The 104,921-nt window shown below is 42.8% G+C and overlaps 1 protein-coding gene across 3 annotated transcripts; it reads left to right on the top strand.

Moving 5' to 3' along the window:
- Positions 1 to 2,994: 2,994 nt before the first annotated feature.
- Positions 2,995 to 99,249, top strand: arhgap12b (Rho GTPase activating protein 12b). 3 transcript variants are annotated; one of them, XM_072378420.1, is made up of 17 exons: positions 2,995 to 3,122; positions 6,430 to 7,191; positions 66,642 to 66,914; positions 68,065 to 68,202; positions 68,288 to 68,368; positions 72,681 to 72,803; positions 84,588 to 84,649; positions 84,743 to 84,824; positions 90,718 to 90,822; positions 90,922 to 91,020; positions 91,226 to 91,328; positions 94,725 to 94,844; positions 94,980 to 95,078; positions 95,676 to 95,753; positions 96,338 to 96,472; positions 96,682 to 96,787; positions 97,940 to 99,249. In XM_072378420.1, exons 2-17 carry the CDS (start codon positions 6,514 to 6,516, stop codon positions 98,112 to 98,114), a joined length of 2,457 nt encoding a protein of 818 aa, XP_072234521.1. In that variant the 5' UTR covers positions 2,995 to 3,122; positions 6,430 to 6,513; the 3' UTR covers positions 98,115 to 99,249. The 3 variants fall into 3 exon arrangements, with proteins under 3 accessions (XP_072234521.1, XP_072234520.1, XP_072234519.1); XM_072378419.1 differs by having other exon boundaries at positions 68,062 to 68,202; positions 90,721 to 90,822; XM_072378418.1 differs by having other exon boundaries at positions 68,062 to 68,202.
- The last annotated feature ends 5,672 nt before the right edge of the window (positions 99,250 to 104,921 follow it).

Below are 104,921 nucleotides of genomic sequence, written 5' to 3'. Positions count from 1 at the left end.
CAATATCACTACAGGGTGCCAACAATGGTAAATATCTGTTAGTGTCTTGGTGAGTCAAAAATATGCTGTAACTTTATCTTTGGTTGACTAAGAGCTTTTTTCTCTCTGTCTTTTTTTATTTTAGCTAAACTAAACTGTTCTATTGGAATGTCCCTGTTGTTACAATACACCAGTCAGCCTCCACTTCTCTGCTGGCTTGGACATCAAATTAATATTCTAAACATAATAAATGAAAACTACCATGAAAGTACAGATTTGAAACGATGTAATGTTATGAGCTGGAGTGTACAAACAGTATATGGGGCATTTCAGAATTGCGGGTACATTCCAAGTTTAGACAAAAATAAGATTTTTTTTTTCATTAAACCTTTTTCATTCTCACAGAGAATACTTTCAATTGAACACCTCCAGTATTTGCCAAGCTTAAACATGTAAGATTTACAATATTTAATCTGAAAATCATTGCACTAACAGTAAAAATCAGTCAACTCTGTTACAGACAAATTAGGGTAAGCATTTATAATACTCAAATGTAATACATTTTAAAACCAAGTCTTCCATAAGATAACTTTTGTCTTTACATCCATATGAAACATTTACAAGGAAGGAAACCAGACAGACTACGAAAACTTTAATGAAGACTAAACTATGGCAACGATACATAAATTACAAACAAAGATTGTTCTGTACGCTCGACTACAGGCTCGAGGATACAAGGCTATGGATTTTCAGACGCTAGAGTGAAGAACACGGAATGGTTGCGACACACTGGCACAAGACAAGGGAGACAAAGACTATTTTAATACACAAGGAGCCAAGGGGAACAGGTGGAAACACTTTGGAATCAGGGAAGACAATCAGACGCTTGACACGGGAGGAAGAGCAAGATACCTGAAACAAGAGGGAAGTTAATATTTCAGAATAAAATAGGAAATGATAGGACAAAGACATGAATGAAAAACCTAAAACGTGACATGAACAGAGTTGACTTGAATAACAGAGTTGACAAACCATGCATAAAAGACCAAAAATAGTAACATTAAAACTTATAAAACCATCTTTTTTAAATGTACTGTCACTGGCGATTTCAGCCCATATTTCTTTGTCTCTTTGATCAAGGCACCCTGTCACTTGGGTTGGTTGTTGGTTGTTTTTTCTGAGGACACCATCAAAGAAATACCACAAAGTATTCTAACGGTTTGGCCAGCAGAACGTTTTTTTTTCTCACCATGTGCAAGCATGTGACTTTTGCATGTGTCTCACTGACCTCAACAATGGTCCCAGGATAAAAGTCATCATCATATTTAACAACACACCACTGTATCTCCTTTTCTTCCATCTCTCCCTGTCTTTTTCCATATTTGCTCCCCTCTTTACAGGGTCGGCATTTCGCCGTGATGCCTTTCTGCTGCCGACACCTACATCTTCACCTACCTACAACAAAAATAATAACATTTTCTTGACTTGGAAAGCTGACCTTTACAATAAAATTACCCAAAACCCACAGAAGATGTATAAACTAAAGCAAAATGCTTATAAGTGATTGGGAACATCTGACTCTGTTAGTCACATCAACTCTCTTATCATTTAAATCTTGACACGTAACAGAGTTGACATTTTGTTACATATAATTAATCTACTGTTGGTGTATTCTCAACATTTTGTACAAATTAATGAGAGAGAAAGTTTAACATGCCATAGTTCCCTCCAAAGCTTTTCTGCAAGAGGAAGTGACATCACTGGGTGCAGGTCACGTGTTTTTATTTGAACGCTGGTGGTTATTTTTTTATGTATTTTATAACAGAAATAACAGAGTTGGCCTGATCATAGGGACAGATAAAAAATATACATGTCTAATGTCGAAATCCTGTGTATTACAGAAAACAAATGCTCTGTGGAACTGGTTGTATAAGTATTTATAGAATTAGCACAACAAAACTGCGAATTATTCTTAATTATTTCATGTTAATTCAAGTTGAACATGTGAATCACAAGCTGAAGACAGTCAGTAATTGGTGGGGTGGGAATCATTTAATGAATATTTTGCATATAAATTGTGCCTAAAATACACACCAGAAATTATTATTGGTGAACATTCAATATAATTAGCAATATTATTTAAAACAGATCCAGAAAAGATTTATATAGGGGGAAATAACCAAAGGTTTTTTCTGAAATGTACCCACAATTCTGAAACGAGCACCAGCTGGACCGCAGCTGTGTTCCTGATGAAGCTGCCTGCGGTGGGTGACGACTTCAAGAGAGAGAAAATAAAAAGCAGCTCTAAGTTTGTCCCATACAGGCTTACTGCCATTCTTACATTTGGATGAATTATTCTTAAAGACTTTTCAGAGAGAGCCCTGGGTGAGGAGGGAGAGAGGGTCTCCTACCCACTTATTCAAAGAGCAAAACTGTGTCAAGTTAACAGGAAGCACGCGGGCTTTCACCGGAACGTCCTTCAAATGAAAAGTCAACAGTGTGCCGTGGAAACTTTTTACTTTAAGATTTACATGAAGAGGAACAGTCAGTCTGTGTGATTAAAGTGTATTTCTTTATATATATATATATATATATATATATATATATATATATATATATAAAGGTTCATTTAACAGCTTTAGGGTGGACATGCCCAATGTTACAGTTCAGTTTGTTTTAAAGCACCAATTCACAACAAAAGCCATCTCAAGAAAAAGAAGTATTCACGTTCATTTGATTCTGTTTCTTCGAGTTGGCAGAATCCATTTACTTCATGTTGAGTGAGGTGAGGGGGTCCTGTGATGGGCTGCCCCCTGTGATCTGGTTGTGATCCAGTCTAATTGGTTGGTTCAGATTGTGACTTGTGATTAAATGTTGGTCACGAGGACGCGGACTTATATTCATTTTCCATGTAGCTTCAGAGCTGACCCGGTGTCAGGTTTTACTTTGACAGCGGAGACCGGATGTGTCGCGTGTCTCTATCCGCGCTTCCAGCGCTCACAGAGGCGGGGGTCTGTGAACAGACTGGAGGTCTGCGGCGGACTGGGAGGGAGCAGCCGACTCTGAGAAAGGTGGAAAGCTCCAGCTGACTGGGTCTGCGGTGAACCCGGAGCACCGACTGTCAGCTCAGCCGCGGTTTCACGGTGAGTTCGGTTTGTTCCTACGTGACGCCCTGCGCGGCAGCCTATTGGCTTGTGTCGGACTTCGTTGCTATGCACGCTGTTGCAGAGCGGAGGACTCGGAGTGAACCTGCAGTGCTTTTGTCCATAGGAAGTCTCTGGAGCTGACCGCAGAAATGTTTAACCCCTTATTCCAGGTGGGTCATTAACCGGCACGTGACAGCATCAGTCTGTGGGGCACGCATCTCCGCTCAGCATCAGTTGAGCGCATTTCCTCGCGTTGTGTCCCGGTTCAGGGGCGAGGTGAGGAGGGGTTTTTCCGCAGACTGCCCTGCCCTATCCTCGCTCCTGGGAATCCTCGGTGATGTCGAGCCGAAGCTCTTTGTTATGAACGCACGCGGATTAAACTCCTTTGTGTTGTGTTCCTGCGGTCTTTGTGGGGGACCCTGCCCCCACACATGCACCCAAACAGTCCCAACCCCCCCCCTCCTTCTGCATATTCAGACCAATCAGCCCAAAAGAATGGTAAAGCCAGGCTGCTTGTCTTGAGTGTTTTCACAGTTCTGCCTTCATCTCACCCGCACGTGGAGAGTGAACATGTTGGAGTGATGCTGCTGGCCACATCTGCTGTGAATGAGCACAGGGACAAAGGCGTCCAGCCTCTGGGAGCTGCGCTGCTGTACTGGCTGCTCTGCAGATGTGGGCTGATGAGTCCAGGTCAGGATTCTTGTTTTTTCTGCTGTCTTTGCTTTACATTCATAACCAGTGCCATTTAACGGTGCTTTTCCAATTTTTGAAAAACTTAATGTGAACAATATGTGAAGCTTACAGAAGTGCAGGGCATGTGCTGAAAGGGGCTCCAGCACTTCGTAAACTCGCTGAGCCACATCTGTCACCACATTGCCGATGCTGGTTGAGGATTCACTCCATTTTTGGAAGCACACTGAAAAGAATCGCTGCAGGTTTTTGGTTGTGAAGGTATGAATGGACACACAGACAGTAGGTATGCAGTGTCCCCCCGAAGCTCCTCAGAGACTTGTCGGGGATTCAGTTCTGGCAACATTTACTCTATTGGAAATTGGAAACTCTAGCAAAGCTTCAAGACACTGCAGCAGCTGGAAGGAGAAGTGGGGAGCTGTAGGTTTCCGCTGTATTATTTCAGAGGAACATGCTCAATCCCCAGCCAGTTTCTGAGCCTTTTCAGGGATTGATTTGCCTCCACTGGATCAAACTTGATCTTTTAAATCTTTCCAGTTAAGTCAAGTAACCAGCTGTTTGTCGTTGTTTGTTCATACAAACAAACCCAATGTGGATTTCCTTGGGTGTAACAGCACTGTGGACTCACAAGCTCAGGATGGTACCACACACATGGCGGCAGTGCGGTCATCGTGTGTGTGAATGGAAGCTCTGACAGAATCCTGCCTGAATCTCTCACACCCCTGCTGATGGTGTGAAGTGTCTGTGTGGTGTTAGAGGTGGGATGACAAGATTTGAACACTGCTCATTCAAATGAAAACAGGACTTTTACTTGAGGTGCTGTTGCTCGTGTGTGTGTGTGTGTGTGTGTGTGTGTGTGTGTGTGTGTGTGTGTGTGTGTGTGTGTGTGTGTGTGTGTGTGTGTGTGTGTGTGTGTGTGTGTGTGTGTGTGTGTGTGTGTGTGTGTGTGTGTGTGTGTGTGTGTGTGTGTGTGTGTGTGTGTGTGTGTAATAAAAATAAAAGCTATGAACCCAGATCAGAAAAAGGTTTGACGGTATGGATGCTAATTTAATAATCATAAAAAATAAAAGCTCTGATTCTTTTGGTTCCTGTCAGACGGTCTGAACTGAACATATTTCCTGTTGTGTCTCACGGGTTGTTTCTGATCCAACCCCATACCATCACAGAGCCTGGCTGCAGGGACTGGTTGCTGACAGCAGGCTGGATGCTGCTTTTGCTCTTTGCTCCATTTCTTCCAGCAAAGATGTGGAATACTGATGGGTCTGACCACAGCACACGTTTCCACCGTGTGACGGTCCATCCCAGACGCCTCCGAGCCCAGAGAAGTGGACGAGGTTAACATCAGGCTTCTTTCCTGCACAGTAAAGCTTGTGAATGGAACTCTGTATTGTGGTGCTGGACAAAGGTTTCCACAGTAATCCCTTGTCCATGTGCTTCTATCAGCTGCTGATGAATGACGGTTCTTGATGCAGCGTCTGAGGGGTCAGAGGTCACGGGGTCCAGCTTAGGCTTGCTCCCTCGTCCTTTACACTGAAACTCCTCCAGGTTCCCTGAATGCTTTAATGATATTCTGCTCTGTAGAGGCAGAAATATGCAGATCCCTTCCAGTCTTTCTCTGAGGAACATTGTTTTAAACACAAACTGGAGCTCCTCTGAACATCTTTGCTGCTCAGACTGTGATGGAGGCTGCTTCAGGACCAGATCATGGTTACCTGTTTGAAATAACATCATTATAATTTTAGCTCACCAGTAGCTCTAAATGAACTCCTTTCCAACCTTTGAAATGTATTTTAGTCTAAATGGATGTTAGAATTACTGCATTTTGTTTTTCCTGATACAGCGTTGTTTTACAGCCCAGTATGAACATCTCTCCTGGACTCCATTCCTGGTCCTTCCACAGTATATCTAGTCAGGGTGTGTAACTGTCAGTGTGAGCTGCACAGTGTGGATGCAGGTTCCTTTACATCAGAATAGGCTCCATGTAAATTCAGCCATTGCAGCTTGCTAAAAGCACCTGCACTTCCTGGATGTCAGTCTATGTCGACAGCTATTTCAGGAAGGAAGACGGAGCATTTGATATGTGAAGGTGCAGGAATTCAGAGCCCCAGTATTTATTTAGGTTACCTGACTGAGGACTACTGTGACAGACAGATCGGTCACAGGCCTCATCCCAAAACAAACCTGTAGGAGCGGCGAGGACCCAGCTGTTTCCCGACTCACACACTGACAGTGTATGACATCACAGTAAGATTAGCCCAAGCTTTTATAGTTTTCTCATTGTCTGCATTGATGAGTAATGTTGCCAAACGTCGGAGTAGGACTGTAATAAAATGATCAACTTTATTTTTAGATGCAATCTCTAAAATGGCTCTGTGGGGGTTACACTACCTTAGTCTGTGGACTGCATGTGGGCTTAGTGTGTGCTCCACAGAGGGTGATCAGGTTCCCAGGCTGAGTGTCCTTTGTGGTTAGTTGTGGTGTGACAGGGTGGGAGGTTCACACCATGAAAGAGTGGTTTATTGGGTTTCATATTCAGCTATTCCAGTTTCTTATGGTTGTGTGGCTTGTGACATTCAGCTGACAAATAACTTCTACTGTCTGTCTTATCTCCCAGATTTCCTTGTCAGACATGAGGAGCCTCCCAGGCCTGGGTCACTGAACCGCAGAGGTCAGGTTGCAAGCACTTATTCCAGCAGTCATGGCTGATAGGGAGGGGCTGCCCAACGTCCCAGGACAGGTCTACATTGAGGTAGAGTACGACTATGAGTACAAGGCCAAAGACAAGGTGGTGAGCATTCGTCAGGGTGAGAGCTACATGCTGGTGAAGAAGACCAATGAGGACTGGTGGCAGGTGAGGAAGGATGAAGGCACAAAGGCCTTTTATGTGCCAGCACAGTATGTCAGGGAGGTGCGCCGGGCGCTCATGCCCCCTCAGAAGCCTGCCGTGAGGTCCAAGCCCACCGTTTTGGATATCTGCCAGGAGTCCAACGAGACCCTCAACAGGCGTCTGCCAGACATGTCCAGTTTTGAATGCCCGTCACCTTCTTCTAGCCCCTCACCATCCTCGGACCGTGTCACTGCACCCGTTCTGCCCAAGGATGCTAACCACAACATGGGGAGTCCCCACCACTGCAAGCTGCTTGCAGAATTGGTACTTCTTCACAACAATAACAACCACCTCCCCACCAGCAATTCATCTTTGCCACGGACACGGGCTGATTCACCACCACTCAAAGTGGGGAGCAACCACACCAAAAGTCCAGATAGTGACAGATGCTCCACTCTAAACGAGTTGCCGGTGGGGGGGCAGAACAAGCTTTCCAATGACTCTGAGTCTGGAGACGAGCTGAGCAGCAGCTCAACAGAGCACATGCAGGTAGGTTCCGACTTTTGTACTGATGCTTACACTGATGCTGAAAGAGTTGTGCTTTTGTTTCTATCCCTGCTGCCACCAAACAGACTTTTGTGACCACTCCCCCCTTTGTTTTGTTCTGCTGCATGCTTTCAAATTTCATATAGGTTCTTTCTCCCCCTCTGCCCATTTTTTTTATATTGCCCATAGCACTACCTCTACCGCTGTAGTGCCCCCCCTCCCTCCACCCTTCGCCAATGTGCTGTCATACAGTCTAATGGCTCTGGAAGGATTTTCTGAGCCTGTCCTCAGAGCAGTTCAGTGACAGCAGCCTGCTGCTAAACGAGCTCCTCTGTGCTGTGATGGGGACATGCGGAGGGTGGCTGACCTCATCCACCAGCTTGTCCAGTATTCTCCTCTCCACAACTGCCACAACCGACTCCAGCTCCGTCCCAAGCACAGAGCCAACACGTCTGATCAGCCTGTCCAGTCTATTTGTGTCCCTCTTTCTGATGCTACCTCCCCAGCACACCACAGCATAGAAAAGAGCGCTGGCAACCACAGACTGGTAAAAAATCTGCAGCAGTTTTCTGCAGGGGTTAAAAGCTGCCAGCCTCCACAGGAAATCCTGGTCTGCCCCTTCCCGTAGAGATCCACAGTATTTGTCTCATCAGTCTGAGTGGAGAGAGGCTGAAGGACTGTAGACACCGGAGCTTATCCTCCCTCATCTGCAGCTGATGTAGCTCAAAGTTTAAAAAAAAAAAGAGATCTCAACAAAGCGGGGGTTGGAACGTTACGGCCTTCCTAAGCCATTTTTGGGACAGTTGCATCTGGGCTGGACCAGCTTGATGAATCCAATTTCTGCTTGTGTCCTTTGTTCCATGAGCTGCCTCCTCCACCATGGAGTCAGCAAAGCAACAGGCCTGAATAGAAAGTAGGTCATATCTGTCTGTAGCCCCCAGTGTCCCCACCATGGGGACCACTGTGTGAGCATGAGTGAATTGCATGTGTGATGTGCCATGCAGCTCATTCACAGCTTTCAGCTTTAGAGACTCAGATGTATGATGACTCAACAGTTTGAGGGTTAAGATTTACAGTGCTCTCACGGATGGGCACATCTTGGGTTCTGGAGTGCTTTGCCTTGAGCAAGGGGGTGGGTGCTGGCCCACTGGGGGCTGGGTGGAGATGTTGGTCCCGCACTCGGCTCATGCTGTGCAGGTCGGTGCATGGTGGGGCTCTGGCCCTGGCCCGTTGCCCCTGATTCTTTGGCAGGAGCGGGACTTTCCTGTGATGGTCTGCCTGGTGTCTCCATCCCCCATGAGGGCTGCTGGTTGTCTGGGTCTGGGGGCCCTTCCTATCGACTCCTGATCTCTCGAGTGGGGGGTGGTTGCAGCCCACTTTCCCCCATTATTAACCATTGTCATATGTTTTGCACGCACACACACACACAAACACACCCACCCATTTACTCACATGCTCACTCTGCAGTTGCCATGTCACTTTCTTGGCTTTGATAATATTCAGTGACCATAGTTAAGTTTGCATGTGCTTGTTGCTGTTTCTTTCTTTCTTCCTCCATCTTTTTGCTGCTACTTTTTGTGTTTTCTTTTCCTCCACAGATGCAGCAGTTAGTTGTCTGTTTTATGGCTCTATCTCCTTTCTTTCCCCTCACTTTCCCTCTTTCTTTTATTCCCCCTTTCAATTTAGATTTCATGAATAATAAAAAAAAGATTTATGATGGTGCTGCAAACTGTGATGAGAACACTTACTTGGGCTTCGGAGTAAAAAGACCCTCACAGGAGAGGCTTGGCATAAATCAAAACAACTCATTAACTGTACATACCTGTACAAGACCCTTACCCATGATTTTGTTGACATATTCACCTCTATACATCGACATGTATTGATTACAGGCATTGATTAGTCATTATTGACATTTAGCTTAAAGGGGAACTCTTTTTTCTTTTTTAAATCTAGACCTTATTTCTGGCATGAAATACGTTTATCTACTCACTGGGAACAGTTTGGCGAAAGTCTGCGTCCTTCGGAAGCTATTTAGAAAACTCGCGACCGGCGTATATCCATATAACGGAGTGAACAGGGCAGGGACGATGCAGCCTCTAAATAAGGCATCATCTGTCTTTATTTCACCAATACTTTAAGAAGAATGAATGAACGAACATGTGCTATAGCTCTGTTAGCTCATAGCTGCTGTTATGTGGCTACTTGCGGCTATAGGAGAGCTAACGGAGGGATTTCTACAGGCACTCTACTGGGAGTAAGCTGAATCTTCTCAGCAAGGCAGCTCCTAATTTGCAAATATCTCCAGAAATGTTCTTTTCCTTCAAGGTTGTATTTCTTGGTCAAATCTGTACATGCTACAAACATGCTGTTATGATATAAATCATCCACTTTACATATCCTATTACAATCCTACAATCCTATCCCAATGACAACTGATGGGTTATGCCATATAAAGGGACAGAATTGTCTGTCATGTGGTAATTTGAACATCTTATGTAATCTGATCCATCTATCTTTGGAGTGGAGTAGAACAGGGTTCTTAGACAAGGGCTAGAACATTGGTTAAGATTTTACAATCTACATTCAGCAGACTTATAGGTCGATAGTTTGATGGGTCTTTGTCTTTTTTTGGTATCACTGAAATTGGAGCCTCTTTAAATGATGGTGGGGGTCATCTTTGTGTCAGTGCCTCATTGTAGACCTCCAAATAGTTTAGGAGCTAAGATATTTATACATTGCTTATAATATTCTACAGGGAATTCGTCTAAGCAAGGTGATTTCCAACTTTTCATGCGTGCAACTGCTTGATCTCTTGATCTCTACCTCAGTTATAGGGTTATCTAGGAGATCGACAAGATCCTCTGGTTGCTGAGGTAAGTAAATGTAATTAAAGAAGTTAGATGTTTCCTTTTGGTTTGAGGGGACCTGGGATGTTTATAATTCCTATATAATATAATATAATATGATATAATAATATAGTTCTTAAAAAAATAAATAAAGAATTAATTAATTAATTTTAAAAAAAGCTACTGGAGGAGACCAACTCATTTAATTCTAAATCACTGTTAGTATGTGGTGGGGATCTTGTTTAAATTGTTTGTTGAGTAGTTTACTCGCTTTTTCTCCTTTTATATGTTGTCTTGGGCCGTTTTGTGCATATTCTACCTTTTTGCTATGAGTATCCTGAAGTTGAAACTTTTTTTTAAAACTGTAATGTTTATTAAGTTTTTCCCATTTACACAAGATACATATACAACAAAGAAAAAGCAATAAAAAAAGCAATATAAAAGTTTCAACAGTCATGGCTGCAGGTATCCATATTCTAATAAATCAGATTTATACAGTTTACAGTTCACGTCTTTCGTTAAATCATACAACACCCATTTTTTCCACTTAGTAATAGAAACATCTTCCTTCAGTCGAAGTTAGTAGGTCATTTTCTCCATACAGTGTATTTCTCTTACAATCCCTAACCACTGTTCTATGGTAGGAGATTCAGTCTTGTACCAGCTCCTTGTTATTGTCTTCTTAGTTGCAATCAACAGTATCATGACTATATATCTATCTCTTAATGTCTTAATCTGATTTTAATCTTAATCTTAACCTTAACCCAGTTGCACTTTCATTTACATTTCCAAGGTACATAGTTTTGCTTTCATTTGGTATTTCATATCCCGGTATGTCTTTAGTTATGGCACCGACATCATCCCAAAAGGAGCGCAGCTTGGGGCACATCCAGAAAAGATGTGCATGGTCAGCTTCTTTGCTCCCACATGTCCACCAGCATGGTTGTTCTGTTGCACTTTGTCTACTTTTTATCTTAGGTGTGATGAAGAAACGGGTCAGATTTTTCTACCCAAATTTCCACATTTGTGAGTTTGTGGTCGTGTGTGGTGTTTCACACATATCGAGCCACTCCTCAGGGGTGATGCCGATGCTCAGCTCCCTCTCCCATCTAGCCCTAATGTAATCAGTTGAAGCATCCGTACACTCTCTGAGGTTTTGATATAACACAGACACCACTTTGATTTTTGACCCATTATATACTCACATCAGTACATCTATCACTCTGTTTAATATTTTTGGGCTCCCTTATAAAATAAATTATGATAAATTATTATAAAATAATCCCTTAGCTGTAGGTATCTAAAAAAAATCCTCATTTTTTTATCCATAAGTTTCTCTAAGCTCCTGAAAAGACATTATTTTTCCATTCTTTAGTACTGTACACATGGCAGTGATTCCCTTCCTCTCCCAGTTTCTGTATGTCAGGTCACTCAAGTTTGGCTTGAATCCTTCATCATATGCAATCCAGCTCAACAATCTCATTTCCTTTTCCAATCTATGCCTTTTAATGAAATCAGCCCAGATAGCCTGTGTGTGGGAGGTTATTAGATCTATTGAAACTTTTAGTGTTTTTATTAGGGCTGGGACTCTATTTAAAAAAAAAATCTATTTGATTAGAAGCTTTGTAATGAATGAATAGAAATTAACCGCATTTTTAATCGCATATAGATATTTAACCTGAAAACAGTGAGAAGCCATTTTTTCCCATGGATTTTAGTATACCATTGAATAATGACTGAATGCATAAGCTTAAGCAACAAAACATTGTTTTTTTTTTTTCAAGGTGGTACTCAACCAACCGTGCTCTTATGGACGCTTCCATCCATCCGTCCGTTTTTTTTAAATAATTTTTTTATGCCTTTTAATGGACAGGACAGATAAAAAGAGACAGAAAGCATATAAGCATTTGTAATTTCTTGGGAAGGGCTATAACTAAAAGTCAGAATCTGTATTTTATTCCCATTTGTTTTATATCCTGAGTGGTCTCCATATATACTTAAGTTTAATCAAATGTGTTAGGCTTGGATCAGGTCTTTCCAAATATATTATTACATCATCTGCAAACAGACTTATTTCATGTTTTTGTTCTTTTGTGTGTATTCCCATTATTTCCTCACACTGTCTTATGGCCTGCGCCAGAGGTTCAGTATATAAGGCAAAGTAGTTTTATGCTTTTGTAACCCTGATTATATTTATAGCACTCAGAAATATCGGGTTCCTTGAATGCATCGTAGTTTTCCGTATCGTAGGTTTCTCATCTGATAATTTAATTTTTGGGCTTGTCCTGAACCTATCACCTGCAGCTCTGGTGAGTGCAAAGGTGTGGGACAGAGGAAAGACCGGGAGAAAAAGGAGAAGGCAGGAGAAACTCCATGCTGCGGTGAAGCACGCTGCTTTCCAATTAACAGAGGAAAAGAGAGTTTTCCATAGGCATTGGGAGCTGCTGTTAGTGGTGAACCATAACCCAGTACCTACCTCGAAGGAGTCGGAGTGGGCCGTAAGAGAGCCTTCGTCGAAGTGTTTCCTCAAACTTTTCGAACTATTCTGGTGAGTTAGCTTAGCTCAATTAGCACTATAGTTGCGGTTCAATGCGTTGGAAAATAAATAAGAAGCCTAACCCTAATCTAAGAATATGAACAGTGACTCACACAGCTGTCTTATCATCTGACTCACCGTAAGTGTGTACCCTGTAGTTGTACATATTACTTCTGTACTCACCTACTGTTGGACATTTCTAACACTAGGCTACCACCCGTTTCAAGAGTAAACTCCTGAGACCCACACACTTTTGAACATTCATATATCACTGTCATGAGTTTTTGGAATCTTGTAGCGACAATATAAGAACTAGCAGAATTCTACAGCTAATTACATACTCACAGTCCTACACGAGTCAGATAAAACAATTAACCACCACATTCACGACTAACAGCTAATAACAAACACATTTACAACATATTGACCTAATTGAACCACTATTCTTTCCTTTTGGCACCATTTTGTGGGACATCTCCAAACTTCACAGGGGTTAGCTTTTATCAGAATGGAAGGATGTCGTATTAAACCACGGGTCGAACACTAAGCTCTCAGAACAATCTTCTTAAATCGGCTAGCATGTTGAAGGCGATCCACAACTACCCTCCAGGGTAGTCTCAGTTCAAATACTGTGCCACACAGCCACATAGTCTGGTGGCCGTATTATTCTCTATTTTGTCCCCCCATTTGCTCCGCAGGGGGCTATAATCTTCCTAGACGGAATGAACTTCCACTGTTGTCATTATTTAGGCAGGTTCATTTTGGGCCACTTTGCCAATGCAAAGGTCGCTGAACAACCTGATTATCTCAGTGAATCCCTAGAATACACTCCTGGATATTCTTGGACTACAAGACTTCAATTTGACATTTGGTTAAGCTGGGTTTGATGATGAATGATATTTCTGAATATTGTCTGCAAAGTGTCTGTGAGTACAGTTCTTCATCCCAAACAGGAACACCATGCCCTCTTCCCTTATCCTTCACTTCCCTTAGTGCCTACACTTAAGGTCACAGGACCATAGCCCCAACCATAAGTCCCCCTCCATGGAAAAATTTGACAAATCAATTTGGTTCAATTTTGATAACTTTTCCCATATTGATAATTTCTTACCCCAAAGTGAACCACCTACTCCTCATTTGTATGCCTTTCCCTTCCATTTACCCTTACCCTAAGGTCACAGGACCATAGCCCTAACCATAAGTCCTTCCCCTGGCTCCACCACGGGAAAAAATTTTTTCATAATTTTCCCAAAAATGAACTTTTTCGCCCTAAGTTTGACCACCTGCTCACCATCTCTTATGCCCTCCCCTTCCATTTAACCTTACCCTAAGGTCACAGGACCATACCCTAACACCTAAGTCTCCTAGAACCATCTCTTTTACACTTCCTACCTCATTTCTGTCCATCCTCTCTCTCCTTCTCTAACCCCCCCCGCCCCACTTCCTCCACATACAAAAACGAAGGGTCTCGAGCCCACTGCATACAGCCCACACTCAAACACCTGCACCACTCACCTCAAAGGAAATTCAATTTCCTATCGCACCCACAGCACACACACCTCAAAAACATAACCCACCCTTCTCTCCTTCTTCCCCCCTCCTCCTAGCAGCACATAACATACACGCATAAGGACCCTGAGTCCATTGCACCCACATTGCTACACAACTCAAATTGCATGGAGTTTCCCACGGCCTCCTGAGTTACTCCAAGACAATACCACTACACGCAGCAGTTCCCAGCCAGATCACGAGTTGTAGCGTGCACCCCCTTGGTCTCTACACCAAACTCCATGGTAACCAGCTGGTTGCGTAGGAGGGAGACCGCTGAGTAAAAACTCTTCAAACCTAACCCGAAAGAAGCGATTATATCAGTTATACCTAAGGGAGGTAAGGACAAATTAGAATATGCAAACTACCAACCAATTAGTGTACTTAATTTGGATTACAAATTATTTACCTCAGTTATCACAAAGAGATTCTACCCCGAATAATCAATGTGGATCAAACAGGTTTTGTCTTAGCACGTCAGACACATGAAAATATTAGAACATCCCTACAAATTATCAGACACATAAATCAAAATATACTACATGCTGTGTTGGTTTGTTTAGACACCGGAAAGGCTTTCGACTCGGTCAATTTTTATTCAAGGCTATGGAGGAAATTGGTTTCAATCAAGTAATTATTATTACATTAAAAGCCCTCAAAAACCATCAGCTAAACTAAAAATCAACGGGGAGCTCACAGACAACAAAAAGTCCCCTAAGTCCAACCTTATTTGCAATTTCTATTGAACCATTGGCACAGTGGATTAGGCAAAACAACAAAATCACAGGTATAAACATGGCAGCAGGTGAACAAAAGCTGGCCCTGTTCGTGGATGACGTGCTCATTAGCCTTTCAAACCCAACAGGATCTCTTCCGAAGTTGATGTCTATTTTAGATGAATATGGGTCATACTCAGGTTATAAAGTAAATAAGATAAAAACTCAGGTACTTAGTTCCCCTCAATATCTCCGATCCAGGTACCATCTAGACTGGGACAAAAGTTTTCTAAAATACTTGGGAATTCTCCTGCCTTTAGACATATCAAAACTTGAAGAAATTAATTATAGCCCCCTCAAAAAAGAAATTACAGTGGATATAAATAGATGGAATATTATCCCTTGTCTGAATATCAGTTCTCGTATAGATTCTGTTAAAATTAACATTCTACCAAGCTTTTTATATCTATTTCACTCAATTCAAATAAAGAAACCAGAACTATATTTTCGAGAGTGGGACAAAATTCTTTCCGTGTTTATATGGGCAGGGGAGAAGGCAAGAACAATTACCAAAGGAGAAGGGTGGACTAGCCCTCCCCTGTTTGGGTAATTATTATAGAGCAGCTCAAATACGGCCGTTAGTGGGACGGTGTACCCCAAATTATAGATTGAAATGGAAAAAAATTGAAGTGGCAATGGGAAAGGGACTACCAATTAATCATTTAGTTGGAAATCCCTCATTAACTAGTCACCTCTCAGACCCCAACAGCCCATGGATAATTGGCTCTTTGACTGAGGAGAGAAACTGAAATGTTTAAATGGTTTTCATACAATTCAGATTTCGTACCGAGCGTGTATGACACAAGGTTCAAAAGTTGGACTGAAAATGGGCTTACTGCACACTCCTAGATTAGGATAAAGTTTTGAGTTTCCACGACCTAAGAGAAAAATTTGGTCTTCAAAACCAAGATCACTTCAGGTATTTACAAATTGGAGATTTTATGAGCAAGAAATTCTTAAAGTATTTTACTTCAAGGAGGGATGAAATTCTTAACTTTTTTCAGAGGGCTTACAATAATGCCACTCTCCAAAAGATAATATCCAAACTATACTCAGCTCAACAAAATCTTAAAAGTGATCATACTTTAGAAATTGAGGAAAGATGGGAAGCAGAGGGAGGCCTCACAGTCTCACAAAAGGAATGGGACAGGACGTGCAGACAGCAGTGGACAGTGACAAGCTCCCCCTCCTGGAGGGAATTCAGATGGAAAAATGTGACTTGATTCTTTTGCACAAAAGACCAACTATTCCGAACAGACAGCCTGCTGGAGGTCCTGTGGAAATACTTCAGCAAATCATTTTCACATTTTTTGGGGCTGCCCCTCTGTGGCTCCATTTGGAGAGAGATTCTTTGGGTACTGGAGAAAATGTTTCTAAACTTCAAAGTCATGTACCAGCTCCCCAGAATACGTTCTGAGAACACTCAGGACCCACGGCCTTTTGGTCTTTAATCCTGCTTTAATCCTACATTGGTGGGGGAGAGAGTCAGTGGCTGGTGGTCTGGCTTGGTTGCAGATGTTGTGTCCCCTCTCTCAAAACAAGTATAGAGGTTGTTGAGCTCATTGAGGAAGGAGACATCAGAGGAGGTGGGGGAGGGGTTGATGGCCTTGTAATCTGTGACGATCTGGAGTCCTTACCACATACATCGGTGGTTGGAGTTTGAAAGTGTTCGTCTTGGCCTTTTTGATGCCCCTCTTCAGCTCTGCTCTGGCTCTACTGTAGGCGTGTGCATCCCCTGACCTGAAGGCGATGTTGCGGGCTTTCAGCAGGAGACGGACATCCCGGTTCATCCAAAGCTTCTGGTTGGGGTACATGGTGATCTGTTTTTGGGTGGTGACATTGTCTATGGTGGTGGAGATATGGTCCAGTACAGATTAAGCATACTGTTCCAAGTCTGTGTGAGTGAACATATTCCAGTCTGTGTTTTTGAACCGGTCCTGGAGCACAGCTTGTGTCTCCTCTGGCCACACTTTTGTCATTACAGTGGGTTTCACACGTTGGATGAGTGATGAGTACCGAGGTGTGAGGAAAAGGAAGAGGTGGTCTGATTGTCCTATGTGGGGGAGAGGTGTTACTTTGTATGCTCCAGCCAAGTTGAAGTAAACATGATCCAAAGTTTTGCCCCCTCTTGTGTGGCAGGAGACATGTTGGTGGAATCTGCGGAGCACTGTCTTCAAGTTAGAGTGGTTGAAGTCACTAGCAACAATAAAGGCAGCCTCAGAGTGTTTGGTCTGGTGCTAATGGCCGCATAAAGTTCTTTCATAGCCAGCTTAGCATTAGTGTCTGGGGGGATATCATAATGCAGTGAGTATGATGGAAGTGAGTTCTCTGGGGAGATAATAAGGTCTGCATTTGACCATTATAAACTCCACATTAGGTGAGCATTGTCTCTCGGTAGTAGCAGAGTCCGCGCACCAAGCTTTGTTGATATGAATGTACAAACCTCCACCTCTGGTCTTGCCGGAGTCTTCTGCTATCCTGTCGGCTCGGTGTGTGTGACGCCCTGCTAACTCAATAGCATTGTCCGGGCAGCTGTTGTTTAGCCATGTTTCAGTGAAGATCATGATATTTGAGCCCATAATCAGTCTGTTGTTGGTGATGGAGAGCCGTATTTCATCCATTTTGTTTGCCAGAGAACGGAGATTGGCGAGGAAGATGGTGAGTAAGGGCAGCCGGTGTGGTGTAAGCTAAAGTTTAGCTCGTAGCCCTCTGCGCCTACCCCGTCTTTGTTTACGTTCTCGGCGTCTGCGTCCGCCTGGCCGGGAAGAGTGAGCAGCCTCCGGTGTTCTGGAGATCTCTCGGATGAGTCGGAGATCGGCGATAAAACTGTCAGAGTTTTGAGTAGAGATTTCCAGAAGCTCTTGTCTGTTTTAGAACAGCAACGCCGAACAATTCTGGATGAATAGTTCAGTCAAAAGTAGGTAGAAAACCGCTAAATAGCAGATTTAGCCTCGCGTTGTTCACGCTGGTTGTTTACGCGCTGCCAGCAGACACATGTTTTTATTGATTGCTGTTTCATTTTCCTGAAAGGGTGGTCTCAATTATTAGAGTACAGTCATTATTAACTCCAGCTCTGCCGAGGCCACGTGATAGAAGTACACTGTGAAGATATGAGAGTCAGACACCTGTTGTTAAATCAGTGTTGGTTTAACTAAAGAACAACTAAAGAGCTCATCCTGCTCAGCCTCTATGGAAGCTGCCCTGCCTGCAGCCTGCTGTTGATTGTTCATTCTCACACAGGATGACTGGATGCATCACCTGTTTAGTTTCTTCAATCCTACATTTCACTGCTCGTTGGAATTTATTTGCTTCCTCTCTGTCGTTCGCTGCTCTTCTGTCTGGCCTTAGTACACCTCTGTGGCTCGGTGCACAGAGACAGCATGTATCCAGAGGTTGTTATCCAGGTTGTTTTTGATGCAAATTTTAACATTCTTGAGGTTGTTGCAAAGTGGCTTGGATCTACCCATGATTCGCATATTTTAATGGAGAGCGGTCAGAGGCAGCTTTTTGAGAGGTGAAACATGCCTCAGCCCAGAGAGGGCAAGTACAGTCATCACTATGTGCACTGTATGGACGAGGGTTGCCGCCACGACAGGCACTGACCACCTTACGGCCACAGCTCCAGTCAGGAGCGTTCCTCCCAATCACACCCTTCCAGGTCTCACTATCATTGCCCACGTGAGCATTGAAGTTCCCCAGCAGAACGAGGGAGTCTCCTGCAGGAGCACTCTCCAGTGCCTCCTCCAGGGACTCCAAAAAGAGTGGGTACTCTGAACTCCTGCTTGGTGCATAAGCACAAACAACAATCAGGACCTGTCCCCCCACCTAGAGGCGTAGGGAGGCTACCCTCTCGTCCACCGGGGTAAACCCCAATGTACAGGCACACAGCCGGGGGGCAATAAGTATGCCCACACCTGCTCTGCGCGTCTCACCACGAGCAACTCCAGAATGGAAGAGAGTCCAACCCCTCTCAAGAGGACTGGTTCCAGAGCCCAAGCCGTGCGTTGAGGAGAGCGGACTATATCTAGAGCCTCGTGCATCAGCTGTGGCTCCTTCGCCAACAGAGAGGTGACATTCCACGTCCCAAGAGCTAGCTTCAGTAGCCGGGGATTAGACCGCCAAGGTCTCCGCCTTTGGCTGCTACCCAGCTCACATAGCACCCAACTCTTGGCCCCTCCCACGGGTGGTAAGCCCGTCAGAAGGGGTACCCACGTCGTGTGTTCGGGTTGTGCCTGACCGAGCACGGCCACCAGGCACTCGCTGCCTGGCCCCACCCCCGGGCCCGGTGACCGGCGTCCGGGCAAAGAACAACGCTGTCCAAATTTATCTTTCATCATGAGGGTCTTGTGAGCTTTTCTTTGTCCGGTCCCTCATCTAGGATCTGTTTGCCTTGGGTGACCCTACCAGGGGCTTAAAATCCTGGGCAACATAGCTCCCAGAGTCATTGGGTCATTGGGGCACGCAAACTCCCCCACCATGGTAAGGTGACAGCTCATGGGGTTGTACACATGCACATTGCAATTCTTCTGTAAAGATAAAAAAAAAAAAAAAAAAAATCATGTAGCCTATTGCAATTATTGCATGCATACCCCTCAGTCTCCTTCAGTAGCTCGACTGCAGGATCAGTTGCACCCTCGAGGCCAGTTGTGCTCGTGTCTGAGCCCAGTACAGCGGACACCACTGATGCAACTAGTGACAATGGCTTTGGTGCAGATCCTCCTCCAGAAAATTAAATGTCAGTTTCATTCACAACGTTTCATGTCACTGTAGCCTTTACTAATTGTACATTCAAGGCATGCAAAAGCATGTCCCAAATAAATGCAAACAATGTTAATAATGGACATACCTGTAGCCGTGACGACTGTTTTAAAGTCATCTCGGCAATCTCAAGCTTACATTGCGATTGCAGGGCATACCATCGCTTCTTACAATCCTCAGTAGAGCGACACACTGCTGGGAATGATGCATTCATACTGAGGCATATTTCTTCCCATGCCTCCCAGAGCCAAATTTCCCCTTAATAATCTCTCTCCTCTCCAGCACAAACTGGGCCAGCAGTAACAGTTGGCCCTGGAACCAATTGGGCTTTCGCTTGCGTTTGACAGTGTCTTCACTTGTTTCACTCATCGTGAAGGAGGACTTGAACAGCTGATATTTAAAGGGTTTGTGTTAGAAAAATTAACTCACAGACAATGGCATGAAACCAAGAAATCCCTCAGAGGCCTCAGTATTTTACTTGCAAGGGGAGAACAACACACAAACCTTCTCTCTGCAGATTCACAAGAGTTCTCCAACGAGTGGTTGCCTCCCTTGCTCTTTTATTTGGTGACACACACACATACATACAATCCTCTATGTGCCCAGGTCTGGTATATCTCCTGAGTTTGGAGGCATCTCCTTATTTGGGGAGCTATAAAGATAACGATCAGTGGGGAGACAACATTCCTTCTTCAAACACAGTTCTCTTTGTCTCCCAACTTCTCCTTGTGGAGTTTTGATATGAACTGGCCTCTCTGGCTGTGACTTTTATATAATGATAATAAGCAAACTTTTCTGACATTTCCCTCCTGTTTATCATTAATAAATGTCAACCTTCACGTCAATATCTTACAAGTCTTTTTAGCTTTCTGTAAGAACATCATTTTTGTGACAACCTTATCAATTTACACTCAAAAGGTTCTTCATTTTATTTAGTCTAAACACAATTATTGTCAGCTTCTTGGACATAGTGTGACATTGGATATAGGTGCATATGATATTCTTCATCTACTTCGTCCTCCTGGAGAAGCAATGCTCTGAACTCAGAAGGACATCCCTCTATGGTGTGGACCACCAACCTGGTACATAGAGAACGGAGACAAGGCACACAACAACACCCGCACACTACCAATATTGCAGTAAATACTGCTGCAGTCATCATAAGTGATAGAATCATGGCACGATATCTTCCAAACATATTCATCATGTTAGACCATATAGAAGTGCCAACTCCTGAGTGTTCCTTCAATTCTTCAGATATGACGCTTTCGTTAAAGATCCGCCTGGTACTGTGTTCTTAGGTATCAGACGTTAGAACACGCTCCTCCTTTTTCAGCCAGGAAAGAAGGACACAGACAGTTGAAAAGTTATAGATTCTCCTGGTGACACACATTCCATTTAGTTCCAAAGGTATACACCTTCCCTGCTTCACAACTTCCTTTGCTGCTTAACAGGACCCTGATGGGCAGAACCACAAAGATAATTATGACCAGTCCTACTACCAACAACCACTTTGAACCTTTCTTTTTTTCTTCTTTTCCTCTCTTCTCTGGTGCTCTCTGCCTCTTGCCCTGCTAAGTGCTAGAGAGATATCCCTGCTTCACCAGTGTTGAGTTTACCAGGATCTATACACCTGGTCCACTTTGTAGCTGGACTTCCCTCTCTAGCAGTCAGGGGAAGGCAAAGAGTACCTCTTACAATGGCTCTCGACCTTGACAGCGGTTGAGGTGGTTATCAGGATCTGGAAAGGGCCTTCCCAGCTCGGTTTGTTCCACGCCTTCCTCTTTATCACCTTCGTGAAGACCCAGTCTCCGATATTAAGCTCTGCTCCAACCTGTAATGGCAAAGTCTCATTCGGAACATTATTATATTGACTTATATCTTCCGTTTCGAACATCCTTTTCAGATAACTTGCTAGAGTGTTGTTGGGGAAATTTAGTAATGCACAGAGTCAGTTATATTCTTCTGAGGAGATAAGAGGCTTTTATAATAATATCTTGCAAAAGAGAACAACACAGTACAAAATACAGAGTTGCTCTGATTGCAAAAGGCAAAAACACAGTTATATTGCCCTCTTATCACGTCGTCTCTCTTTGGGTATAGTTGATTGTTCTTCTAACTTTCCTCCCCAACCATCAGTTGAGGTTACCCAGACACAGTTGTAAATACCAGCCTAACCCTGTCCCCCTTAAAGTGCAGCTATCTCATTATAACAAGCCCACCACTGTAAAGAGGAATTTAAGAAAAATAGGGCAGGGTGGTACCTTGCAGCTCGGTCATTTGCAGTTCATGCACAGTAACACTCAATACAATGCATTATAAGAATTAATTTTGCATTACAGTGTCTTCATCCTCATACTGGTGGCATGCAATTTAGCTAGGTCTGGGATATAATATGGTCTTCCATACATTATTTTGAGTTAAAGACTGACCTTGTGTGGGAGTTATCCTCATGCTTAGCTGAACTAAGTGTATGCAATCAGTCCAGTTTCTCCCTGTTTCTTCCATTGCTTTCCTCAGTTTAAGCTTAATTGTTCCATTAGTTCTTTCCACTAGCCCTGCACTCTGGGAATGATAACCACAATGTTTTTCCAAGTTTATGCAGAAGTGGTCTCCTATCTTTTGGATCACTTCATTCACAAAATGACTTCCATTATCACTCCCGACAATCTGTGGAATCCCAAAAGTTGGTGTTATTCTTTTGCATCAGGCTTTTGCTACTATCAGGGCACCTGCTGAATGACATGGAAATATCTCTACCCATTTAGAAAATGCATCAATTATTACCAAACAATACTTCTGGTTGTTACATTTGTTTAGTTCCATAAAATCCATGTGTATTTCTTGGAAGGGATACTCTGGTTTAGGGAATCGACCTCTTCGTGGTCTCATGTTTCCCTGTGGATTATGTTTCATGCAAATCTGACATTGTGCACGAAAGTTTTTTTTTTTTTTTTTAATAAGTGGTAATATAATGTATATAATGTTCTATTATACTGTCAATCCCTCCTGTTGACACATGGCAAGGCCCATGTGCCACAATTGATGCCCATTTATACATGGATTTTAGCAAGATTGGTTTTCCAAACGGTCAGGTGAAGATGTCATCTTTCAAAATTGCTCCTTTATTGCACCACATAGTTCTTTTGCTGTCTGGTGCTTGTTGTTGCATGTCTTTTAAACCCTGTAATTCAGGGGATATTGTCGTGCTTTAGGCCTGTGTTCTGTCCTTGGCCTAATAATAACAAGCTCCACACCTTTTATCAGTCCCACATCAGTGTTGTCTTGGGACCATAGTGTGGATGGCAGTGATTCTAAAGCCTCATCTTGTTCTGCAGTAAGGGTCATAGTTCACGCAGACTGTTCCTCCAAATGTGTTTGTGGGGAACATGTTACGACCTAGTTTAACAGTTTCCTGTAACACTGTGTTGAGGGGCTGAACTGCCAGTCTTTCTGCTCATCAGGTCTCCAGTCAGTGACGTCTTTGACATATAATGCTGATTGGTTCAATTGTTTCCAGTCTGTCCAGACATTTATGGCCATGGACACATGTGGTGTCTTCCCATATTGCACCAATCTATTAATTTCCAGGTTACATAAACAAAAACAGTTGTCTTCTTTCCAATAACATGCTGTAAGAACAACTCTTTGTGGGCCTAATCGACAAAAAGCCTTGTCTAATGCATAATCTGGACCAGTGGTTTTCTTAAACCTCACTGTGACATGATAACCCCCTGGGGGAGAGGTGCTCTTTGGGCAACGAGTGCCTCTGTTGTCCCAGCTTGGAACTTCCATATAAAACACATCTGCATCTCCTCCCCCACAATCATCACAGCTGTCTACCACAAACGCATCAGCTTTCTTTTCTCTTATCTTCTTTTTGTTCTGTGTCACTTTTTCTGCATGTATGACCTGATCCATAAATTGAGGTAGAGTAGATGTGGGGAGGTGCACAAAATGTTTAATCACCCACTCTTTAATTTCAGGTCTCAAAGCATTTTTTAGTTGCTGTTGATAAGGGCCATCCTCCGCTGCATCCTGTGGTATCCCACTATTTGTCATGAACACCTGTTCAAAGCGAGTTCTAAACTCTGCGACAGTTTCTACCTCTTTTTGTGTGGTTTGGCCTATTTTAGCATAGTCAGCCCTTCACACGAACGTGCAAGTGATTCTTTCACATAGGCCCTCCCACCGCTGTGTGAGGTCAGCGCTATCATGTGCCAATGGCAATGGTGGGGCGTTCTCCACCCTTCGGGCCATGGGGTCCCAATCCCCTCTAACTCTCACCCAATCACCCTTTAATAGGGCCATCATAATGCTTTGGCATTCTGCTCCATTCAAATGATAAGATCGTTGAATTAGACTAATTTCTTGCACACATCTTGGTGCATCGTCTTTGTGTGACGTGATTCCAGCCACTGCGGCCACCACGTCTGCTTGTGTCCATGTACGATCATTATCATTCTGGGCATTAGGATTTGCAACTTCCACCATTGGGAGAAAGTGGCCCTGTTGGGGGCTTGAACTGGGACCGTCTGTAATTGTAAAATTAAAAGGACTTAAATTACCTCCCATTCGTTTTCTCCACTCATACGGTGTACAACTTAATGAGCGGAGAGAATAACCTCCACGAGGCATGGATGGGGCGGGCGTCACAGGAGTCGTTGACTCCCCTCCCACTGCTCCCGCGCCACCCAGATCTGGGTACAAAGAATATGGCTGGGCAAAAGCGCCAGAAACGGGGGGAGCATGTTCCAGCGCTGGGACAGGTTCATCTGCCCGCCGGGCTCGTGGGGTTGTTTAATTTTCTTCAGGACTGACAACAGCACATATTGTGCATTTTTCCATTCTCCTTTTCTCCTCCCCTGATTTCCTGTTATGAGCTTCAGCCAACCACACTTTATCAGTGGTGGTTTTGGGTCCGTCCTGTTTTCGACCTTTATTTTTATCTTTATCTTTTAATTTGTTCACCAGCATTTGGCACTGAGGGACAGACAATTTTCCCAAAAAAACATATTTTCTTTTCCAGTGATTTAGGTATTGACATGAACCAGGGCGTTGCTGCTCCATAAATTTACGATCCCCCTCCCCGTCCATTGTACCGTTCACATTTCCCATTTTATTAATACATTTATCCTTAATGAACGTCCGAGTTTGTCTACTTCAACAGTCAGTAACCTTTGTTGACACCGCTAGGTTCCCAGTTACTCTGCTGCTTCAACAAAACTCCGTTCCAATCACTCGTTCCTGTCTCTCATACACACGCTCAAAACGGCTCCGACACACACACTCAAACCAGCAAGTTGCACCCTCTCCTGCGCACACTCAAACCAGCGCCTCTCACCCTTTCACGTGCACACTCAAAACAGCGCAATTGCACAATACAAATACTGACACACTTAAAAACACAAAATACATTAAAAAACAAATACAATTGACTTACAAACACTGGGTACCCATTAGGTAGGGACGCAAACCCCCCTTTTCCTTAGGTAGGGACCTTAACCCTCCTTTTGCCAGAAGGTAGGGACTCAAACCCCCCTTTTCCTTAGGTAGAGACCTTAACCCTCCTTTTCCCATAAGATAGGGACTCAAACCCCCCTTTTCCTTAGGTAGGGACCTTAATCCTCCTTTTCCCATAAGGCTTTTTTTTTAAAAACACCCTTTCTTTTAGGCGGGGACTTTAACCCCCCTAATCACTTCTTTTATTTTTTGTCTTTTTAAAAAAAAAATTTCTAAGATTGGGACTTAAACCCACCGTACTTTGGCAGGGACTTTCAACCCTCCTTCCTTTTTCTAAAGCGAGGACTCAAACCTCTCATATATATAAAAAAATGTTACTCACGATTCAGCTGTTTTTTTCTTTTTCTTGGTCTCATCCACTGTCCGTTGTAAAACTGCGCTTGGATGCCGTCATTCGCGAAGAGTTTTGCCGGGAAGGGCCTTCACTGGCGAACGGAGAATTTTAGCCCCGTGCGTCTTTCCTCCGACCTAGTCGGGCTGTGCAAAGTCTACAGAGTTTCGGCCCTCCCGGTAGAAACCCTCGTACAAAATGTTGGCATCCGGCTCGAAGGACCAAAATGTTAGAAAAATTAACTCGCAGACAACGGCATGAAACCAAGAAATCCCTCAGAGGCCTCAGTATTTTACTTGCAAGGGGAGAACAACACACAAACCTTCTCTCTGCAGATTCACGAGAGTTCTCCAACGAGTGGTTGCCTCCCTTGCTCTTTTATTTGGTGACACACACACATACATACAATCCTCTATGTGCCCAGGTCTGGTATATCTCCTGAGTTTGGAGGCATCTCCTTATTTGGGGAGCTATAAAGATAACGATCAGTGGGGAGACAACATTCCTTCTTCAAACACAGTTCTCTTTGTCTCCCAACTTCTCCTTGTGGAGTTTTGATATGAACTGGCCTCTCTGGCTGTGACTTTTATATAATGATAATAAGCAAACTTTTCTGACATTTCCCTCCTGTTTATCATTAATAAATGTCAACCTTCACGTCAATATCTTACAAGTCTTTTTAGCTTTCTGTAAGAACATCATTTTTGTGACAACCTTATCAATTTACACTCAAAAGGTTCTTCATTTTATTTAGTCTAAACACAATTATTGTCAGCTTCTTGGACATAGTGTGACATTGGATATAGGTGCATATGATATTCTTCATCTACTTCGTCCTCCTGGAGAAGCAATGCTCTGAACTCAGAAGGACATCCCTCTATGGTGTGGACCACCAACCTGGTACATAGAGAACGGAGACAAGGCACACAACAACACCCGCACACTACCAATATTGCAGTAAATACTGCTGCAGTCATCATAAGTGATAGAATCATGGCACGATATCTTCCAAACATATTCATCATGTTAGACCATATAGAAGTGCCAACTCCTGAGTGTTCCTTCAATTCTTCAGATATGACGCTTTCGTTAAAGATCCGCCTGGTACTGTGTTCTTAGGTATCAGACGTTAGAACACGCTCCTCCTTTTTCAGCCAGGAAAGAAGGACACAGACAGTTGAAAAGTTATAGATTCTCCTGGTGACACACATTCCATTTAGTTCCAAAGGTATACACCTTCCCTGCTTCACAACTTCCTTTGCTGCTTAACAGGACCCTGATGGGCAGAACCACAAAGATAATTATGACCAGTCCTACTACCAACAACCACTTTGAACCTTTCTTTTTTTCTTCTTTTCCTCTCTTCTCTGGTGCTCTCTGCCTCTTGCCCTGCTAAGTGCTAGAGAGATATCCCTGCTTCACCAGTGTTGAGTTTACCAGGATCTATACACCTGGTCCACTTTGTAGCTGGACTTCCCTCTCTAGCAGTCAGGGGAAGGCAAAGAGTACCTCTTACAATGGCTCTCGACCTTGACAGCGGTTGAGGTGGTTATCAGGATCTGGAAAGGGCCTTCCCAGCTCGGTTTGTTCCACGCCTTCCTCTTTATCACCTTCGTGAAGACCCAGTCTCCGATATTAAGCTCTGCTCCAACCTGTAATGGCAAAGTCTCATTCGGAACATTATTATATTGACTTATATCTTCCGTTTCGAACATCCTTTTCAGATAACTTGCTAGAGTGTTGTTGGGGAAATTTAGTAATGCACAGAGTCAGTTATATTCTTCTGAGGAGATAAGAGGCTTTTATAATAATATCTTGCAAAAGAGAACAACACAGTACAAAATACAGAGTTGCTCTGATTGCAAAAGGCAAAAACACAGTTATATTGCCCTCTTATCACGTCGTCTCTCTTTGGGTATAGTTGATTGTTCTTCTAACTTTCCTCCCCAACCATCAGTTGAGGTTACCCAGACACAGTTGTAAATACCAGCCTAACCCTGTCCCCCTTAAAGTGCAGCTATCTCATTATAACAAGCCCACCACTGTAAAGAGGAATTTAAGAAAAATAGGGCAGGGTGGTACCTTGCAGCTCGGTCATTTGCAGTTCATGCACAGTAACACTCAATACAATGCATTATAAGAATTAATTTTGCATTACAGTGTCTTCATCCTCATACTGGTGGCATGCAATTTAGCTAGGTCTGGGATATAATATGGTCTTCCATACATTATTTTGAGTTAAAGACTGACCTTGTGTGGGAGTTATCCTCATGCTTAGCTGAACTAAGTGTATGCAATCAGTCCAGTTTCTCCCTGTTTCTTCCATTGCTTTCCTCAGTTTAAGCTTAATTGTTCCATTAGTTCTTTCCACTAGCCCTGCACTCTGGGAATGATAACCACAATGTTTTTCCAAGTTTATGCAGAAGTGGTCTCCTATCTTTTGGATCACTTCATTCACAAAATGACTTCCATTATCACTCCCGACAATCTGTGGAATCCCAAAAGTTGGTGTTATTCTTTTGCATCAGGCTTTTGCTACTATCAGGGCACCTGCTGAATGACATGGAAATATCTCTACCCATTTAGAAAATGCATCAATTATTACCAAACAATACTTCTGGTTGTTACATTTGTTTAGTTCCATAAAATCCATGTGTATTTCTTGGAAGGGATACTCTGGTTTAGGGAATCGACCTCTTCGTGGTCTCATGTTTCCCTGTGGATTATGTTTCATGCAAATCTGACATTGTGCACGAAAGTTTTTTTTTTTTTTTTTAATAAGTGGTAATATAATGTATATAATGTTCTATTATACTGTCAATCCCTCCTGTTGACACATGGCAAGGCCCATGTGCCACAATTGATGCCCATTTATACATGGATTTTAGCAAGATTGGTTTTCCAAACGGTCAGGTGAAGATGTCATCTTTCAAAATTGCTCCTTTATTGCACCACATAGTTCTTTTGCTGTCTGGTGCTTGTTGTTGCATGTCTTTTAAACCCTGTAATTCAGGGGATATTGTCGTGCTTTAGGCCTGTGTTCTGTCCTTGGCCTAATAATAACAAGCTCCACACCTTTTATCAGTCCCACATCAGTGTTGTCTTGGGACCATAGTGTGGATGGCAGTGATTCTAAAGCCTCATCTTGTTCTGCAGTAAGGGTCATAGTTCACGCAGACTGTTCCTCCAAATGTGTTTGTGGGGAACATGTTACGACCTAGTTTAACAGTTTCCTGTAACACTGTGTTGAGGGGCTGAACTGCCAGTCTTTCTGCTCATCAGGTCTCCAGTCAGTGACGTCTTTGACATATAATGCTGATTGGTTCAATTGTTTCCAGTCTGTCCAGACATTTATGGCCATGGACACATGTGGTGTCTTCCCATATTGCACCAATCTATTAATTTCCAGGTTACATAAACAAAAACAGTTGTCTTCTTTCCAATAACATGCTGTAAGAACAACTCTTTGTGGGCCTAATCGACAAAAAGCCTTGTCTAATGCATAATCTGGACCAGTGGTTTTCTTAAACCTCACTGTGACATGATAACCCCCTGGGGGAGAGGTGCTCTTTGGGCAACGAGTGCCTCTGTTGTCCCAGCTTGGAACTTCCATATAAAACACATCTGCATCTCCTCCCCCACAATCATCACAGCTGTCTACCACAAACGCATCAGCTTTCTTTTCTCTTATCTTCTTTTTGTTCTGTGTCACTTTTTCTGCATGTATGACCTGATCCATAAATTGAGGTAGAGTAGATGTGGGGAGGTGCACAAAATGTTTAATCACCCACTCTTTAATTTCAGGTCTCAAAGCATTTTTTAGTTGCTGTTGATAAGGGCCATCCTCCGCTGCATCCTGTGGTATCCCACTATTTGTCATGAACACCTGTTCAAAGCGAGTTCTAAACTCTGCGACAGTTTCTACCTCTTTTTGTGTGGTTTGGCCTATTTTAGCATAGTCAGCCCTTCACACGAACGTGCAAGTGATTCTTTCACATAGGCCCTCCCACCGCTGTGTGAGGTCAGCGCTATCATGTGCCAATGGCAATGGTGGGGCGTTCTCCACCCTTCGGGCCATGGGGTCCCAATCCCCTCTAACTCTCACCCAATCACCCTTTAATAGGGCCATCATAATGCTTTGGCATTCTGCTCCATTCAAATGATAAGATCGTTGAATTAGACTAATTTCTTGCACACATCTTGGTGCATCGTCTTTGTGTGACGTGATTCCAGCCACTGCGGCCACCACGTCTGCTTGTGTCCATGTACGATCATTATCATTCTGGGCATTAGGATTTGCAACTTCCACCATTGGGAGAAAGTGGCCCTGTTGGGGGCTTGAACTGGGACCGTCTGTAATTGTAAAATTAAAAGGACTTAAATTACCTCCCATTCGTTTTCTCCACTCATACGGTGTACAACTTAATGAGCGGAGAGAATAACCTCCACGAGGCATGGATGGGGCGGGCGTCACAGGAGTCGTTGACTCCCCTCCCACTGCTCCCGCGCCACCCAGATCTGGGTACAAAGAATATGGCTGGGCAAAAGCGCCAGAAACGGGGGGAGCATGTTCCAGCGCTGGGACAGGTTCATCTGCCCGCCGGGCTCGTGGGGTTGTTTAATTTTCTTCAGGACTGACAACAGCACATATTGTGCATTTTTCCATTCTCCTTTTCTCCTCCCCTGATTTCCTGTTATGAGCTTCAGCCAACCACACTTTATCAGTGGTGGTTTTGGGTCCGTCCTGTTTTCGACCTTTATTTTTATCTTTATCTTTTAATTTGTTCACCAGCATTTGGCACTGAGGGACAGACAATTTTCCCAAAAAAACATATTTTCTTTTCCAGTGATTTAGGTATTGACATGAACCAGGGCGTTGCTGCTCCATAAATTTACGATCCCCCTCCCCGTCCATTGTACCGTTCACATTTCCCATTTTATTAATACATTTATCCTTAATGAACGTCCGAGTTTGTCTACTTCAACAGTCAGTAACCTTTGTTGACACCGCTAGGTTCCCAGTTACTCTGCTGCTTCAACAAAACTCCGTTCCAATCACTCGTTCCTGTCTCTCATACACACGCTCAAAACGGCTCCGACACACACACTCAAACCAGCAAGTTGCACCCTCTCCTGCGCACACTCAAACCAGCGCCTCTCACCCTTTCACGTGCACACTCAAAACAGCGCAATTGCACAATACAAATACTGACACACTTAAAAACACAAAATACATTAAAAAACAAATACAATTGACTTACAAACACTGGGTACCCATTAGGTAGGGACGCAAACCCCCCTTTTCCTTAGGTAGGGACCTTAACCCTCCTTTTGCCAGAAGGTAGGGACTCAAACCCCCCTTTTCCTTAGGTAGAGACCTTAACCCTCCTTTTCCCATAAGATAGGGACTCAAACCCCCCTTTTCCTTAGGTAGGGACCTTAATCCTCCTTTTCCCATAAGGCTTTTTTTTTAAAAACACCCTTTCTTTTAGGCGGGGACTTTAACCCCCCTAATCACTTCTTTTATTTTTTGTCTTTTTAAAAAAAAAATTTCTAAGATTGGGACTTAAACCCACCGTACTTTGGCAGGGACTTTCAACCCTCCTTCCTTTTTCTAAAGCGAGGACTCAAACCTCTCATATATATAAAAAAATGTTACTCACGATTCAGCTGTTTTTTTCTTTTTCTTGGTCTCATCCACTGTCCGTTGTAAAACTGCGCTTGGATGCCGTCATTCGCGAAGAGTTTTGCCGGGAAGGGCCTTCACTGGCGAACGGAGAATTTTAGCCCCGTGCGTCTTTCCTCCGACCTAGTCGGGCTGTGCAAAGTCTACAGAGTTTCGGCCCTCCCGGTAGAAACCCTCGTACAAAATGTTGGCATCCGGCTCGAAGGACCAAAATGTTAGAAAAATTAACTCGCAGACAACGGCATGAAACCAAGAAATCCCTCAGAGGCCTCAGTATTTTACTTGCAAGGGGAGAACAACACACAAACCTTCTCTCTGCAGATTCACGAGAGTTCTCCAACGAGTGGTTGCCTCCCTTGCTCTTTTATTTGGTGACACACACACATACATACAATCCTCTATGTGCCCAGGTCTGGTATATCTCCTGAGTTTGGAGGCATCTCCTTATTTGGGGAGCTATAAAGATAACGATCAGTGGGGAGACAACATTCCTTCTTCAAACACAGTTCTCTTTGTCTCCCAACTTCTCCTTGTGGAGTTTTGATATGAACTGGCCTCTCTGGCTGTGACTTTTATATAATGATAACAAACAAACTTTTCTGACAGTTTGAATGCTGGAAATATGCTCATTGGATAATTGAAAATTTGCAGGGTGCAAATGAATTACCTTGTTAATCTAATGCAATTGACGTATTTGTATGGTTTGCTTTCCTCTCTCTCTTTAACGTGCATAACGTCATTATCATAGTCTGCACAAACTTGTCATCATGCGTGTAGTCTGCTCACTGCACTGTCCATAACTATTTGATAGGAGTTCATTTGTAGCCGAAGCTACTTCCTTGTCTTTCGTTGATTTAGTGGGCTCATTTGTGGGATGTTGCGGAAGAGTTTCGTTGAGGCCACCTGCACTCAAACAACCAATTACCGTACCGAGAGCTTCTAAAGTCGTGCACGAGAATCGACGTAATCCATAGCAACGGTGCGTCACTATTAGATAACTCTTAGTGATTTATCCTTAGTATGAGTAGGTCTCAGCAGCTTTGTGAATTACTTTTGTCAGGGCCTCAGGAGACAGGACACAGATGTGGGTCTTTTTCAAAGGCAAGAATGTTTATTGATAAACAGCAGGTTGAGGATCTCCAGGCAGAGGAAACCAAGAGGCTGTGAAACTCCTGAGCACTCTCTTCAATAACTATGGAGAGTGCAGCTATGAAAATGATCAAACCAAAAACCTCTCCACTCTAGGAGGAAAATAAAGGGCTATTAAAGACAACAAATAAACTCTCACGCTCTCCTAACTTTTGACTGAACTCCTAATGGGGCGGAGCTGTCCTAATGGACTTAAACAAAAGAAGCTCTCTCAAAAATAGAGGCACTCTGAAACTTTAACAATTAACTTAAAGCACTCCTTTAACGGAGGCACAACAGGATCACTAGAATACAAAACACAAAATCACTCCTCTAGTGGAGGCACTATGAAACATTTATCAAAAACCGAAATGCAACACTCCTCTAACGGATGTGTCTATAAAACATTTAACAGGAACCAAAAACCACTCTTTAATGGAGGAAACAAGAACAGGCTATGAAACTTAACGTGGATAAACTAGAGCTAAAGAATGAATTACAAAACAAAGGATACGCTCTGCAGGAGGATTGCTACACTGCAGGCTCAAGGAAACTGTGGCTGTGGATTTCTGTGGACAAGACGCTAGAGTGAGGCCAGAGTGAGGCTTGTGAAAGGAAACAACACACTGGCACAAGACAAGGGAGACGCAGACTATTTGAGCACAAGACGAGCCAAGGGGAACAGGTGGAAACACTTTGGGAATCAGGGAAGACAATCAGACGCTTGACACGGGAGGAAGGGCACAGTACCTGAAATGAGAGGGAAGTTAATATTTCAAAATAAAACAGGAAACTTTTAAGTTAATTTAACTTCGTTAAATGTTTAGCGTGAGTTAGAAAACTTTGTGAATACGGCCACAGAAACAATAATTTCATGAAATTAAGTTTGTTTATGTGTCCCAAACCTCGAGTCCTAGTCAAGTCTCAAGTATTTTGAGGGCAAGTCTGAAGTCAAGTCTCAAGTCTTTGTTTGTGGGACTTAATTGAAACTTGAGTGTCCATCTCTGATTTTTATATATATTATAATTATACTGCTCATTTGCACAACCATTTGCAACCACCAATACCTCATCCACTGCATTTCACTGTATATTTTTACATTTATATTTACTTGCTACTATTTTGCTACCCTTGTCAAGATAGTATATACTTATATTTTTATTTATATTTTTCTCCTTAATACTTTCTTTAAAACACTTTTAACATTTTCTCTTCCATTAAGACTTGTTTTTTTTACACAGTTTTTTACTGTTTGCTTTATTCTGTGTTGTCCAGGAGACTGAGAGTCACATAATTTCAATTACTCAGTATGTGTGTGTATGTAATGCAGAAATAGTCAATAAAGCTGACTTTGACTATAGCTGTGAGGCTGCTGGAAGCATCACAGTGTAGAGACATTAAGAGAAACCTATTGTGTCTGCTGGTATTGATGATGTGGTGTGGCTGCCACAGAGACCGTTGGTGAGCTGTGAATCAGTCAGTACTGAAGTGGTTCCTGAACTGTTCAGCTCAGTTCAGGTGTGTCATTGTATGTTACTTTTACTTCTGCTCTTGTTCTCGTAGACTCCCAAAATAAATTACTGCTGACCTCACTTTCCAGAAACTGTTTTGTTATTTGAACTTTCCAGCCACAGCTGTTGCTGAACAGCGCTGATAAACACCACAAAGGGATACGAGAAAGTGGGCATCAGTCTGGGAACTTCTGTCAGTACTTACAGGTCCCACACCCAAACAGTAGTTTCACACTGCAAATCCAATTTTAGCACAGGATCAACCCATAGTTTCTCTTTGATGGGCTTGTTGCTCAGGATCTCTGTATTTACTGAACTCTACCATTTAGGGATTCAGTATATGTCTCCGAGCATTTCCTCAAATCTGGACAGAATTGTCTCACCATTAAGCACATTTACGTACATAAACTGTACTTGCATCGCGCTTCTCTAGTCTTGGAGACTAGAGAAGCAGCCATTGACTGACTGTCCTTACTCCTAAGCTACAGCTGTTCCTATGTGACACTTTGAGAAAAAAAAAAGAAGAATTATTGTGTCATTCAAAGAAAAATCTGACTTTTAAAGTGCATGTAAACACGTTAGTCCAACTGAAACCGTCCGATTTTGAGTTTCTCAAAACACACTTAAATAATCAGAATCAGAAGCATTTATTGTCAATCAAGCATTGCAACATTACATTGCACGCAGATTGAAATGGCGTTTATCTAACTCCAGTGTGTGAAGAAACATATAGGAGTTAGAACGGTCGCAGCCATCGAGTGCGCCACCGGTTATCGTGATACCACAGCAGGTTGCCATGGAGAAGTCCTTGATTGGGTCCCAGTCGGAGTCAACAATCACCAGCTGTCCAAGAAGAAGGGAGGGGGAGAAGTAGTTCAGAGCGTCTCACAGCAGTGATTTCAGGAGAGTTGTTTCAGCAGCGGCCTTGGCCGAGGCTGTTGCCAGGAGAGCAGGAATGCAAATTAGATTATGATTTTTGGTTAGGGCGAGTAGTCGTTTTCAATGGACACGACTCACTCTGTTTGTCCATTCTGGTCACAAAAACGATCCATACGCCTTTGCAAAGCCACCAGCTTCTCCAAGATGTTTTCCATATTGCGGTTAATGACCACAGTCTGAGAGCCAATAGCTCTGCCCACCGATTCAAACATGCCGGACAGCTTGGGGCCTTTGACTGCTGTCTCCGACTTCCGAATTTTGCGATACACCAGGGCAATGCCTAATCCAATCAGCAGAAAGCCCGTTGTCATGGTTCCGAATATGTATAGATCCTCCACGTCTTCAACGGAAAGAATCGACAGGCACACGACTCTCCACGTCTCCCAGGAGTCCCTCGTGTAACCACAAACATTCCGTCGGGACAGGCGGGTTCCCCTGGACCCGAGCTTCTTGTAGCAAAGATTTTGTCAGTTGCGTTTAGAGACCAGCCGATCAATTCCATGATTTAGTTTGAAAGCAATGCAGAGAGAGGCACTGAAGTTGAGACAGGACCGGACAAGACAAGAGAAGCAGGAGAGATATGGGAGAGGGCAGAATCAGGAGAGAGTAGAAATGCGACCGCCTTCGTTGAGAGCCGGAAGAAGTTTAATACGGAACCACTGTTTGTATCAGCTCAACTAGACTCAATGGGCATGGGCGCTCTGTACATGCTCCAAAGTTTTTTGGAAAAACAGTAAAGTATGAGTCAGTGGGTCTACATGAGATTAATTCGATAACAGATAACAAAGCAAAATGACAGAGGCGTAAATAGATAAAATGTTGGTGCATACGTGAAATTAAAGTGTTACTGCAATCAAAGCCATTTGTACTATATATAACTGGACGAGAATCGATAAGAGAATCGATAAGGAACCGAATCGATAAGCGATATCGATAATGGAACCATAATTCTTAACAATTCCCATCCCTAATTGTCTGTGGCCCACAGAAACAAAGACAAAGTGTTATCAGTCACCTTGAGACTCTCTCTCTCTCTAAAACCTAATAATCAGGTTAGAAATTGAGGGGTAATATTGGACTCAGACCTGAACTTTAACAGTCACATTAAATAAATAACATCAGCTGCTTTCTACCATCTAAAAAACATTGCCAGAAAGACTAGTCCATGCGTTTATCTCCTACTGCAACGGCCTGCTCTCTGGGCTCTAAACAGGCTGTAAGACCGCTGCAGTACATCCAGAATGCTGCTGCTCGAGTCCTGACTAGAACCAGGAAATACGACCATATTAGTCCAGTGCTCGGGTCTCTGCTGGCTTCCTGTCTCTCAGAGAATAGACTTTAAAACAGCTCTGCTTGTGTACAAGTCTCTTCATGGTCTAACGCCAAAGTACATCTCTTTTTTTTTTTTAACAATATTTTTGTTTGCATTTTATATACACAGGCAACAGAACAATAGACACATATTGACTCAGTCATACTTACACATACCTTGCATCAATTTAAGTCACAATTGTGGACCTTCAGCAAATAAAGACTTCTATGTAAAAGCAAATAGGATACAAACATTCTGAGTATGAGTGACTTTTCAAGCAAAGTTTAAATTTTCTGTTTCTCTATGATGTTCATATATGGTACCCAGAGATTAAAGAAGTCCTTTCGCTTGCCCAAGCCGATACAAGCTGATACAATTTACCAGTTCTCGAATCCACATTTGTATAGCTGGAGTGATTCAACTCTGGCTAAAAATGTTCATCTCTGCATAGTGTTGTAGTTAAAGGAAACGAGGACAACCTCTGCTTGCCAGCCAGAAGGAGGGGGGTTTATTCTGCCTGTATGTAAATAAATGTATTAAAAGTACAGCCACTATGCCGCCTCTCACACTCACATCTCCTTAGCGGTCCCGGAGACCAACCGACTAGATCCCATTCAACAAAACAATCAGACAAATCATATTCATCACTCTGATCATAATACAGAATCATGCTTTCTTATCTCCCCCAACTATTAGCAGCAATTTTATACATTTTTCAGATTTACATTTTACCAGCAAAAGCTGTATGAACAAAAACAGAATGAATAATATATCAAAGCTAAACATACATCCATCCATCCATTTTCTATACCGTCAATCCGTCGGTCGGGTAGCGGGTGGGCTGGAGCCTATCCCAGCAGTCATCGGGCGAAAGCTAAACATACAATTAAACAAAAATAAAAGGGAGCTCACATACCTGTATGTAAACAAATATATTAAAAGTACAGCCACTAGGCCGCCTCTCACACACTCACAAAACTCTTTTTGCCGTGTGTAGCAGGCGACCCACCTCATATCTCCTCACACAGCTCCAAGTACAGCAGAATGACACGGCCTTGGTGTGGGGCATCACATACAGGCCTGGCATATGTACTACAGCATTTTGGGTCCTTTCCAGTGAATCCGTATGGACACATTTCTGGAAAAAAAATGTTAAATTTTTTTCAAAACGACAGCGTTAAGGGTGAGGCTGCATACTTGTGTGTATAGGCCCTCTGTGAATAATTCCCTAAATTCAACAACTAACCTTCTAATACTGGCTTAATACCCAATGATTTATATATAGACCAGTGAGCAGTGCTGACCAAACACACTAAGTTACACCCTTTTCTCAAACTGGTATTGACAGGTGACCTTGTGTGTTAGGCAGCAGGGGAGGAGTTATGGGAGTGGTTTCAGTTAGGTTATTTGGGGAAAAAATATTTGCTGAGTGTATAAATGAACTAATGGTTGATTTTGAAAGAGATGGGAAGAAAGCAACGGTTTGAGAGGCTATGCACGCAGTTAGCTTAGCTCGAATCTTAATTGACAAACTGCGATTAACCTGGCTCTAATGTGGGTTTTCTTGAAAAACAAGAGCATACATTGTTTTGAATTCAGTGCTTTTGGATTCTTTTTGGTCTGAGATGTATCAGTTTGTGTGTCAATAGGTTGTAAGTGACAGCAGGTGTCAAATCGCCATGAATCTATCAGGACGTAGCACTTAGTCCAGAGGTCAGTATGTGGTCATGTTTTCAGTGTCACGTGTAAACAAGAAGCTAGCTGATGATGCAAGTCATTTTTTTTGAAGAGCCCAAGCATGTGATGGTGCTGTACAGATGACAAGGCAGCTCTTTCTGTGGCAGGGACTGTACAACAATGGCTTTTACAGTGTCTGCTCCCCTACTGGAACTTTTCTATGGATGGATATATGGAGGGATGGGGGTACGAGGAGGGGAGGGGAGGCTGGTTTGGCAGTCTCTGGGATGTGGGCTGACTGACCCGTGACCTGTGTCACAATGCATCTTTCTGTCAGTTCATCTCCAACTTCAACACACACATGTGCGCGCACACACACACACACACACAGCTGAGCAGCCTGAGTCATGGTATGTCGGCCAGTGGGTACAGGGTCCCGAGATGTAAATATGTCCTTTTGATTTAGTGTGTGTATGTGTGCTTGTTTTTTTTAAATTCACATGACACAAAAACAAAGAGCTTACTATACTTGTAGGGAAAAAAACAGTGAGCCCCACATATTTAAAGGGATTTTTGAGGGTTTTATGGTGGTCCTTGGTTATATGGTCAGGGTTAAGATTAGTTTATGGTTAGATTCAGGGTTAGGGCTAGGGAATGCATTATGTCAATGGTGAATCACCATAAAGATAGGAAAACAAGGTGGCATGTGTGTCTGGCCTAGTAGCCCACTTTCCTTGCCCCTGTCACCACAGGCTGCAGTATTCATTACTACCAAATCTACTATGACAAACACTCTTCATAAGTCATCTAAAGCAGTGTTTACTCCATATTTCCAGTGTTACCTTTAGAAATCAGCAGCTTGAGTATGAAAGACACTAATACGCACTCATATTTCAGGAGCTGATTTCTTCCCTGATACATGACTAAACATTTTCAATTCAGTTTTATTTATATAGCACCAAATTACAACAAATGTCATCTCAAGGCACTTAAATAATATAGTCCAAGTTCAAGCCAATTGGAATTCAATTCATAGTAATCAAAATCCAATCAAATCCAATTAATTAAATAGAAAATTAGCCCAATTCATACATACAATGCCAGTTTTCAAATGGACAATGTAAGGAAACCAACAGATTGCACCGAAACTGGTCTTCAGTCCAATCTCCCGTCCTGAGCCTGAGGGACTGTGGAAAGGAACGACTCCCTTTAACAGGAAGAAACCTCTGGCAGAACCAGAACCAGGAAGAAACCTCTGGCAGAACCAGAACCAGGAAGAAACCTCTGGCAGAACCAGAACCAGGAAGAAACCTCTGGCAGAACCAGAACCAGGAAGGGTGGCCATCCGCCTCAACCAGCTGGGGTTTGAGAAGACAGAAAAGAGGGAAAAGAGGGGGGAAAAACACCATAACACCATTCAAAGGACACCTGTTGGAATAGGGAAACACAAGTTAATAACCACAATAATGTCACATGGACATAAAATCATTTGTGAAATTAAACAGGGGGAAAAAGAGAGCAAAGTGAGGAAAGGTGTGACAGATGAGGTCCCCCAGAAGTCTAAGCCTATAGCAGCTTAACTATGGGATGTTTCAGGATCACCTGAGCCATCCCTAACTATAAGCTTTATCAAAAAGGAAAGTTTTAAGCCTAATCTTAAAAGTGGAAAGGGTGTCTGCTTCCCGGACATTTACTGGCAGCTTATTCCACAAGAGAGGGGCCTGATAACTGAAGGCTCTACCTCCCATTCTACTTTTAGAGACTCTGGGAACAACAAGTAAACCTGCAGTTTGAGAGCAAAGTGCTCTGTTAGGAAAATATCTTACAATGAGATCTTTAAGATATGATGGAGCTCGGTCATTAAGAGCTTTATATGTGAGGAGAAGAATCTTAAATTCTATTCTGAATTTAACAGGGAGCCAATGAAGAGAAGCTAAAACTGGAGAAACATGATCTCTCCTGTTAGTCCTCATCAGAACTCTGGCTGCAGCATTTTGGATCAGCTGGAGGCTTTTCAGAGAATATGTGGGACAGCCCAATAATAAGTCCAATCCTGAAGTAACAAATGCATGAACTAGTTTCTCTGCATCACCCTGAGACAGGATGTTCCTGATTTTAGCAATATTACGAAGGTGAAAGAAGGCAGTCCTAGAAACCAGTTTTATATGTGCGTCAAATGATAAATTCTGGTCAAAAATAACTCCAAGGTTCTTCACTGTAGAACTAGAAGCCAAAGAAATACCATCTAGAGTCATTATAAAGCTAGACCATTTCTGTTAAGGTTTCTGATTTTAAGAAATTATTTCTGGTACTGGACTGTATCATTGAAGTGCCTTGAGATAACATTTGTTGTGATTTGGTGCAATATAAATATAAGTGAACTGGAATGGGTAATGAAACAGATAAACACACACACACACACACATTCCTTGACAGCAACAATGTTATAGATTAAAGAAAAGGATTGTTTTTGCATCTGTTGCAGAAAGAAAAGGGGTTCCACTTGATAGAAATGAATTTAGATTATCTTTTAATGTGTACAAAATGTTTGGAGCTATAAGATTCACTGATACCCTCTGCTTCCAGTCAGAAAACCATTAACATCAGGCTAGTTCTGGTGATTTCTTTAGTGTTTAAGATAAAGCGGTGGAAGAAAGCATTTTGAAAATAGATGTATATCCCTGTAGTGTGCGGTGCAACAAACACCACTGACCATCGTTGGACTGAAAGTATTCACAGCGCTCCACTTTTTCCACAATATCCCATGCTACAGCCTTATTCCCAAATAGAATAAATTAATCTTTTACGTCAGTACTCTACATACAATGTCCCATACTGACAAAGTGAAACGAGTTTGTTTTTTTAAACTTTATTAAAAATAAAAAAAAAGAGTTTAATATAAGTATTCACAGCATTTGCTCAATACTTTGTTGAAGCATCTTTGGCAGCAACAACAGCCTCAAGTCTTTTTGAGCATGATGCTACAAGCTTGGCACCTATTTTTGGGCAGTTTCCCACATTCTTCTTTGCAGAACCTCTCAGGTTCCATCAGGTTGGATGGGGAGCGTCAGTGTACAGCCTTTTCCAGATCTCTCCAGAGATGCTGAATCGGGTTCAAATCTTGGCTCTGGCTGGGCCTCTCAAGGACATTCAGAGTTGTCCTGAAGCCACTGCTTTGTTATCTTGGCTGTGAGCTTTGGGTCGTTGTTCTGTTGGAAGACGAACCTTCGCCCCAGTCCGAGGTCCAGAGTGCTCTAAAGCAGGTTATTACCACTACTTGTTTTGTCCAACTGATCTAATAATCGTGATAATAACAATAATGTGTCTCTGATCAAAGTTTATGTCAGATACTGATTTGTTTTGGAGACATTTTTCTATATTTTTCTGGCATGACCATTTATAGTTACTTGATTATTAATTTTGATATTTCTTCCATTCTGTTTCAGCAAACTTGTGTTTCATTAAAGAAAAAATGATAAAACAAAAAGAATTTACTGCTCTGCAGTTTGAGCACCATTACCACTTAACAGCACTAACGGCTATAATCCATGTACCAAATGTTTGTTGTTAATTTCCACAAGTCTGGACTGGGCTGTGCACTGGGCTCTTTCTGCTGAGATAACTCCATCAGTGCTTAGAGACCAACAGTGAGAGCAGCAGTCCCTTCTCTAGGGTTTCTGTAACTGTTTGCCAGCCCTGTCAGTACCTGATGTGAGTAGCTGCTCAGTGATCCACATGTGCTTAGACAAAAGTCAGTAAACGAACCACCTGCTTATCCTGAACCCTGCAGAGATGAGCAAAACTGGGTTCCTTTTTGACTACCCTCTGACCCTGTGTTGTCTTTAAATGATCTTTTTCATAGTAAAGTAACACAGCAGCATGGTGTATTCAAGGGCACTCGATTCTTAAATAAAGATTTAACTCAATCAATCTCGACAGGTGGTCAAACTGAAGCACAACACACACTTTCTGTTGTCAGTGTTCATTGGTGGGTTGTGTGTGTATTAATCCCAGACTGCTGGCTTGAAGTCTCCATTGGCTTTGTGAAGGCTGCAGCTTGTTGAAACGGGACACACCATCACTTGGCGTGCAGCTTCACTGCGTGACCATAATGATCCAAGCCCTGGTAGTGCACACTGCCACACATCTTGTAAATGATAACAGTTCTTAGAGGGCTACGAGGGCTTGTTGGAGTGGAGGAGCAATGAGGGAAAGTTGTGTGGAATTATGCCTCTTGAAGCTCCAGGGTGGCACATATGTGGGTCACCTTCTGGAGTGGGGGATCATTGAATTTGGAGCATTAGAAATCAGGGACATGAGAGTGAACACACTGATGCATATGTGGGGGTCCACACACACACATGCACACACCAACTCAGCTCTCTGTGCCATCTCTGTCCTTCCTTTGGCTGCACCTTAAATGAAGGCAACATAACCTGCACGCTCAGCGACTCCAGCGACTGGTTTTAATCGGTTCTGTCTTTAATCATGTGCACAGCACAGCAGATTCACTCGTCTTTATGTCTTCACAGAAGGCTAAATTTCAACCCCTGAGATGATAAAAGCTCTCTTCATGAGATTTCTGTTGTCAGGTCGCAGGATATGTCAGGCTCTATCTGGATTGGTGCTGAATGAATGTTGAAGAGTATTGATGAATGCTAACTTTTTTTTTTTCTTCAAACCTGTCCCATCCAGCATCATGGCAAGCAGAATTATGGTCAGAATGCTGCGTCAGACACATTGTCTTTGCTAATTGGTGCTATATGTGGATATAAAGCTGTCCTTGATCTTTCAGCCTCTCTCTTCATCAGGGGTCGCCACAGTGAGTCGATCTCGCTTCATCCATTTGGCACATGCTTTATGCCAGATGCCCTTCCTGACGTAACCCTCACCATTTATCCGGGCTTGGGACCGGCATGAGAAATACACTGGCTATGCTTAAACCCTAATTATGGAATTTATTCATTTGCTCTTGTTGAAATTCTATATCAATGCCGAACCTGACAGGGGGAACAAAGAAAAGAGAAACACACACAAACACACAAAGGAAGAAAAACCAACAGCTTTGTTGCCATAGTGACATATTCTTTAGTCTTTCTTTACCGAAAGTCAAAAATATTACATTTTTAATGATATTAACAGAAAAGATGGAAATGTTTCCAGTTCATAAGATGGGACAGGGGAGTGGTTTGGATTGGGACATTAATCAAATTATTAATTGTTTCATCATTCTCACTGCATCTATTTTGCTATAACTAATTTTTTCTTATTCTTTGTACTGCCTATATTACATTGAGTAATACACTAAGCACACTAACAGAAACTGGCTTCTTGTCACTTACTGACATTACAGAATCTCATCTACAGGCCCTGAATGATATCTGCTCTCTTTGATAGAAATAAACCTTTTTATCATGACATGGCCATCTGAGCTGCTCTCATTTTAAGGAACTGTAGTGTAAAGTGGCTAAAATGGGGAGACTCTTACCTTTACCTGTAACGTCCCATATAGACTAATAGACTAGAGATATTGATACAGTGTCACACGCATGAATCTGATGAATGTAAAGATGTGTAAAAAGTATGTCTGACACATTCTGTGTTTACTGTCACTACTATAAAGTTTCTATTTATAATATGTTGTTGTTAATCTGTCTTTTTTGATTTTAGTCAAAATAAACACATAGAATAATAAAAACATTGGAATTTGGTTACAACTGGTTATAACTTATGATGTGAGTTAACCCAATAATAAAAATCAGTGTGTGCCACAGCTGATAGCAAAGAGCTTTCATACCAACATGTGCTCCCAGTAGGAATTGGTACAGACTAGTTGTCTCCTAACGAGACATGATTTAAGTGTTGTGAGCACTGTGTGGGTATCCATCCATTTTCTATACCCTTCAATCCGTTAATCGGGTAGCTGGAGCCTATCCCAGCTGTCATTGGGTGAGAGGCGGGGTACACCCTGGACAGGTCACCAGTCCATCACAGGGCCACATAGAGACAAACGAGACAAACAACCACACACACTCACTCCTGAGGACAATTTGGAGTCACCAATTAACCTGACATGCATGTTTTTGGATGGTGGATGGAAGCCGGAGTACCGGAGAGAACCCACGCAGACACAGGGAGAACGTGCAGCCTCCCCACAAAAAGGCCCCAGGCAGGGATCGAACCTGGAACCCTCTGCTGTGAGGTGACGGTGCTAACCACCGTGCAGCCCTGTGTGCTGTCATCACTCAACTGATTCCAAAGGGAAGTTTGGAGAAGAGCCACTGGTGGTTTGGGCATCAGATTAGGAATGCCTCCTCGTCCCTTCCCTTTGGGAGGAGACATGTCTGAGTCTGCCCCGGGGTCTTAGAACTCACTGGAGGTTTTATATATCCCTTCTGGTCTGGGAACGGCAGTCCCAAGCTGCTCCCGCAGGCCAATCTGTTGAGTGTGAACAGGAAACCGAGGTAGTCACAGAACAAAAAACAATAATTATTGTATCATTCCAAGAAAAGTGCTTAGTCTGACCGAAATTGTCTGATGTTGAGCTTCTCAAAACCGGAGTAACACACGTAAATAATGTGGAGGAGACTATGTTTGCATACGCTCAACCAGACTCAACATGCACATGCTCCAAAGTTTTTGTAGAAACAGTAAAGTATGGCAGTATGTCAATCCAGCCAAATTCCCTGTAAAGCTGCTCTCAATCCCCATTAAATGTTCATGAAAGCCTTTCCCACCTGCTGTTTTTTACAACTACAACTGTGATTTCAGATCTGACCAAACTGACCCTCTTTTTCATTTCAAAAGTTTGAATCAGTGAAAACCATGGGTATTTATTTATTCTGGGATCTTCCTCACCATAGTTTCGCTAACAAATCATGCAGTGAAGTTGGACCAGAAATCCTAACTTATCCTTAACTTTATTTTGTCAATCTATAAAAATCAGAACACCAGACATCTGGCCAGATGTTTACGTCCGTGGTCCACAGATTCTTTAGTGGGTCATAAAGATGCATGCTGAGCCCAACGACCTTTAATTTAAGATGATATTCACATATTCATCCAAGTCCAATGGGAGAGAGTAGCAAGGAACAACCTGCAAATCACAGTCTCCTTTTGTTCTGGGCCCGGATCGAGGAATGACGCTGATCAGAGGACCTCTGAGTCCTGCTGATGTTGTAGTGCTGCAAGTTTTCACATTAGCAGAAGCTTTAACGTGCATGATTCTGAATTTAAGACAAGAAATTTATATTTGGGGCTGCATGGTGTCTAGCTATGTTGCCTCATAGCTAGCAAGGAACATAAAGTCTAATCTGTCATCATCATGGAGGGCTGACCCCTCCACTGAGTTGCACACAGCTGGTGGTAAACTCCACGACCCAACAAAATCCTCTCCCAGCACCCCACACAAGAAAACTAACTGTGGAGTTAGGTAGTTTGGTGACTGCAGCTTGTTGGATGCTACCAGGTGGGTGTGCAATATCTGGTTTCAGATGGCTTTTTGTATTGCTCACACATTGCTGTGTTTGGACCTCTGGGCTGCTGTTAGAACACAATTCACTGCAGTGTCTACCTGTAAGTGGACAATGTGAACCACAGATTTACTAACTTAATAGCCCTGAGATCATAAAGTCTGGTCTTTTTTATGGCCTTTGAGCATACCTACCAGCTCCACTCAGATTTTTTTTGTCTTTAATCTTCTTTCTTAGTACCAGTATTTTCTGCCACTCTGTCTCTCTGTCCCTCTCTGAAAGGCTCAGGCCATTCAGCTAATGAGCACTCCTATTTAAGGTGAGCCCTAAATAGATCTTTTAAGATCCTTTAATCGGCCATGCAGGTCTCCTCTGTTCTGTGTGATGACATTCTGGATGCAGCAAGGCTGAAGCTACCAACATACATCCTCCCACATTCTCCCAGCCCCAGTCGGACTCATCTCCCCTTTTTTGGACCATGTTTTCATACCTGAGGAACCCACACTATATAGTGAGTAGCTGTTGCTCTGTCCAGTCCAGAGAATGCTTAGTGAGCGTCACTGATGTGTTGAGGCTTAGTCTACTTAGTTGAGGGAAAGTAGAGCAGGTGTTGGTGACTGCATTTGTAATGACATGGTACAGTTTGATGTGACTGATTTCTTGTCAATGTGCTGAATTATTTCCTTGCATGTATTTGATTATTTTGTTCCACTTTTCCACGTAGAAGAAACCAAACAAGAGGATGTGTGTTTTCACAACAGAAAGAAATAAACTGGTCCCCACAACTAATATGTAGGCATGTTCAAGAAGCCATTCATGTTGTGAGTACAATAAGTTTTTTATAACCAATCTTAGGAGCATAACACCAATCCAGACACCCCGACTTTAGTGCCTGACTTTAGTTTGAAATGATGAGATCTATAGAAATCATGGAATCATTTTGGCATATTATTTTTCCACTCATGCAGATTATGGCAGAAAGTGTTAGCTCTATCTTAACCACCTTTGGCACATATTTAGCAGCTAGAACTTGCCTTAGGTGCCTATTTATACCAAGTAAAATGAATCGTTTTGGTGCTGTAAGTAGTTCCTTAATCTGCTGGAGTGTTAACAGTTCTTTGCAAAGTGACCTGAGATGACTTGGTTGTGAATTGGTGCTATTCTGATAAAGTGAACTGACTTGGAGCGCTGTCTGAGAGAATTGCTTAAGCCCAGCACCTTGATTAAAAAAAACACATTGTGTGGACTGTACAGCTTATAACAAAGATAAAAGCACAACAGTCACCAAAGGCCTCTGACACTTTCACCTTTATTCAGCTGTATGAGGGACAGTTACAGAAATGCCATACTTCCACATTTCTCAGAGCTGACCAACTAATATAAAACCAATATACTTTTATTTAATGATCTCATCTTATAGGGCTGCACGGTGGTGTGGTGGTTAGCACCCTCACAGCAAGAGGGTTCCAGGTTCAATTCCCAGCTGGGGCCTCTCTGTGTGGAGTTTGCATGTTCTCCCTGTGTCTGCGTGGGTTCTCTCCGGGTTGGGAAACATGCATGTCAGGTTAATTGGCTTCTCTAAACTGTCCTTAGGTGTGAGTGTGAGTGTGTGTGGTTGTTTGTCTCCTTTGTCTCTATGTGGCCCTGTGATGGACTGGCGACCTGTCGAGGGTGTACCCCGCCTCTCGCCCAATGACTGCTGGGATAGGCTCCAGCCCACCCGCTACCCGATTGACGGTATAGAAGATGGATGGATCTTATCTTTTGATGTGAACATCTAAGGGCTGTTTTTGTTTAGATGGTTTAAACTGGCAAGCCACTTTTCCATATATTATTTGATTGGTCGCACTGTACCTTACAGCATGGCAATAATATGCAAATGGTGTGGCAACAAGATGGAACTAAAGATGTAATAGCTAAGCAATATTATGTATTTACTAAAATAATAACCAGGTAATAGATAGGTAGTAACAATGAATACATCATGTACCTGATGTTACAGTGTAATAAGAGGACTAAAACCAAGAGCAATAAACCACACAGTGTTACCTCCGCTCCGCTCTGCCCAGTCAGACACTCAGCACTCAGAGAACAGGGCTAGTATTGTCATGCTGAAAGTATTAAGGCAGGATTAGCCATTAATAGGGGGCTTAGCTGTCAGCCACAGAGGAATGCTGCTAACCCATCTGATTCAGCCATTCACCTCTTGCCACCAAGAAATAAAGAGAGAAAATAAAGATTCAGAAAACCGAATAGTACTTAAAATACAGTAGCTGTGCTGCCTGGTTCTGTAGATAGCCACAGGCAGATGTGTATGAGACGGCTGCAGTCTTTTGCCCTGGTGACACGTTTCTCATGTCAGATAAAATCCAGTCTGAGACAGCGGCGCCAGATTCATTTTAGAGGGGGGGGTTCACTGTCTCTATACATTCAACAATTACTTTATTCCATCATGAAATAACACTACAACACTGACCATTTCCAGAACATCTCATCTTAGTAATTCACATCGCTCCTGTATTTCATCTTCGCCATCAATGTAGCAGCACAAGCACCAGCTGACAGTGAGTGGAAATGTCCAAATGGTGACAAAATTGGCATTCTTCACTCCTTCCTGACTGAAACTCCTCACCACAGACAACATACAGTCGACCAGCTCGTTCTGGACCGTCTTTGACATCCCCTTAAACACAGTCGCTGTCTTCAGGTGCTCCTCCAGCACGTTTCCAGGGAGGCAACAAAATCTACCAGACCCCGAAAATTACCGGGGTTTTCTTACAAGTCTGTCTCATCATGTCCACTCAAAAGCACCACAAAACTGTACACAATTATTTTGGATCAAACATGTTGGTATTTACCCACCGTCATCCAGCTGCGTAGCGATGCTCTGCTGTGCTAATATGGCTATCTTCACGGAGTTATCCGTGTGTTCTGGTGTTTCTCTATTTTCTCAGAAAGATGTTTGATATTCCTTACTCCTGTAACTGTCCAGGCGGGATCCTCGCATGCTGGCTGTTTGATAGCGAGGTCAGGTTGTTACGGGTCCAACTTTTTTTTACCAGAAGCTTCTCCATCAAAGTTCTCCTCTCAAATTTATCTTGAAGGAAAGATCTTATAGAGTTAGGACTCGGTCTTATCGGGGTTGTCATTTTGCTTGCTGTCATGTAGAAAAATGGCGCCTGATGAGAGTCTAACTACCTTCAGTTTAGGGGGATTATTTTGATTGGATGAATTTGTTTCATACGTTTGACAATATGAGTATCCTATTGGCTAAACTGCGACTAAACGCCGCTTTCTTCTCCTTCGCCCCAGAGCTCAATCTGAGACATACAGAGTGTGGACGTGGGAATCAGTACACAAAGTACAGTACCTGGTAATGTTAAGTGGTCTCAGAACAGAACGTGCTAGTTCTAGCCCAGCTCGAAGAGGAGTTCTGACGTGAGCGTTTCAACACAGTCTTTGTACTGTGAAAAACACACTTATGAAAGTTATAAAAGAGAAGCTTTGGCATTCTTGTTCCATTGAAGAAACCAAATTTTCCTTCACCGTCTCATCAAAATGTATCTCCTCCAACCTCTCTGCAACAACAAACTGCCACTGTCAGGGAGCTAGCAGCTCATCTGGCTTCTGTAGTCAGAATGAATTTATCAGACTCATTCCTGTTCTGGCTTCTCTCTCAGGAGTGTACGCAGAAAGCATCACATCCTGTTTCTCCTATGTTATTGGATGGTTGTGAGGATAACAGACTGCAGTGTTCTGAAGGTCTAGAAGGAGGCCCCAAGGAGGCAAAATGATGGAATCCTCACTCTTGAAGGATGTTCATTCAGTTGTTTTATTTAGTTGGGAAAAAAAAACCAACTTACTGATTGGACATGAAACCACTTTACCAGCTGAACATTCTGGCTTTGTACGACATATCTGAAAACAATTAAATGAAAATGCAGTTTTTTGTGGTTATTTGATTTATTAATAATCGGCCCATGAAGACTGCATGTCAACTCACGGTTGCTTAAAGCATTTCTGGTCTGCTGCTTTTTTTCTACCGAAGCAGCACCATCTTTATTGTTGACAAAGCCCCAACCTGTGAGTCCATCTTATGTTCCAACTTGTCATCGTTCATGAACAAGATCTTGAGATACGTCAACTCCTCTCCTAACTTTCCCTCATCTCTCCTCCCTGGCTCATCTGTGAAGCAGTAGTAATTGACAAGTATCAAGCATATATCTTTGTCTGAACACAGCAAAATTCAAAACACCTCTCCCTCAATAATTTACCAACTTAACATTTTTTTCCTTCTATTTCACATGTAGTATCTATTTCCAACCTGGCAGGACATGTCATTGAAACATCACCATATTTCTTACATATTACTTACTGTGTCTTATACATAAACTAATCTTTGTACTGTCCTCAATAACATACTAGATATAGTCAATACAAGTAATGTAGGGTGTTAACCTCAATATCACCTGTCATCATCATAAGCATACCTTGAATACATAGATGTATACACATTTTTAAATAAAACCCTAATGTGGAAATTAGCAACATTAAACAAATACACCGAACATGGTTTTTTTTCATCCAAAAAAATCTAATCTAATCAGTGAGTAGACACTTTTTTTTCTTGAAGTATACTGTGTAAAGGATACTATTTGGTCCACTGTGAATACTGCAGCAAAGTACAGATCATACAGAATATTATACACTCATCAGCCACTTTATAAGGTACACCTTGCTAGTTAAAGGTTGCCTTCAGAACTGCCTCAATTCTTTGTGGTATACTTTCAACAAGGTGTTGGAAACATTCCTCAGAGATTTTGGTCCATGTTGACATGATAGCATCATGCAGTTGCTGCAGATTTGTCGGCTGCACATCTATGATGCCAATGTCCCGTTTCACCACATCCCAAAGGTGCTCTATTGGATTGAGATCTGGTGACTGTGGAGGCCGTTGGAATACAGTGAACTCATGGTCATGTTCAAGAAACCAGTTTGAGATGATTTGAGCTTTGTGGCATGGTGCATTATCCTGCTGGAAGTAGCCATCAGAAGATGGTGCACTGTGGTCGTAAAGGGATGGAAATGGTCAGCAACAATACTCAGGTAGGCTGCAGCATTTAAACTATGCTCAATTGGTTCTAAGGGGCCCAAAGTGTGCTAAGAAAATATCCCCCACACCATTACACCGGCACCACCAGCCTGAACCATTGATACAAGGCAGGATGGATCCATGCTTTCATGTTGTTTACTCCAAATTCTGTCCCGACCATCTGAATGTCGCAGCTGAAATCGAGACTCGTCAGACCAGGCAACGTTTTTCCAATCTTCTGTTGTCCAATTTTGGTGAGCCTGTGCAAATTGTAGTCTCAGTTTCCTGTTTTTAGTTGACAGGGGTGGCACCTGGTGTGATCTTTTGCTGCTGTAGCCCATCTTCAAGGTTCGACATGTTGTGCAACGGTATTCTGCATTCCTTCGTTCTCCTTGAGAACTCAAAGTTTTTACTTCTGTTAAAAATCACGTGACAGAAGCAGGCTATCACATTGCGCATTGCATTGCAAAAGCATGGGAAGCTGTTTACGGATGGCAAATTTATTAGAGGCTTTGCTCAGATGCTCTTTTTGAAAACTTAGCCAAATATAGAAACGATTCCCACATCAGCTAGAAGTGTTCAGCGATGTATTGATGAAATGGCTGAAAATGTCAGAGTTCTGCAAACGGCTGGATTAAAAGATGCTGCGGTATTTAGCATTGCAATTGATGAAAGCGTGGAGGTGAATGACATCCCGCGTTTGGCAGTAATGGCTAGTTACTGTGATTCAACTGTCAGAGAGGAACTCTGCTGCTTGAAGCCAATGTCTGACAACGAAAGGTGAAGACATAGCCAAGGCATTAATTGAACATTTTCAGGAATGAGAAATTAACATTGGGAAAGTGTTTGCAGTGACGACAGACGGCGCTTCCCGCCATGATTGGGAGGCAAAAGGGAGCTGTCTAACTGAAGAAAAAGTTCAGCCACCTCATCATGAAACTGCACTGCATAATACATCAAGAAAATCTGTGTGCAAAACATGTCAAACTCGGATATCAATGAAGTTATGGCCACGGTGGCAAAGATTATAGTCACTTTACAGTGAAGCGATCCGCACTGACTCACCGGCAGTTTCAGTCCCTGCTGAAGGAGTTGGACAGCGCATACACATATCTCCCTCTCCACTCAGCAGTGAGATGGTTGAGCTGCAGAAAAGTTCTGGAGCGATTTGTCAGCTGCTTTGACACTATCAAGACCTTTCTGGCTGAAAAGGACCAAAATGATCCAGAACTGGAGGACGAGAACTGGATTATGAAACTTGTGTTTCTCGCGGACATTATGGAAACAAGCTCAATCTCACATGATTTGGATGTTACTATGTTCAACTGGATGGATACAGAGAGGACATGGAAATGCAGCTGATTGAGCTGAAGAGTTAGAAGCCACACCAGTGCAAGATCACGGAGCCCACATCCTCATCTGCAGGGCATCTGCGACTGAGAAATTCAGCTGTCTGTGGGACATTACTCTGGCGCTGCTGTCAGTCTTTGGGTCAACATATGAGCAAGTGTTTTCACACACATGACTGGCTCAGCCCCACCTGCAGTCGGCTAACAACAGAGCACTCTAAGGCATGTTTGCAACTCAAAGTAACTAAGTACAAGCCCCGGCTCACAGAGCTCAGCCAAGCAAAGTCGGGCCAGGGATCACTATCTGGACTATCTGGAAGGCATCTGTTTATTTGATGTTGCCTCAGCCTGCACTTGTTTTTAGTTTAAATGTGTAGCTGTTTGCCCATGTCTTTGAAATGTCGATGTGGCTATTTTGTTAAGATATAATACAGATAGGCCTAGTACTATTGCTGTTTTGTTATGCTATACCACAGATATAGTACTGTTATGGCTGTTTTGCTATGTTAAAACACAGCTATGGTAGTGTTATTGCTGCTTTGTTATGATGTACAGATACTGTACAGCTGCACTGTGGTCTCAGTTTTGGCCTCTCTTCCCAGTGCAATATGTTTATAAGTTAATAACAGAAACATATCTTTACAAATGTGATTGGATGTGCTATATATAGGATGAAATCAAATTCCAGGTATGATGGGAATGTTTTTGTATCTTGTGTCATAATTGAACTTTGCCTTATAGTTGATAATGGTTCACTCGTTGAGAGCACTCTGGGTCACAAAGGTTGCTGACCCCTGCTCTGAAGCATCCTTGTGTGCATTTTCCAAACAGCAGTATTTTCTCTTGGCTCAGTCATTCTCCAGTGCTGTATCAGGACTAGAAAGTCTTTCCACAGACATGAACCAACATTTAAGCTGAGCACTCTCAGCTCAGGACCAAAAGGTTAATTGCTACCATTTCTGTCTGTGCTGTCAGTCTGTGAGTTCTGTGCTCCATGAAATGAAAGTAGCTACCAACTTTATGAGGACTGAAAACATGCTGACTCACTTTCATCAGATTTTCTTTTCTACTCACAGAGCCTAGTTTCTGTTCTCCTGACTTGAATAGATGAATAGAAGGATGATGGGGGAGTTAGCAAACCCCAAACCCTCAGTGTTATTGGTCAATCTGATCAAATGCACACATTATTCATCATCACCATTATATCCGCTGAGACAAAGAAAGTGACGACAGGAGGGGCTGTTCAGAGCTCTGGCAGAGAAAAACAGAGAATAGCTAAACAGGTTGAATATGTGATTATTAGAGTGTTTACTGTGTGTGTAGAGTGAAGACAAAGATGGGATCACAGACAGGAGAAGAAGGTGGTAGTAGGAGGTCAGAGGTCAGCAGAGGAAGATGAGAGGACTGAGGACAAAAGATTTCAGGATCAATGTGGTTCTCCCACACCCTTCCCCACTAAGCCTTGTGACCTTTCTTCAAATACTCCTCTGTGTGAGCACCTGATTGGCCGGGTGTCTCAATGGTCATGAACGCAACTTCTTTAGCTGCCTCTCCTCACCACCACATCTTTTTACTCTACATTCATCTAATTAAGTTACTCAATCACAAGGTAATACAGTGAGTGGTGTGACACAAAAGAAGAACCTTTTAAGCTAATTGTCCAATAACAACTTCAACATTACAACTTGTGCTTCATTTGTTAGTGTGTGCAGACTGTGAATGTTTTCACAATGACATTAGATCTACGGAGAAGGTGTGATTAACATTTAATAAATGGTAAATGGACTGTATTTACATAGCTCCTCTTAGTCGGTGACGGCTCTTCCTCCTGAGCTACAGCTGCCTCAGCTGCTGTGTAAACAGGATTATGTATGATGAACATACAAGAAGAGCTATTGGAAAATAAAAAAAGAATTAAACAAAACATCCCTACTTGCCACTTCACAGGCTAACAGTTCAGGTTAATGAACTTTGAACATGGGCCCTGAGGCTCTCAGCTTTGTGCTGCCACTCCTGTATCTGTGAATGTTTTGTTATGGAGAGGGTGTTCAGAAATGTGAACAGTCATTCAGACAATAAAGATGTCAAACAAAGATAGTTTTTGGAGAAAAAGGTGGAAGACAATGAGATGCATCCATGAAGATGCTCTGATGGCAAACGTCAAGAGCTGTAGATACACACTGACCACCTGAGACAGTTTAATTTTGTGCATGCAGCTTAATGTTTTGGCCATGTATTTTCATCATTTGTACAGAACGGGTTGTCAGATTATCCATTCTCTGACACACCTGAAGCATTGGTAAGATCTGGAGAACTGCTGTGATGTGGGATCTATCTGGCGGTAGGATTGTTGACCACAGTCTCAGATTTAACCGAAAGTCCTGTTTGAGCTGTTTTTCTGTGAACATGCCTCCATGCAGTCTGCTAAACAGATACCAGTGATGGGCAGGGCGGGCTGCCATGTGTACACTGACAGAAGCCCTTCCCCCTCACGGGACTCTCCTCATCCATTGGATGGAGACTTGCATCCAGCACCCTTGCTCACTGCCCTTCCTCTAAACTTGAGGAGACACCTAGTGGAGACCTTTGGAACTGTAGCTCCTGCCCCTCTGCCATCTGTACACAGAATTATTAATGGTTTGATTTACAGCAAAGTGATTTCCTGGTGATTGTACAGGCCCAGTGGAACAGGAAGTTGGATAGACTGGAGAGAGGGAGAGGGGAATCATGATAGATCCATGGTGAGCCATGCAGCAGAGTAATTTCCTCAGGCTTCATTAACAAGCCAACTCTCCTCAGTTGCTTTGTTTGCTGTGATCGTCTGCTCTCATCTGCCATTACTTCTCTATTAGTCCTCTGAGCTGAATGAATGACACACTTCCACAATGACTGTGCCTACAGACTGCCCTGCTTGCATAAGTATCTCCAATACCACTTGTGAGCCTCCTGTACTGTACCGTCTGGAACGTATTCATCACAGCTGTGTACACACACTGCTGCTGTGAGGAAGACCACTCTGTATTCCACAACAATTTTTTTCCTGTCTCATCATTCCCTCTATCCATCTCTGTCACTCCATCCATCCCTCATTTATGCCCTCAGCTCCAGAGCTTTGTGAGGTACCCTCTGCCATCCCTCAGATTGTCTCCATCCTCAATTACCTGTTGGGGCCCCAGGTCTTGATCCCCTTCCTACCACATCTCATTGTCTTCAGGGGGAATCTACTCACGAGAATACACTGAACACTGAGCCAAGATTTATAGTCAAGCATTCAATGACAGTGGGGGAGGAAGTTGTGTTTACTGACCACAGATGTCCATCAGACTCAAGAACAGCTTCTTCCCAAAAGCCATAACCACTCTGAACTCACACATGCACTGATATTCCAGCTGTTATTGGGTTAAAGGCAGGGTACAACCTGGACAGGTCATCAGTCCATCACAGGGCCACAAAGAGACACACAACCACACACGCTCACACTCACTCCTAAGGACAATTTTAGAGACAGCAGTTAACCTGACAGGCATGTTTTTGGATGGTGGGAGAGAGAACCCCCGCAGACACAGGGAGAACATGCAGACTCCACACAGAAAGAACCAGCTGGGATTAGAACTTGTTGATGTGAGGAGACGCACAGCCAGCGCTGGTGCTGCAGCCATTTTATTATTATTGTTGTTGTTTTACAGGTGATTTTCGGCATGTTTCAGATAAGCCTGCATCTGCTCGTATTGTTCAACAACAGAGGAGGAAGTTGATGTTCTTTCAGTTTGCTTTGATGCAGACTCTGAGCTGGATTTAAAGTTTTAAAGGCTGCATTTTGTGATCATTTATTCTTAGTCTTGTGTCTTGCTTCAGTCTAGTGATGATGTTTATTTCATGCAACTATTCAAATGTAGTATCATGTTTATTAGTAGCTCTGCAATTTCTTCCCTTCTCACTTTAATAATAAGAGAAACAAAAGTTTGAAATGCACCTTCAAAAAAGTAATGTGTAGTGTTCTCACTATTGAATTGAATAAATTAACTTGGGCACCATCCTTTGATAGATGGTGGAAAGAAATCCATTAATCTCAGTCATTCTCACTGTGCTACTTCATGAGCTCTCGTTTGAATTGACAGAAATTATACAAAGAATCATTCAACAACAACCTGTTAAATATATATGAACTATTTATTGAAAGATGTAACCAAAAACATGAACCTTAAAGGACAAACAGGAGAAATGCGTGTACTATGTATGGTGGTACAGAGAACACTTCATGGTTTGGAAAACGAGTAAGAGAATGGAGAAATGTACTGGAATTGCTAAAATTGGGTCTTAATTTTAGTCACTATTTACAGTTAAAGGCTAACAACATTTTTAACAGTGAACTCTCTTGACACCTTTGTACCATCTGAAAAGGAGAAGATGATGGCAGACCTTACTTTGGTCTCTGGGCCTTTCTCTGTAGTCAGCTGGTTGTAGATGACTTTCCACGGACTTTCAAGGTGCCTGGGAAGGTCTCTCTTCTCCACCGGGCAGTTCTCATTACCAGGGAGACGGAGGGTTAATATAGAGACTTCATCATGAAAAATAACACAAATTTAGATGCGTTCATGTGTGTGTTGGAGTTGGTTTCTATTACTGTGTGGTAACTAGGGCTGTAAAGTCCTAGTCAACTGGTCGACTAATTGGTCAATAAGTTCTTAGTCGACCAAAATTCTGATTGGTTGATTTTTTTGCAGTGTTAATTTCATCAGGAAATGTGAGCGTTTCATTTACAGTGAGTCCTCCTCTACCATCCATGTCAAAGACATCAGCAGTGTGGCAGAATTTTACCAAAATAGATGACGGGAAAAATGCAAAATTTGCAAATAACAGTTTGCATATCACAGCTCGACTAAAAAATGGCGTATCTTCTAGAAAAGGTAATATTTTAATATTATGGTCTAATAATTGTTTATTCGTGTTATAACTGCAGGCTCACCTTCCCGATACAACGGCAGCATCCCTCAGATGCACCCAGACCAGGCTGGATTCAATTAAATTCAATTCAGTTTTATTTATATAGCGCCAAATTACAACAAATGTCATCTCAAGGCACTTAAATAATATAGTCCAATTCAAGCTAATTGGAATTCAATTCATTCTAATCATAATCCAATGAAATCCAATTAATTAATTTCAAAATAATCCCATTAATTCATATAGAGCCAATTAAAAATAATATCCAAGCTAAGGAAACCAACAGATTGCACCGAAACTTGTCTTCAGTCCAATCTCCCGTCCTGAGCCTGAGGGACTGTGGAAAGGAACGACTCCCTTTAACAGGAAGAAACCTCTGGCAGAACCAGAACCAGGAAGAAACCTCTGGCAGAACCAGAACCAGGAAGAAACCTCTGGCAGAACCAGACTCAGGAAGAAACCTCTGGCAGAACCAGAACCAGGAGGAAACCTCTGGCAGAACCAGGAAGAAACCTCTGGCAGAACCAGAACCAGGAGGAAACCTCTGGCAGAACCAGAACCAGGAAGAAACCTCTGGCTGAACCAGAACCAGGAAGAAACCTCTGGCAGAACCAGAACCAGGAGGAAACCTCTGGCAGAACCAGACTCAGGAAGAAACCTCTGGCTGAACCAGAACCAGGAAGAAACCTCTGGCTGAACCAGAACCAGGAAGAAACCTCTGGCAGAACCAGAACCAGGAAGAAACCTCTGGCTGAACCAGAACCAGGAAGAAACCTCTGGCAGAACCAGACTCAGGAAGAAACCTCTGGCAGAACCAGAACCAGGAAGAAACCTCTGGCAGAAGCAGAACCAGGAAGAAACCTCTGGCAGAAGCAGAACCAGGAAGAAACCTCTGGCAGAAGCAGAACCAGGAAGAAACCTCTGGCAGAAGCAGAACCAGGAAGAAACCTCTGGCAGAACCAGACTCAGGAAGAAACCTCTGGCTGAACCAGAACCAGAAAGAAACCTCTGGCAGAACCAGACTCAGGAAGAAACCTCTGGCTGAACCAGAACCAGGAAGAAACCTCTGGCAGAACCAGAACCAGGAGGAAACCTCTGGCAGAACCAGACTCAGGAAGAAACCTCTGGCTGAACCAGAACCAGGAAGAAACCTCTGGCAGAACCAGAACCAGGAGGAAACCTCTGGCAGAACCAGACTCAGGAAGAAACCTCTGGCAGAACCAGAACCAGGAAGAAACCTCTGGCAGAAGCAGAACCAGGAAGAAACCTCTGGCAGAACCAGAACCAGGAAGAAACCTCTGGCAGAACCAGAACCAGGAAGAAACCTCTGGCAGAACCAGACTCAGGAAGAAACCTCTGGCTGAACCAGAACCAGGAAGAAACCTCTGGCAGAACCAGAACCAGGAAGAAACCTCTGGCAGAACCAGACTCAGGAAGGGTGGCCATCCGCCTCGACCAGCTGGGGTTTGAGAAGACAGAAAAGAGGGAAAAGAGGAGGAAAAACACCATAACACCATTCAAAGGATACCTGTTGGAACAGGGAAACACAAGTTAATAACCACAATAATGTCACATGTACATAAAATCATTTGAGAAATTAAACAGGGGGAAAAAGAGAGCAAAGTGAGGAGAGGTGTGACAGATGAGGTCCCCCAGCAGTCTAAGCCTATAGCAGCTTAACTATGGGATGTTTCAGGATTACCTGAGCCATCCCTAACTATAAGCTTTATCAAAAAGGAAAGTTTTAAGCCTAATCTTAAAAGTGGAAAGGGTGTCTGCTTCCCGGACATTTACTGGCAGCTTATTCCACAAGAGAGGGGCCTGATAACTGAAGGCTCTACCTCCCATTCTACTTTTAGAAACTCTGGGAACAATAAGTAAACCTGCAGTTTGGGAGCGAAGTGCTCTGTTAGGAAAATATCTTACAATGAGATCTTTAAGATATGATGGAGCTCGGTCATTAAGAGCTTTATATGTGAGGAGAAGAATCTTAAATTCTATTCTGAATTTAACAGGGAGCCAATGAAGAGAAGCTAAAACTGGAGAAACATGATCTCTGCTGTTAGTTCTCATCAGAACTCTGGCTGCAGCATTTTGGATCAGCTGGAGGCTTTTCAGAGAATATGTGGGACAGCCCAATAATAAGGAATTACAGTAGTCCAATCTTGAAGTAACAAATGCATGAACTAGTTTCTCTGCATCACCCTGAGACAGGATGTTCCTGATTTTAGCAATATTACGAAGGTGAAAGAAGGCAGTCCTAGAAACCAGTTTTATATGTGCGTCAAATGATAAATTCTGGTCAAAAATAACTCCAAGGTTCCTCACTGTAGAACTAGAAGCCAAGGAAATACCATCTAGAGTAACTATATAACGAGACAATTTCTCCCTGAAGCGCTCAGGTCCAAAGAGAACAACTTCAGTTTTGTCTGAATTTAAAAGCAGACAGTTCTGAGTCATCCAGGTCTTTATGTCTTTAAGACAGGCTTGTAGTCTGACCAACCTATTGGTTTCATCTGGTTTCATAGATAAGTTCAGCTGAGTATCATCAGCATAACAATGGAAATGTATGCCATGCTGTCTGATAATGTTACCTAATGGAAGCATGTATAAAGTAAAAAGAATCGGTCCAAGCACAGAACCCTGAGGAACTCCATGACTTACTCCAATGTGTGAGGAAGATTCTTCATTTACAAGAACAAACTGGAATCTATCAGATAAATATGACTTAAAGCAGCCTAATGCAGTTCCTTTAATCCCAATAACATGTTCAAGTCTCTGTAACAGAATGCTGTGATCGATCGTATCAAATGCAGCACTGAGATCCAACAGGACAAGCACAGAAACAAGTTCGCTATCAGAAGCTAACAGGAGATCATTGGTAACTTTCACCAGTGCTGTTTCTGTGCTATGATGCACTCTGAATCCTGACTGAAACTCTTCAAACAGATTATTTCTATGTAAATGATCACAAAGTTGAACTGCAACTATTTTTTCAAGAACTTTAGACAAAAAAGGGAGATTGGATATAGGTCGATAATTAGCCAACACTTCTGAATCAAGAGTAGGTTTTTTAAGTAAAGGTTTAATTACAGCAACCTTAAAAGTCTGAGGTACATATCCTGCCAACAAAGACCGATTGATCAAATCCAATATGGAAGTGTCAATTAAGGGGAAAACCTCCTTGAACAGTCTGGTTGGGATTGGGTCTAAAATACAAGTTGATGGTTTAGAAGAGACTATTGCTGTTGTTAGCTCAGAAAGATCAACTGGGCAGAAGCTGTCTAAATACAAATCAGGTTCTAAAGATACTTCTACAGCTGCTCTACTTGATGATACATCAGTGATAATAGTGGGAAGGATTCCATTAATCTTCTCTCTGATAGAAACAATTTTATTGATGAAGAATCTCATGAAATCATCACTGCTGAGAGTTAAAGGAATACATGGCTCAACAGAGCTCGGACTCTTTGTCAGCCTGGCAACAGTGCTGAAAAGAAACCTGGGATTATTCTTATTCTCTTCTATCAATAATGAATAATAAGCAGTTCTAGCTTTACGAAGTGCTTTCTTATACGTTATTAAACTATCTTTCCAGACTAATTGAGACTCTTTTGAATTAGGCAGCATCAGGTGGGAAGCCACAGAGAAGTGTGTCAGACTACAACTCTGCATCCTGGTCTCAACCCTGGGTTGTCATGTTTTTGGATGACTAATAAATTCGTCCATATTTCTAGAAATGAGAGCCGCTCCTTCCAAAGTGGGATGGATGCCGTCTCTCCTCATCAGACCAGGTTTTCTCCAGAAAGATTGCCAATTATCTATGTAGCCCACGTTGTTTGCTGGACACCATCCAGACAACCAGCGATTGAATGAGGACATGCGGCTAAACATGTCATCACTGGTCAGATTTGGCAGGGGTCCAGAGAAAACTACGGAGTCCGACATTGTTTTGGCAAAATTACACATCGATGCAACATTAATTTTAGTGACCTCCGATTGGCGTAACCGGGTGTCATTACCGCCGACGTGAATAACTATTTTACCGTATTTCCGCTTATCCTTAGCCAGCAGTTTTAAATAGGATTCTATGTCGCCCGCTCTGGCCCCTGGAATGCATTTGACTATGGTCGCTGGTGTCGCTAATGCCACGTTTCTGACTATAGAGCTGCCAATTACCAGGGTTTTGTCCTCAGCGGGTGTGTCGCTGAGTGGGGAAAATCTATTTGAAACATTTGTTACATGTACCATTACCACTAAAGGAGGCAGAGGAGTAACTAAACATCTGACACACGGAGGAGGTGAAAGCAGGAGATGGAGGAAGAGAACTGGTAGCCATGCTAAGCTAGAGAACCAGACACACCGCTAAAAAGTGAAAAATAAAGACTAAAGATCTGTAAGAGTGAGCGTTAGAATATAACAAGTATGAGATAGAGTTAACTATGCAAGATGTGTAAATTATAGGGAGAAATAAGGTGAAATAAGGTGATTATTAGTAGTTTAAGAGGAGCGAGAACTGTCACAGTGCACACACAAAGCAACAGGAAGTGATGCAATATGTCTTTCCGCAAAGCAAAGCCATGGATGTTAGGCCTCCTATCATCCAAACGTAATGCAGTGATGCACAACTTTATTTCGTTTGCACTTGTCTTGATCTGGGATGTTTAATAAAGATCATTTTCCCTGAATTTCCTTTTGTGTTTAACTGCCTTCTTGTGCTGATGTCAGTGTATTTTCGACAATCGTGGGCTATTATATTACGCGATGCAAAACGCTTCAGTCGACCAAGAATTTCTTTGGTTGACTACAGCCCTAGTGGTCATTTATGCAGCAGCGGAGGTTAAACCATGCGGCAAAAAACAGACGAGATAACGACGGACAAATGAAAGTAAAAAAAAAACGTATATATCTTCCTATAATTTCATCCTGATTTCTTTTTCCTCTTTATCTTTTTTATTCTCTCTTACTCTAATTTACTCCTGGTGGTTTTCCAAGTTTGATTTGCAGAGGCGGGGCCTGATGCTGGTTTACATTCATACTTTCAGCCATTAATATGCCTGAAACCGTTTTGGCGTTCGCCTTGGCGTGTATAGTAATTCTAATTCTAGTGTGAAGAGTTTGATTACACAAAGAAAATTCATTTTCTTCAATATTTTGTCTTCTTTTTTGTTCTTTTGAAAACACCACAACTTGTTAAGATATGAAGGTAAAGACATAAAAGACAGAACACTCTGACTAAAATAACACGGATTAGGGTTGTGGATCTTGAATACTTCTCTAATTCAAATGGATATCTGTAAAGTTATGACATGAATAAAGAACCAAACAATGTTATCTTCCTGTGTTCCTGTGAGCACACAAAGAAACAACCGAGAACATCGGTTAACTCCTACTTCATATAAATGCCTGGTTACTGAATTTATTTAGGTTTAACTAGTCGTTGCTACAGATCACTCGGTGGCAATGTGGCTCCATAGAAAAAAGTTAGTCATTTTCCTTAGTAATGATTTCTTCCTTATTATACCAAATGTGATCATGAAAAAGGTATCAAAATGCAGCTTGTGATATCACTGAAAACCTTAGAGAACCTGTACATAGGTGTAAAGCACATTTAACACAGTTTTAAAAATCTAACTGAAAGTGAATCTGAAGAAAATAGTTGGTAGAGGTCTTGTTAGACCAAAGCAGATAGGTGCCACCTTTGATTTACATGCCCAGATAAGGAAGAAGAAACATTTGGTCTGGATTCTCTGGATACATAAAAAGGGTTCCTTTGTTTGTTCACGGGAAGCTTTTTGCTAGCTGCTATTTCAATGTCCTCCAGAAAAGTTATGGGACAGGTCTGGTGGGAGAGAGTCCCTTAAATCGTCTCTAAAGGACAAAGCTTGCTGTAGATAGCAGATAGGGTCTGTCTCTTACTGGTATGGAACTCCCACATCTTTGTCTTTGAATCAATATTATCACACAGGAATGTTGCTGGGGCCTCCCAAAGATCAGGTTCCACGTTAAATCCACACTTGAGTTCGCTATAAATGTAACATTTTTAAAGTCAAACTTAAACTATTTACCTGCACAACAGCAGATATGACTTCATGGTTCCATGATAATTTATTGTATTTTTCTAAAAAACACAGTGAAACAATGAAACCATAAATAGGCTGTTTTCAAAGCAGAGACCATGTCCTGTGGTGTTGAAAGATCCACACTACTTTACCAAATGCACTGTAAAATTTTAAAGGGACACTTCTTTACTTCAGCAGTTACATTTTTTCATTGTTTGTTCCTCTTTTACCTCTGTCACTGGCTTTAGACCTCTTCTTCATGTCATCGTTCATAACTTACTTTTCTGTTACACTGAAAGATGAGTGCACAAGTAGTAGTGATCTGAATAGTCATGTAATCCTTCTACAACACACAGTGGGTTGGCTGTGGCCTGGTCAAATATAGAAGAGCCAGTTTGGTCTGTCAGTCCCGAGTTTTTGATGCTATGATAGTAGAAGCTGTTGTCGGGTTATACAGAGCCATTTCCTCTTGTGTTGGATGAGTGTGTGACTGTGTGTGCACACATGCAAGGTAGAAAGATCCTGTTCCTCTTTGCATCTGTCACGTCAGGTCTCAAGTTGCCTCTTACTTTCAACCAGCATGGAACAGAACCAGAAGGACAGGCAGAAAACAGAAGTTTGTGCATGTGTGTGTGTTCTTTGTCATCTGATGGCCACCGATCATCACCATGCGTCGTGCCTTCAGTGTGTTCAGAGGTTACAGGAGAGCTGGGGAGGATGACGACGAGGTGTTTGTGTGCAGCCCAGGATACAACAAGGTGATAGAAAAAAATTAAATTTGTGTGCAATCTGCCAGTTTTAAATGAGGACATTTTCAGAAGTCAGGTGTGTGTGTACAGTGTCCACGAGACTTGTATAGAACAGAGTGCCAGCTTTGCCAGCACAGATGGATTTTGTGTCTTTTTCGTCAACCTGCCCATTCTAGTTGGAGAACTTTTCATCCGCACCGGCACCCAGCACCAACCTTTGTTCTCTCCAAACTGTTAAAGTGATTCCAGGTAGCATTTCTAGCCTCCTAACTAAAGTCTGACAGTCTGCCAGTGAAAGATGTTGAGTTCAATGAAACTTTTAGAAGTTCCTCTGCCGTGTGTTGGACTGTCTCCCTACATGGTGTGCACTGCCTGAGGAGGCTTCTCTGTCTCATACTGAGCAGTGCAATAATAGACATGTCTGACTGAACAGCCATCTTTTTTCTTTTTATGGAAATGCCACAGTCAGACTCACATTGACTCATTGTTTTTATAATGCAACATAAGTACACTAATATGCTGCTATTGGCTGTCCTAAAGTCACTGTGTTGAACAGGTATAATGTTCACTAACTTAGTGCCTCGTGCACGTCAGCTGTGAATGTGACTGTGGCTCATTGGAATGTCATTCATTTGGGAGGTATTTGGTCACTGCAACTTAACGCCAAGGAACTCATTCTACGTTAACCAACTTCTGTCTTCCACATTTTAAGTCATTTCCTGGAAAGTTATCTCACCAAGTACCCATTAAATCTTCAGTTGGTTATTGTTCATCTTATAGAGTTGTGTTATTCTTAGATTAACTATATAACTGCTAATAAGAATTTGCTGTTGATAGTAAAGTAAAAAGCTAAATGATTCAGGCCTCCTACTTGTGAGGTCTAGTGAATGCAGCATTATGTGGGTGGAGATAAATATGAGGAGGCTGATTATTCTAGTCTTTGCTGCTACTGTGATGTGACAGTACCCTGTAGATCTGAGTGGAGCATTGGATGACAAAGGGTGGCTCCAAACAAGGTGACAATGGTGTTATTTTAGAGTTTCAGAGTTGGTGGTCTCTTAAGACACCCAAATATATGCTGTAAGCACAGAAAAAAGTGATTATTTTAATAATATGTCCCCTTTAGCTCTCCATTGGTGGAGTTCCGCAGAGTGCTTTGAATATGGAGAGCAAACCCCTCTATAATGAGAAGCTACCTGTGCCAGCCGCTGATGCTTCAGGTTTGACCTTTCTTTTTATATCCAGTAGTTTTCTGCTTGTGCCTCACAAAAATGTCAAAATACCTTTTTAAGAGCAGTTAAAGATACTGCCCCTGTAAGAATAATGGATAATATGAGATGAAATGATTGCGACATGAGTAGTATTCATGTGAGCAGTGGAGCTTTGTTACTACACACAGTAATGTGTGTCCAAAACTATAGTCAAATTTTAGTTTTAGTTTTAAAGTGTTCGAATGGCTGCTGCAGCATGGTAATCACCTCTGCCACTTATGTAGTTCACTTTGTCTGAACTGAGCTGAATTTGACGAGTTTGACCCCTTCCACCATCATTTGCACTCAGACTTGATCACCATTATTTCCTAAATGACCCAACTAAAACTGGAGCACGCAGTCTGCGTTCTGGTGTTGATGGAAGGCTCTGAAGCCAAACTCAGGCAGAACATTTTCTCTCTGTTGTTTCCCACATTGTTGGAACCTCTTACTGTGCATTGAACTGAGGGAGCAGACCCTAACTGGAAAAAAGCAGGAGGCAACTGAAACTTTTGCTGAGCTCTGGCACGTGTGCAGGATATTGAATAATAATTTGTGTGAAAAATATTCCTGTTATTTCAAGATGGGCAGGAAGTCCCATCTGTGTCCTGAAAGCAGTTCAGATCCTCTGGGCCCCAAGCTGCCCCCCCTCCCCACCACCACCACCACATTCCTCACCTGTAACAAACAGAGGGGAGAGGTTTGCCTCTGGCTCAGCCCCCCATATCTCATTCTTTTATGTTTGTGTGGAGCTGGATCTTGGAGGTTGGCATCACTCTCTGAGACTCCACTGCAGTTCAAAACATCTCTTTTTTTTGCTTTGTTTCATTTGTTTTTTCAGAGTGCACAGAACATGAAATGTTCTGAGCCACTGCCATGGAAACAGCATTCTGAGTCTTGTGGAGTGACCTTCAGCTGCTGCCAAGTTTGAAAAGACCATCTTCGAAACTCTTTGATGTGTATCAGCACTGACACTGGAGGCTCCTGTAGTTTTGTAGTTGATTGTGTTCAGGTTCCTTTAGTATATGCACAAATGGCCTCCCTGAAGTTGTACCGTGGTCCAGTAGTGTTATTTACATTTCTTAGCTGTTTAGTTCTTTTTCCCTCATGCACCTTGCCTCAGTCTTCGCACCATTTGCTCAGGAGAACAGCATATATCTGATCTCTCCCTTTCCTTCCTCTCACCTTTGATGTGCAGTATGCAGATCTCTGCCCGTTTCCCCATGCTTCTTTTTAACCAATACTTACACAATTTTAAACAATATTTACTGCAGCACGGTTACTAAGGAGATGCTTCTTCTGTCACAGAAAAGGGACTGTTTGCATGCAGGAAACAGAATCTTGTGTCTTGTGGAATCCAGAAAGAAACCCTCCTGCACAGGGTTTTTTTTTCTGAATGGTTGGAAGGGTTATGTGCTCAAGATATATTTAACAGACTTGTTGGGACTTTGTACCTTTTAATCAAGTAAAGCCCTCAGTAAAATACCAGTAGCCCTTCATCTGCTCCTCTCTGAGTTGGCAGATATAAGTTAGTTGGGTCCATCTAAGAGTTGGACTGAATCTGTTGTGTCTGCAAGCCACATGTGGCAGCTGTGGTGATTTAGGAGCTGTCCTACAGACTGTCACATTCACACCACCCTCTTCATTCATCCTCAGAGACAGATGACATTGTGTTTATGTTTGCTGCAACCAACAGCTCAATTAATCACCCTCCATCATTTATGATGTCACAGTCTCTGAACACACCATCACATACTTCAACCTCAGCAGACAATGGCTCCTGGTTATGGAATTCCTGGAATATCACAGAATCCTCATAGAAATTTGGGACACTCATTAAGTTCATCAATAATATCAGCTGCAATATTGGAGAACAAATACATATAAAACAGGTATATTTGTATAGAATAAATAACACAAGGTCCTCATGTGACATCCTTGCTCCCCTCTCCCTCCTCCAGACAACATCACCTACTGGTCAGGGCTGCTCCAACTCACCCATCTACACCAACCTTCAGGAGCTGAAGATCTCGCATTCCAGCCTGCCACCCATCCCCTCAGACTCCCCGCTCCACATCCTGGGGGACTGGGAGACACATAAAGACGTGAGTGGCAGGCATTTCTACTACAACAGGGCCACTGAAGAGCGGACCTGGAAGCCCCCACGCACCAGGGACACCAGCAGCAGCACCAGCAGTGTCCGAGGAGACATCCAGAGAACAGCAGAGAGTGAGGTAAAGGATGCTGAGTGAGTCCAGACCAATTCATTGTGCCTGTGGCCCAAATGTAGTTGTGAGAGATACTGTTTGTACGGAGAGCCCCAGACTGACCTCTAAAAATGAGAAAAGCAGAAGCAAAACATTATCAGCTGCACCATTTCCATACGTGTGCATGGGACAGAATGGAGCTCAAGCCCCCATGTCACATGACTAGGCTGTGGTGGAAATTTTAAGTTGCTGTTGCAGGGATTTTGTGGGGAAATCATGGTTTTCTGTCAGGTTATCCTGTCCTGCTGAATCACCCAACACTGTCCCCATGTGGTGTTCACATTTACTGCAACACATTACAGAGTAATCTCAGTTTAGTTTAGTTTAATGAATTTAGCTTAATAATCTCAGTTTAGCTGAAATACAATATACATTTCCAATTTTACATGGTTTATACCCCACACTGTGCTTTATGGTGATTTATTTTAGAGTTTCTTATGTAAAACTGTGCCACAATTATAGCTGTTTGCATCTTTTAGAAATATTTTTGTTTGTTTGTTCATTATCATGCAAAAATGTGATCCATTGGGTGCTTGTATGTGTCTAACTGATAAGAGCTTGCAGACCCAACACAAATTTAACATTTCAAATGGCATTTTCTAACCAACGGAGGTTGTTAATCTGAAGCATCCTGAAGTGGCTGGAGCTTGATGAATATGTTTGCCATGACTCTGATGCTTGGGATTTCAGCATCATGCCAGGGAAAAAAGAAGAAACCAGTGGTTGAGTTGTCATGAAGTGACCCTGTTGGAATAAAAACAGTGCACAGCTAATTAGTCAGTGAACAGAAAGAAAAAGAAGAAACATTTGTTTTGTTTTTTATTAATCCATTCACTGTTGCAAAATTAATTTGTTTTCATACACAAGAGGTTTATATCCATCCCCTTATCTAACTTATTAAAACTACCAATACTCTTTCTCTTAAGTTTACAACATTCTGTCTGTTATATACCAGTGAATAGTATTTTAAAGGGAGAAGGACCACAACGTGGAAGTGCTCCCACTTTGACTGGTACCACAGACTTCCTGCTGGAAGTTTGCTGTACTTTCTGTTGTGTGTATGCTGCTGCTGCTTCACCTACAACCTGCATCATCTCCCTCATCTCCTTTACAGCAGCTGTCCTCGGAGGAGAACTGCCATAGCACCCAATCCAGTCAGTCTGATAGCCAGTACGGATCTCCCCCAAGAGGCTGGTCGGAGGAGCTAGACGTACATGGACACACTCTCTATGTGTCTGAGTACACACAGGAAAAGGTGGAGGCAGTTCTTCACTCCTGTTATCTTCGTGTTTTTGTTAGTTTAATTCCTCCTGGAGGCTGAGTGGTGTTTGTGTTTGCAGTGGATAAAACATGTGGATGAACAAGGCCGGCCTTATTACTACAGTGCTGATGGATCCAGGTCAGAGTGGGAGCTACCAAAGGTGAGATTACTTTGTTGCTGTTGCATCAGACATGCCACATTTCAGGAAGTGTCCTTCCTGTGAAAATGGAAAGTCCAGTCACATTACATCACCAAAGAGCAGCACCCTGTAGCCTCTATTCTTATGATTCAACTTTTATTGAGTTTTAATATTTTTAATTTTTTACAAAACCTAACTAAAAACCAATAAAAATATTTTTTTTTAAAGAAAAGGCTAAATTAAAATACACAACCTTATGACACCCACTTGGGGCCTTTCTGTGGGGAGCCTGCATGTTCTCCTCGTGTCTGCGTGGGTTCTCCGGCTTCCTCCCACCATCCAAAAACATGCTGTTAGGTTAACTGGTGACTCTAAATTATCCCTAGGAGTGAGTATGAGCATGTATTGTTGTGTGTCTCTTTGTGGCCCTGTGATGGACTGGTGACCTGTCCAGGGTGTACCCTGCCTCTTGCCTGGTGGCCGCTGGGATGGGCTCCAGCCCCCCCGCGACCCGACCGACGGATTAAGCGGGTATAGAAAATGGATGGATGGAACCTTATGACAATAAAACATAAAAGTGAAAACAATAAAATAAAAATAAGTATATGAAAAGTTCAAGACAGGTAGAATTAGTCCATGCTTAATATGTTAAACAGTCTTGACAGGAGACAACCACCACACTGTTGCATGTCTATTCATGGTCCCATATGAAAACAGGTCCATTGTCCAGTAAACAGGTCCCTGTAATGAACCCAGTCTACCTCCACCTTCATTTCCATGCCAGCCCCCCAAGATGATCAGTGTATGCAGATACATTTTAGCTACCCTGTAACGAGTATAGTCTTAAAAACATCCCCCATTATATTTATCAATACCATTCGTTATACTATAGGATATCCTTTCAAAAGCAGCTACTTTGTTTAACTCTGTAAGCCAGTCTTGAAATACTGAGCCCTCTGCATCTTTCCACTTTCTCATTATCATCTGTTTACCAATCATTATACTTGTCTGAATCCAACTGGTTAAGGGTTTTACAATATGGGCCATGGGTTTAGGGTTACCTGATATGTATAGACAGGCAGAACTCAACATTCACTTGTCAGTTACTAGGGGACTCAGGACACAGACGCAGGGTCTTTTGGATTCCAAGAGGGTTTTATTTTCAACAAAGCACACAGAGCACAGCAAGACGGGGCAATCTCCAGGCAGAGCAAAGTAAAGGGCTGTGAAAACCTGAGCGCTCTCCTCTGTAACTATGGCAGAGGATGAGCGCAGCTATGAAAGTTACAAACAAAAATCTCTCCAAACTGGGAGGAAACAGAATAGCTATAAACAATTAAACAAACAAAGACACACAAAACCGTGGCACTATGAAACTTTAACATTTAACTTAAACTCTATGGAAGGTTGCAACAAAAATCACTCCTTGAAAACGGAAGAAAAAAAACGAGGCTATGAAACTTACCGTATAGAATAAATAAATTAAGGCTAGGAATAAGAATTTATAAAACAAGATAGCGCTGCAGGAGGATCGCTCACTGCAGGCTCGTGGAACTAGGACTGTAGAAACTGTGGGACAAAGTAAGGCTGGTAATGATGCTCATGGACAGAGAAAACATACTGGCACAAGACAAGGGAAACGCAGACTATTTGAACACATGAGGGACCAAGGGGAACAGGTGGAAACACTTTGGAATCAGGGAAGACAAGGAGACGCTTGACATGGGAGGAAGGGCAAGATACCTGGAACGAGAGGGAACAGTTAGTGCTTTTTTTCAAAATAAAACAGGAAATGACGAGACAAAACATGGAACAGAACATAAACCGTGACACCACTCTTATGACCTATTATTATTATGTGATAATCTCATGAACCCTTTTCCTAAATGTCTGAATCTTTGGGCATGACCATAGGGCATGTGTTAGGGTACCCAACTCACCTAAACACCTCCAACAGTCCGGTGTTTCTTTCATCATAGCCTGAATAACCTATTTGGTTACCAGTAGAATTGATGAAGGACTTTAAATTGAATTAACCTAATTTTGATATGGAGACTTGTTTAGTGATTCCAACAATTGTATCCCAATCATTTTATATAAATGTTATGTTCAGATCCCTTTCCCATAAGGCTGTCAGAGCTGTGTTGGATGGATAACCGGAATTACTCATAAGCATAGAATAATAATGGGAGGCCCCATGCCTAATCCCTGGAATCCGTAAAATCTCTTTAATAAAGTTCATGCCCTGGGGAGATGTGTGTAGAGCCAAAAGTAGTGACAATGAGGTGTCTCAGCTGAAGATATCTCCAAAATTGATTGTTGGCTATCTTAAATTGTTCAACCAGCTTGTCAGAAGATTTAAGGACACCATCTTTATACAGGTCCCCTTGAGTATTTACCCTCTTAATCACCCACTCCTTTCATATAGGTGATAATTTACCAATAAGGAGTTTGGGATTGTCCCACAGACCAGAAGATAAACTTAAATAGGGGCTAATCTTAAATATACAAGACACCTTGCCCCATAAACCCTGTAAGTGAGAGATAATAGGATGGGATCGATCGAGCATTTGGAGGCATTCTGGCCAACAAGAGCAGCAATGGAAGTATTGAAGTACACATTGATCGCTCTATTGCATACCTAGGTGGCGCTCTCTCCAGGGGTAATGCCCAATGTGCTAAATGCTTTAGATTGAATGCATAATAATAAAACAAAAGATTTGGCTTTCCACCTTTCATTACAGGCTTCTGCAATTTATGCAGATGTATTCTTGGCCTTTTACCGTTCCAAAAAAACTTGTTACACAGATCATTAAAGTATTTTACAAGGATAGTCAGTGGGAGAGACTGAAGTAGATATTAACTCTAGCAGAACAGTCCATCTTTATGATATTGACTTTTCCCCATAATGAGAGATAAAGTGGAGACTATCTTTCCAAATCTGAGTTATTTTTTTCTAGGAGAGGTTCGAAATTACATTGCACTATTTTGTCTAATTGCCTAGGAAATAATGTTCCTAAATGTTTTATTCTCATAGGGAGCCACAGAAAGGATCCGGCTTGAAATAATATTTTTGGGCAATACGTAATCAAAGGAAGAGCCTCAGACTTAGTCCAATTCACTCTGTAGCCTGCAAACCTAGAAAAAAGATCTTATCATTTTAAGCAACGCAGGAATATATTTGCCTGGGTCCGTAATGAATATTAAAATGTCATCAACATATAGCATATGTTTGTGTGTGGTCCCCGCAATAGGGACTCTGGAGATATTCGGGTCTTTACGAACTGCTGCAGCTAAAGGTTCTAGTGCTAGACAAAACAGTAATGGGGAGAGAGGTGAACCTTGTCGGGTTCTGTGACCTAGCTTGAAATATGAAGAAATTATGCCATTAGTCTGTACAGCTGCTTGAGGCTCATTATATAACAGTTTCCCCCGCTTTAGAAACGTTTGGCTGAAACCATAAATCTACAGAACTTGAAAAAGGTATTGCCACTCTACACAATCAAATGCTTTTTCAGCATTGAGTGAGATGGCTGCAATAGGTGCATTGTTGTTCCTAACCATCCAGATAACATTAATCAGACGTTGAATGTTATCCAAGGCAAATCTATTACTTATAAAGCCAACCTGATCTGTATGCATTAGCATAGTGATAACACTGCTGAGACGGTTTGCAAGGATTTTGGAAAGTATTTTGGAAAGTATTTTAGTGTCTATTGCTATCAAAGAAATTGGACAATAGTTTTTACAGTCGGCACATACATGCCGCATCCAGCATCTCACGGTGTTCTATAGTTGGAAAGCTTAACCCTACTAAAACTGAAAGAACATCTTCCTTTTGGCAATTGGAGTATGTGGAGGAGTACAGTTCCAAGTAAAAATGTATAAAGACCTCATTTATATCTGACGATTTTGTCACAAGGTCCCCACTTTGAGACTGGACAGCAGATATTGTAACCACGGACTCCTGTTGCTTAATATATCGTGCCAAGAGTTTGTAGCCTCTATTCTTAAGACTGCTGTAAGGGAAAGAGGATCTCAAAGAGCTACGTCTATGGTGGACTATTTGTGGCTGTCCTCTTCCTAATCTGGAGGATTTAGAGCAGATCAGAATAGACCTCTCCATTCCCACAATAAATGAACAGAAGTAGAGTGCAGACTTGGACACATTCAGTGGACTTTAACCAGTGACTATGTAGCAATGCTCTGTATGTCCCTGTCCAATGGTGCTGTGGACAGTAAAAGGAGAGGTAAGGGGGAGAAAGGTAATGAATGTCCTGCTTGAATGACTTAATAACACTGTAAACTTCAGCTTCCCTCTCTGTCTCTGCAGTATAACATCTCCTCTCAGACTGCTGAGTTTCCGAAGAGTCGCAGTCTGGAGAGGAAGCAGCAGGATCCCATAGTGCTCACCAAATGGAGGCACAGCACCTACGTCCTAGATCACAACGACAAGGTAGGATGGAGACCCTGGATAGGTATCATGAGAGTCTGATCTGACAGCTAATGTGTGAGCATGTGTGTGAGGCTCTCCTCACCGTCAATTTAATCCCTGAATAACGATCGCACTTTCGGATCACAGAACAAAATCTTTCCTCTTTTATTTCGGAATTCTGACAAGGTTTTTCAAGTGAAAAGAAGGAGATCTGAGTGAGTAACAAAAATTAACAGAGTATTGTCAAACACTCCTAACTAATGTTTGCCAAAGATGGATATCATGCTACCTCAAGCTCTCTGTAACTGACAACTTCATCTTTTGGGAGGATTATGATGCCGGTTGTTTGACTTCCTCTGGGTACCTGCTCATCATATTAGTCATATTAGTCTGTAGAATGCTCCTGGCATACAGTACATTTAAAGGTACAGACCCTCATTCAAACATCCTGTATTACTTTGAGCTAAGACACATTTGTTCAGACCGACTGGATTGTTCATGCACTTTTACTATTTAGGGAATAAGAAATTATTCGTATATCTGTTGCTCATGAAGGAGTAATTGTTTATCAACATTTATACAACATATTTCCGAAAGAAGCTTGCATTTGAAGTTAACACCTGACTCTGCGCCACCTGCTTAGCTGGGATTCATAATCAGCCCCATGCGAACAAACCAGCAGAAAATGAAAAAGGCTTCTAATGTGGGTTGTGTTCCAAATATACTCATTTCTACACTCCTCATAATGTAACACGGTTCAATTTGTCTTTGTTAAAACCTCCCAGATATATACAGAGGATTCTGTATACCTGGGATAATTCTGGAATAATTCCATTTTGGAACGAAGATGGCGTCGTTGTTTGTGGCTGGCCGTCTACCTCTGCTACATTTTCTGTGTATTGTCCTGTTTTTATCGCTTTTATCTTGTGGATTGTCATCTTTACTGGTGTATGATCGCCTGAGGCTCTTAGGGATTTTGTGGACAAATTGCCGATCCAGGACTTTGGTGATCGGACAAGACCTCCTCCTGTTGTTCTGGCATCTGTACCCTCTCACCTGTGGCGTCTACCTTGTTGGTTACCACGCAACAGCCGACGCAGAAGACGAGGAACGAGAGGTGGAGTAATATGCCGGCTGAAAGCTCAATTGGCTTCGTCCTCCACGGACAACGCTCGCCGAATGCTGTTTGGTCTCTCCAATGATTACGCCGGATACGACATCCGAGGTTCCGTGGATTACTCCTACCGATGGTTGCTGCCGGCTGTACCAGACGCCGGTTACCCACGTCCCTGTCGCCGGCCAGTGAGGATCCGCAGATGGGGCCGCGTGCTGGAGAATCTCCGCCCAGTTAACCGGGCCTACTAACAGACGGATCGGCGTTTGGTTCGCATGGCTCTCATCAACACCAGATTCGTTCTTTTGTCCTAAATTACTTTTTTACTTAGTTTTCCTTGGATTTCCACCTGTTGACTGAAACCTGGCTTAAACCAGTTGATAGCAGTGCGTTCTCTGAGCTCCTTCCATCCAGTTGTTCTTTCTTCAGCTCCCCGAGAGTGTCGGGGCGAGGAGGGGGACTTCCTGCTGTGTTCAATACCAATTTTAAATGTGGGCTTCTTGCCATAGGTACATACTCCTCACTTGAACTGCAATTGTTTGCCGTAGACTTCACAAGTCCTGTGTTGTGTGCAGTTGTCTATCGCACTCCAAAATATAATAAGGGCTTTATTCATGAGTTCTCTGAGTTTCTGGCTGACATTCTCCCAAAATATGACAAGATCCTGATCTGTGGGGATTTTAATGTTCATGTTTGTTGCCCATCTGACCAATTCGCCACTGACTTCAAAAGCCTGTTGGCAACCTGTCCTCTTCCATTGCTCCTCTCGCCTATGGAGTCTCACAAGGATCTATTGTTGGCCCTATCCTCTTCTCATTGTACATGTTACCACTTGGGTCAAGCACAACCAGGCACAACCTTTCTGTCACTGTTATGCAGACAATTTACAAATCTATCTGCCAGTGAAACCAAATAGTAACAGTGCACATTGTTCTTTGTTTGACTGTATTGCTGACATTAACCAGTAGTTGGCCCAATTTTTCTTAATTCAAATGATGATAAAACTGAATGTATTGTGTTTGGGGATACTGTGACGGCTGACTTTGGCATCTCTTCAAAGCTCAGTTCAACCGTCAGAAATCTGGAAGTGACCTTTTGACAAAAGGTTTGACAAACAAATTAACGTTGTCAGGACTAGTTTTTTCCAGTTGTGTCTCCTGGCCAAAGTTAAAACGTTTTTAAGCCAATGACACTTTCAAGTTGTTGTATAATTAACCCTGTTTTCCAAAACACTTGGAAGTTTATTTCAAATACAACAAAAACTTAAATATGTCAATGGTTAAATAATTTGAAACTTTATTTAACATAGCCTACAGAAATGAGTTTCAATGTCTTCACTGACCACTTCACTTCTTTGTATTTAAAAACAGAACCAAATGTAGAATCTGACGCATCAACTCTCAGTGAAAGCTGTTCCAGTCATGTTTCACATCATGTTTCATCAGCTTCCTTTAATGACACTTTTTAATGCTTTGGGAACTGAGGACACTGATTGTTGCAGTTTTTCAGAGGAATCTGTGTCCATTCCTGCTGAATCAGCTGCTCAACAGTTGCTGTTGTCTGGTTCTCCTCTTCATGATGCTCCAACATCTGCAGCAGGAGACAGATGTGGACTGCAGGCAGGCAGCCGAGCTCACACACTCTGTGTGTCTGAAGCTGCTGGAAGTCCTGCAGAATGAGGTCTGGCATCGTCCTGCTGAAATAACCACGGACCTCCCGGGAAAAGACGGCACCTTGATGGTAGCATATGTCTCCAGGACCATCACAGCTGCTGGCTTTAAATCTTTCTCTGATAACAGCCTGGATGCTCTTTCTCATCTTTGTAGAAGCAGACGTCAGTTTTTCCCAAAAGCAGCTGAAACGTGGACTCATCTGACCACAGATCATGTGTCCACTGTCTTTCTGTCCATCTGAGATGAGCTGGAGCCTCATGTACAAAGGGTGCGTACGCACAAAAAAGTGGCATACGCACTTTTTCACGTCAACGATCAAGTATCACGTCACAGGAATCAAGAGCGAAATGACCGTGGAAATGTGTGGTGCCTCACGTCAACTTCGGGGCTGGCATACGCACTTTTCTACAGCTGGTGATTCTTTGGCGACACTTAGAGGTGATGTTAGGAAACTGTTATAATAAATAAATGTGAACACAATTTGTCCTCAGACTGACTGATGTGCACATTTGAGACACATGAACAATTAACACTGATGAACAATTAACACACCCATGTGTCTGCAGTTACACGAGTGGATGTAAAAGCATGTGCAAAGTGGTGCAGTGCATTCCATTAAAAACAATGGCTGCTTTAGCGGTATTGGAAGACATTGTAAATGGTGCAATTGGAAGAGAGCGTGTGTTAAGAGACAGAGAGGATTTGCTGGCACATGACAACTGGCTCAATAGCTAGTGGCTCCTAGAGTTCTGGCCGCACAGAGCTGCGGTCGGCGCTGGAGCGCAACACAGTGAGGGGCCTTGCGCTGCTCGTGCCACAGGTGATGTGCACACTGGGGTTTAAGCAACCGGGGCATTCTAGGGGGAGCTGGCCAACCGATTGGAACTGTGCCAATCGACCCTGAGCCAAGCCATGCCAGCCGAGTGGGACGGAATTATCTGCATCTCAACAGGTATATCAAATTCCCACAATGCAGTTGAACAGTCCAACATTGAAGCGCAATTTGAAGCGAGAGCTGGTTTTCCTAATGTAATCAGAGCTGCACACACATTGCTGTAAAAGCCCATCACATGATGAATTTGTATATCAACAGGAAACATTTTCATTCCATCAATGTACAGATCGTATGTGATGTGCAAATGCTTTGTGGAGGTGGCCTGGTTCAACGCACGATTCATACATTCAGTAACAGAATTGTTGGGAACAGACTACAAGCTGGCACTGTGCGCGATGGGTGGCTTCTTGGTGATTATTATTATTATTATTCCCCCTGACGTGCATTGAGCATGTGCGCCCCCAATTTCTATCCCGTCTTCACAGCATCATAGTTGGTGGTTAAAGTTAGTAACTTGCTGTTCTTTGCTGGTTAAACTACAGCTTAAGATCTTTCTAACAAGCCCCTGATCATCTCTGTGTGCAAATGTTAATAACCCTGTGCGTAAAGTGTCATCCGTAGTTGTGCCGATTCTCTGTTCAAACAGACTCCTCCGCTTGTTTTGGCCACACTTCGGTGGTGGGCAGCCAGTCTCCGCTTCACATCCACCTTAATATCGGACCACTTCTTTTTCTCCTCTGTTTGTGTGAGCTTCTCAGACTCCACAGCATTAAAGACCTCGCTCACGCTCTCCTACCCACTCCTGTTACGTTTGCTGCTTATATCGTAGGACAGCGTGCCAAAGAGCACATTTTTGCGGGTCTCCACTTCAGAAAGTAACACCTCCATCTCGCTTTCCATTAAGTTCTTCTTTTTCCTGACTTACTCATTCTTTTTTCTTTATTTTTTTGATTGTGCAGAGAGAGGAATCGCAGGTGCAGGGCTCATTTAAATATGATTTGCATATTTAAGTAGGGGCGTGTACAGGGAGGAGTACAAAAAATCATTTTGGTTTGAGCGTATGCCATGTTTCAGTAGGAAATCCATGCAAGTCTTTGTACATGAGGCCCCTGGTGTCCAGAGAACTGGGCCTGTTTCTGCTCAGAGCTGATATATGGCTTCCTCCTGGTGTGATGCAGCTTCAGCTCACATTTCTGGATGCAGCCGTGGACTGTGTTGAGTGGAAATGCTTCTCCCAGCTCCTCCTGAGCCCATGTGGCTGTATGGATCATGGTGGCCTGACGGTTTCTCCTGCAGTGCTGCCTGAGGGCTCCGAGCTCATCCAACAGTGCTTTCTGTCCTTGGCCTTTCCACACTGAGATTTCCCCAGACTCCCTGAATCTTTTCACAATATTCTGCTCTGTCGGTGCTGAAAAGTAAGATGCAAAGTTCTTTACAATCTTACTCTGACAAATTTTCTGAACTTATTGATGATTCTCTGATGGAGTTTGGCACAAAGCGGTGAGCCACGACCCATCCTTGTTGGAGAGGCTGAACCTTTGGTGGAAGCTCCTTTTATACCCAATCCTGACACCCTCACCTGTCAGCAGGTAACCTGCTGGTTGGAGAAGCTTCCAGAAGCTGTTGCTGTAGATTCCAAGGCCGGAGTGGGACTCACTTTCAGCCCTGGAGTTTCATGCAGAACGGCCCACTTTAGATCACAACCTATTATCAAAATCATGTAATTATAACCTTACATTTTAAGTCTACAATAACGCACTGTTCTGTAAGCCTTGTAATTCAGTGTTTTTAAAAAAAAAATATTTCCAATTCAGTGCAAGTATAGTGCTTCACAATGTAGATTTATTTCAACATTAGTGCAGGGCACTTTTTTATATAGAGCAGGTCTACATCATACTTTTCATTATATTAATTCTGATAATATTCACTCAATGAGTAATCCTACTTGCCCACTCTGGACTTGTGGGCTCATGGCTGGTGCTTGGTGCTGTATCTTGCTTCTGACTCTGAGGGGCTACAAGACAAAGTTTCCCAGTTATGTGGCGTCACATCATACTATTATTTAAATTAAATAACGTTACGTTATATGCCACAACACCACACAATTCATTGACTTGATAGTTAATTAACTTAAACAGTGATTTTAAAAGGCAAAGTTCAACATATTACCTTACCCGTTTTATCGTCCTCATTTGAGGTTACAAACTGCAAGCTTGTTTTAGTGAAAAAGCTGTCAATTTTGTTAGTGAAGCAGTGAAAAAGTGGCTCTCTTCCGTGCGTCAGGTATTCCCCAATGCATTAATAACAAGTAAGTAGCCTAGTTGTTGAACATACGCATCCACATTTCAAAGGGCAGCGCTAGTTCTCCGGTACACGGTAAAATAAATTGCGGCGGATGAACGTTAGCAGCAATGTTTGGTCGGTCAATGGAAGAAAAGTATTGATGGAAAAAAACGTAGGTTCACGCGTAGACAATATGTAGTATTGGTTAAAGAATGAAAAACTAGACTTGAACTTCGAACAGGTGCCTTACTTTATAAAGCATTTAATAGGTGTACAGCCACACAGGTGTATCAGAGGTATGTGTCTGCTCCATCTTGGATCTATTCTAGACCACACCATCTTACAAAACCACCTAGCGGTGAGGAGTAACTCAAGAAGTAATAAGACACAACAACGTCCAAAATAATACCATATAAGGTTACTCTTCCTCTCTCCTGTGCCTGGAAGTGTTGGGTGTTGAGTCATGAGAATGGCATCAAGTTGCAAAAAGAACAACTTTACGCTCTGAGACTGAGGTTCTGCTTTCAGGAATCCAAAAAGGAAAGTCTGTCATTTCTAGCAGTGTCAGCAGTGGAATTACAGGACCCTGTTGAGCACTGCAGCATCACCAACACTGAACTCGAAGGAATAATATGACGGAGGCAATTAACTCTTTTTAGCCTTTTTGGCACCTTTATTTGTAACACATGGTACTGAACATCTTCTCTCATGGGGTTTTTTGGCGCGCTTACTGATCATTAATGTGATGATGCATCACGCTTCCCTGACCTGCGACTTTGTGCCTCATAGTGGTGAAAATCAAATACTGCTTATAAGTAAGCAATGATACACAAAATACATTTACAACTTGAGTACATAAATCAAAATCCCTTAACAGACCTGCTAAAGCGAAGAAATGGGAAGCAATTATGAGTGCTGTTAATTCCATGTCACCTGTAGTTCGTAATGTTACCAAAATAAAGAAGAAATGGTTTGATATGAAAATGGCTTAAAAAAACGTCTCGCCATGGCTAGGCGCTCGATGACTGCAACTAAAGCCGTTCAATCAGTTCATCATGATGGCACTTTGATGGGGTGGTCCATGAGGGGGGTCTTCTGACATGTTGGCCGCCTGGGCTGCTTCAGGTAGTGAGAGATCCTCGTTCATGGCAATATTTTGCAGAGTAATCTGGCATGCCTTCTCTGGGCTATAGAGCAATTTGCCCCAACCGACAACCAACATTCATCTGTCTCAGCAAGTATATCTACACAGTCTCGGAACACACGCTCTCTTATAAGAACCTGACGCGCTAAGGCATCCAAAAGTAGCAAGTCAACCGCTGGTTACACTTCCCATTGACCTCGTCATATACAGAGTCAAATTAATCTTCAATTAATGCATAATTTAAGTCAAACAGAAAGATATCAGCATAATTATGGGGTATAATTCATATATTTATTCATGATATCTTCAAAGTAATTAAGTATACAATCCATTAGTCAAGCAAACTTGATTCGAATAACAGTGGACTATTTTACGTGACTCCTATAACAGGTCTAGATCACTCGTAAATTCTGTTCGTAGGCCCAATAACACTACAGCGCATCCAGAAAGTATTCACAGCTCCACTTTTTCCACAATATCCTATGTTACAGCCTTATTCCCAAATAGAATAAATGTATCTTTTACCTCAGTACTCTACATACAAAACCCCATAATGACAAAGTGAAACAAGTTTTTTTGAAACTTTTGCAAATGTATTGAAAATAAATTCACAGCGTTTTCCATGACCTGTAAAAGTGAGCTCAAGTAAATGGTAAATGTACTGTACTTGTATAGCGCATTTCTAGTCTAACTGACCACTCAAAGCGCTTCTAACACTACATGCCACATTCACCCATTCACACACCCTCATACAGCACGTCTTCAAATCAAATCAAATCACACACACACCTGCATGCACACACAAACACACAGGCTCAGACCCACTGCACCTATCAGACAGAGACATGGTGGCACCCAGACCTAAGGCAAGGAAAAAGCCACCTTTCTCAGTGTGCCGACCACACTGAGAGGGCTCCGGGGCAACGTATACAGAGACAGTCCCGACCTGGGCAGACAAGAGGCCCCACACCAAGGTGCAGAGTCCTCCAGCCATCAACAGTCTCTGCCCTGAGGTTCTCCGGCAGGCTGTTCCACAGTCGGGGGCCATGATAACTAAAAGCCCCCTCCCCGTGTGTTTCAGATCGAACACGTGGTATTGTTAAAAGGCCAGTACCGGAAGGCCTCAGGGTCCGTGAGGGTTGATATGATAAAAGTAAGTCTGATAAATAAGAAGGCCCAAGACCGTTAAGACATCTAAAAACGAGTAAAAGAACCTTAAATTTGATCCTGAAACGTAAGGAGAGCCAATGGAGCGATTTTAAAACTGGTGTAATGTGCTCCTACCCTCTGGTCCTCGTCAGCACTCGTGTGGCTGAATTCTGGAGTAGCTGAAGATTAAAAATACTCTTTTTTTTTCTTAAGGCTATACATAACAACATGCTTTCTAACCATTCATACACCGATGGATACATCGGTAGGCAACGTGGGGTTCAGTGTCTTGCCCAAGGACTCTTCAACATGTAGCCCAGGGAAGCCGCAGTCAAACCACCAACCTTCTGATTGATGGGCAACTGCTCTTCCTCCTGAGCTACAGCTCCAAATGCATCCTGTTACCAATGATCCATCAAAAGTTTCTACAACCTGATTGCAGTCCACCTGTGGTAAATTCAGTTGATTGGTCATGATATGGAAAAGCACAAACCTTTCTATTAAAGGTCCCATAGTTGACAGTAAATGTCAGAGCACAAACCAAGACCCAGTGAGCACAGTGCCCTCCATCATCTGTAAATGGAAGAAGTTTGGAACCAATTAAATTTTTCAATTCAGTTTGTTTATATAGTGCCAAATTACAACAAATGTCACTCAAGGCACTTTTAGTCCAAGTTCAAGCCAATTGGAGATCAATTCATTGTAATAATAATCCAATGAAATCCAATTAATTTATTTCAAAATATTCCAGTTCATATAGAGCCAATTCAAAAACAATATCCTAGCTAAGGAAACCAACAGATTGCACCGAAACTTCAGTCCAATCTCCCGTCCTGAGCCTGAGGGACTGTGGAAAGGAACGAGTCCCTTTTAACAGGAAGAAACCTCTGGCAGAACCAGACTCAGGAAGAAACCTCTGGCAGAACCAGAACCAGGAGGAAACCTCTGGCAGAACCAGAACCAGGAAGAAACCTCTGGCAGAACCAGACTCAGGAAAGGTGGCCATCCACCTCGACCAGCTGGGGTTTGAGAAGACAGAAAAGAGGGAAAAGAGGGGGAAAAACACCATAACACCATTCAAAGGATACCTGTTGGAACAGGGAAACACAAGTTAATAACCACAATAATGTCACATGGACATAATATCATTTGAGAAATTAAACAGGGGGAAAAAGAGAGCAAAGTGAGGAAAGGTGTGACAGATGAGGTCCCCCAGCAGTCTAAGCCTATAGCAGCTTAACTATGGGATGTTTCAGGATTACCTGAGCCATCCCTAACTATAAGCTTTATCAAAAAGGAAAGTTTTAAGCCTAATCTTAAAAGTGGAAAGGGTGTCTGCTTCCTGGACATTTACTGGCAGCTTATTCCACAAGAGAGGGGCCTGATAACTGAAGGCTCTGCCTCCCATTCTACTTTTAGAAACTCTGGGAACAACAAGTAAACCTGCAGTTTGGGAGCAAAGTGCTCTGTTAGGAAAATATCTTACAATGAGATCTTTAAGATATGATGGAGCTCGGTCATTAAGAGCTTTATATGTGAGGAGAAGAATCTTAAATTCTATTCTGAATTTAACAGGGAGCCAATGAAGAGAAGCTAAAACTGGAGAAACATGATCTCTCCTGTTAGTTCTCATCAGAACTCTGGCTGCAGCATTTTGGATCAGCTGGAGGCTTTTCAGAGAATATGTGGGACAGCCCAATAATAAGGAATTACAGTAGTCCAATCCTGAAGTAACAAATGCATGAACTAGTTTCTCTGCATCACCCTGAGACAGGATGTTCCTGATTTTAGCAATATTACGAAGGTGAAAGAAGGCAGTCCTAGAAACCAGTTTTATATGTGCGTCAAATGATGAATTCTGGTCAAAAATAACTCCAAGGTTCCTCACTGTAGAACTAGAAGCCAAGAAAATACCATCTAGAGTAACTATATAACGAGACAATTTCTCCCTGAAGCGCTCGGGTCCAAAGAGAACAACTTCAGTTTTGTCTGAATTTAAAAGCAGAAAGTTCTGAGTCATCCAGGTCTTTATGTCTTTAAGACAGGCTTGTAGTCTGACCAACCTATTGGTTTCATCTGGTTTCATAGATAAGTACAGCTGAGTATCATCAGCATATCAATGGAAATTTATGCCATGCTGTCTAATAATGTTACCTAATGGAAGCATGTATAAAGTAAAAAGAATCGGTCCAAGCACAGAACCCTGAGGAACTCCATGACTTACTCTGGTGTGTGAGGAAGATTCTTCATTTACAAGAACAAACTGGAATCTATCAGATAAATATGACTTAAAGCAGCCTAATGCAGTTCCTTTAATCCCAATAACATGTTCAAGTCTCTGTAACAGAATGCTGTGATCGATCGTATCAAATGCAGCACTGAGATCCAACAGGACAAGCACAGAAACAAGTCCGCTATCAGAAGCTAACAGGAGATCATTGGTAACTTTCACCAGTGCTGTTTCTGTGCTATGATGCACTCTGAATCCTGACTGAAACTCTTCAAACAGATTATTTCTATGTAAATGATCACAAAGTTGAACTGCAACTATTTTTTTCAAGAACTTTAGACAAAAAAGGGAGATTGGATATAGGTCGATAATTAGCCAACACTTCTGAATCAAGAGTAGGTTTTTTAAGTAAAGGTTTAATTACAGCAACCTTAAAAGTCTGAGGTACATATCCTATCAACAAAGACCGATTGATCAAATCCAATATGGAAGTGTCAGTTAAGGGGAAAACCTCCTTGAACAGTCTGGTTGGGATTGGGTCTAAAATACAAGTTGATGGTTTAGAAGAGACTATTGCTGTTGTTAGCTCAGAAAGATCAACTGGGCAGAAGCTGTCTAAATACAAATCAGGTTCTAAAGATACTTCTAAAGCTGCTCTACTTGATGATACATCAGTGATAATAGTGGGAAGGATTCCATTAATCTTCTCTCTGCTAGAAATAATTTTATTGATGAAGAATCTCATGAAATCATCACTGCTGAGAGTTAAAGGAATACATGGCTCAACAGAGCTCGGACTCTTTGTCAGTCCGGCTTCAGTGCTGAAAAGAAACCTGGGATTATTCTTATTCTTATAAAGTTTAAAAAAACAAACTTGCTTCACTTTGACATTATGGGACATTGTATGTAGAGTACTGAGGTAAAAGATTAATTTATTCTATTGTCGAATAAGGCTGTAACATGGGATATTGTGGAAAAAGTGGAGTGGAGTGTCAATACTTTACAGATGATCTGTATGTTGTGTTTCCAGTTCAGAATATTCATCCTTGATTTTCTCTTTACTGACCTCAGACTTCATGTGCCCTCTTGTAGTGAGCTCTTAGTTTTTAGCTTCTCACAATGTTGTGCCTCTTCGTATGCTTCGACACTGAAGCAGGGCTCTCTAGACTCACACTCCATCTGTTGCATGCTGCACCCCACATCTCACTGCATCCAGTTTACACATTGCCAATAACTCTCGTTACAAGTGTTAACACGAGCATCAGGGTGTCACTTGCTGGTGAGAGTTGGACAGGACATGAGGAAACAACAGCTATTAGCATGTGTGTATGCTTCTGTGCATGTTTTTATATGCGTTCCGGTGTCTTTTCTCCACAGCCCTCAGAGAAATGTGGAGTCCTCAATGTCACCAAAATCACAGAGAATGGAAAGAAAGTCAGGTTGGAATGAATTTTTTAAAATCATAATTTATTTTACATACTATTTTTTTCAATGTGTAGATTGTTGTTGATGTGTTTAACCCTGACAAACAGGAAGAACTGGACCTCCTCGTGGACCGTACTGCAGAGTTCCTCCCTCCTCTTTGCAAAGGGTCAAGGGGTCAGCACCTCCTGGGTATGTATCCCATTAGCCTCTCCTGTTTCTGAGCCATTTGTAACATTCTGTTTATCTCTTTGACTTTTCCCTTATCTTTGTTTCTGTATAATCACCTAATTTGGCTCTCATTTAATTTTCACTCTCAAGAAGTTTCTGTCTATACAAATGAGCTGCTCAAAGTATCTAACCAGTGTCCAACTTCAGTTCTAACTCTGAGATTTTTTATTCTTATGGGCAGTATCGTGTGCACACGGTGGCACGTTCCAGCTGGTTCTTGTGCTCAGTCAGGGTTTAGAAATACACACAGCATCACTGGACCTTATTAAAGAAGCCCTTACACAAACACCACACACACATATATAGCAGTCCAGGTCACTGTCAATGCAAACCAACACTTCTAGGCCATAAAGAGGTTATATATGAATACATGTTATTAGATTTTTCCTTTTCCTTGTGGCGGTAAATCCAGTATGACAAAACAATGGTCAGATTTTGTTGTTGAAAATCTTAACAACACCTAAACCAAAGACTTTGTGTTCATTGATATGCTGATAACAAGAACTAATGGAAAGTTTCTGCTTTTCTTGTAATACTAAATATGTGTATGTATACTCGCACGTTTCAAAATGCCTGTCTACGGATTGCTGTGTGAACAGCTCACGCTCCTGAAGTGACCCGCATGTGCAGTTGATCATTGATGACATCATGCCCAAAGCCCACGCCACAATGGAGTTTATGGAATTTCTCTGGCGCGCCGCTGTCACTATGGAAACGGCAGGAAACAAGCACATCTGAGCAGAGCAACACTAACAAGAGCTGTAGCTCAGGAGGAAGAGCAGTTGCCCACCAATCGGAAGGTCGTGGTTCGACTCTGGCTTCCCCGGGCTACAACACTGGGCAAGACACTGAAACTCACGTTGCCTCCCAGTGTATCATTGGGGAATTAATGTGTGTATGAATGATTAGAAAAAAGCACATAGTTACATATCCTAAGACGTGCTGTATGAGTGCGTGTGAGTGGGTGAATGCGGCATGTAGTGAAGCGCTTTGAGTGGTCAGTTAGACTAGAAAAGTGCTATACAAGTACAGTCCATTTAATAATAATAGAAATAGAAAAATACTTTATTCATCCCCCAGTGGGGGGAATTCAAATAAGTCGAGTAGCTCAAAAAATAATAAATATTTACAATGATTGCATACTACACAACAACAATAATAATAATAATAATCAATGACGAAATGAATAAATAAATTTAAGAAGAACATTTCAGCAGTCACTGTTAAAAAGCCTTATGGCTATTGGGACAAAGGACCTCCTGAACCTCTCAGTCCTGTAGTGCAGTGAGATGAGCCTCTCACTTGTCTTCTACCTACTACAGAACTGGCCTTTTTTACCAGTTTGTCCAGACGCCAACAGTTTTTGTCTGTAGTGCAACTCCCCTAGCAGACAACAGCATAGAACAGTGCCCTCTCAGTGATAGTGTGATAAAACATACATATCATATCACTACAGACAATGAAGGACCTGAGACGTCTCAGGAAGAAGAGACGGCTCTGGCCTGTTCACTGCTTCTATGTTGGCAGACCACTCCAGTTTATTATCCAGCACCACCCCCAGGTATTTGCAGGTCTGAACAGTCTCTATCTCCCCTCCATAAATGCAGACTAACTGGTATGGAGTTTTACATCTCCCGAAGTCCACCACCATCTCTTTGGTTTTGGTAGTGTTCAGGAGCAAAAAGTTATTTTTGGTCCAGCCATAGAAGGACTCCACAAGGTCCCTTTACTCCTTCTCCTGTCCACAGCACACACATGCCACAGCAACCGTATCATCCGAATACTTCTGTATGTGGCAGGACTCTGAGTTGTACCTGAAGTCTGATGTGTACAGGGTGAAAAGAAAAGGAGCCAAAACAGTACCCTGCAGAGCCCCAGTACTGCATTCCAGTGTTCCAGAAACACATCTCCCCATCCTGACATACTGTGGTCTGGCAGTCTAATAGTCTATAATCCACTATGTCAGGGAGGGGAACACACCCATACCTAGAAGCTGATCTTTCAGTATGGGAGGCTGTATAGTGTTGAAGGCACTGGAGAAGTCAAAGAACATGATTCTCACATATGAACCAGGCACATCCAGATAAGCATATGCCCAATGCAGCATGTACAGAATCGCGTCTTCCACTCCTATGTGTTACTGGTAGGCAAACTGGAGGGGTTCAAGATCCTCAGCAACCTGCAATCTCATGCGACTAACAAGGAGTCTCTCCAAGGTCTTCATGATATGAGATGTCAAAGCCACCGGTCTGTAGTCATTCAGCACCACCGGTTTCCCTAATTTGGGCACCGGTATGAGACAAGAAGCTTTCCACAGCACTGGGACTTTTTCCATCTGAAGGCTCATATTGAAGAGCCTATGAAGAGGGACTGCTAGTTGACCAGCACAGTCTCTCAGAAGCCTTGGACAGACTCCATCTGGGCCTGCAGCCCTTTCTGACAGAAGTCTCCTGAGCTCAGCTCAAAACTCATCTATAATTAGACAAAGAGGTTGTAGCGGAGGGATGACGACAGGAGTGATGTTGCTATCAATTTTAGAGATGGGGTGGGGGTGCAGCTGGACAGAGGAGGGTAAGTGGTGGGAGTTGCTGCAGATGTGGAGGAGCAGGTGAAACGGGGAGGTCAGGCTGTGGGAGCAGCCACATGTGGAGGTGCAGCTGGGCTCAGGAGGCCTGGTGCTGGAAGCTACCGCAGAGGTGGAGGTGCAGCTGGGCTCAGGAGGCCTGGTGCTGGAAGCTACCGCAGAGGTGGAGGAGCAGCTGGGCTCAGGAGGTCTAGTGGTGGAAGCTGCTGCAGAGGTGGAGGTGTGGTTGGGTTCAGGAGGCCTGGCGGTGGAAACTGCCGCAGAGGTGGATGTGCAGCTGGGCTCAGGATGCCTGGTGCTGGAAGCTACCGCAGAGGTGGAGGTACAGCTGGACAGAAGAAGCCTGATGGTGAGAGTTGCTGCAGAGGTGGAGGTGCAGTCAGGCAGAGGAGGAGGCTTGGCTGTCTCTCTACCTTTTTCTTGTACTCCGCCTTAGTCTTTTTAAGCTCCCGTTGTACATTCCTCCACCTTTCTCCATCCCCATTCTGGAACGCCATCTTTTTCTGGTTCAGCAGGTCTTTGATGTCACTGGTGATCCATGGTTTATTATTAGGATAGCACCTTCCAGTCCTCACTGGAATCACAGTGTCCCTACAAAAGTTAATGTAGTCAGTGATGGTGCTGACCCTCCTGTCCATGTCAATGGCCATTTCTTCTTCCTCCAGCTGTACAGCCCAGTCTGTGACATCAAAGCAGTCTCTCAATGCATCACACGCTTCTGGTGACCACTTCCGGAAAGATCTGGTAACAGGAAGTCTTTGTACATAAGGTCTGTACGTGGGTTGTAGATAGACCATGCTGTGATCAGATCTACATAGTGGTGGAAGTGACACACAGTGGGTCTACATGATGAGATTAACTCGATAACAGCTGTAGTTGGGTTCTGCTCCTTATCGGAGGGTAATTATCCTTGGATATATGGCGGTGAATGAATGGAATCACTGGCACAAAGCATGCAATACCCCGGTACGATAGGTAGCACTGTACCCATTTCAACTATCGCTAATAGAGCCACTTCCTGTTGACGTCTTCACCGCCAACAACAACAAACTCAGGCATTCAGAAAGATGGCGAATGATGAGCAAGATGAAGCTACGTCCCTCTCCATCTGTGATGAGCTGGTTATGGCACAAACGCGATGCACAACGGCGCATTCTCCATTGCATTGTTTATTTCTTTCCGACGGCGATGACAAAAACAGTAATATCGTCTCCTTCGACTTCCGGGTGACGATCGTGGGGAAAAAATCCTGAGCCTGCGCAGAACCGATCCACTGTCGTCTACATGCATGTTCAGTGTACATTTGGATCGAGTTATCTCGGGGTCTTAATTCGATCGCAAGTAACCCGATCTGATCCATTTTTTTGTCAGATTAAGGTGTCTACATGAGCTGAATAACTCAGTCTTATTGTAATTCAGCCATTAATCCGATCCGATGGCACTCATGTAACAGCACTGATTGTCCTGTAAGTCCACATACTGTACAAAGCCAGTCAGTCAGTAGGATAGAGAGACATGGATTAAATCCCGTGTGATTGCAATGAATGCCTCAGGATGCCGAGTTTGTATTCTAGCAACGACGTTATGGATGACGTCACACAACGTTGTCGGTGCTGCCCTCGGTGGAATGTAAACAACCATGATGACTGTATATGGGAACTCTCTGGGCGTATAGAACGCACGGAAACCAACTGACAGCAGTTCAATGTCTGGACAACATATCCTCTCCTTAACGGTCACATTGCGGGGGTTAACCCATCTCTGATTAAAAATCAGGATAATAACCCCGCCTTTCCGCTTACCGCTCGTACTCTGTTCACGATCCGCTCGTATGGCTGTGAAGCCAGGTATATCCACACATAAGTCTGGTTTGTTGTCGTTCAGCCAGGACTCAGACAGACAGATCAAACTGCTCTCCTTATACAGCCGTTGGTTCCGCACAAGTGCCTCTAGCTCATCACACTTGTTTGGTAGCGAGTTAGTGTTTCCCATAATCACAGAGGGTAGAAAAGGCTTGTACCTCCACCTCTTGTTGTCCCTTTTTGCCTTTAGTTTAGCTCTGCATCCACGGTACAGCTTTTTTAGCTCGGTCGGAATTGGATGTTTAATTCAGCGCCCAATCTCTGACAGTGCCAACAGGTCTTCTCTTGTGTACACTGCTCTAGTACTGGGAGCAGTGCACATTGTCAAAAAATGAATAAATAAAAATAGCAGATCAATAAAAATCAATAAAAAAGTTTAGATAAAAACTAAAAATTACATATAATTGTATAAACGACAAACAAAATTGAGAGCTACACAGACTTGCTTCCAATAAGGCCAGCGCAACAATCATTTATAATTATAATAATATTGTAAGTAATGAAAGACCTGTCCAACCGGCCTTCCAGTCGGTCTCCACGCCAGAGCTGGTCTCCTTCGAGGCCGTCCTGCCCCAGCCGCCTGCTGCCGCCGAGGTCCTTTACCAGCACTCTGCTGACAAGGTCCTGTCCCAGCAGCCCGCTGACTCTGCCACGACCCACGACTGTGGTTCCAGCCATGACCAAGACTGTTGCCACGACCGAGCCTGTTGCCACGACCGAGCCTGCTCCGGTGGTCAGAGTCCCACCTGCCCACCCCAATTTGGGAACGTCTGGAAGCCGCTCCTCGAGGAGGGGGCTGTGGGCATCGCCAGGGTGGGCCGAGTGGCCTATGGAAGCCCAGGTGGGCTCATCCTTGTCCCCGCCGTCACCCATGGAAGCCCAGGTGGGCACACCCCCACCACTGACTTTACCAGTGGGAGTCCAGGTGGACCCACGCCTGTCCTCTCTGGCCCAAGGATCTCCTGTCCTCGCCTCGCTGCCCTGAAGGGGCGTCCGTGGCCTGATTCTGATTCGAAAAATATCAGATTAAATGCGACTTGTTCTGTTCACACTGCCAAAAGCAAATCAGATATGGGTCACATGTGAGTGAAAAAATCTGATTCAGGTCACTTGCAACTGCAGTGTGACCGTAGCCTCAGTCTGGGGATACAGTGCAGATATTATTAAATGTAACAGTTTATTCCGGTTATTATGTCATTATTATGATGCGTACTCGCCGTTCTAATATTCTATCTCAGTGCTTTCTGTGGAGCATTGGGCAGAAAGTTAAGTTCACAGCATTTTGGAATGAAACTCTGCCTGGTTTCCTTTCCTGTCAAACTCCTTCTGCAGACAGCAGTATGTCCTCATCATATCACATGTGTATCAGGCAGCAACTCTCATTCTATGTCTTGATTCTTATTTCCAGAAGTTTGGCAGCAATCAGTCAAAGCCAGAGTTCACCGTTGATTTGCGTGGGGCAATAGTGGACTGGGCCTCCAAGGAAAAGTCCAGCAAGAAACACGTCATTGAGGTACTGCGCACAGTGCTGCTGCTACCAACTTTGAGCTTCTGGGTCCAGATATCCAACAAGTTTGCTTATATTTGACCTACGATTGTTTCCCTCCCCCAGCTGAAGACCCAACAGGGCACAGAGTTGCTGATACAGTCAGAGATTGACAGCGTCATCAATGACTGGTATTGGGCCCTCACAGAGACTATTAACACGCATGTGAGTGGACATCCTCAGAGTTTTACCATCAATGTGAAAAAGATACCCGTAATTCATTCCAGGCTTTTTCTCTGTATAACAGCAGCAGAACTGAAATCACAGTAAACACCTGTCTAAAAACAACTTGAACAAAAAAGATGGGACATAAGAAAAAACACCCAGCTCATCTGACCCAAGTTAATCTTAAATGTTTCCTTTGGTCTAGGCATGGGAGTCAGATGAGGCCATTGAGGAGGACATGCCAGAGTCCCCAGGAGCCGAGAAACAGGACAAAGAGAAGGACCACCGAGACTCCAAGAAAAACAGAGGTGAGAAAAGCTGAGTCTGATGATGTCTCCATGGTAACACTTTGAACAGGGAGTACATACAGCAAATACACAGTATTTCTATGCTTGTAGAACCACCTTTAGCAGCAACAATTTGAGGCCAATGTTTTCTCTGTATCGTTATCAATCTCTTATATTGACATGGAGGAGTTTTTGCCCACTCTTTTTTACAATGTTGCTTACAGGTTTGCAACCAACCCTCAATTCACATCCCTTGTGAGCTCCCAGCACAGCATCTCAATCAGATTGAGATCTGGACTTTAATTGGACCATTGCAGCACCTTGAATCTTGCTTTTCAGCCATTCTGCTGTAGACTACCATGGGCCTCATGTACAAAGACTTGCGTGGATTTCCTACTGAAACATGGCGTACGCTCAAACCAAAATGCCCTCCAACGCAAAAAAATATTCGGATGTATCAATGTGTGCGCACGCATGAATCCAAGCACATTTCCTTTCTACATCCCAATCAACGTGGAACTGAGCGCACATTTCAGAGTACCTGACTCCTCCCTGTCCACGCCCCTACTTAAATATGCAAATCATATTTAAATGAGCCCTGCACCTGCGATCCCTCTCTCTACATGATCAGAAAATAAAGAAAAAAGAATGAGGAATGTCACAGACGGTGGAGGAGGTAGGACCCAGATGCAGTTCTTCAAGTTCAAAAAAGGTTTATTCCAACAAAAAACAATATTCTTCATTTCCAATAACAAACTGGAATCTATCAGATAAATATGACTTAAACCAGCCTAATGCAGTTCCTTTAATCCCAATAACATGTTCAAGTCTCTGTAACAGAATGCTGTGATCGATTATATCAAATGCAGCACTGAGATCCAACAGGACAAGCACAGAAACAAGTCCGCTATCAGAAGCTAAGAGGAGATCATTGGTAACTTTCACCAGTGCTGTTTCTGTGCTATGATGCACTCTGAATCCTGACTGAAACTCTTCAAACAGATTATTTCTATGTAAATGATCACAAAGTTGAACTGCAACTATTTTTTCAACAACTTTAGACAAAAAAGGGAGATTGGATATAGGTCGATAATTAGCCAACACTTCTGAATCAAGAGTAGGTTTTTTAAGTAAAGGTTTAATTACAGCAACCTTAAAAGTCTGAGGTACATATCCTGTCAACAAAGACCGACTGATCAAATCCAATATGGAAGTGTCAATTAAGGGGAAAACCTCCTTGAACAGTCTGGTTGGGATTGGGTCTAACATACAAGTTGATGGTTTAGAAGAGACTATTGCTGTTGTTAGCTCAGAAAGATCAACTGGGCAGAAGCCGTCTAAATACAATTCAGGTTCGAAAGATACTTCTAAAGCTGCTCTACTTGATGATACATCAGTGATAATAGTGGGAAGGATTCCATTAATCTTCTCTCTGATAGAAACAATTTTATTGATGAAGAATCTCATGAAATCATCACTGCTGAGAGTTAAAGGAATACATGGCTCAACAGAGCTCGGACTCTTTGTCAGCCTGGCTACAGTGCTGAAAAGAAACCTGGGATTGTTCTTATTCTCTTCTATCAATGATGAATAATAAGCAGTTTTAGCTTTACGAAGTGCTTTCTTATACGTTATTAAACTATCTTTCCAGACTAATTGAGACTCTTCTAAATTAGAGGAACGCCACTGTCTCTCCAGCTTTCTTGCAGTCTGCTTTAACGCACGCAGCTGTGAATTATACCAAGGAGCCAACCTCTTCTGACTGATTACCTTCCTTTTCAGAGGGGCAACATTGTCCAGTGTTGTACGCATTGAAGCTATAGTGCTGTCAACAAGAGAGTCAAGTTCTACTGGAGTAAAATTTAGGTAGCCGTCCTCTGTCATATCAGCACATGGCAGTGAAGAAAAGGATGATGAAATCAACTCTTTAAATCTGGTTACAGCATTCTCTGACAGACACCTTCTATATGTAGAATTCTTCTCAGAAACCGTGTAGTCAAGTAATGTAAATTCAAAAGTTATTAAAAAATGGTCAGACAAGACAGAGTTATGAGGGAACACTGTTAACTGTTCACTCTCAATGCCATAAGTCAGCACAAGGTCAAGGGTATGATTAAGGCAGTGAGTAGGTCTGTGAACACTTTGAGAAAATCCAATGGAGTCTAATATAGAATTAAAGTTAATATTTAGGCTGTCATTTTCAACATCTACATGAATATTAAAGTCACCCACTACAATGACTTTATCTGTACTCACCACTAACTGGGATAAAAACTCTGAGAATTCAGACAGAAACTCAGAATAAGGGCCAGGTGGACGATACACAACAACAAACACAAGAGCTTTTTGTGATTTCCACTTTGGGAAAAACTGAGAATCAGAGATTCAAAAGAGCTAAAACTAATCTTGGGTCTCGGACTGATTAGTAACCCTGATCTGAAGATAGCTGCCACTCCTCCTCCTCTGCCTGTGGTTGGAGGAACATGAACATTTAAATAGTCAGAGGGAGTTGATTCATTAATGCTAACATGATCCTCCTGCTGCAGCCAGGTTTCTGTAAGACAAAATATATCAATATGATGATCACAGATCAAATCATTCACTAACAGAGACTTCAAAGGGAGAGATCTAATATTCAACAAACCACATTTAATAGTTTGATGTTTTTGTTCAGTTAAAGTTTTTGCTCCTTTTGTGTTTTTTGATTGGGGGGGGGGGGGGGGGGCAGCATCAGGTGGAAAGCCGCAGAGAAGTGTGTAAGACTACAACTCTGCATCCTGGTCTCAACCCTGGGTTGTCATGTTTTTGGATGACTAATAAATTCGTCCATATTTCTAGAAATGAGAGCCGCTCCTTCCAAAGTGGGATGGATGCCGTCTCTCCTCATCAGACCAGGTTTTCTCCAGAAAGATTGCCAATTATCTATGTAGCCCACGTTGTTTGCTGGACACCATCTAGACAACCAGCGATTGAATGAGGACATGCGGCTAAACATGTCATCACTGGTCAGATTTGGCAGGGGTCCAGGGAAAACTACGGAGTCCGACATTGTTTTGGCAAAATTACACACCGATGCAACATTAATTTTAGTGACCTCTGATTGGCGTAACCGGGTGTCATTACCGCCGACGTGAATAACTATTTTACCGTATTTCCGCTTATCCTTAGCCAGCAGTTTTAAATAGGATTCTATGTCGCCCGCTCTGGCCCCTGGAATGCATTTGACTATGGTCGCTGGTGTCGCTAATGCCACGTTTCTGACTATAGAGCTGCCAATTACCAGGGTTTTGTCCTCAGCGGGTGTGTCGCTGAGTGGAGAAAATCTATTTGAAACGTGGACAGGTTGATGGTGAACCACGGGCTTGACTTTAGGACTATGACTCCTCTTCCTGACAGTGTCTTCCTGTCTTCCCTCAGTGATGAAGACTTCATTGAGCATGGACTCATCAGACCAAAAGAAAACCAGGATGAAGCTGAAGAAGTTCCTGACACGGCGACCCACATATCAGGCTGTCCGTGACAAAGGATACATCAAAGGTATCGTCCTGGATTCAGTCGAGAACCCCCAATCTACAAAAATGTTAAATGTCACAGAGCTGAAATACAGTCAGTTTTGGAGGCCATCTACGGGACAGGATGAAGTTGAGTTAATGTGTGTTTGTCTGACCACAGATCAGGTGTTTGGCTGCAGTCTGACCAGTCTGTGCCAGCGGGAGAACACATCTGTGCCTAACTTTGTTCAAATGTGTATCGACCATGTGGAGAACACAGGTATGATCAACAGCTGCCTGATCCTGAAGGCCTTTCACACATTCTCCCTTTTAATTCATTTGATGACCTTTAGACCATGTCTGGAGTGGATCCGGTTCAGTTTTCAGAAATGTCACAGATTTCACTGAATTAAAGCAGGCAAATGTAAGGTTGCCTCGTTTTAAGATACAGTGTTCCTGCCAATCATCACGTCTGGGTTAATAATGGTTAAAAACTTCAGAATAGTCACAGAACTCATTGAGAAGCAGCAGGCTTAAAGAGGAACGTTGACTGTGAAGAGCTGCATATCTGGAAAAACAGGAGCAGAAAGAGTATTTGTGTAGATGTAGGATTCAAATTTATGTATGGTTACGTTTGACAGTGCTCAAGACACATTTGAAATAGTTCACACTGCTAAAAGAATGCAGGTGTATGCAGCCTGGACCACTTCGACACGTGGTCTGACTGATCTCTGTGTGTACGGGATGAATGGTCAGCTTGTGATCGGATCACCCCAGATGTAAGCGAATGCCACACGTGATCAGCTTGTGATTTCAGGAGATGTGCATATATAATGTGACTGTTTTTGTCCCACCACCTCTCCTGACTCCCCTGCAGGTCTCAATATTGATGGCCTGTACAGAGTGAGCGGGAACCTGGCAGTGATTCAGAAGCTCCGATTTGCTGTTAATCATGGTAGGTTTCCACTGCAGTTTCTCCCGATCACCAGTAAATGCCCTTATACACACATCTGTCTCGCTCCCAGCCCCCACAGTCAGGTATTTATGCAGATAGACAGACGTGGACTTCTCCAAAAATGTAAAAAGAGTGTAGATTTCAAAGATGACTCGACAAGTTAGTCAAATGCTGACTGGTTGAATGTTAGCTGGAAGAGGAAAGCATCAGGTTTCTTAACAAAGAGGATGGAGCACCAAAAACAGCTTCTCTGGTAATACTTCATTATTTGCCACTTAGTTTCCCTCCGTCATAAAGCAGATCTTTGTCCACTCTGACTTTTCCACAGCAGAGCAAGGCTAAAGGACCAACAGCAGCACCAATACAACTGAGGGCATCCCACTGCTCAGATTGTTCTCCTTATCTATGACTGATAGGAAGACACTTTTAGATGTAGGTGTGTGTTTGCGAAGCTCCAATGTGCAGAGCCCACAGAAGTATGTTTGGCCATAATTGTGCAGCCAGTCTGGATGATGTGTGGGATCAGTGTATTATTAATTATCTCTTCCTAATGATCTCTTGTCGTCCTAATTGGTTTGTGTCAGATGAGAAAGTGGATCTAACTGACGGTAAGTGGGAGGACATCCACGTCACCACCGGAGCTCTGAAGATGTTCTTCAGGGAACTTCCTGAGCCTCTCTTCTCTTATGGATCCTTCAGTGACTTTGTGAACGCCATCAGTAAGTCACTTGTTTAATGTTTTCCAGCTCATCTGTGTTCTGAAGACACATGACAACATTAAAGCATTCAAGGGCCAGAGAACCACAACTCTGTTGGGGTTAAAAAGTAACCCTAACCTTGGTAAAATGTTGTCACTTGATGTTTTAGTTCTTAATGTGGCCACAAGATGGCAGTCTGCATATATCCATTTGCTGTTTTTCTGCTTCAGAATGCTCCGACTACAAGCAGAGAGCAAATTCTATCAAAGACTTAATCAAGAAGCTGCCAAAACCCAACCATGATACAATGCAGGCTCTCTTCAAACACCTGCAAAGGTAGGAAGAGTGCACACACTGTGTATCCACTGCTTATTTACTTTACTCACAGCTTACCAACAAAGTCTAAGATAATCTTATGTAAGACCTCCACTGAGTGTTTAACTGCAGAGATGCTTCCCAACTGTTATTTATCCCAACCCAACAGTGGATGTATTGAAGCATCAGATTTCTAGAAAGACTGATCAGATTCTCAGGTTTGTTTCAATCCCAACATTCTTATTTATTTCAGAGGTATTAGTGTTCCTCATTAAATTTAACAAGGCGCGTTATCTGTTTGCTATGTTTTGTTTTGATGTTTCACAAACTAAGATATAATAGCAATGTTTTGTAGTATTAGTTCCAGTTCTGGCACATACATTCCCCAGATGAGTTATTAAAAGGTTCTTTCTCTAGAAGATACCTGACACCTGAGCTAACACATTGATCCATGTTACAGTATGCTCTGAACATAATGAAGTTATCGGTGCTTGGGTTAATGTGTGTACGTAGCTGAGAATGTGTGATGAAGCCGTGCTCACACTTGTGCTCTGACACTCAACTTGAAACTGGTTGATTCAGTTGGACTGCTTGAGTTGTAACCACTGTTAGGCCTAAGCTGTTCTGCTGTTTGACTGTTAGCGTGTACCTTCCCTCACACTGATCATTCTGTGGGCACACAAACCTCAGTCAGTGTGTATTCTTAGCCCAACGCAGCCAGTGGCAATATCATATGTTCACAATGACATTTGCTTAGGTTTCCAATTTGCATTTATATGGCACTGTGTTTGCTGTAATTCTGTACCTATGAAGTGGTGTTTCTTGAGGAAATTTATAGCGTGACATTCAGCATATGGAGGTTTACGTACACCAGCAGGCGGATTTAATCTTCCTTTTTCCTCCCTTCCATGAATATGTTATTGTTTTGTGCATCTACATGTAAGGATGTAGATTCTATTTAAAAAGGCTATAATGCTGTTGCCTGGAGCTTGTTGTAGGGTTAGTGTGTGTGTGTGTGTGTGTGTGTGTGTGCGTTCCCTCTGCACTTGATCTGAAGCCCTGAAGATGTGTGTGATGACTGTGATGTTGTTTCTCTTGATGAAACCCTGAAGCTGCACTGAGCCTAAAACCATTTCTGACTAGTCTCATGTCTTCTTCTAATCCTCTTTCCAGAGTGATAGACCACGGAGAGGCAAACCGCATGACTACCCAGAGTGTGGCTATTGTGTTCGGACCCACGCTGCTGCGCCCTGAGACAGAGACGGGCAACATTGCGGTCCACATGGTCTACCAGAACCAGATAGTGGAGCACATACTGCTCGAGTATGAGTGCATTTTCGGTAGGTAGAAGAGGAGGATGCTGAGCTTTTCATTCATGGACTTATAATTTGCCGTTTCTCTGACTGAACTGAACAATGCTGTGAACCAAGCAGCTGGGGAAAAAAATCTTAAATTACCTTCAGTACAAAAGTGTTGCACTTCCAAATATTCTGGAGAAAAAGACAGAATACAGATGTCAGATTTTTTTTAGTTGCCATTCCTGCTGTGACCAGCAGGCTGACGAACAGTTTGGTGCTGTGATGCTGTGTGGTCATCCATGTCATTTAGTGGATGTGTGTTTTCACACATTCTGGATCCCTGTGGCCAGTATTTCAAACGCCAAGCAGAGCCTCCTGGAATGGGATGGGATGTGTAGTTCACAGCAAACCTTACGGGCTGACCTGGTCGCCTGCACACCCCGCTCACAAGGAGCCAAACCTGAACTGGACCCGTTGTCTGTGATGTGTAAGTTCTATGTGCTTTTGAATCAGGTGGAACAATATTAAGAGACTTCCCACAATCTTCCCTTACTTTAGAAACACCATCAACCACCGCCTCACCCATGTTTTGAACCAGTGTTTGCCATAAACTGTGACAGAAGCACCCTGTGACCCCCCCTTCTGTGTGTATGATCGACACTGAGCAGAATCCTCCCATCTCACCACTTTGTACAAACTGTGTGCCGTATAGTGTTTTGGTAAAGTCTCTGTTACGCTGCTGGGGGATCGCCAGCTCTGTCTCAGTGTTATTAGACAACAGAGTGGATTTCTGGAGCCGTTTCACCCAAACTGTGGAACCCTCTCCTCACATAAGCTGATACTGAAGAGAAGGGAGGTGGTGCTGCAGATGTTGTATGGGTGGTGTTAGAATGCAGAGACTAGCCCTTCAGAGTCTTTGTACAATGACAGAAATGACTTGTAGCTCTAGTGACTGAGGTTCGTCTGCTTTGATGGTGATCGATTTAGATTTTGTCCATTTTAATTTAAACATGAGAACACACGGAATGTGGGGAGCAACAAACATGGTGGATTGTTACTTTTGTTTGCAGGTGTGTGTGTGTGTGTGGTGTTTGTGCATGGTCAGCTGCACTTTCTGAATGTAATTTTCAGGCTAACTGCTGTTTGTGAAATTGCCCTGTCTAATAAAAAGACAAACTAAATGTTGGTATGTTTTTGTCTCCTCTTGCTAACCTTCAATCAGCTCTACCCCCAGCACCACCACACACGCACAGCTTTAATTACATAATTTAATTAATTCACTCAACAGGGATATCCTGCTTATTGAAAAGACTGATTAAGCTTTCACATCTCAATCAATTACATTCATACCTGTTAATTATGAAATGAACTGAGGCATATTTTCAGATGTTTCTTGAATGCAGCACAACCTCTGCCACCCAGCTTCCATTAATCTGCTCTTGGATGGTGGTTTTGTCATTACTCCGCAGGTCAAACGCGGCTGCAGACCTGAAGGGTGTGGATTAAGTGATGTCTAATTAGATAATTGCCACAGTGTCAGGTTTGATTAAGAAGCAGGAGGCAGAGTGAGCGCTGATCCATTCAGCTTTCCTCTGTGTTTGGCTGCTTGTGTGTGTGTGTGTGTGTGTGTGTTTACAGGGAGATGTGCTTCTGATGTCAAACACATCTGTTATTAAAAGGGAGAAATGTTTGAAAAGTTAAGATTGATAAGGATGTCATTATCTGTGAGATGTCAAAAATATGAGTTAAATATTTGGTTAAATGATGGCAAATCACTTGTAGATCCAATATGTGAGGATGAGTGTTGTGTGCAGTTGTTTTCAGTCTCCTGCAGAAAGTGAACCTGTTGGTCAGCTGGGCTCAGGGATGATTCTAAAGTGTTCTAAGTGTTGCTATTCTGTTTGTTTTCTCTACAGACAGCTCCACATCCTTGACTTCAATGTTTCATCTGATCTTCCACACATGGTACAATAAATAAATAATTTTACTTGACATCTTTAGTAAGATGGTCAGAGGAGTACAACAGTGCGACCACCTGATACCACAGACGGATTATCATGACCACGGGCATACATACGCAAAATGTGCGCGCACACATAACAACAACAGACAACACGCACACAAAATGACTGTTATTTAAGGTCTGTTTTGTTTGGCACCTGCCATGTACAGGACAATATGAATATACATATTATGGGAGAGACGGAACGCTCAAATAGCCAGCCCTTATAGAATAAAACCCACCTTAATTCAAATATGGGTAACCTAATAGGTTATCTGCGCCGTTATTTTTCCATAGCCTCTTCACTTGGGCTACAGGACATGTCTATTTCACAGTAAAAAAAACAACAACGGCTTAAAGAATTGGTGAAATAAAGACAGATAATGACTTATTTAGAGACTGCAGTGTCTATGCCCCATTCACTCCCGTTATAGGGATACACGTGGATCTTGACTGATATAAATAGCGTCCGAGGGATGCCGACTTTCACCAAAATGTTATTAATGAGTAGGTGAACGTGTTTTATGCCAGAAATAAGGTCCTGGTTTAAAAAAAAAAAAACTTCACCTTTAAGTACTATACTTAGGAAATAAAGTCTAGTGTCATACTCAGTGGGTCCACATGATGAGATGAACTGGATTACAGCTACAGTTGGGTTCTGCTCCTTATCTGAGGGTAATTATCCTTGGATATATGGCGGTGAATGAATGGAATCACTGGCACAAAGCATGTCATACCCCGGTACCATAGGTGGCGCTGTCCCCATTTCAGCTATCGCTAATAGAGCCACTTCCTGTTGACGTCTTCACCACCAACAGCAACAAACTCAGGCATTCAGAAAGATGGAGAACACAGAGCGAGATGAAGCTGCGTCCCTCTCCATCTGTGATGAGCTGGTTATGGCACAAACGATGCACAACATTCTCCATCATGTTGTTTCTTTCTTTCTGACGACAACAACAGAAATATCGTCTCCTTCCACTTCCGGGTGACGATCGCTGGAAAAAATCTGGAGCAGAACGCTCGATCCGATCCACTGTCGTCTCCAGGCACGTTCAGTGGGCATTTGGATCGAGTTATCCCGGGGTCTTAATCTGACTGCGAGGAACCCGATCTGATTCGATTTCTTGTCGGATTAAGCTTGTTACATGTGCTGAATAACTCAATCTTATTGTAATTTAGCCATTAATCCGATCTGATTGCCCGCATGTAACCGCACTGACTGTTTCACAAGTAAGGGGTCCATCCATCCATTTTCTATACCCACTTAATCCAATTCAAAGTCACAGGGGGGCTGGAGCCTATCCTGGATGCCAAGGGCTGAGAAATGGGGTATATCCTGGACAGGTCACCAGTCCATCACAGGGCCACACAGAGACAAACACCCATGCACACTCACACTCACTTTTAGGGTAATTTTAGGATCACCAGTTCATCTAACAGGCCTGATTTCAGACAGAAGAAGCTGGAGTGGTGCTGAAGTGAAGAAACAGGTTTTCAGTTTTAAAAGATAAACCAGTTACAGCCGGTTTGTATTGTACTGTGTGAAGTGTCCCAGCTTTTTTCATTAACCATAGTTCTAACTATCTATTCCAAATATCTCACTGTGTCCACTTCATACCATGTTTGGATGCCCTTATTGTTGATTTGAGGTGTTGTGTATTGCTTGTCCATTATTTACAGGGCTAATAGTCTTTTCAGTTTGTTGTTCGACAGCTTTAGTCATAACCTTCCAGTATTATTGTTTAAGTCATATTTTATTCAACTATTTTTTTACTTTTGTTCCTTCATAAGGTATTTTAAATAACTGAATGTATTTCTGATTAACCAGATTGTTATACAGCTTTTAGACTTGGTCTTGTGCTTTGCATCTTGCTAATGTAATGGATGATGATGATCACCACCTTATGTAAGGAAAAACATGCCTTAAAAAGGTCAACAGCTGCTTCCAGAAAGCACACAGTCAGTTATTTTTACTGGGGCTACTTGTGATTGAAAATGCAGTGTGGTTCTTAAAACACTAAATGAAATGAGGCACAGTGACCCAAGGGTGACATGATGGTGTGCAGCCTCTTTCAGCACCAGTCATGTATGTTAATCTCATGTTTTACAAGACAGGAATGAGAGATGTCAAAGCCCTCCTCCTGCTTCGATCCATGATCATCGTCAGGTGAATAACTGCACAAGACCTGATACCACGGGAAGTTTTAACACACAGCCACTTATCTTAGTTTGAAAGACAAAAAACCATCCGGTAACAGATGAACCAAGAATTTTTCTGTATGTCTACACTTAGCTTTGCTCAGGAGTGATATTTCTGTATATATATTTAATTGCACTTCCAAAATGAGATGTTTAATAATATCTGGCATACGTTTGTCATCACAGTCCAATTTACCATCATTTGTGCTCTTCTCCCGTCACAATCACTGCCTTTTTAAACTCCACGTTTACCCCCGCCCCTCTCTCAGTTAATCCACTGCAAAAGGTTTGACTTACGGTGTGCTGGTTAGCACCGTCTCCTCACACTAAGAGGGTTCTGGGTTCAATTCCCTGTTGGGGCGTTTCTGTGTGGAGGCTGCATGTTCTCCCTGTGTCTGCGTGGGTTCTCTCCGGTACTGTGACTTCCTCCCACCATCCAAAAACATGCATGTTAGGTTAATTGGTGACTCTAAATTGTCCCTAGGAGTGAGTGTGAGCATGTGGTTGTGTGGCCCTGTGATGGACTGACGACCTGTCCAGGTGTACCCTGCCTTTTGCCCAATGACAGCTGGGATAGGCTCCGGGCCCCCCACAGCCCCAAATTGGATTAAGCGGGTATAGAAAATGGATGTATGGATGGATGAGACTTACACCTCAACTTTGGCTCTGTTTGACAGAATGGACCACCTTGGATTTGAGAAATGTGCCGGAGGTGGGCAGCACTGAATCATGTGCCCCACTGGAAACCACAGACTTGTAAAACTGAGACACAGGGAGGAGGGCCCCCAGTGTTTCCAAATGAGAAAACAATTAGATCATTTCCATAATTCATGGGTGCGACCACAGCTCCAGGCCCAGTGGACCTCTGAGTATTTGAAGTGCTCCATATGATTGCAGTGGTTTTTAGGCCTGACGTGTTCAGCTCTGTTTGGACCTGCTCTGTGGAAGCTGAGGTGTGGGCAGGTAATGTGAGCCAGCCTTTATGGAGCCTAAAAGGAGCTGTCAGCAAAGAGGCTGGATGAGGACCAAAGAGGGGGAAATTTATCCACTCATTGCTGAAGTTACCTCAGCAGAAGTACTGCAGCAGCAGTGTTTTTACCAACAGCTCAGAGAGCAAAGAGCTGATATGCTGATGATTATGAAACAGATGCAGAGCTGGAGCAGCATGTTTCTTTACATGCGCAATTAGTTCAGAGCTGCATTAGAACCAGTTTAAAGCAGAGAGAGGCTACTGATACTTTACCATTAACATAACACATAACCCTTCAAACTTATTTCTGTAAAACATTCCATTGAATTCAGTTTTATTTATAAAGCGCCAGATTACAACAAATGTCATCTCAAGGCACTTAAATAATATAGTCCAATTCAAGCCAATTGGAATTCAATTCATTGTAATCATAATCCAATTAATTCATATAGAGTCAATTGAAAAAAATATCCTAGCTAAGGAAACCAACAGATTGCACCAAAACTTGTCTTCAGTCCAACCTCCCGTCCTGAGCCTGAGGGACTGTGGAAAGGAACGACTCCCTTTAACAGGAAGAAACCTCTGGCAGAACCAGAACCAGGAAGAAACCTCTGGCAGAACCAGAACCAGGAGGAAACCTCTGGCAGAACCAGAACCAGGAAGAAACCTCTGGCAGAACCAGAACCAGGAAGAAACCTCTGGCAGAACCAGAACCAGGAAGAAACCTCTGGCAGAACCAGACTCAGGGAGGGTGGCCATCCGCCTCGACCGGCTGGGGTTTGAGAAGACAGAAAAGAGGGAAAAGAGGGGGGAAAAACACCATAACACCATTCAAAGGATATCTGTTGGAACAGGGAAACACAAGTTAATAACCACAATAATGTCACATGTACATAATATCAATTTTGAAATTAAACAGGGGGAAAAGAGAGCAAAGTGAGGAAAGGTGTGACAGATGAGGTCCCCCAGCAGTCTAAGCCTATAGCAGCTTAACTATGGGATGTTTCAGGATTACCTGAGCCATCCCTAACTATAAGCTTTATCAAAAAGGAAAGTTTTAAGCCTAATCTTAAAAGTGGAAAGGGTGTCTGCTTCCTGGACATTTACTGGCAGCTTATTCCACAAGAGAGGGGCCTGATAACTGAAGGCTCTGCCTCCCATTCTACTTTTAGAGACTCTAAGAACAACAAGTAAACCTGCAGTTTGGGAGCGAAGTGCTCTGTTAGGAAAATATCTTACAATGAGATCTTTAAGATATGATGGAGCTCGGTCATTAAGAGCTTTATATGTGAGGAGAAGAATCTTAAATTCTATTCTGAATTTAACAGGGAGCCAGTGAAGAGAAGCTAAAACTGGAGAAACATGATCTCTCCTGTTAGTTCTCATCAGAACTCTGGCTGCAGCATTTTGGATCAGCTGGAGGCTTTTCAGAGAATATGTGGGACAGCCCAATAATAAGTCCAATCCTGAAGTAACAAATGCATGAACTAGTTTCTCTGCATCACCCTGAGACAGGATGTTCCTGATTTTAGCAATATTACGAAGGTGAAAGAAGGCAGTCCTAGAAACCAGTTTTATATGTGCGTCAAATGATAAATTCTGATAAAAAATAACTCCAAGGTTCCTCACTGTAGAACTAGAAGCCAAGGAAATACCATCTAGAGTAACTATATAACTAGACAA

Source organism: Leuresthes tenuis, unplaced genomic scaffold (assembly GCF_036924035.1).
Source record: "Leuresthes tenuis unplaced genomic scaffold, fLeuTen1.0.hap1 SCAF_24, whole genome shotgun sequence".
NCBI lineage: Eukaryota > Metazoa > Chordata > Actinopteri > Atheriniformes > Atherinopsidae > Leuresthes > Leuresthes tenuis.
The sequence above is the reverse complement of the archived record's forward strand: the minus strand, read 5'-3'. Positions and strand labels throughout refer to the sequence as shown.

Excerpts from the sequence above, each read along its gene's own strand:
- arhgap12b (XM_072378418.1), top strand. The coding sequence starts at position 6,514 with ATGGCTGATAGGGAGGGGCTGCCCAACGTCCCAGGACAGGTCTACATT. Across the intron at positions 7,192-66,641 it reads GCTCAACAGAGCACATGCAG|ACAACATCACCTACTGGTCA; the intron begins GTAGGTTCCGAC and ends TCCCTCCTCCAG. Across the intron at positions 84,825-90,717 it reads AAGGGGTCAGCACCTCCTGG|AAGTTTGGCAGCAATCAGTC; the intron begins GTATGTATCCCA and ends TCTTATTTCCAG.